The sequence below is a fragment of the Patella vulgata genome, chromosome 8 (genome assembly GCF_932274485.2).
Source record: "Patella vulgata chromosome 8, xgPatVulg1.2, whole genome shotgun sequence".
Classification (NCBI taxonomy): Eukaryota; Metazoa; Mollusca; class Gastropoda; family Patellidae; genus Patella; species Patella vulgata.
In genome coordinates this window covers 21,536,228-21,680,406 of record NC_065886.2, presented here as the reverse complement: position 1 = coordinate 21,680,406, position 144,179 = coordinate 21,536,228, and the positions used below count along the sequence as shown (strand labels likewise).

At 36.1% G+C, this 144,179-nt stretch overlaps 1 protein-coding gene and 1 long non-coding RNA gene across 2 annotated transcripts; both read right to left on the bottom strand.

Moving 5' to 3' along the window:
- Positions 1–34,738: 34,738 nt before the first annotated feature.
- On the bottom strand, positions 34,739–37,722 carry LOC126830129 (sex peptide receptor-like). The gene has a single exon (XM_050560391.1). It carries the CDS (start codon positions 37,430–37,432, stop codon positions 36,233–36,235), a length of 1,200 nt encoding a protein of 399 aa, XP_050416348.1. The 5' UTR covers positions 37,433–37,722; the 3' UTR covers positions 34,739–36,232.
- A 631-nt stretch (positions 37,723–38,353) lies between these two features.
- Positions 38,354–112,103, bottom strand: LOC130014131 (uncharacterized). Its single transcript, XR_008789126.1, has 3 exons — positions 111,967–112,103; positions 81,522–81,553; positions 38,354–39,148 (listed from the first exon to the last, which is right to left on the bottom strand). It is a non-coding gene; the product is annotated as an uncharacterized LOC130014131 (long non-coding RNA).
- Between the last annotated feature and the right edge of the window lie 32,076 nt (positions 112,104–144,179).

The following is a 144,179-nucleotide window of genomic DNA, read 5'->3' as shown; positions in this document are numbered from 1 at the left end:
TATTTCAGAGAGTAAAAAAGCTTATTCTTGATTATTATTTTTATTCTCGACTCTTAAATTTTAACTGGAATCATCATTTGCATGCAGGAATAGGCTACATTTGGATTGGATGTATCCTTCACAACGATCACACCGAACCTTACCACCATCGCAAATCCAGGATCTAGGTGCAGTTAGGTCTAAATAGATTTGGTCAAAGGTGACGAGATGCAAACGGGGCTAGCACTAACCCTGACTCTCAATCTGATTGAAATACAGATCTATATTTCGTTTCTTTTTTATAAATACTTTCGATGGCCTACACTATATAAAAATCTGACCAGTTGTACTGGAAGGTCGCACCGGGGGTTGTAGAGCGGCTTTTGACCCTATGACGTCAGACATTGATTAACCAATCAGCGTTGACGTTTTTAGTGGTTTACCCACAGTTCCGTGCATGGCACGCCAAGAAGTCGCCGTAACCGATGGTTTCATTGGCTAATTCCTCACGCGATCCAGAACGCCTGTTATATAACAACTCTTCCAGATCCTAGTGTAGTACAGCCACATAAGACGAAATTTTGAACTATAAAAAACGAAACGAAATAGGATCAGATTGCCTGACTCTAGCCCTAGCCCACAATTTCGTACAATTACGCGCCCTAACCCTATTTACATCACGCGACCTTGACGAAATCTGCAACTGGCCTTAATATTCAGACCTTGCCGTATATATGTGGCATTTTGACGGGAAAACGTTTAAAAGCATATCGAATTTGTTACCTGCGGCCCTTACCCTTTGATTACGAGTCGGAGACTGGAGACGCGCAATTCGGCAGACGTAACAGTGACAATGTGGTCTCCGGATGATATTTTGCATGAATTGGGATCCTTCATGGGTTTGTATAACGATGTTCCGGCTGAATGTTCATATATGACGTCGCAGTTTTAACGCGTTAATTCATTGCTATTAACGCGTTAATCTGGATTATGCGTTAACCAGTTAATAAGTTAACTGCTTTCAGCCCCGCACCTTGGTCGAAGTGGACGTTAAATAAATTAATTCACACCCACTAAGCTCTGCTGAGATTACGTTAATCCAATGGTTCTCAACCTTTTTTTTGTCAACGGCACACCTTGGAACACATGAAAAAATAGCGGCACACCCGGCTACATATATATGAAAATATTTGAAGTTTGCAAAATAAAAACATGGTAAGTCATAAACGGCATACAACCGTAGACACAGACTAGTCAGACACATAGAATGACTCAAACTTAATAAAGAATTAAAAAAAAAAACCCCAAAAAACAAAAAAAACAAACCCCAAACAGCTATGAGCTTAACAGTAGACACCAGTAAATGCTCAATTAGGACCACTTGGTTTTTCGCATTTTCAAATTTAGCGGCACACTTAGGAAGATCTCGCGGCACACCTGGGTACCGTGGCACACTGGTTGAGAATCACTGAGTTAATCTATAAAATAAAAAATACATCAGTGAAAATAATAATTTTATATATCTAATACTATTAGTGAAATAATTGCTAATTTGAAATGGATATCTAGATAGAATCTTTAATTTGATATACAATGACTTTTTCAAAATACAAGATCTCCTGTGTGTGATATATTCATTATATTATGATAATCATAAGTTCTATGGAAAACAATCAGAGAAATTTTTCGGAAATGATTCTCTTGTAGTTTTCAAACATCATTCTGATACAGCATGAGATAACGAAATGTTATATTATGATGATGTCGAATCCACACAAATAACTTTAACAGATAGAATCTACGTCTTATTCAAGCGTAGAAGAATTTGACATCATGACGGCCGAGTGCATCCATAACAATCACATAACTTTGCTACTGACCCCTAGAGTATTTCAATCTGAGCACAATGTCATTAGCATGGCCAGTATCAGATTCAGGTGAAACAAGCACATCAATTAATATCTTCTATTTCGTCCTCTGAGCCTAATTCTAAAACCATAATATTTCAAACTAATTTAATTGAATGCATTTATGGTATAACTCCCCGAAGTCATATAAGCCTGTAACGCGTCTATATAATAAGTGATGAAAAGCGTGATAATATGCCTACTTGTATCTGCGGTCCCATCTGATTTCCCCCATTTATCATCATGTCATTTTGTTTATCTATGATCGACCATATCGCTATCACCATCAGTCATTTAAATATAAATAATGAACTAATATATCTATGATTGCTGTTGAAATCCAGTTAATATAGCTTCTGTTTATTACAGTGGTGTTTTATATGAAATGAAATAGGATTCAACGTAACACTAATCAACTATCCCGGCTAATGAAGACCGATATACGCCATGCAGTGTACTATGAGGGAAATATTGCCCGACAAAGGCGTATACGGACTTCTGTTCTTTCTAATTCCAACTGCCAAGTTTTTTTTACTTGCACACCAAAATGTACACGAGACCTCGGACCATTCGAACGACTGGCAAGGAAAAACCACGGCAGAATTTTCTCCCCCAACATCAGGACCGAGCCCATTGATACGGGGGCGCAGATCGGCAAAAATTAGTGGTGGGGACAGTCCATGCGCAGGCGACTATTGGTAAAGAGGGGGGTTCGGGGGTCCTCTCCCTAAATCTTTTGAAAACTAGACGCTCTAAAACGCACTCTGTGGGTATTTTCAGCATCATTTTCTGGCAAACAATTCTAATCCCCGAGGCAGCAAATGATACGAAATCTAATCTAAAGACAAATCTTCAAGCCACCGTTCACGATTTATTCTCTCATGTACACTACAAGAACTAGAAATATTTACACTACTGAGATTCCAGCCCCGCCTCCATTCCCAGTAGTGTTCGATCCCAATAATAATTTAAAGAATATTTTCTTTAGAAATTTATAAGTGTTCATACAGAGTCGGGCCCGTAGGCTGGAAGCAAGGTGGGCGGGTTCGTTTGTGAAATAAAAGGACCGACTATATAACCGAACGCCGCTGGCGTGAGCTGCTAGAGGTGGGGTGGGGGGATTGGGCTTTTACAAAACGGTGTCTAAATATGCATTCTCGGCGATTCTGAGGAGTTTTTACCAATAACAAAATAGTTCAGAGAGCAATTTTTTAATACAAAAAAACATTCAATAAAGTGTTTATTATATTTAAAACTAAAGAACAGTAGGCCTACACTTATATCCACTCTGCCCGTTTCTTTTCCCTTTGTCTTCTTTCTGGACGGCCCATGACAGGTTTTAAAAAATGTCTTTTCCGATAAATTTCTTAAATTTCTAAACCATCTTCAAATCAGAAAAAACATTTCACTTAATTGTAATAATAAGTACACGATTCTTGGCTCAGCTTACTGTACTTAAAAAAATAGAGGGTTCGAGTCTTAAATTTTAGATTTAATTGCCTATATTCCACAGAGAGAGATAGAAACCAGTCTTTAAAAATACGTTTATGTAGTATGGCAGCAAATATAGCAATGAAAGGTTCCCCTGATATACAAACTAAATCCTTTAGTTAGGTGATTTATCATCCAGTATACCAGATAAAAACAAAATCTCAGTTATTCCTTAACCCTTTAATACCCAGCGTATCAGATATGCACACCTACATGATATACATATTATTATAATCCTTATGGAATATTTTAATTATTTACTGTTAAAATATGAATTATCACTTATTCCCAGTTAAATAAAAATCGGTCACCTGGTGCAGCTGTACAACTTCAAGGACCCTGTCCTCAATGCCTGGGACCAACTCTACACTTTCTGAAATGTCAATAAAAGCTCTGGAATGATTTCAATTTCAAAAAATAAACATTAAGCAAAACATCGGAAATAAGTGGTGGGGACACAGTATATCATGTCCCCACCACTAAAAATATTGGTGGGGACGCGTCCCGGTGTCCTTACCGGGATCTGCGCCCATGCATTGATAATCTTAATCAGTACTAGGTAATGCGAGGGGAGTTTGATAGGGGTGTTAACGAAGGCTTACATCAGGATTCCTAAGCTGTGAAATCCGAATATCTCTCTGAAATCCAAATATTCCACTCCGCCCCCACCGCACAGAGATGTCTGATTTCACAAAGTCAACTGTGACAAAATGCAATCACCTTTATATCCGACGTGGTTTCCCCTTGTCAGTGGTGCAGGACGGGGGGACTGGCAAGGACAGCTGTCTACAAAGGTCTCGGGGCATACACGTAAAAGATCCCTTGACAGTTGGAATTCGATATAAAAGTAGGCTATAGTGCCACTGCCCGGGCCAAATTGCCCCCATAGCACACTGTATGGCGTATGCCCGTCTTCATTAGCTCAGAAGTAGCAGAACAGTAGGACGTTAAACCCAATTTCATTTCAATTACTTTTGCAACACTCACAATATTCTCAAGCCATACGTGTGTCTTTTTAAATTCATTTTCTTAATGAGCCGTTACAGGTGAGCAGTACTGTAAAGCATCAAAAGAGAAGGAATGTACCAAAACTGTATTAATTAGATCACACAAATTGCCCACTAGAATATAACGAGCATTTCTAAGTAAAAAATAATGTCTTACCTGAGCTTCAAACCATAACAAAGGGTCAAAATTGCGGAAATTTTACAATATGAATACCAGCAGAGAAATACCGATTTATCAATTTTTCTCTTGACATTAGTTAAGTAAATACAATGCATAATCCTTTCGAACGAAATCCTGTCATTAGGCGATCTTAATTTCAAAAATTTGAAAAAAGAATTGACCGTAAGGTAATTTAATTTAATATTGCAACATTAAAATTTAAATATAATAATAGCTACTACTAGGCCTAAAATAATTATAATAATTGGTAGTTAAGATGTGTTGAAGTGCAAAACATTCAAAAACAATTAAATAATTCTAAAAATTCATCAGGTTAGGTATTAATAGATACGAATGCTGCTCAAACTGCACGATGAACCTTCCATTTATTCATCTATTATTTTCTTATTTGACAATAAGGGAAAAAGGGACAGCACTCTAGGCGTTCGTGGCCGCTTCAACATTGATAAAGTCGACAACCCGACAATACATTTTTACGCAACCTTAAGACATTTTTAATATTGGTCTACATAATTATGATCCCAAAAGTTAATAAAATAGAAAACTGAAAAGTATACTCATTTATTTAACCCGTCCTCATTAGTCCAAGTCATATTATGGGATTCCAGATATCTACGAGTCTCTCAATGTGTAAGTTAAATGGTACCCATTGCAGTTTGCGGAATCTGAAACCGACTACAATTATATTTATGTGGACATATTTGTCGGCGCACTCGTCCGTCCGTCCACAAATTGTTTGTGGTCACTATACAGGTCACAATGTTTATCCGATCTTGATGAAACTTGAAATATGGGTTTATCTCCAAACGATCATGGATTGTGGCCCCTGATTGTACGAAAAATCACGTTGTTAGTCTGTGGACACTCTAGAGGTCACATTTATTTTGATTGATTTGGATGAAACATGAAATATATGTTTATAATCCAAAGATCGTGGTTCCTGTCGATATTCGCGCATATCAGACTGTAACTTCCTGGATTATGGCCCCTGATTGTATGAAAGATCGCGTTATTTAGCTTGTGGATTCTTTAGAGGTTATACTTTTATCCGATTTTAAAAACCGTTGAAATATATCAACATAATGAAGGTTGAATTAGAATTTCGGGAAAATCAAAACGAAACTGTCCGCTCTTTGTACGCAAATTGTGTAAAAGTATGTAAAACAACGACTGTGCAAACTCTAGTGATCAACTTTTTTTTTATCCAATTGTTCTGAAACTTATCTTTATATCCCAAAGAATACAGTTCCTTTCGATATATGCGGATTTCAAACCATAACTTTCTGGATTATGGCCCCTGATTGTACGAAAAATCGCTTTTTTTTTAGCTTGTTCTCTATCCATTTCTTGCAATATGTGGGCGTATCGTGCCTGACAATCGCTGGTTAATATTCCGTTTTACAAGAATTTCATCATTTTGCATAATAGTTTAAAAAACAAAATTTCTCAAAAGGGATTAATAATATTTAATAGATTAAATGTAGATTATGTATCAACTCTTTTGAATGTCAAATTGTTAATCCCTCGTGATCATATTCTTAAATATTCGAAATGAATAATGGCTATTAGTAAAGAAGTACTTTCTTGGAATTTAAAAATAACTTACTGACATGCACTTTGTCAGACTAGTTACAGAACACTATTATGTAGAAATCAACCAACCTGGGCAATGATTTTTACATTACGACAATGATTGAGCATTATGATTATAGTGTTCGAAACCGCATTAAAATCATGCGATTATTTTCATTTGCTAGGGTGTGTCAACGTTCACGTTACCCCGAGCCACCAATTACAAGGGGTATGGCCATAACCTATGTAGCTTGAACAAAACGTACGTTAATGTTAAAGGTTATTGGTTGACCTACCGTAGCACATCTAATGTTAAAGGCCCCCACCGCCTAATACCGGGTGGATACTACAATGTGGGAAACCACCGCCTAATACCGGGTGGATACTACAATGTGGGAAACCACGTTAATAGAACGACACTGGGAATTTGGTCTTATGAAAGATCAAGAGTGGCCTATTCCATTATTGATGGGTAAAGACACCTGAAAAGTTTATGTAGCCTGAAACGAACCCAGTTTTCACTATGTTTACTACTACTACTAATATAATAATAATGCCTTAAAATCCAACCGAAGCTGCTCTTTGGTAACATTATGGTCAGTTACAAGAAAAACACTAGTTAAAACGGGTAAGCTACCAACAGTTAAAAGAAAACTTTTCTTAAAAGATGGGTTTTGGGATTCGTTTTAAAACTGTCAATTGATGCATAGTGTTTGAGTTCTATAGGAAAATCATTAGAATTACATAGTTCTGCTGCAGCAAAAGCAAATGAGCGTCTACCGAAAGAAGAGTTTGTAGTTACTGACTTCATAAGGTACTTAGTTTCGGAACGAAGATTTCTGGTAGGGTTGAATTAATTCTTTAATATATAGAAGAGAGTCATCACATGACAAAGTACAGAAAGTCAGCATGAGAATTTTAATCGGTAGTCAGTGGAGTTCTTTCAAAAGGGGGGGTAATATTGGTGTATAATTTAGTTCTTGTAACAATTCTTGCAGCTTTGTTTTGAATCTTTTGTAGTCTATTAATTTGATATGCTGGTAAGTTGTATAGTAACGAGTTGCAGTAGTCGAGACACGAGGTCACTAACTAGTTAATTAACAGTTTTGTAGAGTCAATATCGAGGAAATTGCGGATCCGTCCAATTTTGTGAAGATGGAGGTTGGAAGCTTTACAGATTGAGGAGATGTGAGCATTCATGTTTATATTCTTATCGAAATTTACATCAAGATTTCGAACACTATTAACCGGGTTAACAACAACATTATCGATTGAGATATTACTAACAGATATTTTGGATAAAAGATGATCAGAACCGAATTGCACTAACTCTGTTTTAATGTAAATGTAAAGTTGATTATCATCAGCACAGATATGATAATTCAGATTGAATGACTTCACAATATGCCCTACAGGAGTGGTATAAGCGGTAAAGAGGCATAGTCCGAGCACCGATCCCTGAGGCACACCGAATGTAAGTTCTACAGATGAAGACTTAACATTATTGATGACAACGGATTGATGACCGGGTGTGAGATATGATCGGAACCAATTCAGCACACTACCCTCACGCCGTTTTAACAGTCGAGACTGGTAGATTGTGTCGAAGGCGGCAATTAAATCAAGAAGAACCAGTAACACCCCATTCTTATTGTCAAGACTGGTAAGAATATCATTATTAAGTCTGTTTCTGTACTATGTTTGCTTCTGTATGCTGATTGGAAGGGTTCGTTAAAATTATGTAACTTCAGGTGGGCTTTGAAACGTGCTGCTACAACCTTTTCAATAAGTTTGGAGATGAAAGGCAGGTTTGAGACAGGTCTGTAGCTTTTGGAGACCTTGTAATCTAATTTACTCCATGAGAAGTGGAAAGACCAATGCTCCTTTCAACTCATCAGTAAATGTTTCACTAGATAGGGATGTTTCCACAATGTTACAAAAAAATAGGACAAAGTTCTGCAGAACAGCGTTTAACGAAGATGGGTTAGGAATATATTTAGCTCACAAGAAGCGGAAGAGGATGTAGAAATGATTGATTTACTTTTATCAACAGCAGCTATTGGAAACGTTGATAGTGGTGAACCAGTAAAGTTTACTTCAATGTCGCTATCGGATAGCGATAAAGAACCATTGTCAAGTGCTCTGCGTATGGCAACAATCTTATTGTTGAAGAACCGAAAGAAAGATTTAGCGTGTAGTTTGGGATCATGATGCTCTGGTAAAACGGTACTGTCACTAGTTTACATCATATTGTTTACAATTTTTTAAAATTCTTTAGGGGTTTTATTATTTTCTTGTATACGATTTAAAACAAAATTCTGTTTGGTATGATTGGTGAGGATATACGTATCATTACGAGCCTTTGCATATATTTGTCTGTCATTTCAAGCTTACTCTTACGCCAGAATTTTTCTGCCTTCAGACGTGCCAGTTTGCTTTCACGAACAATTGGTGCATGGCTATCAATAATGTTTTGAAGCTCTGTGTTATAATATAATTGAAGTTGATCAGAAATATCAGAGAAATTGCTAATTCTATTAAGGTCACTGTCATTTAAGATATCAGGTTTTATGTTGGTTAAGTTGATAGCTCTCAGTTTACGATATGATACAGTTTTAGGTTTTGGAAGTTTGAGGTCAGCCATGATTGAAAATGATCAGAAATGAGATGGTTGTCTACAGATAAGTTGAACACTAAAGAGTCAAATCTGCGGGTAATAACGACATCTAGTAGGTGGCCTTTATTGTGAGCAGGTTTAGTCACATGTTGGACCAAGTCAAAAGATTCAAGAATATCGTAAAACTGTGTAGTAGTTTTCGAATCAGCATCCAGGTGGAGATATATATCACCAAAAACCATGACTAAACCAGCACGTGACGTAATTTCGTGAAGTATGGCCAATAAGTCGTTGAAAAAAGTCTCAACTGAGGCAGAATTAGGAGACCGATACAATGAGATGAGATGAAATAATTCGTTATGGTGTTTGATGGCGGTGTTCTGTTTAATATAGAAATTATTTTCCTACATGATGTGTGACGAAAACTAGTATCTTAGACTAACTCACAGGCAGTTATGTCAGTATCCACTGCTGGAAGCAGGGTACTATAGTCCAGTCATCTCGTGCACGGATTAGTACAATTAACTAGAATAGTGTTGACGTAAAACGGTGCCTATACGAAATACTTACCCAAAAATGGTAATTGTCCCGCCCTAATAGATTACGCATTATACTTTCTTTATAGGAGAGAGCTGGTTTGATTACCCTCAAGCCATCATTCAGAGCTCAGGGGAACATTTTAATAACTCGAAAAGTACTATCAAAGATATTGTTGTTTCCTGTATTTAACCTTTGTAGTTTGCTGTATTTGATATATAAACATAGTAACAACATAAACAGTGTTTCAGACTTAATTAATCACTGGAAATAGTTATCACAACGTGAAGTCGAAGAAAGTCATAGACGATACTGTCACTATCTCTTTTTTGGAGTCCGTGACAGGGATAGTCACATCCACCCCGTAGTGTCACAAAAGGACCTATTTTAATCTTACATGCTTTAATGTTAAGACTTGAAAAAGACTGATATACCCCCCCCCTTCTTACTAGTACGGTTGGTCGCCAATGCAGAGTAGTTACTTGGAAGAAGTTGGTTTAGAGTAATGCTACACCCATCTTTCAGTCAGAATATCGAGACGAGAATATCGAGGTCATTATCCCAAATAAATTCTTGAATTTCATTGGCTTTGTTTCTAATCGACTGAAAGTTTAAAAGACAGAAATTGAAATTGGAATCTAAAGGACAGTAATTGGGAGATAACTTAGTTACTTGGATCAAATCTGACACATTTACTCCTCTGCCTGTTTTAGTTTTTCTTGACTTGTTTGAAACTTTTATTTTAGAGTTAAAGGTGTTAAAATACACACGTTTAAAGTCAGAGATCAACTCGGGAAGGAAACACAACGCAGTAGCCACTCTATTTTTTCACAGTTTGTAGTATAATTCAAGGCTAAATGTTGGTGTTTGATATAAGTGATCATGAACAATGTTCAGATCATCAGTACTCAGTTCACCAAATTTAAAAACTAAAATTGTCTAAATCACAAAAACTACACAGAATTTCTAAAATCCAATTTTGCAAATTAAAAGATAGACTATTTAAGAAGTGTAACAACTACATCAGTTCCATTGTTACGAGTGAAAACGACACATGTCGACCTGATACGAAACCGTTTGGATCCTTTGGCTATGAAAACCCTTCACAATGCCAGTCAGTCAACATTATATAGACATGATCGAACTCGGGACTTTATTCAGAATCAGGACAGTTGGTGCCACGTAAATTTGAACACGTACGTCGGTGCCCTCAAGTTACATTTCAAACGCGAAGAATAATGTCTTGTTTGCATCCGTATCGATGTGACGAAGTCGCGATACGCCGTTATTATCTAAGTCAAACAGGTGATAAATTTCCGTGTTTCAGGGAACTCCAGACCAAAAAGCTATGACCTTATATATATTCTGTAGTATTATTTGATAATTTATGCGAAATTGATCAATACATTTGTATTCTCCATTGTCAGTATATTAGCTATGCTATGAGTTTATTTAAAACGCAAATTAAATTGTTTATGAAATATTGTGAGATTAACAGGAAAAAGGGTCTAAGTTCAAGGATAGATGCTATGTCTAAAGGCACGTGATCGGAACGTTACCATTTCATATTCGGCTTGAGTGACCAAGCACAAGATTAATTACACCATAATTAGCCAATAGAATAATGAATGGCTGTGAATCTGAGAATATATAATTAATAGAATGTGCGTTCTAGGTTAGACACCAGGCAGATTCTAAGAGATGAGAGACCGTTGAGGTTCAAGGGACACCATCTGGTTTCAGAATGTCCCATTAAGTCGTAGGGGAGCCATACAATGTATTGGGATCTGTCACTAAACTCGTTCTACGGAATGGTGGGGTCGAGAGAGTGGAGAATGACTTTGTTATAATTTATGCTTGCGACTACATGTATGTAACCTATATGTAGCAGTGCTTAATATAAAACGTAGAAACGAAATGTGGTATTGTTGTTACTGTATGTAACCATAAAGTGAATAAGCGGCAGAATAAATACACAATATTTAAAGTGGAGTCCTGAGAAGAGAATAAGAAACAAATATAACCAGAGACAATACTAGACGATCAAGGGCTGTTCCAGAATATGTAGTAACAAACGATGCATGGGTTATACGCCGGATATGGTGACCGGTTTTGCAGTGGTCTGCTGTCCAAGTCTGACAGACGACCCATGGTGCTACAATTCTACTCTCAGGTAAAAGTACGGATGCTTCGAAGTGTGTTGTATATCCTGACTAAATACCGAAGGAAACTGGAATTGAGATTTAACGCGAACGCCAGGGTAACACAATACCCTCGGGTTAGCAGACATATAAGAAGGGCACCATGTCTCCAATCTCAACACTAAAATTACAGACAAGATCTATGGAGCTACATCGAAAAACATACCTATTGCGGGCATCACATCTCAGGCCAGAGCCTGAACTGCTTAACGACCGATCATTAGCTCCAATACGACAGCAGATACTTGCATACCGGTTATTGGCTGGAACAAGCCAGCAAGTGGTTTGAATTAGGTTTTTGCCACCCCACATATTTCAAGTTATAACACGACAGCAGACTCTAGCAGGGATACAGCCAAACAGATTATGGAATATGGATGAACCAACACCCTCGATGTAATATACGATAATCAACTAATAAATTTCGGCCCGCGCCAATAATAAAAATATTACGAGCGAAACGTAATCCTTTGGGAAATCCCGCCAGCACTAGATCTACCAGACCCAAGTGGTTATCTGCATTACATGCAGAGTACTAGACAGATTGACCCCCATTCGATAAAGTGTCATTTTGTATGACAAGAAATACCGGGAAGGCTAAGCATCCGAAATGTTTCCTTGGAGCACATCTATTAGTGCACTCCAGGAATTCAATCTGATCCAAAAACAAAACAACGCCACACACAGTCCTAACTGTGATTTTTAATATTTTCATTTTGTCGAATTCAATTTTTTGTGATCTATGGTGGTTATCAATATGATCAGATGTTGTTAAATTCAGAATTACAAGTGTATCTGCCAAACGAGATTGATGAACGTACGTAATACGTTTTCATTGGGTCTCAGAATAACCATGTGACTATTAATTGCAGATAGCCTTCGTTTTCACTCTATAGAGTGGCGGCGGTAGGTGTGTGAGTGTTGGGGGGGGGGATTTGCCCTCCCATAAATCTGGTTTAATATCCACTCGACACAAAATAGGTCATTTTGGGAGTAACATATGGTTCAATTTTATTTCAATAATTCTCTTGCGCACAGGGGTATTTAGCAGTGGGATGGAACCTGAAGAGCTGGAGAAAACACGCGAGGATGGACTGGCGACCCTACTCCTTATCACGTACAACCGGAGAATCGAAACTACGCCAGTTGACTAAATGACAGACCTTATGATACAACGCGCACGCGCTAACCATTCGTCCACCATATAAGGAATAAATATGCAAAGTTCCAAGATGATCCATTCAGAATTGCAGCCTGTAGACGATAAACACAAAAATTGGGCACGACTATGTCCCTGGGGAGGGGGGAGGGGTACAACTCTGTTGTTGAAAGATGATCCATTCTGAATTCCAGTCTATAGACACCCCCCCCCCACAGAAAAATGGGCGTGACTTTGCCCCTGGGAGTTGGATATGGACCAATATAAATGTGTACAACCCTATGATGGATCATACTGAATTTGATCCAAATCTTTTAACAATTGCAACCTTCAGATAATTTACTGACAAAATATTAACAAAACGTGGGCGTGGCAGCGCCCAGGGGAGCAGATAATGCACCAAAATCAATATAGTGTCCGTCCATAGGATATAATGAATAAGTATACCAAGTTCCAAAATAATCCATCTAGAATTGTGGCCTTCAGACGCTAAACACAAAAAAAATAGAGCGTGGCTCTGCCCCTGCGTGTCGGGCCATGCACCAAAACCAATAGTTGTCCTTAGGCTATAAGGAATGCATATACCAAGTTCCAAGACGACTCATTATTAATTGTGGCCTGGGGGCAACACACAGACACACAAAGACAAAATGGGTGTGGATCACCCCCTGGGGGTCGGACATTCACAAAAAAACAATAGGGATTATCCTTAGGGTATAAGGAATAGGTATGCAAAGTTTCAAAAGGATCTGTTAAGAATTGTGGCCTATAGCCGACACAAAGAGACACACAAAATTGGACGTGGCTCTGCCCAAGGGGGTCGGGCATAAGAAATAGGCGTGGCTGTGCCTTATGGTAAAAGGAATACGTATGCATAGTTTCAACACAATCCATAAAGAATTGTGCCCTGTAGGCGACCCACAGACACACACCTACGTTCGTACACACACACACACACACACACAGACAGGGGCGACGGACGTATAAAAATAACGTGTGAATCACTTGAGAAGTGCTTTTAGGATCCTTTAAGGTATTGGGCATAGGTTCAACGCGGCAAGAATATTCATTCACTTCGATTCACTCACTCCGTTCGTTTGACCCGCCCTCCCTCTCTGTTCGGATAAGCCAGACACTATCTGGCCAGCTTTATTTATTTCGACGACCAGTGTCTGAAATACTGCCAGGCTACATCTCCGGCAGTCTATTTTTCAAAATATCGTAGCGAAAATATTCATTCAATTTGATTGTGGACGTATAAAAATAACGTGTGAAACATTTAAGAAGTACTTTTTAGGATTCTTTAAGGTTTTGGGCATAAGTTCAACGAGGCAAGAATAATCATTCACTTCGACCCATCCCCCTCCTCTGTTTGGAAAAAGCCAGACAGTATCTGGTCAGCTATATTTATCTCGACGACCAGTGTCTGATGCCAGACTGCATCTCCGGCAGTCTATTTTTTCAAAATATCGTGGCAGAGAACAGGCGGTATCTGGTAAGCTCTATATGTCTCGACAATCAGTGCCTGAATACTGTCAAACTGCATTACTGGCAGCCCGTTTTTCATCATTGTCTCAGGGAGGTCCCCCATACCCTCCGTAAGTACTCGCTACTTTGGGGCTCATGAGGGGGCTTCGTCGAGGTTCGCAAGTCCATTCGTTTGACACTTTTTACTCGGATAAACTATTATGGTCAGGCGATATCTGATTAGATCTACATTTTGTGTTATCTTAACGATCAGTGCCTGAAATACTTACTGTCCAATTTCATTTCATGGGGTCTGTTTTTCAAACATTTCTGGAAACAATATGGAAAATATTGATTGATCAATGACTTATTTGGTTTACAAAATTACTTATTTGGGTCAAATGGACCCCTCAACCTTATACTTTCCTGAGATTAGGTAGCTAGAAAATATAGCCTATGTAGTCGATATATATATAGCCTATGTAGTCGAGAACATAACGTCCTTTAACGTTAACATCATGGCGAACTGGGTATATCAACGGTGCAGGGAAGCACGTGTCATGTGAAAGTTTTGCCGTTGCCTGACGGTGAATTGTAGATATCGTGCCTTTGTGTAAAAATTTCGTTCGGGAACTTTTTTTCATAAGATAAAGCTTTGTAAATAAACTACTTTTATTGTACCTGAGCAATTCTAGTGTCGTTTTTATTTTCGACTGAAGTGGGACTAAATGGACCCTTTCATTTGTACTAAATGGACCCCTATGTCATTTTGCCCCATACGGAATTCCCAGTTCAAGTTGTTGTTTTTTTATATTTTTATTCAGGTTGTCTGAATAGGATTGGGGTACAGGCATAGCCATGTAAAATCCCTCTTTCTTCATATAAAACGTCAAACAGCTTGTCATTTGATCACAATATTATGCAACTTCTATGACTTTTGACTTTTAAATAGAGATACTCCCGTTTATTTCCATGCTGAACCATTTTACCCCAACAAGGTGAATCATTTTACCAAACTGCATGTACAAAATAGACCACAAAACCTCTATTTTTGTTGACCTGTTCAGATTAATATGGAAGCTTCGTACTAGTACACTAATCCACGATATTTATCAACTAATGGGACACCCGTATCCATCAAAACTTTAAACATTCGTCTCATTAGTAAGAGGTGAACCTTTCCAAAACCTTAAGTGGTCCATTTTGTACCACTTTCCCCTATGTTGCACTGTACTGATCAGCGCCCAACCCATCTCCGATTCGGAAGCGAATGCAAGTGATAACGACCAGGTTGCAACTTTCAATTATATAAATTCTCACCTTCAGCTTAGTGTTACATCGAAAATAGTGTAACATTACAGCCAACGGCCCGACTACAAATGTTAAACTCAGTAAGGTAACGCAAGTATTACATCTAACACCCTGTTCGGATGCACACGTATTCATTGCAATTTATTTTGCCATTAATTACACTAGTTTAATAATGAGAATTCCATGTAAATGACTTCAACCATAAGGATGATAATAAGTAGAGGACGTTTAGCTGGACACAGATTACATTAGACCGTCTGTCAATACTGACTGAATATTATAACAACTAAATCTTTCAAATGTTCACTAAAATACAAATTTAAGCAATCTATAGCATGGTTAAGAGTTCTTTGAATATTAAGTGCAATCAATACATAATATATAAACTTCCAACTTTGTATGACCGTTACCTTCCTTCACAAATATTCATACATTCGTTGCCTGGCAAGTATATTTTTTAATTTTACAATTCCGACATTTTCCAGAAAAATATCCGAAAATGGATCTCAATTTTTAAAAATTAAAAAAGGGTTCCGGATAGTTTCTGAAATACACAGTGTTATTTAAACGCGATTTATGCAGTCTCTAAATAATAATTATAGATTTTTACCAGTAGTTCTAGAAAAATTGACGTTGTCTCAACATCACTGTCAGTCATCTGATTTCTTTTTCTTTTGTCTTTGAATTCGACCAACCACATATTTACAAGCAAGGATTTCTTAGTTTATAATCATATCAATTTCATTCCCATTACTTAAACCAAACATTGAAAACTGTTATGGGATATCAAGTTACCAAGTATACAAAAAATTAATTTCTGAAATGTTCCAGTTTTACGCGTAATCGTGTATTTATCAAAGCCGCCATTAATTTAATGATGCGTCATAAAACTATTATATGGCTGTTATAAAAATAAAATAACACAATAATGTGTTGAATGCGAAAAGAAGAAAAATTTATGTCTCACGGTATGAAAGAAACATACAAGCATTAAAAGAATTATATTCTAATGAAATGAATTCGAATTAATTAAAAGATGGAAAAAGCCTCATTTACAATTTATTTTCGATCTCGGGTTGGGGTAAGCCATCTTTTTGCATCTTTTGTTTTAGAGTAAAGCTTAGGCTATATAGTAGTAGACGCAGTTCATATAATTATTTACAAGCTTACCTGATCAGACATTTTGCAATCTTCAATAATTTGGTATACTGTTGGGAAAAATAGAGCAATCAGTGAAGCGTGTGTAGAGAATAACACCGGATGTCTACAGCTGGCTGACAAGAAACAAACTGGAAGTGAGAGCGGCTAACCTTTCCAGGTCATAAGCCTCCATGTCCGCCATATTTATTTCACAAATTGGAAACAAGTATGGCGGCTTGGGGGCGTTAACATATTTTTTTATTTAATTATTTCGGTATTTTTGTAACCGGAGTTCAGCTTTAAGTTCAAATTACAAATGCTGAAACAACGTTTATTTTTATTCAGTAATCGTTAATATAACAGGTAATAGAACATGACTTCAAAATTTGTTCAAGGACTTATATAAATGTTTATATCCTTGTATATTATATCGTTAAGCCCCAGATAATAAGAAGTATACTATATATAGATAACCCATGCTTACGAATAATTAACTAAGACGGTTCTCTCAACCAGTCTTAGTAGGTTATAATTTACATAATATGACACAAACTCTTAATTTCGATTGGGCTCAGACACAATCCTATTAAGTCAGAGGAGTAGACTGAATTTTCGTTTTAAAGACATGAATATTATATTGTCCAGTCGGATTATGCGATGATGCAATTATTGGTATTTGAATTGGAGTAAGAAAAACAATGCAAATCACCGAATTGAATATCCTGCTGATGTGTATAATGCGCTTAATTTCATACTTTACTACATATTTAAAATATTGTTTATAAAAAATACATATTTAGCAGTAATGGGGGTTTACAGTTAGCTGTTACATGACTGGAATACGTTTTCAGAGTTAAAATAAACAAGCCAACTGTGAGGTTCCTGTCTCTCGCCGCAATCCCCAAATAAATAGATGACACATATTAAATAATTGAACATTTATCTTTTTGAAAACTATCGAGCAATTAAACTGATTATCTATACTTAGTCTAAACATAAAAAATGTTCACGATCGAACTCAGTCGAGGTTTTGAAGTACCTGGTAGTGAAACTATACACTACGTTTCATCATTCTCCTTCAGTTAGAATCAAAGTTATCTTGTCTCAATTAAAGCATCGAGCAATACAATTGCTTAGCTTTAGCGGAAAATGTTAATCACTGAAATCAGTCAAGACATTCACCTAATGAACATGTACACCAAGTTTAAACATTCTACCTCAATTAAAAGCAGAGTTGTTAAGTTACAGTCTTGACCAATCAAATTGTTTATCGCTACTTCGCCTAAGCAGAAAAATTCTCACCATCGAACTTGTATATTGATATAATGAATCTATACTTGAGTTTCAGCACTCTCGCCCGATTAGCATCGAAGTTATCGTGTCCCAGTGTCTCGAGCAATCAAATTGCTTATCTCCGCTTGTGGGTGCGTTAGGTATCATTTTGACTTCTCGAGACGGTTTTGTTACGTAACATCTCATTTCCGGCACATATTGACTCAAAGACGTCTAAATGTTCGCGACTTTAGAACTTGACGATCTCGACGACAAGCAAGGCACAACACGTGCTTAAATTTCTTAGTTAGAAAATAAGACATTTACAACTCGCGACATACCCTGGGAAATCAATGTCTGTAGGTAAAATTATCAACGAACATTCTGACTATGTTTATTATATGCATTTCAGTTAATTTTAATGCTTAAATTAGCGATATTTCGAGTGCCCCCATCCCAGACACTGTGTAATCGTCGTTTATACGTTTGTATTTTTCAGAAAACCTCTCTCTTTCCCGCAAGCCAATACTAAAATAAAACATGAAAATCAAAGTAAATTTGTTGTAATTGAGAGCGTATACTTTAGACGAATCCCCACGACAGTCACAGTTTTAGACAATTCCTGAGATCAAGGGAACCGACATTTGTACACAGTCCGACCAAGTTTGACGTATTATATAGAGCACATCTAAAATGTCAAAAGAAGGCGTTCAACCTACTAGTACTGTCGAAGACAAGCAATCAGGTCGACTTTCACCTACCAATATGTCTGAGAGAGCACGAGCTTCACAAAAAGGCAAGGCGAGAGTGGCATTTTCCTCATCAGTCCAGAATATTGACAGATTTATTACCAGCACCGGTACGGACCAATTTTTGACAAATCCAGCATGGAAGACATTGATAAAATTTTGACAGAGCTCAAAGTATACAGACTTGAATTTACTGATAGCTTCAATAGGATCGAATACTTAACTTTAGAAGGTGAGACCATTCCACCAGAAGACCAAAAACTTTATGATGTCAGAGCGGAAAAGGTATTAACTTTTCAACGGCAACTTACTGTAAGACAAGAGCTTATGGTTAACGAACAGCATGAGAAAGCATCATCCCATCATTCTAACGAATCCTCTAGGTCCTCACGAAAATGTCTGGCCATGTATAATGCAACATTAGCTGAAACAATGAAGCAAGAAGCTGAAAAGGCTAAATTAATCCAAGAACAAAAGTACTAACAGATGGAGTTGGAACACAGCCAAAAGGTAAAAAACCTTGAACTGCAGGTAGAAGTTATGTCCTTGAAGCTGAAGGAAAAATTAGAATGTACAGATGATGATCAACTGAGTAAAATTGGATCTGACAGAGAATTATTATTGGAGACCCTAAAGACTCGACAACCTGCATCGAACTATGCTAACACAAATATACGAAACCAAGTTTCTAGTAATGAAACTGACATACAACCGACACCCCTGAAGACTCCAGACAATTCTGAATCTTCGACCACAACCCAGTTAACTTGTGACGTAGACAAGTTGGGTCAACTGATGGCAAGATCAACTTTGCCACCACTCAAGCCCATGGTATTCAAAGGCGACAAACTCTGTTACCAGAAATTGCGCAGCAGCTTCAGAATCTGTTTTGAGAAACGTACAGATGACCCGGACGAGCTTTTGAACTACTTGGCTGAATACACCTCTGGAGAGGCTTTCAAACTGATTGAGAGTAATCTTCACATACCTTCGATTGACAACTTCAATAAAGCTATGGCTAAACTCGAAGAAGAATATGGTAACCCTGAGGCCATCTGCACAACTTATGTCGACAAATTGAAAGACTGGGAGAGAATTAAACCATATGATGTTAAAGCTTTGAGAGATCTTTCAAATTACCTTGACAGCTGCTACGAATCCTTGAAAGGTTTTGGTAAAATCAGCAAATTGAATGAATCATCAGTACTCACCAATGCTATGGATATTCTTCCTACCAGTCTGAAATCCAGCTTTCTGGAAGAGATTAGAAAAATAAGAGAATCGAATTCAGAACCAACCTTTAAAGACTTCGTAAACTTTGTCTGCAAGAAATCTAAAGCCTTAAGCGACCCTGTATTTGGATTGAAACCAATTGCTTCAAGACCAGCTACAAAATCAGCAGATCAACGTCAACGATTTAAAGCTTCTGGGAACAGCACTACTTCATCCAAATCTGACAGCTCAGTCGTATCTACCAAAAGGGATCCTGCTAGTAAACAAAGTCCTTACTGCCTTTATTGCATTACTGGTGGTCATTGGTTAGAACATTGCCCCAAATTACGAGAAAAGCCAATTCAAGACAGAAAGACTTTTCTGAAAACGAAGAATATGTGTTACAGATGTACATTCAAGGGACACGAACCAGATGATTGTCCTAATGCTAACTGGAAGACCTGCAAGGTGTGTAATCAGAAAGGACACATTTCGCTATTTCATCCTGATAAAAACCAAACTGATGTTAAACTCAATCCTAATGCTCCACAATACAAATCAACCTCAAATGTTGCCAGCTCTTATAAACCAAAATCTTCCGACATCGAAGATTTAGCCCACATAACATTAGGATACATTCGTCATAAAGATTTACCTGACGATTTGATTGAATGCTACATATACTCAGACGCAGAAGCGGATTCCTTCTTTCTTGATAGCGATTTTGCGTCTGAACAGACGTGGAAAGGCCCTGAAGTAGCAATCGAGTTGACAACAATGCATGGTACCAAAACCATCCATTCTGAACAGATAACAGATCTAGAGATATTAAATCTTGACAAAACAGAAGTTTTCGAACTACCAGCCTGCTATACAAGAGACAAGCTACCCATATCCCGTAACCAAATACCTACCAAATCAGCAGCAAAAGCGTTTGAACACTTAAGGGATATCGTCGATGAAATACCAGTAAAAGCCTCAGCACCTATAGCCTTGGTGATTGGACGAAATGTACCGTTAGCTACATCTCCTCGAGAAGTTATCCCCCCTGTATCAGCGACTTCGCCTTGGGCCGAAAGAAATGGACTCGGATGGTCAATACTTTACGCCAAGAAACCAACACACATTAGGTGTAATTACCTAAACGTTCGAAATCCTATTTCTGACATGGATGACAACCTTCTCATGATAGCTGAAACCGAATCAGTACGCGATGTAACCACTAGAGATCTTCCTCGACTATTTGATAGAGAATTCGATGAAGACTCCTGCGATGACAATGGACTTTCACGAGAAGATGAACGGTTTATTGCTATCGCTACCAACAGTGTTACTTTAATCGATAACCACTACACGGTTGACTTACCATTTCGACATAATCCACCATTTCTTGGAGACAATCGACACATAGCTGAGCAATCACTAAGAAGACTACGGAAGAAGTTTATCAGAGATAATAATTATGCTATGGAATATACTCATTTCATGGAAGAAGCCATTAAAATTGGATCCATATCCAAAATGCCTGAAAAGCATCATCCCACTGTACAACCACATTATTTAACTCATCATGGAGTCTACCATAAGCGAAAGCACAAGATTCGAGTGGTATTTAATGCAAGTTTGAAACATGGTCGATCTCTAAATGATGAACTGTTAAAGGGACCAGACTACCTGACAAATCTTACCGGAACCTTATGCAGAATGGGGAAACATCTGATAGCCTTTACATGCGACATTGCATCTATGTTTATGATGGTTGGTGTTCCGGAGACTCAACGAGACTACATAAGGCTACTATGGTGGGAAGACGGAAATTATATGGAACCTCCTATCGTCTATCACATTAATTACCACCTTTTTGGTGCCGTATCCAGCCCGGCATGCTGTATATTCGCCTTAAGACAAACTGTACACGACAACATCAACGACTTTTCAGAAGACGTAGCTGAATTTGTCCTGAATGATTTTTATATGGATGACGGATGCTCTTCAGCAGACTCAATCGACACTGCCGTCAACATAGCTAAAGGAGCCATAGAATTATGCTCACGAGGAGGGTTTAACTTATGCAAGTTTGCTTCGAACTCTAAACCATTCCTGCAACAACTACCAGCAGATAAAAGATCTCAGGATCTTACTGAATTCTTCGACTTTGAACTTACATCAGCTGACAATACCTAGATGCCATAAGTCACCAGAATTTGGGAATGTAGTACAACATGAACTACACTGCTTCAGTGACGCCAGCACCATTAGTTATGGATGCTGTGCTTACTTACGACTAGAAAATGAGCATGGTGAAATAGAAATCAGCCTCATTATGGGTAAAAGCAGAGTTACACCACTAAAGCCTGTCACAATCCCGAGACTCGAACTGACTGGAGCTGTTACCATGACCAATCTATCTACACTGCTGAAAAGAGAGTTGTGAATAGACGACTTACCTGTTTATTTCTGGACAGACAGCACTGTTGTCCTTGACACTTTAAAACATTCGTTTCGAATAGAATCCCGAGAATCCTGAACGTCAGTGAACCAGACCAATGACATCATATACCCGGCTCGTCAAATCCTGCAGACTATGCTAGCAGAGGTGTAAGATCAGCCGCCGACTTAGAAGACTGTTTATGATTTACCGAACCACAGTTCCTGTATGAAACTAACAAGTTTTGGTTACAACCTGATCAACATGATTACCAAATCGACAAATCTGATGCTGAAATAAGAACCACTTACAGAGTAATGGCAGTTAAAGCGAAACCTGAACCCATCGACATTCAACAAGTATTCCAAAGAATTGGCTCCTGGAATAGACTCCGAACCACAGTAGCTGTATGGAACCATTTAGCTGAAATTTACAGATCTCGTAGACGTGGAGTCCAAATAAACCCGAAATTCGAAAAATCAGCTAGTGCTTTAGAGAATGCTGAACTTAACATAACACGACTAGTACAAAAGGAAGCTTTTCCTGAAGAAGTTGATACTTTGACAAAAGATCGCAGATCCAACATCAAGAAATCATCAGATGTTATACGACTTAGTCCCTTTCTTGATGAAGTTGGTATTCTTAGAGTTGGAGGTCGGATAAAGCATTCTTCAATGACATATGATGAAGCTCACTTGATAATCATTCCTAAGAAAGGACACCTACCACGACTCCTAGTATTACACTACCACCAGAAGTGTCATCATAGCGGACGGAATATAACTTTGAACCTCCTTCGCAGTCGCTTTTGGTTGATAAATGGATCATCACTAGTTCAACGTATAATATCAGATTGTACGACACGTATAAAGCTGAGAGGCAGACCCTTGGTACAGAAGATGAATGACCTGCCATTTGACAGAACTAATGAAGCTCCACCATTCACCTATTCAGCGTGTGATATTTTTGGTCCATTCCTGATAAAAATCAGAAGATCAGAAGTGAAAAGATATGGAATACTTTTTTCTTGCCAAGCCTCAAGAGCCGTTCATCTGGAAGTTCTTCACTCTTTGACAACGGAATCTTTCTTATGTGGATTGAGACGTTTCATCTGTAGGCGTGGCAGAGTTAAAGTTATCAGATCCGATCGAGGATCTCAGATTATTGGTGCCGCCAACGAATTACAGAAGCTTATTGATGACTTAGACCAGAATAAGCTGAAATTGAGTATTCTCCAGCAATTTGATTGCGACCTCACCTTTATACCCAGCACTCCATATGCACCCCACTTTCATGGTGCATGGGAAAGACAGATTGGTACAATACGACGAATTTTAGAATCTCTCCTTCATCAACATAAGTCTCTACTCACAGACGAAACGCTGGAAACGTTCCTGGTAGAAGCCGAGGCTGTAGCGAATTCTAAGCCACTTACAGTTGAGTCCATATCGGATCCTGAGCTAAAACCTCTATCTCCATCAAATTTATTGACTATGAAATCTGGAATAATTCTACCACCACCTGGTAATTATTTTCAAGAAGATATGTATTTACACAGACAATGGAGAAAGGCACAGTTTATGGTGAATGAATTCTGGACAAGATGGAAGAAAGAAGTCTTACAAAGTTACCAAGAGCGACAAAAGTGGCACAGACCTATACGTAATTTACGAAATGGTGACATCGTATTGTTTATTGACGACAACGTATCACGCAACAACTGGCCGATGATGATCGTCACCAAACCTTATGTGAACGAAGATGGTTTAGTTCGAAAAGTTGATATAGCCACCACTAAAGACATCGGGGGAAGACTTCAAAGAGTAACATATACCAGAGCAGTCCACACACTTATATTACTGGTACCAAATAATAGTGAATAACTAAATACCAAGCGACCAGGGTGATTCCCCACCGTGGGAGCCAACGTGAACATTTAAAGTGATGGACACTTTATTAATTACATTTTTCATTGTTTAAAAAATCACACTTTGTCTGGTTTTTGAGGAGCCATGTGGGTGCGTTAGTTATCATTTTGACTTCTCGAGACGGTTTTGTTACGTAACATCTCATTTCCGGCACATATTGACTCAAAGACGTCTAAATGTTCGCGACTTTAGAACTTGACGATCTCGACGACAAGCAAGGCACAACACGTGCTTAAATTTCTTAGTTAGAAAATAAGACATTTACAACTCGCGACATACCCTGGGAAATCAATGTCTGTAAGTAAAATTATCAACGAACATTCTGACTATGTTTATTATATGCATTTCAGTTAATTTTAATGCTTAAATTAGCGATATTTCGAGTGCCCCCATCCCTCATGTCAGACACTGTGTAATCGTCGTTTATACGTTTGTATTTTTCAGAAAACCTCTCTCTTTCCCGCAAGCCAATACTAAAATAAAACATGAAAATCAAAGTAAATTTGTTGTAATTGAGAGCGTATACTTTAGACGAATCCCCACGACAGTCACACCGCTTAGCCTTAATGAACAAATGCACTTGACCGAACACCGTTAAGACGTTCACAAAAAACACCTACACCACGTTTGAACATATTCTACCTCAATTAAGAGGAGAGTTATTGTGTTTCAAAGTCTCGACCAATCAGATTGAAATCTCTACTTAGCTTAAGCAGAAAATACTCATCATTGAACTTAGTCGAGGTATTGATGTAATGAAACTATACACGAATTTTCACCATTCTCAAAGTTATCGAGCTCCAAAATTTCGACGAAGCAAATTGCTCATCGCTCTGCTTATCCTGAGCAGAAAATGCTCATTAACGAACTTAGTCAAGGTATTGATATAATGAAACTATACACCAAGTTTCATCACTCGCACTTAATTAGAACCAAAGTTATCGTACCCTAAGCATTCGCATAATAAACACCTATACCAAGTTTGAACATTCTAGCTCAATTAGAAAGAGAGTTATTTTGTCCTAAAAGGCGTGACGGACGGACAGACCCATTCTAAAAATCCCCTGCTCTTCTTCGAAAGGTGAGGAACATAACATGTGAGATGTGATGCATATCCAATTATATTAATTCTTCCAACCTCTCCTTATCTGCATATGCCCATAAGCAGAGAAGCAGTTCCGCTGTATTTCATGCATCATTTGCGAGTTCTTGGGGGAGGGGTGGGTGACAATGTAAAATTCACAGATGTCAATCTAATATTTCTGAAAATTTTACAAGGTTTACAAAATTACAACGAATTAATACCATCCATGAATAAAAAAACATATTGGTTGTAGCCTTAAATACAAGTCATGTTTTCTTTATAGGTATCCAACAATCCGTTAATCGACTCGTCTATTGATGCGTTTCCTTTAATGCAAAAAAAGTTATGATGGGCAAATTTAGATCTAAGAAATATAGATTTACACGGTCCTGTGGCAGAGAATAGAATCATGCGAACTAGTTGATAAGTAAGTTGAACCTTCAAAAATGGTTGAAACCGGGTTAAAATAAATTAGCTGCTAATTTAATAAAACATTTAGATGGTGTTAATATAAAATGGGGGGAGGGGGCAGAATTTGATTAAACATATACTGTGCAAGAGCTAAATCTGTCTATTGCAGGTCTTTCTTGAGGCCTGAAATGTTTTCTAAAAATTAGACATTAATAAACTGATCCAGACCATAATCAACTATCGATGGCATCGGATTTCTCCGATATTAAATAGATTAGAACGGTTCAGCCATATTTTGATTTAATTTAAAAATGGAGGAGCGAGACTTAGCTTCGAACAATCAGTACGGTGGTTGAAATTATTCCACACGTCTTGTCAAACCTTCAAAGGCTAATATCTTCGCTCGCAATAGAGTAATTTGAATGAAATTTTCAAATTATTCATTTTACATTATCTATTTTCGAACTATTTATCTAAATCTTAAATAATGTATCTTTAATATGTTCAAACACTACCATAAGGCGGTATTCTAGTGATTCGCAATCTCCACACTTTATAATATAATATAGTAGTATATAATGTGACTTTGATGATGTTAATGTAATTATTGACTTTCTTGCATAGAAAGAGATTGGCATTTGGCTAAAAAAAATCTTGGCTGTTTAATGGAATAATGCTTGAGTGTTCTAATGATTTAATGTTTTAACCAGTTAACGTAAATGAAGGAGCGTTAATGTGATGAATATTGAGAGCTCCCCCTGTACATATCAATTTGGACGGTAGCCCAGACTGACCAATAAAACGTTAGGTATTCATTATTTTGTTTGTCATGAATTGTCAATAATAATTCATAACATACAAAACTCACGTCCAAATGTAATCTGTCGATAATAATGTGACACAAAATAATTAGGTTTACGACAAAACACGACATGACCGTAACTTTTGTTTTGACATGGTTTCTGTCAATATGACAGAATTTGTGTTGTGTTGCAGGCTTTGATTTCCGTAGAATTTATAAATATATCATAGTTCTTAGCATTTTAACTTTTACAATCGTCGTCACAAAGTACTTCCATTGGGTCAGAGGAGGTAAATGCGGTGACACAGGGGTTATTATTGGGGGTGGGGGCTGTTTCCCGAGCGGATCAAGGTGCAGAGTGCTTGGTAAATTACTATCGTTTCCTTAACCAAAGAGCGATAGATATACATGTAGGTATCATATATATAATATTGTTTTATCATGCTTACCCTGCCGTGTTAAGGGATTTGCATGAATTTTCTGGATTCGTTCTACATATTTGTCTGATAACTTTATTTTTTTTTTTAGATTTCAGCAATAATTTAGCTTGATATTGCCTTACTATGGAAGCCTATAACTACCATTCGTAATTTCTACTTTTCGCAACTTTTGGAACGTGAAAGTCGTAAAGTAGAACTTACGACAAAATGTGAGGCGATAGTACGCTATACAAGCCAAAATCGACTCGGAAATAGGAAATTAAGAAATAAATACATCGCGATAAGCGCTACTTAAGCCAAAATGTAGAAAAGTAAAGTCACGACAAACTGAGAAGCGCTATTATCGCAGTGTGTTTATTTCTTAATTTCCTATTTTCGGATCGATTTTGGCTTGCATATCTTCTGAAGGGGCGAAAAGTAGAAATTACGAATGGTAGTAATAGACTTCCATACCTTACGAAAGATGGATTATCAGACTATATGTTTGTAGACACGTTTTCTATTTTTACTCGTGTCAGTTCTGTGTGGTTATGCCGCATAAAGCCGATTGCAGCCATTGGATTATGTTTTGACCATTTTCATGTTTAGTCCCAACGAGGAAGTCATATAATTGTTCTAGGTTCGTTCTAATTATTTGTATTATGCTTTTAGATAAGTGTGTTAATAGTTTCAACAATTAAGTGTGAAACATTGGAGCCAACAGTTGACGAATCCCGTCGATATTCAACGTTCAGAGACCTCCCGTACCCGACTTACTCCTCTGGTTTGCGCCGTGTACCAGATTGAGGCTACAATGTTTAAGGACATTTGTACAGAGGCTACAGTTTCCCACGGGGATTTGTTTTTCAAATTTGATGTGTAGCATCGGTACCATGAGAGAATGAATTCTATATCGATAATTAGCGTTCTGCAACCTTCCTTTCAAGGCTTACCCGAGATTATCTTTTTTTTTAAAAATGGATTTTCAGTTTATCAAATTTACCGTGAAGCATTGGGGCCATTAGTGGGTGAACCCTATCTCTGTTCAACGTTCCGCGGCCCTTTCTCTAAATTTCGCATTTTTTCCCTCCAAAACCCCGTGAAAGCGTACGAGACTACAGCTTTGAACTTGTAACGCGATAGGGGCGAGGCATAAAGGATTCTTATCGAATGTGGTCAACATTTTAATTTTACTTTCTGGTAAGCTGCTTTCTATTGCTATCGTTTTATTTAGAGACATTTTGTTGACGAGCTGTTTCTGAAATACAAAGGAAAACTTTTTTACGGCCCTTGAGAGTCGCTAAGTAATAATTATAGATTTTTACCAGTAGTTGTGTCAACTACACTGTCAGTAATATGATTTGTTTTTCTTTTGTCTTATTTTATAATCATATCAATTCCATTCCCATTACTTAAACCAGACATTGAAAAATGTTATGAGATACCAACTACACAAAAAATAATTTCAGAAATGTTCCAGTTTTACGCGTAATGGTGTATTTATCAAAGCCGTAATTAATTTAATGATACGTCATAAAACCATTCTATGGCTGTTATAAAACTAAAATGACACAAATGAGTGTTGAAAGCTAAAGGAACAGTAATTAACAGAAATTTAAGTCTCACGGCATGAAAGAAATATACAAGCATTAAAAAAGTTATATTCTAATGGCATGAATTCGAATTAATTAAAAGCAGAAAACGTGTTATTAACATGTTTCAGAAACAACACACAGAGAGAAAAATGGGGTTTAACGTCCACTCGACACAAACTAAGTCATTTCAGGACTAACATATTGTTCATTTTTTCTTTCCATAATTCGCTTGCGCGTAGGGGTCTTTAGCAGTGGGAGGACCCGGAGAAAACCCACGAGGTTGGACAGGCGAGCCTACTCCTTGTCACCTACAACTGCGGACTCGAGCAGAACTGCAAAGTAATGTGCAAGGAACACCAGAGATCAAAGGATCTACCTGGGGGGGGGGGGTGTTGGATGGCTGAATGAGTAGCACTTGCACGCTGTATCATTGCGTCAACTGGCGTGGTTTCGATTCCGCGGTTGTACGTGACAAGGAGTATGGTCGCCTGTCCAACCTCGTGGGTTTTCTTTGGGTCCTCCGGTTTCCTCCCACTGCTAAAGACTCCTAGTTTGTGTCGAGTTAATGTTAAACCCCATCTCTCTCTCTGTCGCACTCTCTCTCTCTTCTCTCTCTCTCTCTCTCTCGCGCAAAGTTCTGCAATAAAGTTAACAACAGAACCAAGCTATATGCTTCCTGTATTACACAATCTGCCTTTTATCTTTTTGGTTACCAACTTGCTTTAGAGCAATCTGATCAAAATACAGATCTATATTTCGTTTTTTTTTTTGTTACTTTCGATGGCCTACACTACATGACGATCTAACAAGTTGTAGTCCAAGGTCGTGTCAGGGGTCGTACGAGCGGTTTTTGACTTATGACGTCAGACTTTGATTAATCAATCGACGTTGGCGTTTCTAGTGGTTTACCCACAGTTTCGTGCATGGCACGCCAAGAAGTCGCCGTAACAGACTGTTTCATTGGCTTAACCTTCACTTCAACCAAAACGCCGGTAATATTATAACAACTCTTCCAGATCCTAGTGTAGTAAAGACAAGTAAAACTTAATTTTGAATTATATAAAATTCAAACGGAAACGAAATGCGATCTGTGTTTTAATGAGATTGGATTTATAGTGATTTAAAAAAAAATCCTTTTTAATTATAAATGCCTCAGTCCCCCATAGTTGTATGAGCCTCTGGAAGTTATTGTCCACAAAAGTAATAGTAGGTACATGCCACCTTTCTCTGGAACAAACAACCTAAAAAAAATTAGAATCTGTTCATCAAAGCGAACCGTTTCAGCACTGATGAACTCGTGTGGGCTCCTCTCTGTAGTAGCTGGCCGGTCAGATCACGAGAGAGGGCTGGACATTCGAACACGGTATCTAAGTTTAAGCTGATATCCTAACTGTCGGTAACGGGTCGTTCACACCAATGATAAACTGTATGCGTTGTCCCACCCTGCCAACTGACTTAGAAGAAGTCATCTAAGTTTGGCAACGATGATCAACTATATAAGTTATATGAATGTATATCCGGTAATTCCTCATATCATCCCATACAGATGAATGTCACATAGACACATCGCAATTCTAACAGATTAGCACTGCCGTTCGAGTGACCTAAATAAGTTCAAACGTCGAATAATAATTACTCGGCTACTCAACATCTAACAACTTTTCATATGAAATCTTTATTTTATTTCAACAAAACAACACAAAAACCCCATATGCTGGGCAAAGCAAAAAGGCAAGGACGCAGAATTGGTTTTCCAACCAAGAATGATCATATAGTCTGAATATACAGATAAGAATAACTATATTCATTAAAAGAACAGCAAATATATCAGATAGATATGGTTACATTTATACACTTATTTGAATAAATATTATATTCAACAATACGTATCCTTAAAGTTCTATTAAGATCAGAGTAACACGTGTATCCATATGAATAAAAACTAAAGCTATATTAATTTGAATAACATCCAAATTGATAACGATAATAATCACCTAATTTTATCCATCCGAATAACAATTCTTCTAATCACAATAACGAATCAATTCATGTGAATAACGAATCATTTCATCTAAATAGGGTAAATATGTTCATATGAACAACGAATATATTCATATAAATAACGAATATATTCATATGAATAACGAATATATTCATATGAATAACGAATATATTCATATGAATAACGAATATATTCATATGAATAACGATATGAACCATATGAATAACGATCAGATTCATTATGAATAACGATTAGATACATATGAATAACGATTATGAATAACGATTATATTCATATTAATAACGATTATATCCATATGAATAACGATTATATCCATATCAATGACGATTATATCCATATGAATAACGTTTATAGACCCTTAATTATCATTATATTCATCTCAATAATATCTATATTAGCATGAACAAAAGTAACTATAATATTCATGTAATTAACAGAGCACACAAAGATTATATAATATAAACAAATAACAGCGTATTAATATGTATGCATTACATTAAGAGTTTTTAACAATAATGTAATACTTGTACACAAGTACAAATTTGACCACGGCATCGTACTATTTTCATATGGATACACAAATTGTAATAATAAATATGTAATACATAATGTATTAGTACACCCTAATGTTCACATTTCGTGTACCAATTATTTTTTTTTACATATATATATTCACTACTCTTAAATATATGCTTAAGAGTATTTATACGTTTTAGACGTACATTTATCATTTCAATAATGATATATAAATATATCAAATTTATTGATTAATATACACGTACATGTATTTATTCCGAACGTTTTACACATAAATATAAAGGTACATTTAAACAGGCTATATATTTACATGTATAATGAGACCGTTTATATTATGCAGGTATCATATTCTATTACATCTAATCAATAATTATTGACATTTTTTAATTAAAAACACTATATATGCACACAGATAAAAATAGACAATAAAACATAATATGCATTATAACATGAGTACTGAAACAGGCAAACAGCTGTAAATTAGATAATATCTGATAATTTACATATCTCTAATGATAATATTAACAGAATATTTATAATACCACACTATACCATGGCTTAACGTCCGCTTTCTTGGTGATATAGTTCAAAATATTCCGACATTAAAATGTTCTCCAGAAATGACGCAGAGGGTATTTTGCGACAAAAATAATTACGTTCAATTTCATAAAAATATTTGAAATTATATTGCACAAAATACGTATATCTTTACAAGTCAGCCGAATACTAGAATGTTGGTCTTATGTAAATTATCTGAATGTACACATAATAGAATATCATTGCATCTACGATAGCATGTGTGACCTGTTCTGTTTTGAAACAATGGTAATGGAATTTCAGTGTAGGCTATTTCGAAGACAATATGCCCTGGACAAATAATGGCGTGGTTTCGAATTCCCGGTTGTACGTGACAAGGAGTAGGGTCGCCTGTCTAACTTTGTGGGTATTATCCGGGTCCTCCGGTTTCCTCCCACTGCTAAAGACCCCTACGCGCAAGCGAATTATTGAAATAAAATTAAACCGAAATGACCTAGTTTGTGTCGAGTGGACGTTAAACCCTATTTCGCTCTCTCTCTCTCTTTCTCTCTCTCTCTCAAATAATTTTACAATGTCCATGCGTTTGCATTCAAATGTTCGACGTAGCCTTAACTGTGTTAATAATTAATCATTCTAATTGTTCTATCAATGTATAGTCTGCAGTTACACATATACAAAAACTGAATCTCATTGTGTATCACGAATCCAACGTGAATTCAATACAGTCTTTGCGCCTTAATGTCTCATTTTTGTGAATTTGAATGTCTATATTTTTAGGCTTCATGTTTGCAAATATCTGTAATTTGAAATCAACATAACTGAAGCTTATGATCAATTATAACACACCGAACCACGAATATGACCCAACTTGACGGAGTGGAATCTAACCATGTAGTTGGTGGTTTGCTTTGGGATACCACCCAGTTCCAAGGTAATGTCTGTCGAATTTTCAAGAGTTTCCCATTCACGTACTATTGCACATATCCACTGATCGCGCGCTGTACATAATTAATTGTTCTCGAAATATAACGACATTTACAGCTATGAAACATGTTTTGCTCTTAATTCAAGACCGATACTGTCTGAATTTTCAAAAGTTTCTTTGAAAAACGAACTGATAATAATATATTGTATAAGAAACACGAGTACACGGTTCGTCGCTCGGGACAACTATCCTTGGATCTTTAAGGGATATGCAGGTTTTCGTGAATTATAATCCCGTGATTATTTTCTGAATTGACATGAAGGTAATGATATTCAATATCCAAAAGAGTAAAGATATAATAAAGAATTATTTCATTTGAAAAAAAGTTCAGATTGAGCGCACGTTAATAGTAACATCCCAGTAATTTGTTTTTGAGGACTACATACGCCAAAGACATTCAATATGTAGCCATTAAAATAATCAGCATTTGATTTTGTTCTCAGGCTTCTGTTTTCAAGACCAAGGCAATGCTTCCAGTTGAATTGTATTATTGCAAGGCTTCAATTTATTTCTAAAACCCTTTCAAAACAGCAACTTTTTAAAAACGTTATTTGAGTTGAATTGCTCGCCATGAAAAACGCAGATCATTCTTTCAAAATGTGTTCTTACGCACTGTACTGACGTCATTAAGGCTTGTAAATAGTCCTGCATTTATACATCTTCAAATTCATCATGTTATAAGTTGCACTCCGTGACATTTATCACATTTATACACTTAATCAACGATTAATTCAGTAACTCATTAGCCCTTTATTTGTCACAAATCACAGCCGGTTTCGTTCAATACTAATGATGTCTAAATAACTCGCATCCAGACTTGAAAACGTGTCATAATGCCAATTCATTTAAAGGCGTGTTCAAATCTTATTTATATTCTTAACAAATTCATAAATTCTACAATTATAGTCTTGTGCATACACGAATATGAGTCAGTCCGATCGTCCTGTTGCTGGCTTACATAAAGCAAATAAACACTTCTCTATTTAAGGATCGACAATCGAGATTACCGTATAACACATCTAAGACCCAGGCGCACAAGTCCACAAAGGAGTGATGCAACAAACTCCACATGCATTCAGCTATTAGGGATAATGTATGTCATCTCGAGACAGAATCTGATCACACTTTACATCATTTCTAAAGTATAACACTCCCAAGACCCAAGCGTACTTGTCCACAAAGATACGGCGTAATAATGTGTATCATGCACGAGGCAAAATCTAATCCTGTTTTACACCACTGCTAACAAATATTTGTGGAATCAATTACTGATAATAGGACTACGCTCAACTACACAAACTTTCTATCTACCAACCCGCCACCATTACCCCCGGTTAGTTCAGAAATATAGGATGTTAAACCCCATTTCATTGAATTTCTTTCTACACGTTATGGCTCATCATGTCCATCTTTCAATGGGTTATTTCAGTTTCTATCACATCATTTCACTATTCCAAACACAGGATAATGTTCGACGTTTTGAATTCAACATTTGTATTTTTACACGTTCTCTGTTATTATAGTAATTTCACTCAAAAAAGTTCGCAGTTAATCGATAGAACACTCACATGCATGGCAATCTATTTCTTCATCCAAATGATGATGTAACAATTCAGTGAGGCCATATGGCTCAATACAAATTCTATAGCTATATCAGCATCGATAATAAATGCGTTTACCATGGCTAATATTATTTGTAACCCTTTATGGAAATAGTCCATTCTGCGGTTTCTAATCAATTTCTGGTTTGCATGATAACTAATGGCTTCGACTACTAAACATCCCCATTTATTATTACTGCAATTCGTCAACAAGCTTACATAAATTACAAGTCAATTAAAATCTTCATGCGGCTGCATTTACGACCAAGTGCCTTGTTAGTTTATGTATGTATTCACTTTGTCATCTAAACGTTTTACGTATTCGTTATCTTAAGATTTGATACAACACTGGCAGAAAACGTTAAATGTTTACTACTGGACTTCGAGGTTTATAATTTGTGCAAACAAAAGAGTTAGTTGCGTTCTATCGCAAAGATCCCCATGCAGGTTACAATATATTATTCAAATGAAAGTATTTAAATACAGACGCCTCTAAGTATCAATCGCATGACCAACTCTCTCTTTTTTTATTAATCCTACCAAATTATATTTCGACACCATCCAAATTATATTATATATCAACACCAACCAGATTACTTGTTTATTTGACATGACATGTTCCACTTCTACATTTCGTAAATGGAAAAAGCACAGGCTTTTCGATTTCCCGCTTGTACGCGACAAATAGTAGAGTCGCCTGTCCAACCTCGTGGGTTTTCCCCGAGTCCTCCAACTGCTAAAGACCCCTACGCGCAATATAATTGAACCGTTTGTTATTCCCGAAATTACCTAGATTGTGTGAAGTGGACGTTAAACCTCTCTATCTCTGTCATGTGACAGATTACTCCCTAGATCAGAGTAACAATCAGAATATTTCAGAAACTAAAAATATTAAATGACTTGTCACGGACGTGAAATTTTCTTATTTAGAGCTAAGTCTCTAGTCAGTTCAGTACAATACGAAGATTATTCACGTCTTATCAGGAATTTAGAAATGAATTGAAGATTGCCAGAATTAAGGCGCTTACAGACTGACATCATGTTCAATTTACTCTACTGACACAATACAATCTAGGTTGACCTGGACAAAATAAATCCGCAATATATTTGTGTGAACATACAGCACGTGTCCAAAGTCTATGCACACAATCTTTAGGAGTAAAACAGTCTCTGGATGATCCTCAAAAAGTATGCTAAAGTTTCTCTGTATATCAATGAAAGGAGATATTCATCACCGAGTGTCCGTTAATCGTTGGCAGATATCCGCCAGCTTTTCCAGATACACTACACAGCAAAAGAATAAATGCCCTGATTCAAGATAACCAATGCTTATGACACATTGTTTTTTTCATTCTTAGCAATGAACATTCGAAATCTTCTGAAGCGCGGTGCACCGATTAAAATCACCACGTCAGTACAATGTACTCAACTTAGACATTTCTGAGAAAATCCATGATAACGGGTCGCGACGACGTTATTCAAATTTGAAATATATTCTTAAACAATCCGCTTAACTCCTTGTCAATTATTAAATGGGACTAACATCGACTTCGTGTGTCACTGGTAGATATTTGAAAGGCGTCAAAATATATTCGCGTACATGGCCAATATAACTATTGCCTCACGTCTCAGCTTCACCAAAACATGTTCAAGCTAGAAATAATATCACAAAATATTGTAGTGTTTTATTGGTACATTTATAGAATATCCAAACGCCAACGTAACTCTCCACACAAATATGTTCTTGTGGTTAACAACTACGTTAATTTACCTGAAAGTTTCTCTACTAGGTACAACTACTAACTTAAAATCACACACGCATCCTCTTGTTTCAATCGTATGTAGTTAGACCAGCAATCAGCCTCGGGTCCTGTGGGCAATAGCAACCACTTCACTTGATTCGTATTTTTCCGGGTTTACAACACTTAAGGTATCACAAAACGTCACATTCTTCATTGTTTGATGAAACTGAACTTTCCCATTTCGGTCTGAATCAACTAGATAAGAAACACTGCGCCATTATTTCTATCACGACACGTTTCTGTTCTCGGCACAATACATTACATTTTTATTTCTAGTTCTACAAGGCAGTCTCATTTCCTGTGGTGACGGCAGTCTTTCCGTTCTCTGTCCCTGTTGGTAGGGTCATGTAAGCTGAATATTCGCGATCCATCGGAGCTTGACCCCCTATAAACAGGCGCTTAAATGTTTCTCTGAATTGTTTACTCATACCACAGTAAATAAAGAAGTTCAGTGGATAACTTAATAATATGAATAAGTTAGAGAATATAGACAATGTTTTTAAAGTATGAGGTTCTATAATATTGATATCAAACGTATTAGAAATAATCATTATTATCATCAAAATACCCAACGGGAACTCCACTAAAAGAAACAGTCCAACAACAGCGACAAGCATTAACGTCGTACAATTACTGTCTTTCAACTTTTTAGATTCGCTTTTCTTGTTCTGACGCAGTAGTTGCATGCGTCGCACTTGCGCCACACGCATGGCGTAGATTAAAAGCGCGTTCATGACTACTAAAAAGCTACATGGGATTAAGTGAATAAAGAGAACACGGAACCAAAAATAAATACTCATATAGATTTTCATATCTAACAAAACCCAGCTAGCATACATTTGGACGCAGCCAACAACAGTTTGGTTTACATGAACATTAGACGACACCTCTATAGGAAAAAACGAAACTTCAAAGAACCGGGATAACTGACTAAGGGTTGCAATGACGTAAACTCCAATCGACACAAGAATAGCGTTAGGAATAGTACACCACACACGCGCTTTAAAAGAATGACAAACATAAATATAGCGCTGGATTGCCAGAGCCATGGTGAGCCATATTGAAGCTGTGTGAAAGATTGTTGGTATATATTCTGCTAGGTACATGTACGCATAACACCAACTGTACGGAATATATTCTCGTAAACGATCCGTGGCGAAAAACTGTAGAAATATAGGCAGCGGAAACACTCCTGTTAACATATCCGAGATGGCCATTCCTACAAGCAGAGTATTAGTGGGTGATCTCATGTTCCTTTTTAGTAAAACAATACACACTAAAGAGTTGGTCACAATCGTCAGAAACACTAAAATTGGTGACAAATATCCATTGATTATAACTGCGTAATTTTCCGGAAATTTATCTAAGATATGCAGCGGAGTCGGAAGGGATGGTATCGCATGACTCGAATTATTAGCGGCCATTTGCATTTCTCCAAACTCCATCACTCCCGTCATTTCTAACGCAGTCTCATCCATCGTGTTATTTTATCTTTCAATTTGTTAATGTAAATATGTATATGTTCAATATATAGCCTTACTGTTCGTTAACTATTAAATTCATAAATCTGGGAATATTAGCATATTTAGTTCCTCGATTTCTAAAACTGCATTAAAACGTTTTTACAAACACTTTTAGTTTATGTACCAAACACAAGGAGTCATGTATTTACACGCTTAACGATAACGATGTTTTGGGGGGTGTTTTTATCAAAATCATTTTGGTTACATTTTTATACAAAAAACATATATTTCAACTTCGTGAAACATTGAAGTACCTTTGTCAGTTATAAGTTTTTTGGATTTATTTCTGTATTTGATTACAAATTTGTTAAGTTGGTAGTAACACCCACAATGGAAACGCCACGTCACTTTGCTAAGAAAAAGTACTTATCAAGGCTTGCCGTAGATATTGACGTTATTAATTGGTATTCGGTAAATTTTAAGTAAAGTAACTCAAATCTTCAGATCAAATATAAAACGATGATGAACTTGTTACTGGGAACGATATAGATTGGCATTCAGACGATGTTTGCGACTTTCGGTGCGATTTTAACCATGACGAACGACCAAAAAAACAGCATTTGATATCCATAATGAAGTATTTCACAATGAGCAATACGACACAGAATGTAATCAAGCTGTATGCTCATGCCGTTTCAAATTCTTAACATATTTATGTCCACACAATATATATTAATACCATCATAGTATTCAAACGAAGGTCCACACTTCCTGCAAGTCATGCCCGAACCAAATGAATGATAGCCAGTAATCCGACGACGATTTTAAGTGTTTTTTTTAAAAATGAATTCTGTTTGGCTTCGATCAGTTAAGTTATTCCATTTATCGATAACCGCACAGCAACACACTATCCTTTATTCGGTTTATATTTCAGCCTTCTGAAGAGCTATCGAAAGAATAATTTGATTAGATTCAATATAATTAGTTCACCTTCTGTCTCATATGTCTAAAACCTTGGTAACCACTCGGGAGAGCGAAATGTATCTTCCGCAGGTTTCACATTAATGTTTTAACTAAACAGCCGCTCCTTTTGAAAAACCAAACACTTTCTAAGTAGGTTAGCGTCCGTTATAAAAACTCACATACCAACTTACGCGATTCGTCAAATTGATGTGCAATGCTTGCCAATCCAACTGATCGCGATTTAATAATTTGTGAATAGACTCTCTGCAATGGAATCTGGCAATTAAAACCAATATATTATAACCTATTGAAACGCCGAGGATCCATATCGTCCAGCAAAAATAGATTTTGTGCCTTTGAAACTTTAACAAGAGAGATATTGGGTAATTACAAGTACATTATGGTCTCGTTGATCCTAGACGGAACATCACAATAACACGATTTCATACCGTGAATCACATTAAACCAAATTATTCACAATCGGGACCGTCTCTGGCCAATTTCTGAAATCGAACAGAAGAAAAGGCCAAGAGACAAACAAACTCTAGATTAAAGCAGAACTATGTCCGGTTCTTGAATCTTGATGTCAAAAACGTTTTTTCACGCTAAATCACGCGGGATTAATTATTCTTCCATTACTTCCTTGCCAGTCAAGTGGAAAATTTAAATGATCTTCTCCTAGTTAACTCTCTGGTGTCTGGAGGTAGAATCTGTAATAACGTGATGTCACGAGAAATCTCGCCCAGGACATAGAACTAGGGTTTTGACCTGTAAAATAGAATAAATTGTCTTAAGAATGGATGGAATTATGATATTTGTCTTGCGTTCAGTAGATCGATAAGACAAAGACAATTTATTGGCATAGAAATAAAGAAATGATTGATTTTATAATACAATTAACACATTGTTAGCACAAGAGAATGGTTGTTTATCTGACGTAACACAGATTAAAGGTAGTCTGCCCCATCGGAATCGGCCAATCAGATCTAAGAATCAGATTACACACTCTATGAAGTTGTTATGTCTGTTTTTTATGCTTTTGACCACGTTGCTGTTTTTATTTTGGCTCAACAGATCAATTTCACTGGTTGTTACGCCGTGTCAGTATGATGTCCAAGTGTCAAAACATATTTGTCAAGTTTATACAAAGTTCGTTCTGGCTGAAACACATATCTAAATTTTGTTTCGTTTTCACTACATATACTCACCACATACAACATTCTGACAAATATTTAGTTTATACATGTACGTGTACCTCTATAATGCACACGTGATACGCCATGTTGGAAAGACTATATAAACGAATGTCCCGTAGATAAGGTTATGACCATTACATGTATACAGTTTTGAAGTTCCTTCATGAGGTAGTCGTAATTTAACATTTCATAGAACTATTTCACTATTATTGATGGTCAAGTGATTTGCCGGAAACATGCCTCTTCGAGCAAGCATTATCCAGTTCCAAATCGTTATGGGAAATCACATCTCCTGTTTCATGGATTAACCATTTTGTTGACCGACATATACATACTTCAAATACGCCGGAAATTACAAAAATTTATTGGAAACGCATAGAATAGACACTGTTACTATAACAACCTATACGAAACAGGTTTTTTGTTGAAATTTGACTGTATAACGTTCCGCAGCCCACAACAATCTGATAAAAAAACCCAACGGAACAGACTACGGAAATGAATTACGGAAAGGTTAGATCTTGTGTCTGAAGATTGTATGCTATAATTTGAACAACTCGTCTGCCAATTTACCGGGATTCAATGTCTTGCAACTGTTTAATTAAAAGCGCATGTTTTCTATTTAAAAAAAAAAACCAAAAAATTTTTTTTTTTAATTTTTATTTCAACTTTGTTTGAATTCTTCCAGTAATTTGAGCAATTCGTAATAAATAAACGTCTAGGAATAAATAAACACCCTTACATTTACAGTATTTAATATGAGACTAGCTTTGAATGTCTAAAAAGAAAAGTACACTAGTTCTCACATTAAATGAAACATGTAGTAGTTATTAGCACACTTTCCTCGGTGTATCGGTGAAGATCAGGATAGTTTTGGTCGAGGGGCCCAGCCGAGGCGGAGCCGAAGCGGCCCCCGACGAAAACTGTCCTATAGAGTATTGTGAAGCGAAATGTGAAAATTGTGGTAGAATGATTTCGCAGTAGAGAAACGACCTGAGTAGTATTTACACGTGCGTCTTGCTGCGTTACCCTGAGCGTAAAACAGTCACGTGTTTTTAGACTGCACTCCGTTTTGAAAGACGAAATTGTTTTGACGAAGTCGGTGAACGTAGAGCCAACCACATTGTCAAAACAACTTGTCCCTGGCGTAGAGGACTGCAATTATATTAAACGTTATGTAAAGGACACTGCACAACGTGGGTCAATCCTGGTGAAGTGTGCATCGGCGGATGGTTCGTCCGTTGAAATTTATTTATAATAAAATTTATGACTTTCTAGGCGTTTGTTTTCATCCTGCTTTTTTTCAATGCTTGTATAAAAGTGTTTGTTTGTCGGAAATGAACAATACTCGTTCTGGAAAGCGTGCTGTTCATTTCTGATACACGGATACTTTTTTGCCTGTATTGGAAATAAACAGGACAGTTTTATCAAAGGTTGCCACTGGCAACGAGGTAGAAGTGGGATGTAAATGATTATAAATGATGCACTATTCGTATTACTAAACTAATCGACCTGTAATAGTGTGCCTTTGTAGACATTTTAATTTTACCCACGCGGGGTATCAATTGACCAATGTCAAATGGATAATACTCTGCGAAGACTAAAGGCAATATCCCTTGTACATAGTAAATAAATAACATATGAGTAACAATGTAATGTTATAGAAGCATTAACATTGTGAGTTCCATGGGCAATATGTAACAGACCGTTTAGTTGGGTCAAATCCAGATACCAAAGCGATTACAAACTTTAGTGTGAATTTATATTTGAACATAAGGGCTATTCATTTGTTTGCTCAAAATGATAATGGTTAGGAATTATAAAGGAGGCATTAAAATCCATCATTTTCAATGATATATTGGGTCTTCAACCGATATAACAAATCCATTCATTGTAGAAACATTTCCTATTTATAACCGTTTTAATACTACAAGTTATTCATGAGATAAACAAACAAGAACGATTTTGATTTCATGTTACAGATCTAAATTTTCATTTTTTCCCCCCTTCTTCGAGTAAAGTTTATTGTACAATCGAAGTCATTTATCAGATTAAGACCAGGAAAAAGGAGCATAAATGAGATACTTAATCGAATAGCTTACAATTCTGTTGTATTTTCCTGCACCTTAAGTCTCCTTATGAAGACAAAATTGCACCTGTTACCAAATTACATCGTATTAGTGTGTGGTCTGATGATTACCGATGCCATAAAAAGTCACCAATGATTTTAAAGACGTTTCAGGGATAAGTGATGATTATATGAATGATTTATGTGCATCTTACCAGGTATCCCCCTCCCAACTCCCTGCACTTTTAGTTATGTAAATATATTTACTCGTTGTTTTAAAAAAATATATATTTTGATTTTTTTTGTCCATGTCTCGAATCGCATAAACTCGCAAAAACAGATGATAAAATCATTCTTCACTGCCTTAAAGGAGCCACGTCTATAACTCAATATCATTCACAGTCTTCGACATTGCAAACACAGCTTATTGGTCAATTTAAATCAACATTGATATTGTTATCTTACCGTGAAAAGTTGGGCTTCTGATATACAATATTTAAGACAAAATAAAAATTTTGAAATTGGCACACGAATCGTGTGCCAGAATGCTTCCAAGTGCCATTTGTATGAAGCGACTTGATGATCGAGTCTAAACATATCCTCATTTAGGACAATGCTACTGGTGTAGACTGGAATAACGACTGGCATTGAATTCACACTGTTCGCCTATTTCGCCGAACATAGCTGGTTAGAACTTACAGTAAAAACAGAAACGATTGAATGTAAATCAGTTAATATACATTCATTTTAGATTGTTATATGCGTTGCGATCCATTTGTGTCCATTTCTAGATGCCAAACAATAGCGATTTAGCTCCTTTAAACTATATAAATATGCATTACAAACCAGAATATAGAAAAATAGAAATGACCCGATGGTACCGGTAGGTAATGCGATAAGACAATATTTTAAATTCACGTTTTAACAAAAGAGTACCCCACTGGCGAAGAATCTAGTCTACTATGCAATCATATCTACATGTCGAATCCATTTACAGTAGACGTACTTAACGGCCGCAGCAATGCGACTTAATTATCGTACTCAAATAAGTTCCGAATTTTTTATAATAATTACGTATGCAGTCGATTTATACAAAGAGTTTTCTGGCTATGTGAATTCCTAAATTTCCGTAAGAAGTAGTATCAGGTATCCTATAAATTGTTACTCCATTTGTTGTTGCTCTCTATTTTGCCGAATTCTAGATAGGATCGATTGGGTTCGATTTTGTTTTTATATAACACAATGATTGCACTATTTAAAAAACCCACGGTTTAAGGACATAATAATATGGTGACATTGCAGAAACAAATACAGAAACAAAAATATCCCAAAATTTAATAAATCTTCATTTTTACAGGTCACAAAATTTGTTCAAGCAAAGACAATAATTCCACTTTAAGTAATGTCAGAAACCTCTATCTAGTTTATTATCATAATCAATCATTTTTCAAATTTAAGAGATGTCCATCTATCTTGTACTCATAGCTTCGAGATAAAAACTAATAATAAAAGATGCATGCTTATTTAATATGCCATGATTCTGTGTGAATACTGAACGAAGCTGGAGCATTTTAGACTGATAATCCTTTCACAGATTCAACTTCCAATATCTACCAGAGGAAGTTCAGAGACTTTAATATGTGGCGATCTTTGATGACTCTTTGGGTGTACCTGATTTAATGGTCGGTGTACATAGGGTACACGGAACGTAATTCAAGTGACCAGTGTGTTGCTCCGAACACTGTTCCACATCGCCCGAGGTGGTGCAGGATTTATTCCTAAGATGGTTGACATCGAAAATGTTTACTCAGGTGTGAATTTTATTTATATATTTTCAAAGGAATAAAGTTGGTTATTGTAAGAATTCCCGTATAATTTGTTTGTTATTGTAACAGATGTATCATCATTGCTCGTATTTGATTATAACCTCACCCATAATTCGAATTATTTATTATTTTACCCACTGTGACAGTTTCTCGAATACTGAAACAACAAAACAAGACAATAAATAAAATATACGGTATTTTGGAAGATTTAATTATTTTACATATGCCTTATGTGGTCCCACAGACGAACGGATGTTTTACCTCTCTCGAACAATAGACTACCGGCCAATGACGTATGTATGTTAACATACTGCATTGTTATCGCCACATAAAATCACGTGATTTCAAAAGAAGAGGTGTGGGGTTTGTTATACAATAGGCTGGTTAGAGTGGGCATATCCTGATTCCATGGCCTGTCGTATCCATGCTTTGAAGCGCAATATTGTCATAGATGGTTCTATTTGGGTTCAGCTCGTGAACATTTGGGAAAAGGTTAGATCTTGGCAAAGCGTGGAGAATTAGAATGGTGTCAATTTGAAAATCAATGGTGGTCTGTGGCCATATAAACACATGTACGAGTCATTTCCCTGAAAATAAGCACGTCAATTTGTTTGTTCCGTGGCCTTAAGGAATGGAGCTTATTAGGCTCAAGTTTTTCTCTGTAATTACTGAATCACGTAAAACTACATATCTACGCCGTTCTTTCACCTATTCTCTTTACAATAGTTAGGCTTTGAATACCAAATCAGTTGGTTCATTAAAACACAGCCGCTAGACGTGTAGAAAGCTAACAATAATGAACAGTTTGTGCACAGAGCGTGCTTCGGAGATGTCGCTCCTCTCGATAAAAAAAAAACAGAAATAAGAGCAAAAGATTGAATCTCCTTCTATTTTCCTCTTATGTCTATAATACAAAATGCGTGGGTATGTTATCTAATGAATTAATAATTGAATGATTTCAGCCATACTAGGCTTTTAAGATGTTAAAAAGAAAAAAATAGACTATTAGGGTCTAAAGTTCGTTCTCCGCGGTACGGGGAATGAGTACATCTGAGATCGCATACCTTGATTGGTCTTGACATCTGGTTTATATTTGGGTAGGGCGTGCATCTTTTTATATTAGTTCTTCGTGTTTTGTTTGCTGAAGGAGTTTGAGGATGAATATGAGTTTCTAATTAGATGTGCACTCAATCCACAAATTAAAACGATTCATTTCCGATAAAACGATGAAACCATTTATTTGACTATCTACGCCCCCCCCCCCCCCAGGTTAACAACAGATAACGTTAAAACAACGTTTCGAATTGACAGCATGAGGTTATAAAAATATATATAAGTTTAACCTAAACACTTAGGTCCGTATTAGCAACCATTCCGCAGAACAATATGGCCACATTATCGTCTCTACGACAAATTCGTGACAAATCGAAAAAAAAAACCCCTCTCTGATTTGCTTTGCTTGATCAAACTAAAAACATATATATATTATGTGTAACCATTTTTGGATATTCTGATTACCGACATCAATATAAATTCGAAATAATATGATTTCCTGTTCACCATTTCCTTTCTTTTCACGAAATTTAAATTGCATATCTTCACGATTCTAAATTACTGCAGTTCGATAGTTTACATGTAGAGAAACTGAATGAGAGAAACTCGGCTAGGCAATTCAGCAATTAGGTCCTATATTAAACACTGGAATAAATCATACACAAAATAATTGGTTACTATAGAAACGTAACAGAATATTCCATATGACCAATTTATACTAAAAGTCTCTTAACAATCATGTTAAATACCGCGAGGATTTGCTGCGGGATGTGTGAAGTGATACGCGATGACCAGACTGGCGTATATGGGGTATTTTTAGTAACGCATTGATAGAACTGTCATCAATCATAAGTTATAATTCATAGATATATAATACTTAGTGGTTATGAAAGGTCGTCACTGTGGCAGCATTTGTGCCATTGACATATGCCATTTATCTGAAAGTATTAGGGGGGTAGGTGGCCGAATGGTTAACGCGTGCGCGTTGTATCAGATCTGTCATTGAGTCAAGTGGCATGGTTTCGATTCCTCTCTTGTACATGACAAAGACTAGGGTCACCTGTCCATCCTCGTGGGTTTCCTCCCTCTGCTAAAGACCCCTGACGAAACCGAATTATTGAAATAAAAGTGAACCATGTTAGTCCCGAAATGACCTAGTTTATGTCGAGTGGACGTTACCCCCTCCCCACCATCTGTCTCTCTCTCTGAACGTATTAATTTTATATTTTTGCCGTGTACCTTCCTGAAATATTACCACGCACAATATTGGCCACGTCAAACGTGCCTTGTTTTCATAAAACACCTTATGCTTTGCTTTAAAGATGTAATTATCTGTTAACAACCCACGTATTTTTATTTTGACTCGAAGAATTCCACAATGTGAGCGTGTCTAATTAAAAGAATATCCATGATGGGCGTTCAAGGATCGTTATCATCCAATTCTTATTCAGTATCTATATGTAACATTTAATTTCTTAAACCATTCTTAATTTGATTCTTGTATTGATTAAAACCATTACTTAATTGTTTAGTTGGGTGGAAAACCGATCGCCTCGTCTACGCATTGACAATACTCACAATAGACGAATATGTCTTTTTTGCATTTGATCTTGGGAAATAAGACCTATTCTCCTGCTTAGCAATTGTATCCCAGAATAAAAAGATAGGTTGCCAGGCAACGAAACATATGCCCACAGCGGCTAAATCGTCCGGCGGTCAACAAGGGTTGTCGCATATTTATTCCTTTGTAGGTAATTGGAGGCCTTTACAAGACAGTTCCATACAGATCAGATTATAATTTTTGCCGTTTGAGGGTTCACACGGTTCTGCAAATTGAAACATAGGTCTCAACTCTGGAAGTAATCTACAGAAATTGTTGAAATTTGACAGGTGTTTTCGTTTCACAAATTTAAATGATGCATATAAATTTCATACATATCGGATGATAACTTTCATCAATCGAGCATTAACAAGGTTGAACAAAGTTAAACAAGGGCAATAACTTTAGAAGTAATAAACGGAAATTGCTGAAATTCAATAGGATTCTTCTCTTTACTAATCAAAATGGCGCTTGTAAATTTCATACAGATCGGCAGATAACTTTTGATGTTAGAGCATTCACAAAGTTCAATAAAGTTAATCAAGGGCCATAACTCTAGACGTAATAAACAGAAATTGCTGAAATTCAATAAGCTTCTTCGTTTCACTTATTTAAATAATACATATAAATTTCAGAAAGATCGGATGATAACGTTTGGTGTTAGAGCGTTCACAAGGTTCAATAAAGTGAAACAAGGGCCATAACTCTAGACGTAATACACAGAAATTGCTGAAATTCAATAGGCTTCTTCGTTTCACTAATTTAAATAATGCATATAAATTTCAGAAAGATAGGATGATAATTTTTGGGGTTAGAGCGTTCACAAGGTTAAAAAAAGTGAAACAAGGGCCATAACTCTAGAAGTAATAAACGGAAATTGCTGAAATTCAATAGGCCTCGTCTACGCATTGACAATACTCACAATAGACGAATATGTCTTTTTTGCATTTGATCTTGGGAAATAAGACCTATTCTCCTGCTTAGCAATTGTATCCCAGAATAAAAAGATAGGTTGCCATGCAACGAAACATATGCCCACAGCGGCTAAATCGTCCGGCGGTCAACAAGGGTTGTCGCATATTTATTCCTTTGTAGGTAATTGGAGGCCTTTACAAGACAGTTCCATACAGATCAGATTATAATTTTTGCCGTTTGAGGGTTCACACGGTTCTGCAAATTGAAACATAGGTCTCAACTCTGGAAGTAATCTACAGAAATTGTTGAAATTTGACAGGTTTTTTCGTTTCACAAATTTAAATGATGCATATAAATTTCATACATATCGGATGATAACTTTCATCAATCGAGCATTAACAAGGTTGAACAAAGTTAAACAAGGGCAATAACTCTAGAAGTAATAAACGGAAATTGCTGAAATTCAATAGGATTCTTCTCTTTACTAATCAAAATGGCGCATGTAAATTTCATACAGATCGGCAGATAACTTTTGATGTTAGAGCATCCACAAAGTTCAATAAAGTTAATCAAGGGCCATAACTCTAGACGTAATAAACAGAAATTGCTGAAATTCAATAAGCTTCTTCGTTTCACTTATTTAAATAATACATATAAATTTCAGAAAGATCGGATGATAACGTTTGGTGTTAGAGCGTTCACAAGGTTCAATAAAGTGAAACAAGGGCCATAACTCTAGACGTAATACACAGAAATTGCTGAAATTCAATAGGCTTCTTCGTTTCACTAATTTAAATAATGCATATAAATTTCAGAAAGATGGGATGATAATTTTTGGGGTTAGAGCGTTCACAAGGTTAACCAAAGTGAAACAAGGGCCATAACTCTAGAAGTAATAAACGGAAATTGCTGAAATTCAATAGGCTTCTTCGTTTCCCTAATTTAAATATTGCATACAAATTTCACAAAGATCGGATGTTAACTTTTGGCATTAGAGCGTTGACAAGGTTCAACAAAGTGAAACAAGGGCCATAACACTAGATGTTATAAACGGAATTTATTGAAATTAAATAGGATTCTTCATCTCACTAATGTAAACAGCATATATCAATTTTAAAACAATTGGATGATAACTTTTGACGTTAGAGCGTTCACAAGAAATTGTGCACGACGGACGGGGGCGACGGCAATATACGTCCACATTTCTATGTGGGCGTATAAAAAACGGTTTAAAATGCTCAGGTCAAGATATATTTAACTAAATAAAATCAGTTAATATAATATGTAAAGAATTCTTTAAAGGCGTTTTTTTTTGGTAAAAAAAAACAACGCAACACTAACTGTCAGTACTGGTTAGATTGGTGACACGTTTTCAAACTAACAGCTGCTGCAGTGCTTGCAAGCCTATTTTTATAAGCTTGTGAGGCTATCGCATTTACCGGGTCACATCCGAAACTGCTTGGTAGGGTAATTGAAGTTCTTTAGATTGTGGCATTTGATGTAAAAAAAATTATACCAGCTGCGTTCCAAAGATACCCTATGAAATCTTGCACCGTGACTCGCCCTTTACCATTACAAACTGATAACACTTTGGAAGAAGAATATTGATATTGAAGAAACACAATGATATGAAATCTAGTCATGATTGACAGCATACACCGAGCGTCTGTCAATCACTTCATATGTACATTAATCAGCATCATACAAACAGGAAGATTAAAATTGATACAAGCAAACTTGAACTGGACACAGATCTCACGCAGCCGCTATTCATCACAGGTGGTGTGGCATTGATTGGATTACGGCAGGTAGAAATAATTGATCTATCAGATAAAAACTAACAAATTTATTTTGCAACCCAACTAATTTTAGTTCAACTAATACAAAATTTATTTGAACATTAGTTATTAATGAAAAGTAAGTTACGAAGGAAATGAAATGAAATGGGGTTTAACGTCCTACTGTTCGCTCCGACTGGGCTAATGAAGACGGGCATACGCCATGCAGTGTGCTGTGAGAGAGATTTTGTCGGGACAGCGGCGCTACGATCTACTCTTATATCGAATTCCGACTATCAAGAGATCATTTACGTTCGCGCCAATGTGTACACGGGACCACGATTTTTCTTAACATCCGAACAACTAGACAACTGTCCTTGTCAGGCCCTCGGTCTAGCACCACTGACAAGGGGAACCGGAAATCTGTATAGTGTTAATAACGTAGATTGTATCTACGAGCAGTCGTAAACTTGTACGTAATGTACAAACCTTAACATTGAATCCAAATGTCATTGTTTTGGGATTCTTTATTTTTACTAATCTCCCACACCTATATTTGGTCACCCTTGTCGGCTAGGGAGTGAGAAAACAGAAGTTGAGACTAGAACAGGCACGGCTGGAGCCAACAACAAGGGATATTGTAAGCTGCCATCTGATTTGTTTATGTGATAAAATATTGATCTATACCAGAGTCATATCGCTAATGTCAAAAGGTAACAATCTTTAAGTATAAAAGTGCACAACTGAAAAGATATGGTAATCCAGGGTGTATTATTGAACTCTAAAGATATTCCTTTGACAATTGGGGCTGTAACGATATTACTATTTACAACTATTTTACCAAGATAATAATTGTCAGTGGCAGAAATTCGATATAACCGGGGTAACGATGGTTAACGTATTTGATAAAATGGTTTAAAATAGCAGTACATATGCTACGCACAAACCCACCTACGTTAACAAAGCTATTCAAAGCAGTGACCAGCCGGAACTGACAATTTAAAAGATTCCGGAATTATGGCTAAAGCACAACGATGCCAATTTGTTAGGTAAATGAATTCTATAAATGATAAATAGGATTCGGTTCTGCAACGAGCAAGATACATTTCCTCTTGCACGACAACTGCCACTGCTTATGACTGGGGACGATGGTTTGGACCTGAATTTCAAATAACCGATTGGCTAAAGGTATTTCGGTAAAATATACGAGTATGTCTCGGAAAAGGAAATAATCAAACGAATGGCATTTTAACATGGAATAGCGTGGGACCAAACCGACCAATGGAGCTTCCAAAGAAACGTGCATACAATGCTTTTTAAGTCTATCGGACTGGTAACAACCGTGGCGTCAGTGAGACATGGTGAATGAAATGGGGTTTAACGTCCTACTGTTCTGCTCCTAACCTGGGCTAATGAAGACGGGCATACGCCATACAGTGTGCTATGAGGGAAATTTTGCCCGGGCAGCGGCACTATCGCCTACTCTTATATCGAATTCCAACTGCCAAGGGATCTTTACGTGCATTCCAATGTATACACGGGACCTCGGTTTTTCGTCTCATCCGAAGGACTAGACAGCCTAAATGCACCGGCCTCATGTACGCCATAATCTTGTCAATAGAAAAGGATTTATATTTTTTTCATAACACCTGCTTTAAGATGATAACTAACCTTAAAAAGAATGGCTGCGGTTGGAAGTCAAAATCTCTTGAAGTCCATGCATCATTACAGAAGATGATTAATGTTTATTTTATACAGTCTCTGAGAAAATGTTTGAACTAAGGATTACCTTAACTACCAGGTTAATTGCCACCATTAACTGACTTTAGCCTAGTAACACAACTTGGGATTTTTTTTAATCGGTGGCTTAAACAAACCAAGTGAATAAAATGCTGTTGTTAAATTCTTCTAGATAAATTTTATGGCAAATCGATAACCGATGAATTACCATTTCTTCTAAATTTAGTTTTCAAGGAGTCGGTTCATTAGTCTGTGAGTGGTGTGGTGAAATATTTATAAATTGCCCAAACGTATTCTTAAAGCTAGTCAAGATGGCGGTAATGAGCGAAGGGAGGTGATAAGGAGAAATGTCAAGGCCAATTTAAACCCCGATAGAGGGCGTTAAACAAACATAACAACCGTTACTGAATTCGGTTTTGATTCAAAAACCTAATCAAATTCTATTCAACTTCTTACAGATGGAATTGTTTTCGATTTGCAGTTACTATGAATTTAATTTACACATCTTATTAACACTTTATTATTCAATTGTATGTTTTCAATCGACGAAAGTCCACGCTAAGGTCCATATTTTAAAATCAAACATAGTGGAATTTTGGTAGCCAATAAAACGTTAAAGATATAGTGGCAATTATATAATTTGTAATTTGAAAATATTGATAAAACTGCCTTAAAAAGTCATTATTTAAAATAAAATAAAGACACCATAAATTACACAGGAATCACGTTACTGTTTAAATTGTCATATATTTTGTTTCTATCAACTCATGAATTTGCAGAATTTACATGCAGAAATGCATTATTAACAACAAAAATGGGACATTTTTTTTTTTAGCAAGGATAGTTTCACATTTCACATTATGCAATATTGATTTAACTGACAGACAATTGATACGACTTTGATCCCCTATAAAACAACAAAGACAGCCCACGCATCTAGAAGAAGTGTTATAAAGTGGTCATTTGGGAAAACTAGCCATGACAAGAGTTGAAATATAACACATTAATTCCGGGTATTTAAACAATGCCAGAATACATTGATAATAGTATTTAAGAAAATGGGTTTGCGATGTTAACAAATTCCAGGCGTCGATCTTAGATGGTGAAATATTGTTCCATTATGTTTTACCATTTACTTTAGAAAAAGGCAGATTGTCAATGTGTTTTGTTGAACCTTAGTATTGTAGTTTACTGTTAAAGATTGCGGTTATTTAAAATTAAGTCAACTGTTATATCGGCGTGCATCGATAACAGAAACCATGGTGGTGGTTGTTTGGTTTTAGTATGTGGTCGGACTCGGATAGACAAATCTTGAAAGTTTAAAAGCTAATATCTAGATTCAGGGTGGAGCAATTTGACTAAAATTGTCAGCATATTATATTTACCTTATCTATGTTTTAACTATTATAGCGAGAACTGGCAACTCTTTATCTAATCTTCCAAAATTCCCCTTTAATTAAACACAGCTTTAATCGTGACAATCACAAAAATTCAGTCGAATAACCTGTTCATGTACAATCTATGAAGGGAGAAAACAAGCTACTATATTAAATCTATCTATGCTTTGATGTATCCTTTTAATACCAATAGTTATTTAACACACAGTTTGAAAACTTAATTTGGAAATTAGTCAGCAACCAAAATGACATTTATTTATAGTAATCGAAATAGCCGAGAAATATACAATCGATAATAATATTCTTAAAGGCATAACACGCAGCTTAATTTGTTAGAATGATTTCTAAATTCTTAGGAATATTTAAAGGCACCAAGATCTATTGAATCACCTAAATAAATAAAGTATTGAATTAGGTTGAACTGGTGTGGTGTTTCAAAATAACCATGATGCACTCACTATAAGATTGAATTTTTGATCCAAAAGCTAACTGTTTTTTTGTCTTACTGCGTCGATAATTGAACACAAATTGGTTACATGCCAACACTTGCTTATCATTTATCATCACACACAACAACACGACATATAAAATCCCATGAAATCGACGATTTTTATTTTTGACCAACAGATCTAGTCTAATACATAATATAAGGCTTAAAGACTAACCATAACAATAACTTATACTAACTTGCGTGAACACATTGCTACGCTCGTACCTCAAAAGTTTGAAAAGAGAAATTTCACCGAATAATAACAACAAAATAAAATATATAGTCAGATCAAGGTTGCATATTATAGGGCCAATTCATCAAGCAATTATATTGAGGAAGAATTATATTGATTTGAACTCTAATTACACTGAATTCCAGCAACATACTTGATCTTATTACATATTGCGTTTACGAATTGTTCTCATGGCGACGTCCGAGGAGCTCAGTCTAATTTCAAGTTCATTTTCAATGCTAAAAAATATAGACCATGTAACTTCTAACTTCTATTACACATAAACTGATTTCTTTTGGCTGTGGGGTGGGGGTTTCGCATGCCACAGATAAGCGTGCCTTGTGCCAGGGGCTGCCCATCCTTGCAGTCTAGATATTTTAATGGTTTAAAAGTTACCGCCGCTTGTTCCCTGAACACATTTACCTGCTTATACCATTAAGAACGATTTTTTTTCTAGGGAAATTGTATGTTTTCTTATTAATGAATAAATTAACATATTTATACACCGGTACTGATAAAATATATTCAACACTATGCTTCATTTTTCAATATATCTTTGAGGGACTCAAGATGTACGTAATGAAACTGCAGCAACTGATCTGTGATGGACAGTAAACGAGTTGAAGACCAATACAGGATTAAAGTGATACATGACAAGAAGCCAATATATGACAAGTATTTATAAATCTTTATGTCACAAATTAATTTTCTGCGTACGCTGGAGCAATTTCAATCAGCTTCTCTTTCCGGGGTCAGCAGATAAGGGAAGATTATACGTAATGTCAACCATATTTAACAAAAGCAAACCGAGTCTGATCCTATAAGACAGGGATAAACATGATATAGTTTGGAGGAAAACTCGTTTATTTTCTTCGTGCAGATCATCTAAGTACATTAGATCTTATGCCATCGGGACATTTTTGTTCGGGAAATTTAAAACGAAAGCCATTTATACATTCTATATAACTGCAGTTCATCAAGTCAAGACACATACCATATTTTTATGCCCTTGTTTTTCCCCGTGTAACCACCACATTACCGGTATATTACTTATTGTATGCTGCTCTGTTCTTTCATATACAATGCTGGAATATCGAACTATCACATCTCCAATTAAGGCACACATGAATCCAATCCTAAGTAGTATAAATATCTCAAGATATACTTTGTAATAGGAATCGTTACCATACCCTTCTAAATCCACTATTCCAATTTACATGCGTTTTTTTCTGATTTCAGAGGAAAACTAAATTCTGCCTACATCATGGAATTTGAGTTGATTTGATTTCAATCATGACTAACCTTCTGACCCCTATAGAATGTGTCGTACTTTCGATTCTTTATCATTTGGCAGAACACCCAATTTTTGGGTCTACATTGGGAAATGTGACATAGTTGATGCCCACTGTGGTCATACTGTTTACAAATAGAACCCATAAACTTTGAACACTTAACATTTCGCGTAAAAGGCAAAAAGGAGTTACGGGCTGATACAGACAAAATTCGAACTCCTTCTAGATCTTTATCTGCTAAACTGTCACCGGTTCGCTCATAGCATATACCAGATACAGACGGCATAAGTAGCTTATTCTTGTTTTCTGATTGAAATTAAAACGAAAGCATGTCGCTCATTATTTTGCAATAGCATTTCTTAATCTCACAGTGCGATATTTGTTTTGTTTTGTAAATATTGTAATCATTATTATTTTTTGTTGTTGCTTTGTATGGAAACTATTTTATTCTCTTTTAGTCATTATAAGTTTACTGCAATCAATTTGTTCAATAATTTATCTTGTCAGGAATCTCTACATCTTACGTATGGATATAATTACAGCTTGTTTAAAGGACAATGAAATTTGTGTTTCTTAATACGAATTATAACCATATTAACTAATTTCTCAGAGGAGTTTTTTATATTGACATATTGACCAAATAATGTATTATCTTGTATGAAGTGATGCACCTACAAAGATTAAAAGCGGCAAACCTTAAAGATATTTATCTTAATCATGTAAAGATACGTTTTCAAAGAAATAAAAACTGTATGTTATTCAAAGTTCCTGGAAATCTTGTTTACATAGTGTTGATTTTGGTCTTCGCGATTATCAAGACATATTATCTATCTATATAAATAGAATCAAAGTGTGTATGTATGTATGTATGTATGTATGTATGTATGGACATGTGGATGTTCGCCCATCACGCTTCGTCGCCGCGATTTACCCGCACATACGTGAATGTTTTAGGCTACTGAATTTGGGCCCCGGGCGAATGGGGCCTGGGTCCGGGCGAATCACGCTTAGTCGCCTCGCTCCACGCCCCCACACAATATATGGTATCAAATTAACCAGCATGACCCCGTGAATGTCCTAGGCCATCGAATTTGGGTCCCGGTCCAATTTGTACCCCGGCCTAATTGGTCACCTGGCGAATTCAGGCCCCGGGCGAATTTGGGCTCCTGGTGAATTAAGCCCCGTGGCCAATCTCCCACTTCCAAGACTCGCGTGATGCAGAAAAGTATGACGTTAAGCCCCATTGCATTTCGTTTCACTTCGGTCACCTTTTAGATCCAGAAATAACAAAAAATGGACTTCTACTGTGAAGCGAGACTGCTGAAAATCTAAGGGATTCCATTTTCCGAGGATGTAACATAGATCGCATACTGCTCGATAGAAATTTGTAAAGATTATTCACCGGTGTTATCCCATCGTTTCTTCCTGTCAAAACAATTTTATCAGTATCGCCAACCAAACCGAATTTAAACCGGTTCTGTATGAAAGCTTTCTAACCTTAAAAATTGACCCCAATTTACAGAAATATATCAGAACACGGAAACGAAGCATGGGGTTTCAAGCACTGCATATAATATAAACAAATATTAATGATCATTATATGAAATCGAGAAGAAGAAAATGAAAGTCCTCAGCCAGTCAAAACGATATTTATTTTAATCGGCGTTAATTGGAGACATTCCTGTAATTTCCGTTAATGCCATTCAGATAACTAACATGATGCTATGGGGAGAAGGAGAAATTCAATTTTAAACTCATCTGAAAAGAAACCAGTAACTGGTATTAAATGTCATCAATTTATAACAGAAAACCCACGAAGTATATGAAAGCAAAGGAATGAAAAGAATAGAAGCTATTCGTGTTTAGATGCTTTCATAAAAAAAACAACTAAATTCATTTTTATATGGTCCTTTTTATCTATTCAGTTTTTAGCTGGTTGTTACATGGTCATTAGCGTGGAGTGAACTGAATAGAAAACACAAAATCATCATTTTGAAGATTTATTATATTTCTTTGTTTATTTTAGTTACAAATATTTTTCTACATCAAATCTTGAAATTATCTTGTTTCTTGTCAACAATGCGCCGATTATCTTTCGTTTCCATTTTTTCCTTCAATTTACTTAAGATGTGCAAGAAGGAGATTTCTAATGGATTTGCCACATGCTGGATCAAGATACGTTTGTTAAGTAAACAAAGAAAGGGTTTGCACGGGATCCATGCAATTATTTAACAGTTCTAATCCCTGAAAAGCACAGAACCTTTGAGATAATGGGCAAAAAGTGAGAACATACATCAGGTTACTAATTTTAAAACTTTTCTGTCAGTAAATTTATATCATTTTTCGTATTTCCGTTTTTTACTAGCACTATTAACTAAAGAATTGAATTGTCCATAAACAAGATTCTTGTTCCGAATTGTGAAAATCAAAATACATGTAAATCTAAAGCGAACGAAATAATTAATGATGACTTGAATATGTGTTGAAACTATATGAAGCATGGCGGTAACGGAATGAAAATAGGAGACAAGATATGGGCACGATTTACATTCCACCCTCACCAAAGACCTACACACACCACATAAAGGGTTATAGATTATCGAGACAAAATTTGTCAAGTAACTCTGCAAAAAATGACACAGGGCTCATTTATCTGGATAGGGCTCCCACTTAATTCGTCGAACGTTCTAGATACTTAAAACTTGGGATCTTAAAATGATTTGATTAAAAATCAGCTAACTCTTTCATGTTAGACTATTATTCATATAGTAATTACGCAACCCGGACATTAAGAGGTTAGCAGTGCGTATGAATGATACAAAGATAAGAAATACACTCACATAATAATATGTAGTCCATAAACGGTTTCTTATTTATCGTCGAATATCCGCCTTGTCCATTGACAACCTTACTGGATTTGAAAAACAGAACACAGTTTATATGGAAATACAATCACTGGTTTATAAGTATAGCACGACGTTTCGACAAGTATTCTCTTATCGTTATCAAGCATTGTCGAAACGTCGTGCTATACTTATAAACCAGTGATTGTATTTCCATATAAACTGTGTTCTGTTTTTTAATGTTTTCAATCGCTAAATGCCACTCAAGGATTGGATTTGAAAAGTAAAACAAAAGTGCATTAAAGGCTTAAAAGTACATGTATCAATTCTAAGATAAAAGAATCCTGAATATCTTGATAATTACGGCCCCCTGACACTTTGTGAACCTCCGTGACATTTTCAGTGATTTTATATTACATGCGGGACAAAGATATATCACTACTTACTAATATCTGTTATAACGATATAAACATGTAACTGCAAATATTTATTAAACAGGTTAAATCTTCCTTTAGGCCTTAAATGTTATATAAATTATTAATTAGAAATTAATTAACTTACCAAGACCTTAATCTACACTCGATACCATCGTATAGTCTAGATTTTCAATAAATTTAAATTCGTTGTGCGGTCGATGAGGTTACAGTAAAATGGATAATCGGGATTTTGTTTATTATCGTAACAACGGTAGCAATGATAATCAAGGCTACACTGTTCTTATAACGATGCTCAGAGTGAAGTAATTGGACTTAAATTTTCAACATTTACCTTTTCATTATCTAATTTTTAACTATTGTAACGAGAACTGCCATCTCCTTATCTAATCTTACATAATCTATATTTAATAAAACCACAACTTCTATTCATAAAATAGATATTTAAAGATACATTATGTAAGATTAGATAAAGAGATGACAGTTCTCGCTATTACCTTGTCATTATCTAATATTTAACTATTACAGCGCGAACTGTCATCTCTTTATCTAATTGTACATATGTATCTTTAATAATATCACAACTTCTATTGATAAAATAAATATTTAAAGAGGCGGAGGTCAGTCAATACAAATTTACATTATTTGCATTAAAACATATTGACTTGGATGTTAGCGAAAGCAAATCGGCAGTTTCAAATTTGTCAATTATTTCTAACTTTCAATCAGGCTTTATGTTCCATTACGTTGTTTTGATTTTTATTTCCTCAAGGCCAACAGAATAATTATTGGTCCCTGCAGTTGAATACGTTCCCAACTAGGTGATTAGTGTAGTCTTTGGAAAATGACAAAAGCCTACCAATCAAGGGATAATCAAGGGTACAATATCGTGTCATGTCATAACCAGTAGTATTTATCAACATAGAAACCAATTAATCTCATACGATACAAGAACATAAGAATATAATAACATACAAATGAAAACAATACTCCGAAATGGAAACCAAAATGTTTGCCCATTTGGGATTGGGTGAGGATTTTGGTAAATTAGTATTAAAGGTTATTGAGATAGCAACTTAACCTTATGTACTATTTTAATGGCATTGGCTGGAATAAATATAGTCAAGTCAATGGTATGTCTACGTCAAATGTTTCAGCGAAAAAATGTTTCGGGTGGAAATGCTTGGATGTGCAATATCGCTTAACGAACACAAGCTCTTTCATAGAATATATATTATATGAAATGGCACACTACATAAATTAGATTACATAACTAACCCTTATCAGTTTTAACACAAACCGAAAAAAAAGAGTGATAAAATAAGTTCAATTTTATACTACCCTCGTGTGTATATAAAAATCCCAATAAGAGACCATGATGTCCAGTCGCAGCTTAATAATGACAAATATTAAATTACGAAAATATTCGTGACACACAACTATCATAATTCAATTTCTCGTTAATACATGAATCCGTGTTCAACAGAGAGAGAGGGAGATAGAGAGAGAGTGAGAGACAGACAGAAAGAGGGAGAGTCCAACTTCCACTCGACAGACATCAGGTAATTTCGGGACTAACATGGTTCATTTTATTTCAATAATTCGCTGGCGCGTAGGGGTCTTTAGCAGTGTGAGGAAACCGGAGGACCCGGAGAAAACAACCGGGGAATCGAAGCCACGTCAAATGATTCAATAACAGACCTTATGATACAACGCGCACGTCATTATATATGCAAAGGTGAATTGAACGGTTAGGTCACCAGATAGTAGGTCAAAAGTCGAAAAAAACCGGAAGTAAACAAAATCGAAATTCAAGAATCGGCTCCCTAAGAACTGTTGCCATTTCGATTTGGTTCAAAGCCCAAAAAAGGTTCTGAAAATCGGAATCAAAATGACAGCTGAATATCGATTTGAAGGGGTTTTTTTTTGTGTAAAATCCAATATGGCGGCCAAACGGTTGAAAATGTTATCGAACAAAGTCTCTGAAATTGAAAGATAATATCTGAGGCCAACACCACCATATGTCATTTTTAAAATGGAGATAACTATTCATGTTCGGAAAAATCGGATCACCTCGGTAATTTTCGCAAATCTTTGATGCTAAAACTAATCGAGCGAACTTCCCAATTTCGAAAACCCGTCAACCAAAGCCCATATGGGATTCGTGGATAGAATCCAAAAATGAAAATCCGACGAAGATCCGTTGAGAAATAAACGAGATATAGGCAATCTCAGATTAATTTTTGTCCCTTCTGTAAAACACTTCCTGTTTGTTAAAATGACCTAATTTATGTTTAATAAATAGTTCCACGGAGACTAATCACAGAATGTTTACACCATGTACAGTTTGGGCTGCAAACTCTGACCAAATCCTCCGTCCCTCCAGAAAAATGATAAAAAAGCTAACAGAAAAAATAGTGTTTCGACCGAAGGTCCGAAACACGTAATGAGTTAATTCGTGGAAAACATGCCCCCCCCCCCCAAAAAAAAGAAAAAGAAAAAGGTAGAACAAATGTAATTGCCAATGTATTGCTCTTCCATTTTAGGATATCAATAAGATGGCTTGCGCTACCAGGTACTGATTCTATAAGTATACTGTTTATCGTACAAATTTTACTAATTCCACAAATTTACTCAATTGTTTTTGCATAGCCTCATTCAACAACTGTGATTGTTTCTCATAATATTGAGATTATGTGATGGTATTTGGTAGTATATAATTTAGTATTTGGTAGTATTGGGATTGTCTACGATATCACCTTAGGTGGAAGTGGACGTAATACACCAGAAACGAACGAACGAAGTATTGGGTAAATCGTCCTGTCGCATGGGACCCCTGTTTTCTTTCCCATCCAGGGGGGTTGGATGGTCGAATGGTTAGCACGTGCGCGCTGTATCATTAGCTCTGTCACTGAGGCAACTGGCGTGGTTTCGAATCCCGGTTGCACGTGACAAGAAGTAGGGTCGCCTATCCAACCTCGTTGGTTTTCTCCGGGTCCTCCCACTGCTAAAGACCCCTACGCGCAAGCGAATTATTGAAATAAAATTGAACCATGTGTTGGTCTCGGGTGGACGTTAAACCCCATTTCTCTCTCTCTCTCTCTCTCTCTCTCTCTTTCCGATCCGAAAGACTAAACGCTGTTCTATGCCAGGCCTTACTCAATGAGCCACCGCGGCTACCGAAAGTTCATATTGTGTTTAATCAAATGTAAATTTTACTTAAACATACATTATGCATAAGCTAAATCTGATTATTACAAGTCTTTATTTAGGCTTCAGATGTAATAGAAATTATAAATTAGATCTTTATTTACACAACAAGCACAAAATCAATTCTGTACACCCACGGATGGCTTGGATTCGGCTTGGATTTAAACAGGATTTTATTGACTGATTAAGTTTTTAAATGGCATCGTAAGCAGAGATTAACCGTTACGTTGACGTCATACTCCCGGAAATGTTAGATCGAGGCTAAATGATAGAGTGTACGAAGCGATTTGATTGAAAGTTCGATATATACGGCCTTGATATTATGTTTAGTTGTGGTTAAAATGAGAGTTTGGATGTCGGTATTATACGCTCTTTTGTCACTTGCGTTTACAGAAAAATTATGGAAATTGATAAACATCGCATCACCCCAGTTGAATTGCAGCCCCATTGGATCACTGTTTCCTATTTGTCTGCTTCGGGAGTTAATAAGGCCTACCAGTTACAGTACAAGAGCACACGCAGGCTAACACGAAGTCGGCTATAATTATGCCTCATTGATTTGGTCCATTCCTTTCAAACTTTCGCTTCTTATCTATATATTAAAAGTCTTATTTTTAATTTGTAGTAAAAATAAATGTGATACGAATTGAATTGCAACCCCGTCTCAAACCGAATGACTAACAGTACCACAGCCATTGAAAACGTTACTTGATAATCGAGATTATGTAGGTGGAGTTAACGCCTGTCAATCAAACGATCGGCCATCATCTATTTTTGAACTGTTATAGCAAGAATGGCCAACTCTCTATTAAAATCTCCCATAATGTATCTTTAAAGTTTCTGATCGTTATCTGAATTATTTTTAATTCCTTGCAAACCACAATATTGTGATAGTCGAATCTCTAAAAGGAATATGAGCTCATTAGTGCTCCAATTCCGTTGAGTATTTACAAAGATACGAATAATTTAACATCCGTCAACATTAGTATGGTTCACGGACTGTTAAAACCCCTAATTTTTAATCCCTTGCTATTAGTGAGCAGAAAATCGCCCGTGTATCTGTTATCAATCGTCATTTCAGTCATAGAAGGATAACTCGTGTTTTCCTTTTGTATTCGTCACTTCCTTTTGTAGAAACCTTCATTACACATCTGTCGTAGCAATGATCTCTGTGTTAAAATTATATTATTTGGAACATGTTTAATGTGTTCTATCACAGATATGTGATAATGACTGACGCCAATATTGTCCTTTGCAGAAAAAATACAAATAGCCTGAGTTTAGGTATATTTGTAGTACATTGTAAAATAAAGACTAGCAGTTGATATATTTGTGGAACATTGTATCAGAAAGACGGACAGTTTTGTATATGTCGTACAGTGTATAAGAAGGACGGACAGTTTAGGTATATTTTTAGTACAACGTATAACAATATAACAAAGTCTAGCTGTTTAGGGATGTTTGTACAGGTAGCGCAGTGTAAAAGAAAGACCAACAGTTCAGATATCGGTACTTGACTTATTTACTGTAAACACTTTATCTTTACATAATTTTACTCTCTTATATAACAAATGTAACTTGGTAAACACATCCACTCTAAAATTGGATGGTGATTTAGATGCGGTATAAACCGTTCCGCGAATCATTCTTACCTTTGAGTTACCGAACAATATGCCGGGTTATTTTCCCCTGGTTGGACGTTAGCATACTCTCGCTTTTCTCAAATATGCTTGATGATAACGATATGCAAACCATACATTTCTGACCCCAAATCGCAGGCAATGTATGAATGCTAAAACACCTTTTTGGTCTTATCACAGCATCTAAGCATAACACAGACGGACATTAGACCCAGACATGCTGCCAATCAGGTTTGCTATGAACCATAGCTTAATGCCAATAACCACGGGTTGGTTGTTGATGGTATTTTTAAGATGATTGATGAAGGCGATTATGACTAATTAAAAGCAGAACAGCAGGACGCTAAACCCCATATCATTTCATTTCACTTCACTGATTAAAAGAATATTTGGGATGCCAAGTTTACCTGATAACAAAACAAACGACTTATCATTTAGTACCCTTAATTTCGTTTCTGTTTATTTGTCAAATTTAAGAATATCTCAGTATTACATGTAATTCAGAGTACCATGAAAACCTTGATCATGATACATGTAATAAATTCTAGTCCAAATTATCAAAATGTGTCTTTAAGAAACCCCAAGTTTAATTCCTGATCCGTGTACATATTAGTTTCGTTCGTAACATGATACGTGTCTGGTATTGCATATCAATTATCCAGAAATCTAAAGGCGCCAGAAGAACTATTATAGATCAAAGGTGCTCGTGCAGCTTAATCAAATGATCGTAATTATTTTAAATAATAGTGGAAGGGTAATATGTTTTAGACAACAGTCTATGCTACACATATTAATGGGCACAATGTTGTACAAGGATGTACTTTATACTCCGCACATAATTACAAAAATATGCATATTTATTCAAGTACTAAAGTAGGTAACATTTATAAACTTAAGATCATCTGGAAATGTCTTTTATAAACATCTAAGCACCAACACATAAATTTTATTGTTTCATAAATGCAAGTGATAAGGTCATAAAGCAGGATAATGAAGGCCTTTAATGAAACGATCCTTACTTGTAATCAGTTACTCATTAAAAGCTAAGGATTTGGATAATATATATTTAAGAATCTAATCGTGTTATCATACAATGGAAACTTTGACAGGGCAGTATTGTACTAATTGGCACGGGTTGGAACTAAGCTTCGGGCAGTAAGAAAAATGGCGACATGTACTACTAATCAATTCGATTGATTAGAAACATCCCATAACAATGCACAGAGGTTTCTACGTTTATTTTTCATCAGGAAGAAGCAGGGATTCGAGTGCAATATCATTTTCTTATAATAACGTTAAAAGTAAACGCACGTTGAATTAATTCAGTTTAATTAGACGCAGTAACTCTTCTTCTATTTAAATCTATTTATAAAAATATATTTACCAATCACCGAAAAACGAAATTGTACTAATTTTTATTACTCCACAGACGCGACTGAGTTAATCAATGCCATGCATTTAGAAAAAAGTACAATAAAAAATCGTATGTGAACCATGTACGAAAATCTGGTGTGCACTCACACCCAGAGTTAATTAAACCGAGAAAGGTAGTAAACTAATGAATATGGTAACTAAATTAGAAAATTTCGAATGAATAAAATTCTGCCCTTAAACTTTTTGTATATCACTTGTAAATATCTGAAATGCAATTGCTTGAATAAAATAGCACTGGAATTAGTTCTTTTGTTCATTTAGCCATGTCAGTCTGAAAAAAAAACCTTTTACAGACGGTGAGCGCATATGACCAATATACATGTATACTTCAAAACATAATTATGTACTATCAGGAATGGTTTCAAATATCGGCTTACTTGTACATAAAATAATCAAAATTAAATATAATGTTTATGAAATAACGTCGTTAAATGAATGGAAGGAAATGTAAACCTGGGATAGACTATCTATTCGGAACAAGAAGTCGATTTCTAAATTGCTACATTAATGTCTAACCTGGTACTACTTTCTATTCTTATGAAGGAACCCCCGTTACTTCTGGGTCTATCAGAAAACAGTGTCCCTGAACTCTGGTAGTAGAATACAAAATGTACATGTTGAAATTACCCATTTACATTATTCTATCCAGTTTTCATGGCGTCATTGATATTAGAGCGAATGGATCAAATTCAGTTCATGCAGTGACATACACTTGTCTATATAATAACACGTTCAGGAAAATAACATCTTACCGGCTTCTATTTCATAAAATCAATTTGTATCGTAATGGTAACATAATTAAGTTTCAGATTTTTAAAGATGGTGGCTTTAAATTACATTACGGATTATACAGAATACAACCTTTTGCATTTCATATACCAACGTTAAAAAACCCAAGATTCAGCTTAATATACGAAACAGGCGATGCATTATTGTGCGATAAAAATTATTTGCCTGCTTATGAACCCGAGATAATCATTACTAATAAGCATTTGCAATGTACAAAGATGGTTTACATGTGTTTCTTCTTGAGAAATAAAGAAAATAAACAACATAAATGATAAGGGCATACTTGAAAACATCAAGACGATGTCTACTTCTAATTAAACTTGAAGTTTGATAAAGCTCATTACATATACATACCATACCGACACTTTACTTATATCATCAGATCACTATGTAAACTTATGTACTTAACAAAGTATTTACGCACCGACATCTAATAATCATATGAGATTCCATATATATAATTACACGAGTATTATGGGTTGGTTCAAAGACGAGCCACTATGCGAAGTCTATATTTTAATTGATTGAATAGTTTAAAAAAGTTGAGTGTTAATATAATTAAAATATTTTGCCGTCGTTACTGCAGTCTCTAATCTTCATATTATAATATATCTTATATAAAATATAAATTTTTAAAGGAAGATATTAATTAAGACTATAAAATATTAATACGGATATTTCTTTATATCTCTAGGAGTACAATGTGAGGGACGAGGGAAGGAGAAACGCATTTTTACATAAGGAGATAATTACATTAAAGTATGATTATCATTATTGTTTTACTGTGATTGTTTTTATGCAATGTAAAACGGAAATACTGACGCTTCTTCAAACGGTTGTTGTTTTATGTTCCTACTTTTAGTAAGTAGCTGGTAATGACTGTGTGTGTCAAACCGGTCTGACTGGAAGCAAGTTCTTAATTACTATCTGGTATTGGACAGAACACCTCCCGGATAGGTGGAAATGCCGCTGTCCGAGCAAAATTCCACTTTCTGAATAGCGCTGGTAACAATAGAAAATTAAAATGAACATATTGTAAGTCCTTTGTATATTATAAGCCATATGGATTTCCTTTCGATAACTGAAGTTCTTCTCTGTCTTGGTTAGTGTCACGGTTTAGCTCGGTTCCCGGTTTGGCTCGGTAACCCTTTTTATTGAAAATAAATTGGAGCTTAGACATAAATAGTATACAGGGGAGAGAAGTGGGTTAACATCCACTCGACACAAACTAGGTCATTTCGGGACTAACATATGGTTCACTTTTATTTTAATAATTCGCTTGCGCTTGGGGGTATTTAGCAGTGAGAGGAAACCGGAGGACCCAGAGAAAACCAACGAGTTTGGACGGCGACCCTACTCCTTGTCACGTACAACCGGGGAATCGAAACCACGCCAGTTGACTCAATGACAGACCTTATGATACAGCGCGCACGTGCTTATCATTCGGCCATTCAACCCCCCAAAGAAATAAGACATACAAAACCAAATAAAAGGTTGATACTAATAAGTTATGTTGTTGACAAACTCTTTAGCAGATTGTTTTATAAAAACAATAAAAGTGAAACGACAAGATAAATCAATTATCGGCTATTATAAACTACATGTCATATTAAAACCGGGAATAAGGAGCCAAGCTAAACCGGGCACCGAGTTAAACCGCGACATAGGAGAGGTAACTAATCGCATAATCCAAAGACCTCAAATTGAAGCACCGTCACAATAGCAACTTTGAATCTTCTATTTAAAACATATATATACGTGAACAAAGAACATTTATCAGCATGTGCCAATACTAAATCGATTGTTGCTAAGAATTTAAAGAAATTGAACATTATAAAATGCAAGTGGAAAGCCGATGTATTATTTGGTCATTAAACGGCGACAGCAGAACTTAAAATTTTTTGATGTGACATTTACTCAACGAAGTAAACCATCTAGTACACACTATTATTATTTCTATTATAAGAGAAACTTGATACATTTAATTAATTCCAACGCTATTTCGCCCGGAGGAAGAACGGCTCCTGTCTCATACATTGACTATGAGTTACAAATAACATTCTAAATTATTAATAATAAAATCTTGGCATGAACTTATAGAGTACAGAAAAAAAGAGATATAAAATACAAATATTATAATCAATATTCTTTGTATTTATCTCAATAGTCAACGCTAAACCTAAGCACCTCACACACACACCCACACACCCCTAAAACATATAGTAGAATTTTCTGCGATAAAAAGTTGTGCCAATTCGAATCTATAATCACCTAAATTCGTGTACGACAATATAGCTTTGAAATACCGAAAGAATTACAAAGATGCGTGACAATTTCAGAAAACTGATTTCAAAAACATTTTGTAAGTTAAATTTAAATAAGTTAATAACTTACCGTTAGCTCTCAAGTCCATTAACGCAGACCATAGAGCATGAGATGACTGTTAACTTGTGTCAGTCAAAAGCCAACTGATATTGTATTCAGTGGTTCCTATTAACCATCACCCGTTATTAAACCGTTCGGCACATTAACACTGGCCTATTCTTTGCCACCAATAACCCTTCACGACGGCGTATTAATACCTCATCGGCACGCGGCTTGTGCAGTGAAATGTCACAAATAGTCCATAGGGAGCGTACAAGTTATTATATGTGACGTCAGGGGAAAACGTTATGGCGCGAATCCGAGCTCGTGGCGAAGTATCCAGTGATTAAATCTGACACAGGGTGTCATCTAGTAACAAGGTGATTAGTTAACTAGGAATATAATAACTAATCATCCAAACATAACAGTGATTAAATCTTACACAGGGTGTCATCTAGTAAGACGGTGATTAGTTAACCAGGAATATAATTACTAATCATTCAAACATAACAAAACTGTAAAGAGTCAAGATTATCACCCCCATTTACTAACAATAAACATGTTAAATGAAACACAAACAACAATTTGTAAACACTATCACAAGTTTTGGACATATAACCAGTTTAGTGAATAGTCACAATTTAAATGTTTTCAAAACATGGTCCCGTATCGTTTTCACAAACTTAAAATTTCAAAATGAGCTCAGATAGATTTTAAAAACCCGATAGGCCTCTTCCTTATATTCTTCATATTCTAACTGGCGTGCACGTAAACGAACCCTTGGCAGTTTGAATTTGATGAAGAGTATCCGGAAATGCCGCTGTCCTGTCAAAATTTCACAAACAGCACACTACGTATGTCAATTGTGATTAGCCTGGTTGATGGATAAAAGTAAGATGCTAAACCCGATTTTTTTAAAACCCGATTTCATCAAGTACGCTGTCTTGTATCGCATTCACAAAGCTTACTGGTTTCGAACATAAACAGGTAGATAACCCCGCGATTAGCCTGGGAAATCCTCAAATTCGACAGTGTTTTTCCTTATGACCCAATCAACAATCCCTGTAGATTTGAAAAAAAATAATCAAAATCAGTTGCATGGTTACAGCGTTTTAGAGACAAGGACTATAATTCCACATACATAGTTGACGCGTATAATTGAATTTCAATAGAGTTATTCCTTATAACTTACCGGACATCTTGTGAACTCGATAACAGGGGCAACAAATAATATCGCCGTGATCAGTGACTCTGGATTTTCATAGGCCTTTTCCCTATAACTGGCCGAGTTCCCCCTAAAATATTTCAGTGACAATTACTCCTCGTAAAATTGAAGTAGTGCGGTTCCTACTTATGACTAGCTAGCCACAAATCCAAAGTTTGAAAAACAAATCTCTATAACACCCATGTAGAGTTTACAAGAATGGTGTCTTATAAAACCCTGTTAACTGACATGTAATGCAAAAAGAATAAAGAAAATTGTATATAGCTGTGTGAACCATATAAATGGTATCGGGTGGATCAAATAACAGGAATTTGAATGAGTGGTTGACCAAGACTACGTCAACAACTGTGTAAAATAAAATTCGTATTTTAAATCACTTCGAGACTAACTAGAATGTTAGCGCGATATTTCGATTGTAAAATATGCTTTAAAAGGCGCAGCGACAAATGCTATGATAAATCTAAAATGAAAGAAGAATAAGAAAAAAAAAAATATCCCAAAACACGAAACCCATCGCGGGGATAATGACGTACTAGACAATTTTCTTAAACAAGGGTTGGAGTGATTATTGAATTAAGCTATTGCCTCGCGACTTTCTTTTCATCCCTTCACTTTTAATGAAAAGAAGGAAACAAGTTAAACAATCTTAAATAAACTTCTCTTAGGCAAGTTTTCTTCCTTAATTGGTAAATTAATATGTTGGCATAGTTACAGGAAAACTACTGCAAAATATTTCCATCTAATGTCTATTAACTTACTTAGAATAGACTGCTGTTTTTTATGTGTTTACACAAGCACCTTGATGAATCTGATTCCATGTTTTGAGCTTTAAGGGTTTATAAGATATATTTTATTTAAAGCCGATTTATATTGATTTTAACATTGAAATGGGGAATAAAATATTGCTATAAACATAGTTAAAGGAACGGTCTCGGATTTCTCACCTGATACAAGACCCTGAATGTTAAGAACATTTCCGTACATTATATCCTCTTGTGCATTTTCAGATTAGAACATTGAGACGTTCGGAAGTAATATTATATTTACACTGTCGCACATTTTCAGATCAGAATATAGAGAAGATCGTGAATTATCTCCATTATATAATTCTTTGAATAACATGATAGATGTTATAGCTAGATCTCTGAACTTTGACATGTATATAGACACACCTAGTTAAATACATTGTATACATAACAAACCTTATGGCCAATCACTTATGAAAACTGTCCGTTTAAATTCCTTCGAAAACAATAGCATCTTCATATTTCGTCTAGCACATAGATACAAAAATATCTAAGACGCCTAACGAATTAAACAGTTTTTAAAATATCCATGGAAAAACTCATTTAAACCATTTCAAAAGTGCACCAAATGACACAAGAGTACATACTGCAAATTTGAAAGACACTCAACAGTGTCATGATATTTGTGAAACTACAAAACTACAGATACATTTGCCAAAGTTTAAATTTGTCACAAAATAAGTGTCAATGCCGCCGGCCATCACCAAAGAAAATATTTAATGAAAAAGGAAAGCACAATTTGAGTTAACTATATAGCGGATTACGCACAATATTATTTTGAATTAATTTGCAATTGGGCATCCATTTTAAGACTTGATTTTTCGTAAATACAGATTTTCCAAGCCAATATTCAGAGAGTTGTTACAAGCGGACATACAATGCATAGTAAATTCTGCAGCACCGTGCGAGCCAGAAACATTTTATTTGTTAATACCAGAAAATAAGATCGATGAACAATGCGTTATTTTAAGTTACATTTTTAAACAATAGGATAACGAATACGTTTGACGACTAAAACATGATATCAGATTGGAAACATAAAAGATAATGGAGTAACTGAAACCACACCCATCCTTGTATGAAATCAGTTGATACACAAATGAAGAGTCCCGGGGAAGAACGATCTAAGTCACTTTTTCAAGGAACCCCAGTTAATGGCGCCATCTGGTAGCAAATTGTATAAGCTTTCTGTAGAACAATCAATTTCAGGTAAAAACGATCAGTCACATCGAACCAAGGCCCTTCTGAAATGGCCTCCCGGACAAATACAAGTCCATCGTATTTATTTGACCTTGATTTGGCTGAAAAGTGGAAGTCAGTTATTGTACTGGTAATTATGATTCGTATTAAACATCATTTTGAAGTTATAATTAAACCCACTCGTTGTTCTGTTCGCGTCAAGCATTCTCGTCCAAAAGTCTGTTTTGCCTTTTATGCGAAAAGACAAAAATGTGACTTAGATCGTTCTTCCCTTGGACTCTTCAAATGTATATCAGATTCACGTAGCTGACACAAGGGAAGGGGTGCTTACTAGTTTGCCGGTTAGGGTTAGTGTGGTGGTTCAACCCTCTCTTGGTCTTGTGGCATAACGTCGCAAACCATCAGTAGGTCCTGTTGATGCGTTTGATACAGATTTCTATAGTTGAAGACAACAAAAAGGCAGCCCAAGAACTCTTTTACTAACAACAGAAATCGCGCCATCTTAACATTACCCCCTGATAATCTCGCCATATTTCGTGTCGTACTTGGTCGATACTCGACCATCGTGCCAACTTTCAAAACAACGACATATTTTGTTTCGCACATTAAACTGTAGATATAAGGGAAAATAGAGAAATACAAAATCTTCCTCGCAATAACGAAGCTTCCGGACCTTCATCCTGCTCTTAAGAGAACAGATTAAGGCTTGCGTGACGTAGATTAATTCATATTTTAGATAGCCGTTAGAGGACATGGTTATTTTATAGTTAAAGACGACCCCGATAAGAAGGATAATCGAGACTTTGATTTAATGTGTCTGGCAAGTTCGAAGATCAAAAGCAGATGGGAAATGATTTAAGGAACAAATACTGTAGCAAAGTTCACAATATTTAAAAATCAGATTGACAATTTTTATTAAGTGCATGTAACCACGAGTTATTATTGCAGATCCTGAATAAAATCTAAGTTTACATGTTACGACGTGTCACCGAGGGTCATAATATATACAATGTTATAGAACAATCCTTGAGATAAATTAAGTATAATAAGTATGCTAGACTAATATACGAAGGACAGCTTTACATTTATTACTCTAAGAATCTATGCAAAAAATAACTCCATACATTTTTTATATGTGATATATCGCCCTGTTTTGAAAAGATTATAGGCAATAAAAATGATGGGAATCAAGAAATGTTTCATAAATTTTCTTTTTTTGTTGATTTATTTTATATAATTAGCCGTGTTTAAGAAATACAACCAAAAACAAAAATATACTACGACACAAAACACATTGCACATATTATTTACTAGTATTCTTTAGGGTAAATCTTGTTGCTCCATTTAAAGGTAAATTTGTTGCGAGCACTTCCTCTGCTGTAAACAAGATCATAAAACTAAATAATGATCTTCTATGAAGCAGTGAAAATACTAGCAGCAAAAAATAATGTGTCTTGAGTTATCTCCCGTTCTTCTTCTTTCATCCCTCGTCACATGCAAAAGGTACAACAAAAAGCTGGTAATTGGCATGTTGAGATGTATGGGCGGAGCTCTTTGGTTTTCCCGATGAGTTCTTCTTTAGCACCAGTCTATCGTCTAGCATATGCTTCCGCAGCCTTTGTCCAGTCTAGCTTTAAAGATATTATCGTTGGTTCCGATGATGTTGGTCATGTCCAGGCTTTCTCTTATTCATTTTGAACTGTACGTATTGGAGCTGATAGGAAACCATTTGGCAAGCTTCTAAGCTTGATCCTATACGCCGCCCATGCGTTTTAATACAATTAAATTAAAATTGGATCACTATGTCATTTCGATTACTTTATCCGATTTATACAACATTGCAATCTAACATGCTTTAAATGACCTTGACATATTGTCAGAAAAAGTGGCATTTTTACCAGACAATTGTTTGCCAAATTGCTACAACCCCCAAACTGTCGCGAATCATTACCACATACACTTTCCCATAATTCACACGCAAGATACCATTTCAGACAATATGATTAGTCAAAAAGATCACGTGATCAAACATAAGATATCAGATGTCAACATAAAAAGTACAAGAAAAGGGATTAAAATAAACATTGAAACAAAAACAATACTTTTAAATGTATTGGGAAGGATGGTATAGCGGACCGACCGAATATTTTAGTTCGTAGAAAATAAGGCCTGATTGCAATTGACATGACGTGAATATTATCAAGGGACATGACCCGAAATTTATAAACATGACTAATTTGTTATAACGTGGGTCAAATGGGTTCAAGAATGCTGCCAAAGTTTTAACAAAGATATAGACGTCACGCTAAGAAACCTCCCCAAACAATCAGCCTACTTTCTTGATATAGACATGCTGCTCAGATTAATAATACATTGTGCTATAAAATATGGATGTTAGAATCATAAAAGCGACAGTTTTCGAAAACATTATCCTGCGTTTCTAAATTGTCTGGAGAGAAGTTCTTCAAACATCATTTTTTTTAATAGGAAACTGTATTTATTGAATTTGATTGTGACAGTTAGTTTTGTTAATGATTCAATTTCGAATTTAAAAACAGACCTAAATTAATAGTACGTCATAGATCATGGTATAGTTTCCAATTATTTTGAGCAATCATAGGGGGGTCCATTTTTTACGCTTTTCAACATAAACCACCACTTAAATCATGGAGAATAAAGTAAAAACAATAAAAACAAAAATGAAATGTTGTTCCGAACCACATTAACCCCATGTACATGTCCTCTGAAAATTTATCCCCCTAATTTAACCCTATTTGCAGAATATTTTTCTTTTGAATTTTGAGCTTGAATAAACAGCAATAGTGGCTTTATTTAGATTTTCGACGGTGCTGAGTCCAAATATGTTCCCAATCATATCAACCCAATGCACATGCACTATGAAAATTTATCCCCCTAATTTAACCCTATTTGAAGATTATTATTTTTTTTCAATTTTGGGCTTGAATAATATGCAATAGTGGCTTTATTTAGATTTTCGACGGTGCTGAGTCCAAATATGTTCCCAACCATATTAAACCCATGTACATGCTCTCTGAAAATTTATCCCCCTAATTTAACCCTATTTGAAGATTTTTTTTTTCAATTTTGAGCTTGAATAATGTGCAATAGTGGCTTTATTTAGATTTTCGACGGTGCTGAGTCCAAATATGGCCTCAGTTTTAATCTCCTAAAATCCAATATGGCGGCTAAAATCACAATTTTCTGTCATAGATAACCAATATATCACAATAATGATTGTAATATGTCTTTTTCGAGGTTTTCGTGGGTGCTGATTAAGAATATATGGTCAGAAATAGAAGAGGAACATCCAATGTGGCGATAATACCATATGGGTCTACAAGTGTTACATCTGACCAAAGGTAATGTCAAGTTTAAACTCTGTCTAATGAAATGTAGATTTTAGCCGCCATATTGGATTTTCGGAGATTAAAACTGAGGCCATATTTGGACTCAGCACCGTCGAAAATCTAAATAAAGTTGTATGATAAGCCACTATTGAATGTTATTCAAGCTCAAAATTGAAAAAAAATAGGGTTAAATTGGCGGGGGGGGGGGGGAATACATTTTCAGAGGGCATGTTCCTGGGGGTTAATTGGCTAGGGAAACACAATTTCAATCTTTTTATTTTTTGTTAATTTGGACAGGAGTTTACTCAAAATTGTGATTACCCCCCCCCCCCCCAAACACAAAGGGAGACAATGCAACAATAATTGCTTTTATAAGTACATTATTGAATTATAATTAAAGGACCTCTTTGGTTTACAGGTCGACTATTGAACAACACGTGAGTTTTAAAATTATTGTCTTCAAAAACAAAACAAACCGAAATCAATGCTTAGCAAATGAATCAAATTCTTAAATGGAATTTAGAGACGTATCTCACATACTGAAATGTCTGCGATGTCACCACCACGGAGACATGCGTATAACTGAATTTTTATTTATTTTCTTTGAAAGGTATCACAGAGATATGTTCATTAAAATGGCTTGCGAGGCCTTCAATGCCAATAAACTAAAATATATCTAGGACTGTTCCTGTAAACAAAGATATGAATTGGATACAAATTGTATTTATAGAGTTACTCATATTTCGTGTCTGAGAGGTAATTTGTATGCGGTTATTACTTGAACATAACTCGATGTGGATTCGAAAAAGCAATTATTTCTGAAATAAAAATTATATAAAATTTCAATAATAATAGGCATACAAATGAATTTCTAATCCCGCAGAAAGTGGAATAAAAGAATGAAAAATCAACTACCGATTATTAGACTTATTTTTTTTGTTAATTGCAATGTTTATTGCATTCCATGTCTCGGCCTCTTTCCTTTTTTCTAGACTTTAAATTTAAATGTATTACAAGTGTCATCTGATCGGATTTCTCTATTTCGTCGATTGACTTACTCAAAATAATGAATATTCACGAAACAACTACAGACAATGTAAATGCGAACCCTACACTGTGGTTCTAGACCAAAATGTCAGTACAAACGACCATTAAAATTTCACGTGAGAATGACTTAAAAGTGGAAACAACTATAACAGGAAGTAAAAGAAATCAAATGGAATGAGATTTAACGTCCTACAGCTCGGCACGAAGCAGGCTTACGGAGAAGGACTTACGTCATGCAGTGTGCTATGATGGACACCTTTCCACCGACTCTTCATCGAATTCTGTTTACTCACGAAACTAATGAATATTCACGAAACAATGTAAATGCAAACCCCGTACACCATTAAAGTGTCACGTGAGAATAACGTAAAATGGACGGAGCTATAATAGGAAGTAAAATAAATGAAATGGAATGGGGTTTAACGTCCTACTGTTCTGCACGAAACGAGCTTTTAAGACGAACATCCGCCCACTTTACATCGAATTCCACGGCAACAAGTACCGCGAGTGGGCCTGGTTTGTTCGCCCCACCGCATCGACTACACATATTTCCCTTGCCAGGTTGTTCGTCCTGCAACAGTGACGGAACATTCTCGGCGAATACTGCGATCGAACCATAGACACCGGTTTGTGACCCAGGAGGAGGAGGAGGAGGAGAGTGGAAGAGAGAGAGAGAGAGAGTGAGAGAGGTTTAACGTCCATTCGACACAAACCCGGTCATTTCGAGACTACCATATGATTCAATTTTATTTCAATAATCCGTTGCTCGTTGGGGTCTTTAACAGTGGGAGGAAACCGGAGGACCCAGAGAAAACCCACGAGGTTGAATAAGCGACCCTACTCCTGGTCACGAACAACCTGAGAAACGAAACCACGCCAGTTGACTCAATGATAGACCTTATGATACAATGCTCACGCGCTAACCATTTGGACATTCACACACTCCCCCTATTTCATTATAGATGAATGTAGTGTATAGTCTACGCATATGTTGACAATTCCTTCTTCACTCTATTATTCGCGTGTTTTGCGTGCTTTTTTTAGTTGAATTGTATGTCCAGAGCGGTTGAAGAGGGTTTGTTTGAATTTAACAACGTTGTCAACGGAGAAAACAAAATGTGGTCTGAATCCACCAGGGTTTAATCAATTGTTTAGTTATGTGCCCTTAAGGGAACCAACCAAGATAGCCTGCACATTATAAAGTCTAAATTGTCGACCCGTTTGACCACAAATAATGCAGTATGTCCTGCACGAGACAAGCTATACTTATTGTTTCTAACACACATGGTACCATTTCTATGTGATGTGATCTTGTCTGTAAACAACCGTAGTAACTTTATTAATGGTTATTGTCCACAACATACCATCTGCCTAGTAGTTTCTTTTTCAACCTATCGCCCCACTCGCCAGTAAGTAATGACGTCTGACGTAAATGAGGCAGTTTACATACTCTTTATAGAATACTCGATAACCCAATTTGCTTTACCCCCCCCCCTTTTTAGTGCATTTCTGTAATTTCTACCACTATGCAATCCCGTGACCTTTAGATTAAATGATGCAGTCAGGGGATATTTAAAGTAGCTAAGTCTCTTAACTCAATATCATCCAAAACATTCGACAATGAAAACACGAATTATTTGTCAATTTTAATCAACATTGGTGTTGTGATCTTACCGGAAAAAGATGGGCTTCTAATCTATATATATATTTGTGACTGTCGTTTGTCTGTCTGTCTGTCTGTTCGGGGTTGGCGGCTACACTAGGTCTGCCCCGAGTCTGAAATTTGGGGTATAGGGGTAGCTCGGACTGGGGAGTAACATAGGCCAGGTGGCGTTAGTCTACCACTTCCGGTTTCGGAGTTATGACCCCCGAGCGACGCTGGTCTGTTCGGGGTTGGCGGCTATACTAGGTCTACCCCGAGTCTGAATTTTGGGGTATAGGGGTAGTTCGGACCGGGGAGTAACATAGGCTAGGTGGCGTTAGTCTACCACTTCCGGTTTCGGAGTTATGACCCCCGAGCGAAGTCTGTCTGTTCGGGGTTGGCGGCTACATCTGCCCCGAGTCTGAAATTTGGGGTATAGGGGTAGCTCGGATCGGGGAGTAACATAGGTCAGGTGGCGTTAGTCTACCACTTCCGGTTTCGGAGTTATGACCCCCGAGCGAAGCCGGTCTGTTCCGGTTTGGCGGCTACACTAGGTCTGCCCCGAGTCTGAAATTTGGGGTATAGGGGTAGCTCGGACCGGGGAGTAACATAGGCTAGGTGGCGTTAGTCTACCACTTCCGGTTTCGGAGTTATGACCCCCGAGCGAAGCCGGTCTGTTCCGGTTTGGCGGCTACACTAGGTCTGCCCCGAGTCTGAAATTTGGGGTATAGGGGTAGCTCGGACCGGGGAGTAACATAGGCCAGGTGGCGTTAGTCTACCACTTCCGGTTTCTGAGTTATGACCCCCGAGCGAAGTCTGTCTGTTCGGAATTGACTGCTACACTAGGTCTGCCCCGAGTCTGAAATTTGGGGTAGCTCGGACCGGGGAGTAACATAGGCTAGGTGGCGTTAGTCTACCACTTCCGATTTCGGAGTTATGACCCCCGAGCAAAGCCGGTCTGTTCGGGGTTGGTGGCTACACAAGGTCTGCCCCGAGTCTGAAATTTGGGGTATAGGGGTAGCTCGGACCGGGGAGTAACATAGGCCAGGTGGCGTTAGTCTACCACTTCCGGTTTCGGAGTTATGACCCCTGAGCGAAGCCGGGTATCCTGCTAGTATCTAATATTTAAGACAAAATAAACATTTTACGATTGGTACACGAATCGTGTTCCATAATGCGTTTAAACATGTTCCACAAGTCATGTCAAACGGTGACCCCATATTCTTATCTGGAGAACATGCCAATAAATCCCATCGGTGTATACTAGTATAACCAGATACTAGAGATTGCCATTGGATTGAGACTTCTGGCGTATTTCGCCGAACATAACTGCTTTAAAATTAGAGTAAAAACGGAAACGATTGAATGTAAATCAGTTTATTTACATTCATATTACATTATTATATACGTTGCGACCCATTTGTGTCAATTTGTAGACCCCAAATATTAGCGATTTAGCTCCTTTAAATACCCACTTCATTGTCATACAAAGCGAAAACGTAATGATCTCTTAAAATGCATGATATAGATTTTCAACTGTAATCCATCTTACTTTTACAATCTTATACAATAGACATGTTCCTAATACGTGGGTTTCAAATTCCAACACAATAATCAAGGTTCAAACACAAATCTGTTTAGAAAAATAATATATCAACTAAAAACTAATCAGACCACACTGGATAACACATATTAAAACCCACGATAATATGTAGTGCAATAACAATAATGTTCGTTCCAAAAGCGGGCCCACGAGAGGAGACCACCCTAGAATATATAGGCCAACAGAGGGCGATTTATTACAGTACTTCTTTATAATATGTCAATAAGCAGGGGCGGATCCAGGATTTTCAGCAAGGGGGGGGGGGTAGAAATTTTAGATCTTCATAATAAGAACGCTGCATCGTCACCTGGATCCGCGCTTGACAAGAGCAAATGGATCCTTTTCAGTACATTTTTGCTTGTCTATGATTCCACAGCCAACCCCCATCCCACCTGCACCACCTTATTCGTCGAGTCACTTATTAGGGATGTTACATAAGTTTCTGCATGCCTTTTTAACTGGTTTCCTTTTTTTACTTCTGTATTATTTTATTTATTAGAAACCCCAAACTGTCTTAACAGTGACACGAAATATGAATTGTAAAATGAATAAATAACCGCCTCAGCACGATATAAATGTCGCTAATGACTTGCAAAAGTTGATTTGTTATCACGTTTAATGATAATTCAAAAGAAGACCTCTTTTGATTTCAATCTTTCTGGCACGAAAGTAGTGTCAAATGATATAACAGTGACATTAATTGATATGTGCACAACAGCTGTATTTCAGCTTACCCATCATTAAACCACTTGTGGGTATAAACCCCTCCGTATTCTTGATAATTTAAAATCTTATGGTTCTGGCTTAATGAGGCGTGTTTAGGCCAAATTGGCAGGATCCACTGAAACGTGGAAAACAAAAGCCTAACTTTATTTCCATCGGTAACTTCTATATTTACAGGGTACAGCAAGAAAAACAAATATAGCCCATTCCCCCAAACCTACACATAGTGACATTTTACAGGCGATGGGTCACTTTTTCTGTTTAATTCAACGGAAAAAATAAGAGCCGTATTTTTATTTTACTATCACTTTAACTATAAGCAATGTTCTGTAAACGCTGTTGCATGAACATAATCCTAAATACCAGGTATTTACACACAAAAGTAATTAAATAAATCAATAAAAAAGCCAAATAAATCAAAATAATAGAGAATGAAGTATTCAAATCAATTTTATCTTCTTTTTGGTTATGATATATGTAGTTCATCTTTTTAAGCTACGCGATTACAATTGATTAATGTTATTGGAAACAGTTTTAACATTTTGTGTTTTCTTTACATCATATTGCCTGGTCACCAATTTAGGTATTACAGAAATATAAATGAGTGATGTTTAAATTCCTTCTAGAATTTCAAACAGTTTGTATTATTCGATGATGAATTAAAAGTCCATGATACATGTTTTCTAATGAAGCCAGTATTGGAGAATTATTTTCTTTTAAAATAACATCCATTTCATGACCAATTTTTCAATATATTTATCAACTAATGAAATAAACTTGGGGTTAACATCCTACTTTTCTGCACCAACCCGGCTAATGAAGACGGTGCCATGCTACATTGTACAATGTGAAAGATCTATTTGTTATATTTTTATAGTAACAAGTTTTTCATATTTTTGGGGGGAATCATGGATTAAAGTATCGAATGTCATTGTAAGTTATTCAACTTATTGGCTATACAGTTACACAAATATCTCCAATACTTTTTTCCGTAGAGTGAGGCTATTACAATAAACGATAACTATGAGATGTGGGTTTGTATTAAAAAAATAAAAATCTCGAACAAACGCGTACATGCCCGATTAATTATTAATGGGCGACCCAAGTGTTACTAGTTTTCTCAAAATGTGTACCTACTCTTTGACGACCCTTGCTACACATCTAAACCACAGTATTCCATTTTATACTGGCACAAAAATCAAATCTTTGAAGAAAATGAAAAAAATCATTTTCTTTTATGAATAATAATAGTAATAATAATAATAAATCCATTTATATCGCGCTAATTCCACATGTAGTCGAGCTCATAGCGCTACACCAAAAAAAAAAAATAAAAACAAAACACAATTACTCTTACAAATATTTTTCAAATATGAATAACAATACAGTCTTTTGGCTCATGTTTGTTGTGCTTTTGTAGTAAGGTTAATGTTGCCCCCGCAAGCCTGGCACGTTGTGGCTTGAAATAAGAGCATCGAACATTACGTCACGTTCGCTTCGACTGAACTTTGCCAGTGACTGGTATAATGTAACAAAAATGATCAATTATGAAAAGAGATGAGAGCACAAATTACAGTATCCACATAAATCAGTAAACTACACTAAAATGATTTATTGGTGATTACAGCTCCACAATATACAAGCTACAGAAAATGCTTTTACAAAATGGGATTGACAGGGGTTTAAATACCCATAAATCTAATAATAACTTTTATGTTTTGTATTTTTAACTGTTTTGTGTGTGAATTAAGGATAATCCTACACGTTTAATGGATATTCCTATTTTATGAATGGACGCATATGATTGCAACATATTATAATAGCATTAATGGACCACTACTTGTCGCGGAGTGTTGCCATAACCTATTGTTTTTGGTATGGACAATGCATTTAAATAACAGTAAAGTAATATACTGGAATGGGATAGAACAGTGAGTTAATGTAAACGCTTTACAATGTTCAATTTTAATGGTACGTCTGATATGACCAGGACATAGGCTTATCGAATTTAGAATGTCGAAGACGTTAAACTGCCAATAGGTGCATGGCCGTTGGGATCATATGACCACAGATCACTAACGATTTCCCCATTGACTTTAATGTTAATTTTCGTTCAACTTTTTCCCAAATTTTCGTCGAGAAGAACGCTTCCTACCACAGATGTAAAAACATGTGGCAACCGCTTGCTTAAAAACACGTATGGCGTTCATCATAGAAAACTTGAGATACACAAACTGGAAGTAAAGGCCAGTAAATATGCAATTTTCGGTCCTACATTTCAACATAACCATCCTCTCAACTCTCGTATCCTTCCGTTTCAAAATCATGAATATTCACCAAAATCTGGCCGAAAATATATTTTCAACCCCTTCGATACTACACCAAAAGTCAACAAAAGTCGCGATTCCAAAATGGCGAAAAGGAAAAGGGAGAGAGGGACTAAAAATAGCTTTGGACCTTGTTACGGCATAGGAATATTTAGTGAGCTGTGTCCTACATAGGGGTGAAACTTCAGGTATCACCAAAGGGCCCTTTTTTATTTGCTTCCCATATGTTCTGGCACCATGCCGGTGAAAGAAAATCAAAATCAAAGAATAAGTTCAAATATCATGGCCCTTTCAGTATATATGTTGGTTTATGTACAGTGGTGCACCCCAGGTCCAAGGGGTGACAGCGTAGGAATATTTGGTGAGCTGTGTTCATATGTACAGTATTCCCAAAAGCAGCACGCATGACACATATGAAACAAATAGTATATATGAACCCGGTCTGTGGTATGATATGCTTGATATTAGTTGTTGAAATGACATTTAAGCGGTTGTCAAGCCAAATGTATATCGATTATGGAGGGTTATATTTATATATGTATCTTTTTTATTGGCTGAATGCTTATGCCAAAACGACACACAGTTATGTAAGTGCACAGTCAGCTATTTAAATACCTTACACGCGGCTTAGTTTTTGCAGACTGACATATTATATAAATGGAATGGATTTTGTAATTTTATTGCAATTTTTGCATTTATTGATATTTACATGCCAATTAAAATTCGCACAAATCGCTGGTATTACGGAATAAGATTACTTTGATATTAATAAAAGAATTTTTTTTGAAGATAATTGCTCAAATAAAACCAATCGGTGGTCAGTCACGTTTTTCTCCGAAAGTAACAATTTGTGACACTTGTTGGGTTGCCGCTCTACACTAGGCATAACTTATACTTACATTAACATTGGATTGATACTGCTCTTCCCAATCTGAAAAATATAAACGAACGAAACGTTAGTAGTGAAGCATTTCTGGATTGGTAATTATCCTCAAAGATACTGACACGGTTTAGCCCCATGTCATATTAATGATGCTCTGTTGTATGTTGCTTGTCTCCGCCTTAAAGAACAATAAAGTTGTTCTTTATTGGGTACCAATGGATAGTAACAAGAGAAAATAGCTCTGGTATGTTTCGGGTAGTAGTAAATCGTAAGGATTGAGTTGGCGCTTGACAGTAATGGTTGTAACGCCAGCATTTAACTTTATTGAAACAGAGTGATTCTACATTTCTGGCGTTGCGTGAACTTTATTATATTGGTCGCAATCTCTAACCGGACAGTGGGGTTATAACTAGGCGTCATAATAAATAACGGGTAACGAACAGTTTTCACTCATGTTCTTATAAGCTGTTCAGAGTGTAGCTGTCTTATATCTCTAATTGACGTCCTACCCTCATGAAATGAATGATGGAACCAGAGAACCAGTTATTCTCCTCTAGTCCCTAGTTTGCTTTATCGAATCGCTCTGGCTCTTCTCTAGACATTGGGTCTAGAAACCCATGAAGCAGTTTTGAAATTATAATTAATTACACGGGATAAATAAAAAAAAATCACCAATATCTTAAATTATTTTAATTGTTCCCCTGTAACCTCCAAAACAAAACATACATATTAATAAAATGTCGAAACAAAGAACTGGGTTTCTGGCTCATACAATTTTACAAGAGATTCCGTAATGCAACTTCATGCGGCGATAACAGATTGTCAAGGCATATAATTCAGGTTTTGTCCTTTGTGGTCTCTAGAGGGATACTAGAGAGATAACAGTTGTATTCGATTGCACAAAATGATTCATTATCAGCAAATGATTTTTTTCTCAATATTAATACTATTATTTAGTTGTTATTAATGATAGTGTTAATACTACAACTAATATAACAAATTACAATAAAGCCGACAAAGCGTGTAGAACTTTGTATATTATCGTTGGAAAATCTATAAATCGCCATATCAGGTTTTACTTCATAAAGTTTTTGTTATATCAGTTCGTATCATTTCAGTGCAAGGAAATGAGAAATTTAGACCATAACCATTATTTCTAATTGTGTTGAGACATGATATGAATCACTAATTGTCCATTGTAAAACAATAACATATTTCACTTCATAGAAATTGGTTTCGATATATTATTTTAAAGCATATTACACCTACAACGAATGTTTGCAAGGCCTACAGTTAGATATTGATTGACCGAAATGGGGATTAACGTCCACTCGACACAAACTAGGTCATTTCGGGACTGACATGTGGTTCAATTTTATTTCAATAATTCGCTTGTGCGTAGTAATCCAGAATCTAACTATGGGTTTGAGTATAGGGAGTATAGGGAGACATTTTTTTGAAGAAAACTATAGCAGGTAGGGTAAAATTGAAATAACGCCGGCGGCAACCCAAGTCCAAAATTCTGAAAAAGCCACCTACTAAACATTTCTTCAAAAAAATTCTCCCTAATCAAACTTTCCTACAGAACCATAGTCAGATCCAGGACTATAGCGGTCTTTAGCAGTGAGGGGAAACCGAATGACCCTTTCAAAAACCAGGAGGTTAGACGGGCAATCCTACTCCTTGTCACGTACAAGCGGGGATTCGAAACCACGCCACCAAACAGTGTAATTGATGATGGGGACAAATTGCCCAAAGCAGTGTTAATATTACAGCGTATGTTGCGTTTGTGTACTAAAACATAAGGAAAGTCCCAGATTTGGTGAAATGCCCCCGGTCTCCCTCTTCTTGTTAACGTGATTTACACTTAAAGACGGGTATTTATCACCCTTATAACATATCCTACATTAAATATTTTGTTCTAATTAATACTTGTTTTACTACAATTTATAATTTAGATTTTAAAGGCATTTCCGACATCAAATTATCTCTCACGAGCGAGTTATGTTTATTTACACCACCTATATTTATGTATGTGAACTTTTATTTCATCTTTTTTTCCATATTAGATTTGAACAAATATTAATAACTACAATATTAGATTTGAACAAATATTAATAACTACAATATTGGATCTCTGTTTAAATTGTCATAAAAGACGTGAATATATTATATTGTATTTTTTTAATATTAGATTTGAATAAAAATTACTAATAACTACAATATTGGATCTCTACTTAAATTGTCATGCATAAAAGAATATATTATACTGATAACTAAAATATATTGGACCTCTATTTATATTTTCATATTATTACACTTGATATCGCTTGTGTAATATTCTATACCAAGGAATTATATTTATATATTTGTGTGTGTAAAAAGGATTGGGTGATAAATACAATCTTCTACTCGTCGTTTTTCATATAAAAAAACTAGTAGATTTTCTGTATATCGTACCCAGATGCCAAACATAAATGAAAAAACAAATCTCATTATGGAACTAAGTTGTGTATGTGCATTATTTGCACTTGAAGATTTTATTTTCATCGTATTTTCAGTTTAACGGTTGTACACAGGTTAAATCAGAATGGGCCAGGTGGATAAGTTATCCAAGTCAACATCGGTCGACGCTCCTTAGATGATCTTGGTCAGACCCAACGTTCTTTAATATTTAAATACGGGTTTATATGCAAATTTTCTTTCGTGTTTAAGCGTTCCTTGAACGGTTCCGCGGAAGAAAAGGTTATATATTTAGTAGTGTAAACCGGTACAATGCAAGCATTATAAACATTATTCACATGATTGCATTTGGGCTTGTATTATTTACAAATACATCGACGCGTTTATATCCATTACTAATCATTTGAGAGACTGATTGAGAATGGCTTGACATGTTTTAATATATATATATATATATATTAAATAATTTAATAGATATGTTTTTTGCAATGCGGTTGTAGGGGAGATGTTTAACATTAAAGGAAATGTTTTGCTAGCAATCACAATCAGTTTACTCTTGCGCGGGTGGTTGCTAATTTGCCACCTTAAGTAGAGTGAATATATATTACATTACACTAAGATGAGTATTACACCAAAGACAGTGTAACATCACACATATATGCAGGATAACACTTCTCAGTGTAAATTTCCGTGAATCTCTGGGGAATGCCAAACTGACAATACTAGCTTTATTTATACTTGACCGCTTATATGGTGGGCAGGCTGAGTGTCGATGCAAACAGAGAGCGAGGGTAAAGAAAAGAGTAATGGAATAAAAACATAATTTCGAAACACGCACATGTAAATTATTCAGTATTGTGACTAAAATGTGAAAAAAATGAAACACACTGGCGCCCCACCACTAATTATAACCCACCTGACAACGAGTAGTACAGTTATTTGGTATATATCCTGGCAATAAAACGCATATCAATGAATGTCTTGATGACAAGTGTTGTTACATTTCCCGCCGCCACCACTGTATTGTTTGTCTAACATGTAACCCGTAACACAAGAGATAATCTTTAAATCTCCGTCTCGGTCGACTATATTCAACACGATACCATTCCCTTGCATACAATTAATATCGCATTTACATGAAGGCTGGGAATTTGTTTAAATACCACAGACATAACATTACCACATTACATCTACAAGCTGAACAAGAATAGCGAGTTAATTAATCCACTGAGAGCAATTTTATATGACCAATATACATTATTTAATTATTTTTTAATTCTGTTTTAAATATGTTCATTAATGCTCGCTTAGACATTAGAGGCAGACGGCAATTAATCTGTCCGTCAAATGATGACAGACTGGCAACTAAAGTGGTTGATCTGTTAAGTTTCTTTAACTATTGTTTTAAATGCCTTAAGACATAATCCTTTAATAATTATATGTTTATGTCAACATTTTCTTAGTTACTAATTTATATAAATAGACAAATGTATGTAAGATGATTTTATTAAATCGAGACTATCACATAAGCCCAAGTGATGTTGTTAAGAAGAACGAAAATCCACAACACACTCAAATGCTATCGAGGGAATTCTTGAACGAAAAATGGTCATCTCATGTAAAAATATATACTGATGGATGTCACGATCCAAACTGCATTAGCTGTAGTCATTCCCGAACTTAATGTTAATATATCAAAAAGGCTACCAGATGGATGTTCCATCTATACAGCAGAATTAAAGGCGATATCCACAGCTCTTGAGTGGCTTGTGTTATCCACCGTTCAAAGAGCAGTCATTGTGTTAAAATCCCTTAGCAGCATAAAATCAATAATACATGACAAAACAACACCTAGACCAGAAGTTGTTGATAATATTCGAGCAAGTGTTTATTCGCTCCGAAACAAAATTAAAACCGTAGAATTTACATGGATACCATGCCATGTTGGCATAGTAGGCAATGAGTCTGCAGACAATCTGGCTCGCAAAGAGCTTAAGACTTAAAATATAACGTTCAGAAATTTAAAAGCATCGTTAAAACTTAAATTAAATCAGAATACAAAACTGAGTTAGCCAGAGCAAATAAGTTTAAATTCAAAATAAATAACGATCTGGTTGTAAAGACGGAGGTCAATCACTCATTGCGCAAAATTTGTGGGGGTAATCACAAGACTAAGAACTAAAGATTTAATATAAACCAGTGAAGTGCGAATGAGGCCACATTTTGACCGTTAATCATGTCCTCATTGCGTGCAATAAATTGGAAGAGAAAAGACTCCCTGTAAGAAGTTTAATGGAAGATGCCAAACTTCAATATACCCTCCAAAATGTACCCTCCCTCCCTCGGAATATGTCATAAAAAATTTATGAAGCGACCTGAAAATTCATAGCAGAATCGGGAATTAACTTTGAACTTTTAATTAATTTTTAACCATATGAAACTTTTGGACTAACATTTATTAATATGTAAATAATCCATGGGGGTACAACTATGTGTTTTTTACCGAGAGCTCTTCGCTTTTCCACATAAAGCAAGCGGATTCTTGGTGGGTGGGTGTGGTATTCCACGCCAAAAAATTACATGCACTCCAACTAGGCTGGATTAGTTAAAAACACTCCCGACAGACATTTGTAGTGGTAGGGTACCTCTGACAGAGCTATGTAATTGCAAGACATTTGTAGTGGTGGAGGATCCCTGACAAGAGTTATCTAATTTCCAGACCACCGCTAGGCTAGATTAGCTAAAATCTGTAAAACCTGAAGATTTACGGTACTGCTGTACAATTTTCACGTGGTACACTTTTGAGCTAATCTAGCCTAGTTGGGGGGGGGGGGCAGGGCATTTTGGGTGTGGAATACAACACCCACCACCAGATACCAGGCAGACTTACATTCTGATGATACCAGATATGCATGCATTGATACCATATAGAAGACAATTGTTACACTTTTCAGTGGATGACCCCCATGAGCTCCTGGTCTAACATGTCAAATAGTTTATACCAGGAGTCATGTGGACGAGAGAAACCGGTTAATTTAAAAGTCCATACGCTACATATGATACAAAAATACAATTTCCAAATAATCCTCACTCTTGTATCCATGATGGGAATATTTAGCGCCAAGTCCATTCAAGATATATTCAATTCAGACTTAGACACAATTAAAAATAGTGCATATAGTGAGGGAACGGCTCCAATATTTCGGACGACAGCCTAACCCCTAATTGTGAATCATAAAAAGGCGATTGAAAATTGCTACAGAAAAAGATCTATGTTTCCTTTAAAACCCCCAGTAATTTGGCATTCCATCGAGATATTGACCATGTGGCCTAGCTAACCATGCTAGTTTACAATATATTATTGCGTATGTTTCATTGATGGCGATCAATATAGTTACGTGTTATTCAAAAATAAATTAGAAATTGTCAAGTTAACATATACCTTGTTCTGTACCTTCAGTAAAGAATTAATGAAAGCCTTCAGCCATAGTTAATGACTTGCAATTCAGCATTCTGAACGGGTATAAAGTGACTGAACATATATCAGAAATATATGTGAATATGATATAAATATATCGTAAAGATATTTGACTCTGATTTAATTATATCTATATCCTAAGGACACACATAATTGGAAAGATAATGGATGTGTTGAACGAACATCCAGATGACATAACGCAAGTGTTTCGTGATCCATATGATCACATTATTGTGAAGGTTTGTGTGTGTGTGTGTGTGTATATATATATATATATATATATATATATATATATATATATAATTATTTTAATTATGTTTGATATTTAATTAATGTTATTTCGTTTTAAGTTTTATATTTCACATAGTCATTGTCCTCTGTTATGACGTAACGTTATTGTAACAGCATAGTAACGCTATAAAATGGCCTGACGATTCGTTTGATAACGATGAAAGTACTAGCCAAAATTTTAATTTTAGTGTTTTTTCTTTAATACTTGAATTTTACTTATATATATATATAATAATAATTTAAAAAAAGAACAACAACAAAAACAGGAATAAACGACCGACGGTACGCTTTTTATGATCATTAACCGCTGCTCTGATGTTAAAAAAAAAAGAAAAATGCAAATGATTAGGGTTGGTAACAAGCACACTTGTACATAAATAGTTATTTTATGATTATCTGTCTCAATATAAGGTAGAAACATAGTCTTTCAGCATATTTTACCCCACCCTTTTCCATATTGAGAACTGTTACACTCGTTTATATAGTTGCTTCTTGGAACACGATGCATAACGTATATATTATATCTTAAAAAATAATATTGCAGATCAGGTTGTATGTTGTTGTCTGGGCTATTTTTACAGGTGAACGTCCTAAACCAACCAGCATACTATCAAAATAAGTCCGACGGTCTAGATTTCGTCGTGACACCAGTATAAAGGGAGAATCCGTTTGGCTCACCTGGAGAAACTGGAAATATGAGGCCAGCTGAGATAATCCCCGTGTGCAGACAAGCGACATCTGAACAACAACAGCCACGAATTATAAGGATGGCCAAAATATTCCAAGTGCATAATTAAGTTACTAGAGATTACATATTGCATGAAGTAACAGAAAATTCAGTAATGTGTGTGTTTACCAAATCCCAACAACAACCCAAAACTTATTTCACAAGTGTATTGACGAATCCGTGCGGTGCTAATTAATATGTTCGGTAGTGATTTATATCTGAAAAACAATTAATTGAAATGGTAGAATACTACCTAATAATGAACCACAAACGAAGTGCATGGTATTAAATTGAACGTTCTTTTCTTTTACAAAAACATTCTTTACAATTATATATAAAATACATAATTACAGTGAAAATGTTTTATTAAGATGTGTATATCATTTATTTCCAAGGACTTATTTCATTCTATTACATCTTACCTGGATTATAGTGGACGTAGATGTCAGTATGTATATATTTTATATTGCTTTTATACTTCACGAATTCTATGCATATTAGTCCTATAAACGAAGAATTTAGCGGTATCTTACCGGGAGGTAAGAGTTTTGGAAGCCCGAGGGAAATATGACCGACATAAGTCATGTGAGTTCTATATATTAAAAACCTGTCACATTTCCCATTTTGGTAAACATGTCTTTGCCAACATTAATGAATTTTAAATATATTTTATTTACCTAATTATTTCTCCTGTAAGATACGTGTTGAATTAAACAAACACTGGCATGAGTGACATATTGTATAAAACACATAAAAAAATCTTTACAATCCAATGTCAACCGGTTGCTGGTAATTGGCCAAACTCTCTACAAAACGAACTATTGTTTTAGGCCTAAATTTAGAAGCAATATTTTATAGCCTACTTGTCAATGTGTCGTGTTTATTATATATTTTGTAGAACTGCATTTAGCTATGATTTAGAACGGATCGGGGCTTTCCCTTTCTTGTAAATATTTGTTGAATTATCAATGCTTATTAAATCACATAGACGTTACTTCGACTCAATCTTAATTTAATAAGATTAGAAATAACGTGGTCACAGTTACAAGGCCAAAACATGCGCAGCAACAATTCTAACATGTTGAGGACCTACATCTGTTCATGATAGGGGTTGCATAAAATCATCACTGATATTTACATCTTGTTTTAACCATTTATTCTGTTATTCTGGTAAAGCCAATATTGAATAAACCGTTTGTTGACATTCAATTAAAACGTGACTGTTAGGGTATATACCTATTTGTCGCTATTATTTATGATGTATAGTGTCTGAGTTGCATTATTACTCCCAATAAGACATGTGATTAGCTTTGAATAATATATTACACTCTTAATTGCATGGTATTTTGAATGAGCTTTAGCTAAGTCTGTTGAAAACCATTAAGAAATTTGAAAGACTACTAAATTAACAGTCAAACGGGTTATATCCCAGCGACAATTCAACTGTATAGTCAAAACATGTTAAATCGAAACGTATCCTCAAAGCGTCGGTCTGTCTTTACAGGAGTAGAACAAATTAAGCAAAGTAAAAACGTGTTTCGGGTACCAAATATTTTCTTAAGGTGTCGGATTACTATGGACAAAATGCTGCAACTGAACCAGCTGCATCCAGGATTTTACAATCACAAAATCTATATCAAAGCTAATCTAACATTAACATATTTAGGATTTGTTTCATTTCGCAACAAACAATTTAGTTTATGGTAAATTACCGCGCATGTCCAAAGCGTTTTGAAGTTGGCGCGTTCGGGCGGCTAAGAAAAAAACAACTTAAAATAACCTTCTCGGAGACAGGAAGTAGCCTAGGGTATTTGATCCACCCCAGGAAACATATGGTCCCCTGTGTTTAAAAATCCAGCACAATTCAAGCGTCCGGATGTCGTATAAGGGACAGCCTCCTATCATTCTATGAGCCTCTGTCAAGCATTGTATTTTACAAATCGCCAGTAGGTGTTTTGGTCTTGATATTGTGCAGGTAAAAAAGACCTAATTTTACAGTGGAAGTACCACTCTGACAAAGACAATAAATGTAATTAATTTCAAATAATATCCATAGACGTACCTAATTATCGAAAATCGAGTTAGATATTATTAACGAGCGTTCATTAAATCACTGTAAAATTTGGAAGTAGAAAGCCAAATGGTCCATGAGCGTTCATTAAATTACAAGTAAATTTGTAAATAGAAAGCTAAATCGTCTACATCTCAGCGATGACGTATAAGAGGTTCATACATCTCACATGAATATACCGAATGTACCTGTAGAGTTAAACCGATTTTTCGTGAACACTTCACAGGCGTTAATGCGACTTTAATTGGATTGATCATATGTGAAATAACCTGGCAGTTTGAACAAGCTCAAACAAAATACATTGTCTGGCAAATAAAACACAAATTGCATGGTTGTCCAGATGATCCTTTTTATGGATGAGACTGGTTATTCCAGTCTACATCGCTAGTATTCTACCGTGGGATATGTACGTTTAGCCTCGTTCATCGAGTCGCCTCATTACAAATGACACCCTAAAGCATTCTGGCACGCGATTCGTGTGCCAATTTTAAATTTTTCATTTTGTCTTTAATATTTGATATCAGACGATAACAGCTCGGGTGTTGATTTACATTGATTGCAATGTCAAAGATTGTGGATGATAGTGAGTTAGAGAGTTGCTTCCTTTAAGATGGTGCCTTTAGTGAGTTCGAAGATGATCCATTTCCACAAAAGCTAAGCAGAATTTTTAACACTGTGACCTTGATTCTGTGTGTGTGTGTGTGTGTGTGAGAGAGAGAGAGAGTGAGAGAGAGATACAACTTGGTGTATAGTTGCATTACATCCCTAACTTATGCTCAATTTACGCAGAATGATAAACAATTTGATTGGTCGAGACTTTGGAACAGGATAACACAAAACCCTTGATGAGGCTTAATGATAAGCATTTTCTGCTAGGGCTAAGTGCAGATAAGCAGTTTAATTGGTCGATCCTGCAAAAACTGAATAATGATCAATTAATTGATATATTTCATAGGGGTCTTGAGACTGCGGATACCGACCTTATATAATATAATGCTGATTTGTTTATAAAAGACACTTATAAATGGATAAACTTCAACACAATTACGGATAGGAAAGCGTCCTTGCAAAAATATGTCTAAATATTTTCATATTGCTCGTTAAACTTTTCGAATGCTTTTATTGCTCAAACCTATATTTTCAGACTTCTCAAATTGTGTAGACGAGTTGACGTGTGGCCATGTTAACCATATACTCCAAGCGTCCCAGAAATACTTTTTTATTCGATCAATATGGTTTCGTGTTCTAGACGATTCAAATGTTATTTCACGTGGGATTTCATGCACTGCTGTATTCTAACTTCCATAATTAAAGAATCTGGAAGACTGTTCTTTGATCTTCAGTTTTCATTTTTCGCATTAGTTATCCGCCAACGTACATTTAAATTTAATATATATCTATATGGCAATCGTCTGTTGTTCATATATACATCCTCTATCCTGAAAGCTAACAACGAAACTGTTATCTATTATGCCATCAACGATTCTAAAGCAAAATGGAAAAAAAAGACCTAAATTCATTTATTCGGATCGCAAGAAAGAAACGAAACACCAAAGGCCATTGACTTCAATAAATACATTTTTATAGATTATGAATTTGTGAAATCTTATGTTGCTGAAAAACCATTGCCTTAAATGAAACAGGTCATTGCAAAGAAAACTAATTTCAGAATGGGGTATAATTTGAAGATAAGAGTGGGAATGGCGGGTACGTACTCTGTGTTGGACAGTGAACTGCAAACTAATTCACTGAAACAACATTAAAGTAGTATTTCAGAACACTTTAATTCAAGCATTAAATGATATTCTTATTATCATTGATCAGCTAATATCTAGTCATTTCAGATAGCATTGAACATAAATGCACTAGTTACACATGTTCCTATAAAGCGTATATACGATGACCTTTCAGTATAATTATAATTACTGGCCGATTTATATTTCATTCGGTACAGGGAAACGGCTTGAATACCGTAATAAAATAAACGTACGTGTACCAAATACGAAATGGAATCAATACATTGGACATTTACCTTTCACATATACATTAAAGCTAATCCAACGTAACACCAGATAATTTAGTTGTTATGTATTCCATCATTAAAACACTGCTTCAATCAGGGCAGCGGGGCCACGGTAGCTCAGTGAGTAAGACTTTGGCTAGCTAACCTTGAGGTCCCGTGTTTGATTTCGGGGATGGTCGAAAAAGTTCATTGGGATTTTCTGGCGTGACCCCCCTTGTCAGTGGTGCAGGACAGAAGGCCTGGCCAGAGACAACCTATAATCGTTCAGATGGGACGGAAAACTGGGGTCCAGTGTACACATTGACGTACACGTAAAAGAACCCTTGGCAGTTCGAATACGAAATAAAGAGTAGACGTAGTGCCGCTGTCCGGGCAAAAGTTCCCTCATAGGACACTGTGTGGCGTATGCCCGTCTTCATTAGCACAATCGGTAGGGCGTTTTATGAAAAGCACCGTTGTTATGGAATAAAGTACTAAAGACATACTTATTTAAAGTGACCTTTCCCCAGTGATCCTTTTATATAGATTATCCAGAGCTATTTTAATTTCTAATTTCATCTAAATCCCAACTTTTATCTCTATATTTTATCATGTATGCTCTTTGTTATCTCTTTCTATTATGTAAATGTTTTTTGTCTTGATCTAATATGTCTTTGTACAGCGCACATAACCACATTTATTTAGCAGTTGTGCGCTATAGAAATGTGTAATAATAATAAAAAAATAAACTAATTATGGCCATGCAGCAGATGACGTCATAAATTCGGACCATACGGAGCTAGACGTAAGTGGGGTTCACAACATCTGTAGACCCTATAGCTTGCTTCCAGATTCATCCACCGCGTATATATTTAAATGTATCACTCGAAAAACACCCGAAATCATCTTGGACCACAAACGACACCCAGAATGTAATTGAAGTCATCAATCTGGACGTTGCAGAAATGTATATATTACATTCATTGTCAACTTTTTATGTTGACATTTCTTCTCTTTCTCTTAATTCGAAGAAAGCCAACACAATTCTTACGGATAACAATTAACGGCAATGCATCACATCAACAGCTAGTTACATTCCAAAATGTAATGATTCAAGACTAAGTATATTTCAAAAGAAAAATGCCCGAGTCTGATAATTGAATAGAAGTTATGTGATGACAGCTTAAGCATTCTCCACGCAAACTCACACGCAACACCTTCATATATCTCTAATTAGCTTAAGGAAATCTAAGAAAATTCCGGTAACAAAATCATTCCCACATCACCCAAAAATATGGCGTTTATAACACATTAGTCAAAATCAATTAACTGACTTGGTTTAACGGAACTGATGTATCTGTCTTGTGGGTGTGTTTATACGAAAACAGAAATAATACAAAATGCTTAACGCAGACAACGGTTTTATTTTCAGACGATGAAAAGCATGTCAATTTACTGTTTGAGTTCTAGGGTCAAATTGCTTTTAAGAACATGTACGTTTTTATTCTAGCCAGCAGAAAACCTAGAAAATCCATATAATGTCATGCAGCAAGAAAGGCATTGGAAAGCGTGCATTATTGATTATATAAATACGCACGTGCAGATACTCTTAACAACTTGTCAGCGATATCAATTCGGTGGAAGCGGACATTAAATAAGGCTATTTCACACACACTCTTAACAGGACCAAGGTACCCATGCTCAACACCGGGTTTCTTTTAAAGCAGTGCAGTCCAATATAATAATAAGACAAACATCATGAATGGACAAAAATAAATCAAGAATTTTGGGAGATGGGGTAGGAGAGTTATAATACAACTATCGCAATGACACACATAGCCTTGTAGTTGGCAGTTCTGAAGTTCTTATAATTCATAAGCCTTGCCGAATCATCACGGAAGATCCATTTCATTCTATTTTCTAAAATAACCCACCAATAAAGTGTATTTAATTTCTCTTTTTTATGTAAATATGGTTTACGTTACAAATGATAAAATATTGTTACCGTCAAATTGCACACCTGTTACAGAACGAGTATAGAAAATGATTTAATTGTACAAGATATTGGTCATCTATAATATTAATAAAATTCAATCTGGGTAGAAGCTTTTACTGGGTGAATTATTTAAGTAGAGAGGCAGGAATAATTTCCAGCTGTAAACATTAATGCACTTAATTATACCACTAGCCAAATATGCACACGGAATTATATCTTTATTAGCAACCAAGTTTAATTTAGAATGATGGTCACAATTTCTATCACACAGCTCATCCATCTAGAACGGAACAGATGGTGAAATGCAGACTAATACAATAATTACAAAATTATATCCTCAGCTTTGGCATAAAGGCCGGTGCCTGATCTAATAGTGCTATCCTTTAATTAGATACACACTATAACAAATACTAAAAACACATCTTTAGCTGTGTGTCTGCTAAACTACTTAAGTTTCTAGAAATCGGTATTGCAATTTAATATTCAATTTAGTAATAATAATATGTATTACAGAACTAGATATTTATGCTCACTTTACAATTTATTCTGAAACATCTATCTATACATGAAATGAAATGACACAGGGTTTAACATCCTACTTTTTCTCCACCGAGGGGGGTTGGATGGCCGAATGGTTAGCACGCGCGCGCTTTATCATGCGGTCTGTCATTGAGTCAACTGGCGGGGTTTCGATTCCCCGGTTGTACGTGACAAGGAGTAGGGTCGCCTGTCCAACCTCCTGGGTTTTCTCCGGGATCCTCCCACTGCTAAAGACCCCTACGCGCAAGCGAGTTATTGAAATAAAAATTAAACCATATGTTAGTCCCGAAATGACCTAGTTTGTGCCGAGTGGACGTTAAACCACATTTCTCTCTCTCTCTCTCTCTCTCTCCTCCGACTGGCTTATTTCAGACGATATTTGAATTTAACCTCATGAGCTATATGTGCTGTATATTGTATGTGGTTTTAGTATCATTTAATTAATCTGTTTAAACATCTATTATATGGACATATAATGAGTTGTTATCTATATGATAATATATATTTGATATGTATATATATACATTAGCGGAGTGTGCATATGGCACCTAGATAATACAAAATCAACAAATATAGTTTATTGTTGTTAATACATAAATTACTCGCCAAAAGACCGTTGCTGCTGTATCACAATTGACTGGACACTTATCTTTCATTTTCATTTCAGGCCTTGATAAGTATAATGCAATAGCACACGAGTGCCGAAAAATATCACAATGCCCTTAATAACAAGTCAATATACATTCTAAGCTTCCATGTTATCAGCATTAATACAAAGAAAACTGCCAGGTCTGTGGAACTGATCACATGGTAAAATATTCTGGTTGAATCGGCCATAAGGTCATAAGAACACCTCGGGGATGCCTTATGCAACCAGAGTTTTTGAAAGTAATTTTGTCCATGAGGCGCTTTTCCTGTCGGCATTTGACCTAGATTCTTTTTTTGGTATATTTCTATACTTGACTGTCTCTAAGATTCGACTTCGTGTGTTTGTTTTAATTGTCAGTTTCATAATGATAGATGTTCGCCATTTGACAAATCGCAAAACCTGATAACAACCTTTTTGTAGAAAATCAACGTCATTGTACCCACATTACTTATTCCGTGCAGGTCCATTATCTATTAGTTCACAATATATGAAAATGAAGTAGCTCCACAAGGGACACGTGCCTATAATTCACTTAACGGGAAATAATCAACTCGAAATTTTCTTTTACCGCCGCAAATTAAAATAAAAATAAAAAGTATTTACTTGTAATAATGGTCAGCGAGACCGCCCGTGTTGTATTTCGGTATTAAAGCCAGCATCCAATAATCAAAAGGTATACTTGTAACATCTCAACAAGGTTATAGAAGACGCTTGACGATAATTAAACACAGTTTGTTGTTATTACAAGTAGCTCAAACCTAATTATAGGCTAATTAATACAAGGTGGGCGTGCAAGATTAATAATAATAGATTCTAACCATGATTGTAACATTAAAGGTAGACTTCCCCTGCTCTTACCTGAATCCATTTCACTACATGTATATGATTATTATCCATGAAATTGCCTATATTCTCATCTTTCACTGATATGAGAACACGGTATTATTTAGTGACTTGTACATGGAAAGGTATATCATATATCTTCGTTAAATAGGATCTCGGGTAGGAATGAACACATACTTGTCTTAAAACACAAGAAAGGCTAAAGTTTATTATCACTATATAACGTAAACTGTGATATTTTAACTGATTTTTATTTTACGTAATTTGTAATACTGTTTTATTTGAATAAAGATTCTAAAGAAAAGGAAAAGAATTAAGAATGAGATAATTTACTTTAAGTGGTATTTATTGAGCGAATGGTTATATATTTTATCCGTTAACCCATTTAAAATGCATTGGACAAGGGCTAAATCTGCCTATCGCGTGTCTTTTCTATGCTATATACATTATTATTTAGACACACCAAGCCCGTGATATACACTGTACACCTTCGAATGGCTGAGGTATTCAATGGATTAGGACATCCGCGCGCAATATAATCGGTTAACGTTAAATGGAACACCACTCAATAACAGTATTGACAGTCTGGATTTCGGTTATTATTATGACAATCAGCTATTTCTTGTCAAATCTTCAAATCCATGTAACTTCGCACGGAATACATTAATTTGCCTGCAATGTTCAATATATCCATTTTTCGTTATTGATTTTAGAATATAGGAACTACCAGCTTTCTTACATAATGCATCTTTAAGGATTTGAAATGTCTGATCTAAATATAGGTTCTATGTTATTTCATAAACACGTATAATGACGCCACAGATACTATTAAACTTGATTATTTCTTTTATTAAACTTGATTATTTCTTTTATCTATTGTAATATTTGTGATTATCGTTTTTTTGTCTGGCCAGGGTTGGCGGCTACAATGGGGCTTTTCCCCAGGCTGAAATTTTATGTTTAAGTGTAGCTCGGACCGGAGAGTAAAATAGGCCTGGTGGCGCTGCACTACCGCTTCCGGTTTATACTATTTTCGGTTACGAGCACAACCCGTGCAGCGCCGCGTCATCCGCTAGTACTCAATAAAATCCACCAGTCGAAGCAACGTCATTGTCATCACAACATTGCCTTCGGCCACGAGCACAACCCGCGCAGCGCCGCGTCACCCGCTAGTACTCAATAAAACCCACCAGTCGAAGCAACGTTATTGTCATCACAACATTGCCTTCTTTTTTTTTTTGCTACGCCGAGCGGAACTTACTTGTGTTTGCGCGGAGGTGCATCCACCCAACCCACACCTATGATGTAGACTACCTGTTACCATATTGTCGGTTTATTACCAAAGTAAAGCAGTATAAATATCCAGTGATGTCATATCTATACGTCAGGTAGTAATCGTGTTAACGCCAAACTATGATAAAATGGACGATTGCAAAAGGCATAAGTCGAATAATTCGATACACATTATCAGTAATAGGTGACAGCTTTACTCGAATAATATCATTAATCACATCAGCTATTGATATTTCTATGGGAAGACCTAATCTTCTGTCACTCATCCCCACCTTTTATAAAGGTCTGGTAAGTAATCCTCGTCTTAAGAAATATGACGATACTACGCTTTTGCCGCGCTTATGGCGATCTTGACGCGCTCTGCGCCCATTTTCCGTCGCCGTAGCGTCGCAGTAAAGACGCCACCCCAGTCTGACGGGGGTATTAACAATTTACGTAAATACAATCCGATGTGGTACTTGTGTTATCTAGTTTCAAATAATTCACGTAACGATGGCTTAAAATTTTAAAAAAGTGAATTGCAGTTGGGAAAACACAATTTATCATAGAGTAACGATCTTACTTCAATAACGTGTAAAAATGTCGAATTCTTATACAATTTACAGATGTTTTCATTCAATATATTCTCTAGAGTACCCCAATGACACGCGATTCCCTTTCAATCTATTCATAAAACAAGACGATCACAATTGAATTGTCTGAAAAATATTCATTTCATTCAACGGTCACAGGTTACTTCTTCAAGAGTATCGATTTAAGTATCTTCAAAGTAGAAAGTGGGTCAGAATGTTATCATTTAATATTAGTAAGAGCCCACTTTTACTACCTTTCAAATCAAATACAGGGTTTTTCTTTTGGATGATGCGTCTGAGTTATACTGATAGTTATAAACGCCTGTACTTATAAATTCTGGCTTGACGTGTGGAAAAGTTTTCAATATACACTTTCAATTAAGGCAATGATGGGTGGTCTATTTAGTTGAATACAACAAATTGGCGCTACTAGCGGATATACCAAACATTTAATTGATAATAGTTCTAATATAATTATATGGTCGTGTTGATATATTGCACCTATAGATGGTCAGTAAATTCTACATGCTGCGAAATTCTCATTAAAGAAAATGGGCTGCAAAACCGTATGTTCTGCGTTAGTACCCAATTAGATTAATTTTTAAAATGGTTGAAAGAATTTTCCATAACGGCGAAATAATCACGTGTGTTGGAATATATAATGTAACATATAACTACAGAAAACTCTTACACTAAAGTCCCGTTCGTGACTCCATAACCAATGCAGAAGACGATAAAAATAACTGATACAAGCCACCCAATAACTCCGTATATCGACAACACATAACTCATCCGAAGTCATCAATAACAGATTCATTGATTGGTCATTTATCACCATAGAATGTGAGACGGGATTCCGTCATGCTCACCCCGTCTTTTATCGGTTTAATGTCAGTCAATGTCCCTTCTAATCTTTACTTTCACTTTTCTTGTCCATTAACGACCTTGACCTATCAGACCAACTAGATATGTTTCAGACAATGATCACCAGTTGATTCTCCCAAAGATCAGATTCTATAGCCCATAGTACGCATATATTGAATTATCAGCAAAATACTTTATCTAAACTTCAAACAGCAATTATATATATGTCAATACATTCAACCAATTTCATACATGCCATCAACTGAACACGTCCTTCGGGTTATCATATAGAACAAAGTATAAAAGGTTTATTAGTACACACGTCCATGGGGTTATCCAATAAAAAATGGACACCCACATGTAAAGTTCCACATAACCAGATTACCATATATTCTTTCATGATTCTGCCTCACTTTAATTATACGCTGACGCACTATTTGTGGGGCAGTGGGTTTATTCCACCCAAAGAAAGACGAAATCGCCACACGTTAAAACTAATCAAGAACCTTACTCCTCTCCTTATTTTCAGAATCTCATCAATCTTGAACCAACAAATACATATTCTCTTCTAAACGAAGATAAAGTAAAATAAATTCAATTCGTATCAAAATTTTTTCTAAATCATTTATCCAATCCAGCATAAGAGAGTGGAATATAAACTCAGTATCCCTGCATGAACTATTAAAATATTCTCCGACCACTTTCTAAAATAGATATAAAAGGTCCATCGTTTTACTATAACGGTTAGCGGAAGCACCAAATAGTCCATAGTACACTAAAGACTTGTTGCTGACAGTCCTGCATGCCTCTGTGCTCATATATTTGAAGATCCCGACCACTACCTCCTTACATTCAAATGTACGAAAGGAAACCCTCGTTAAATTACAATATGATTTTAAAAACATAAACTGACTCAACATCCTACAGTCTAGAACTCAACAATAACACCTTGAATCAATTCCATAAGTTTATCAATATGTCAGATTTTAATCTCGATTAATTAGTATTTTATCTTAAAATTTATGTATAACTTTGGCTTGTTCTCCAATGTTGTTTAGTAGCATAATGTGTATTTATGTATGTATGGTTGTATAACGCTAACCTATAAGATATACTGTACATTTTATTATAAGAAGTGTTTGCCATTTTAACTATGTATACACACTCCTTTGTTTACAAAAAAACCAAAAAAACTAAAGGAAACTAGATTCCATTGCGATATGATTTAAGTGAATACCGCACGATTTTCTAATAAGAGTGACACGATATATAATATATATAATGACAATGTAAATTTTTCTAGAAATTGATTTTGAAATCATTGTGCATATGACATTTAAATAATTTTCTGTTCTGTATTCTTGGTTTTGTATCATTGTTTCTGGTTGTGGTATTGTACTGGCTTCATTCAGTATTTATTCAATACCTTTGTATAAAGATAAGCCAATAACATGGAGATGGAGATAATGGAATTTACTATCGCACGAACAACCCACATCAAGAACTATTAAAAATAATTCTTCTGAAAACAAGATTATACCGTTGTAACCGGCAGACACACTGAGAATAAATCGTATCTCAAAATTATGTAATGACTCCAAAAACAATGCTCGTTAATGATATTAAAGAAAGATCTTGATTGTTAGATAAATAGTTCTATAAATCGTATGGGTTTTCTTTAATTTGAAAAGATTGTCCCTTCCTCCATTAGAGAAAATTAACCTGCCTATATTCCGATCTGTTTTATTTTTACAAGCAACCTTGCGATTTATTTCGGATTACATATGACTTATTGAAACCGATTAACTTACACCCTGCAATGTGGCAATTAAGAACAGTTACTCTAATCGAGAAAATAAATATCTCTTTAACTTTCGATTGGTATTATTATATACTTATATACATGGAAGCAATATAAATTATTTGAGTGCAGAAAAGTAGGTTGTTCAACTCTATCTCAGTTCATTGCAGAATATTTTATTCTAAAGCAAACTGGCAGGGCCAGTGGTGTATTCAGGGGGGGGGGGGGTGTACTCCCTATAAATAACATACCAAAAAAAAATAATTTATTATTCTGTCCTTGTTACTACTTTGCAATTACTGATATGTTTCAAAATTTTATGCACAGTAGTGGGATTGTAACTGATGAATTGACGCGATTTTTTTCGGGGGAGGAGCTCCAAGCACCACATATCCTGCGTCTGCCACAGAGTAGGAGATCATATTTGTTCGATGTAGAAATATTAAGCGCATACCGTATGATAAACTATGAATAATGACACAGCATAAAGCGCAATAGTGTTCCCCTAACAGAAACTTGCTTGTTATGTACATAACTCGAGTGACGTAATGGCAATTCTATAAAGTAAATGAAGTCTTTAGCTGATTTTGGTCTATGTACGATACCAGTCGAATTAAATGAAAAGCAATTACACAGCGATAAAACCGAATGAAGTGCTTTTAGCAGTATACAAAACTATCTGTCATCAAATAAACTATATCCAATGCTGACACCAAAGAGACAAAAACGACACACGTTTCATATGACTATTACCTTTTATCTCGCTGTGTTCAAACCTAAGCATTCAATAAAACAGTTCGTATAAGCTGAGGTGTGACTTCCACTTTAATTAGAAAGTTTTAAGATTCAAAGAATATCTGACAGAGATTAAATTACATTAATGTTCCTTCTTTTTCTCTCATCTCCAAGACCATACTATTGATTAAGCCGTTCTGATACTGTCACGTGCTAGATTAGTTTTTTTGACTTAATTCTTGACATTTTCCACAGGAGTAAAAAGGTTTGGACTTGTCACACTGACTTAACCATTATCTCAAAGGTTATCCAAGCAGAAAATAATAAAGTAAAAAATAAACAAATCAAAAACGTTTAGATCATATGTATCGTTAGGTTTTTGTATCTAAAAACATGAAGTTCTATGGAAAAGATTAACGTTTAAATAGATTACGGTTAAGAAAAAAGAGTAGCAGAAGTAATTTGTTTTGGAAGACAACTATACAATTGTACAAAATATAGTTTCAAGGATGTAAGATTGAGATAGCAAACGTTCTAAGTTATAATTCTTAGTATATAGTTGATTCAATCATCAAACAAATCCATATTCGACCTGTTAAACCATAGTGTGATAATGTCTCACAAGTGCTACACACATTTAGTAGTGGGGTGGGCGTAGAAACTGCTACTTCTGGCCCTATTAATCTGCAGTATTGGTGGAAGAAGGCGTGTCGAGTCACCTGTTGCGTTCAAGTGTGGGATCGAAACCACCACCTTGACTCAAGCGTACCTGTTAGACCACTCCCCCCCCCCCCAAAAAAAAAAACAAAACAAAAAAAACGTTAACTATTGGGTAATGTCTTTTATTACTAGTCGTTTACTATATGTGAATTTAAGTACATTGATATGTAAACTTCCTATGACGTGCCCTGGAAGCAAACCCGGCTTTCTGTATGTACATCGACAATACTTATATGTTAATGGATTCATATACTACAGCAAAACTTTACATGGAATTCTACCAAAGAAAGCATTCAAAGTATAAAGAAAAAGATGCGTTGCCATGAGAGCACAGTCTACAATCCACAATTGTTAAAGTAGCCATATTGAAAGCCGAAGACTGGGTGAGTGAAGGCATCACCAGGTAACGTGTGTGTAAATCACGTGCTGAGATAAAAAGAGGTTGCTATGCAAGATACACCCACATTTTGCAAGAGATGGTCAGAAAACAGGCTCAAAAAGGCGATTTTTCATACAATCAGGGAACATAATGCAGGCCAGGAAGTTATGGTTCCATGTGGGCGATTATCAAAAGGAATCGAAAACTCTGGGATATAAACTTATAATTATTGTAAGTTCCATCGAAATCAGATAAAAATTCTAACCTCTAGAGGGCCCATGTATTACATTTACACTATTTGCGTACACGGATCGGCGATTTTATCGGGCAGTTTCGGTCTGATTTTTACGACATTCGAACTAAATCGTCATTAGGTTGTAACGCTGATATATATAAACGTTTTATTAAATCGGATAAAAAATGTGACCTCTAGAGGGTTAACAAGCTAAAGAAATTGTTTTTTGGTTTTTTTTTTCTTTTTATTAAATCGGATACAAATTGTGACCTCTAGAGGGTCAACAAGCTAAAAAAATTCAACTGAATATGAGAAATAAACCAAGTTGAATTTGATACATACAGACTGGAGTTAGATGATAAGATCTACACGAAGTACGCAATCAATCATGCCAAAACATATATAAACGTTTTATTAAATCAAATAAAAATTGTGACCTCTAGAGGGTCAACAAGCTAAACAAAATGTGTTTTTGTTTTTCTTTTTTGCGTGAATATCGAAAGGAACCGAGATCTTTTGGATATAAATATATATTTTAAGTTTCATCAAAATCGGATGACATATTTAAGCGATTTTTAAAATCAGATAAATTTTTTTCGCACAATCAGTGGCCATAATCCATGAACTTATGGTCCGATATGCGAGAATACCGAAAGGAATTGAGATCTTTGGGACATAAACACATGTTTTTCAAGTTTCATCAAAATCAGATCAAAATTGTGACATCTAGAGAATCCACAACCTTGATATTACATACTTTAACACTATTTGCGTATATAGAGCGGTCATTTTGTCCGGCAGTTTCGGTCCAATTTTCACAAAATTCGAACTCAATCATCATTATGGTGAATTAGTGATTTATTTGAACGGTTTTTTAAACCGGATAAAAATTGTGACTTCTAGGGAGACCACAAGCTGAAAACGCGATTTCTTGTACAATCAGGAGCCCTAATCCAGGAATTTGCGATCCGATATGCGCGAATATTGAAAAGAATCGAGATCTTTGGATTATAAACATACATTTCAAGTTTCACCTAAATCCGATAAAAATCGTGACCTCTAGAGTGTCCACAAGCTAAAAACGTAATTTTTCGTAGTCAGGGGCCACAATCCATGAAGTTTCGTCAAAATCGGATAAAAATGACAGTCATAGTGATTGACCCTCGGTAATGGTTAACTTGTTATATTTTTTTTAAACCAGTAAGATACTAGTACTATAATTGCATCAAACAAACTATAGATGACGGCAATATTTTACAGTGACCTGGGATATCAGTACTGGGCTACATATTGTCCGGGGGTTATGTTAACACTTAATAACATCCTTGACATTGTTAAAACTTAGCTTTGGGCACATCATGAGCTAGTTTTTTGAACAATCATGTTGCGGAAGCGAAACCATTTATGGAACATCATAACTAGAATGTAAGCATCCTACTTGATATGTTTAAGTATTGATTTAAATTGAAGGCTATACATAATGCAAAAATAAAGGCGTAAAACGCACATTTTGATATAGAAAGGGATGTACATATGAAAAACAATTTATAATCAAAACAGTCCATCATGCGGACATTTTGGGTTACAATGTAATAACTTCCACCTAACAGAAACACAATTTCGTCAAACATGTTTCAATCTAAAATGAGAACTCAAACTCGTGGCCAGAAGCCGTCTTGTATAGATTACCTTACTGGTTCGGTTTGCGAATGAAGGGCTCAAGAACACGTCACCTTTTCCCAACATAGACTATAACATCTCTGGATTCAACAGAATTCAAAGATAGATCAACTGAATATGAGAAATAAACCAAGTTGAATTTGACACATACAGATTGGAGTTAGATGATAAGATCTACACGAAGTACGCGATCAATCATGCCAAAACGTGTATGGATACTGAGGGTGAAAGACTTCAAGTGCAAAAACATATTTTTTTATGCGTCCATGAAAACTATAATAGATAGAGTAAGGTTTATTGCTTAATCAATGAACGCAATGAAATCTTGAATATATTTGAGAATCTTAAATATACCATAACCTACTTAAAAAAATCATTGTGTAATAGCTAAATCTTGATTTTGCAGGTCTTTATTTATCAACATGACAAACTCATAATCAGCGCTCTAGACCATCGGATGGCAGAGATTTTAATGGATTAGATAATTCAGACTTCAGTACGATAAATAATAGAGAATGTACACTACATCCTACATCACTCATAACTTCGCACAGATTAAAATTATTTGAATGAAATCTTCAATGTATTCATTTTTCACTATCCATTTTTAACTACTATAGCAAGAACGACCAGCTTTATATATATATAATGTTTATTTTAACACACTGATAATTATTCCTTTTAGAACCAGAAACTAATTGCTATACCAATTATATAATTAATAAAGTCTAGCTTCCCTGCAAGTAATTAACCGACTCCGATCTTTTATCTTTTATTCTAACAAGAAATATCCGATACAGTTTATTTTCATTATAAGCCATATTAATACACTGAAGACATTATGTATTCCTTGAATTCACAAGGGAATAACAAACAATGCACCAAATATACTGTTAATGAAGTCATTTCGTATTCCTGTAATAAACAACTACAAAATACGTAACTAGTATTATTGCACTTTTGTAGGATAATCGTCTCATTCCCTCCATCTACGGTAAAGTCTAACCATGTTACAGTACTGCCTTTGTAGATTTTCAATGAAAATGCAGTCACAGACATAATATTATGGCGAAAGATTTAGCGCGATACGACATAGACATAAATGACACCTCCACCTACGGCAGCGCCTTTGACTTTCGGTTTATGAATTAAGTTTTCTAATTCAGAAATACTATCCGATAAAAGCTAGCCCACGGATAAACTGGCCTTAATGAACGACTGTTTGGATTGGGTTGGATGCAGAGTCTGTTTATAGCCACCCCAAGGCTGCATACTGATGCTGATCAACTATGTTCGTGAAACGTTACAAGTCTCCCCACGAAATGTTTTTAATGTGCCATCTGAAAAAATTACCTCTTGTCAAGTATATCAAAATAAAATATTATAAAACCCGCAAACTATTGGCACAGCAGAGAAATCAAGAACAAATACATTGTAATTAAATACTATAGAGAGAAATCATATTAGAATAATGAATTATCATGTTGGGCATCAGTGACAAATAAGAGAATTTAAAAGGCAGCTATGATAAACATGAATAATTATAGTCCCCCTCGGCGTTTAATAACGATGTCAGATGATAGAATTAAGGCGATTGCAACACATATATATAACATGGTGATGAATAATCGGCTAAATAATATAACAGTGAGACAGACAACCAAATGAGATACGTGAAAGACAGCAACAGATTTTCTGGTATTCTCTTAGCAGTAATCTCATAGATTAGTCCTTGTGTTTCCAATTATAAACAACGGCCATCATTAGCAAAACTGACATTCAGTAAAGACTATCAGAATATGTTCATCATATTATTTGGCTTCTATCTAATCATATAATATTTGCTCAGTATTTGCATACCATAAGCTTGGTAGAGACCATACCGATAACAGATATTGTTATGATTAAGAGTAACCAATCCGTCTTGCCAGACGAGATAGAGTCTGTTGTAGGTTTACGACTCGTCAATTGTATACATTTAATTGTTTATATTAATGTATATTATAATTCTATTTTTTACAATTGAATAAAAAAATACGCGGGAAATACATGAATCCCGATTATTAAGTCGCATTATGCCTTTTTTCGGCGAAGACTTTTCGGAGAATCAATTAAGACTCCGTCTGCTTACCCAATTTTAGAATAGGTCTACTTCATACCTCCTCTAACGTAGTTAAGAATTTTACATAACTAACATGTTTTGACATACCTTTTAGTTTATATAGTATCATTGGTACCATAGAACATTGTTGATAAAAGGCCAGAACTGTCTTATGTGGAAATAAACACTATTGAAGCAATAGTATTCTATAATTTTGCCTTGATTGAAAACTCCTCAATGAAATGTAACTCTTCAGTTTATCGGATTTGTATCTGCGCTAGACAGCAGAATGACAAAGGCAGCTCCTAACAATTACTTTATTACAGTTTAAACGGTGGTTCTGTTTAAACAGATACCTGTAATACACAGAGATAAAAAAACCTATTTCACACAAGTTCACGGTCAAGTACATTAGTTCTGTATCTATCTAATTAATTGACCATTTTGTCATTGTAGATATCGCGTAACTAATATATTAGCCGGTTTCCGGTTTCTTGTTGAAATGTCAAGTACATTATTTAAAAAAGCAATATAAAACATTAAGATAAACGGGTTAATTCCGCATGACAGAACCCTGGAAGTTGTTTTCTTATTGCAACTGTGGGTACACATCGTTCGTTCAGAGTTTATTGGTACCACGCTCCTTGGTCCAACATACCTTAGTTAATGTAATTGTTTGAAATACTGAACTTCTATTGTCTTCTACTTCAATGTTTACAGAGTCCGAGACTAAACCTTGCTCATTTTAATCGGCATTACCGCTATGGCTACCTACTAGCCATTAGACGGTATTTATTCTTACAAAACGCGTGTGTTTTTATTTAATGGTAAATGAAGGTCCTTTCAAACGGTGTACCCATAAACAAAGTTTGCCTAGCAACTACTTCAAGTTAACTTTACACGAATATTTAATTATGTGAATAATTGTCATAAAACAGCACACGAAACTTTCTTATTTTTAGAACTGCTAGCTCAATAATAGTATCCCAAAGCCATACGCCCAATGGACATTTTCGATTAACAGATATTAACTTATACACACAGTTAATTCCATTAAGCTAATTAAGGTTATTACAAAACTCCATTAATACAATCTGATATTTCAATGAAACACCCCGCTCTATCCCCACCGAACAAATGAGCTGATCCCGCAACGACGGAAGTCCCGAGATTCAAAGAACTCCACAAGCTTGGAGAAATTAGTCACATTTATCCAGCCACACAATTAAACAGTAGAAGATAATTCTTTATCAGAGATACTTTGACCATCTTTTCTTAACTGGCGATGACATGGTAAATGGGGCAGAGAGATGCCTACGTGTAAGCGAAAATACTTGACAATAAACTGATCAAGAAATGAGCAACGGTTACAGTTTTAATATACACTGGAATGGACAGTAAAATGAGCTTGCCTATATAGTTGTGAATTTAGTATTTTTCAGTCAGCCGATTGAGGGTCAAAATGCCCATATAGAAATAAATTTCACCATAATGGCAACTTTTGATATAACTGATTAAATATAAGCAACTCCGATTAAAGGTTATAGCTTTCTTAATAAAATTATTTCATCCTACAACTCGACCCACACAAGTCAAAGTCTCAGACTTAATAAATCACGAATTTATTTCCAGAACATCTTCTTAAATTAAGAAACTAAAGTGGCCGCCGACTTTTAAATTAGGCCTTGTTGTTATCGAAAGAGTTAAAAGTCTATTCTCATAGTTGTCATTATTGATAAAATAGGACGATAGAATTGATACTTTTAGTCCATTGATTAGCCATAAATTGTATAGCTATCAAAGAATGCCAGATAAAGAGACTTATATTCACGCTATAAAGGTGTTTTCTCAGTTAGATGAACGAGCCATTTAAAGATACTCTGTCAGTGAAGGACATGGTTTAAATTAACTTTATCACAAAATTGTTAAAGGTCCCACATATACTTCAATGAACAAAACTGTTTAATTTAAGATGAAACCATTATCCCGGCCCTGTGCTGCTTATCTTTATCGCAGTTTTATTTTGGGCATTCCGTGAAAACTGCGACTATTAATATATAGTTTTACTCCAATTTGTCTTGACTATTTGGTCTAGAATTGAAGAAGAGGGTCTGGGTTGACATTTTCTGACAGCTTTAGGTATATATTCGTTGTTTAGAGGCGGAAGGATAACAGAGTTAAGAAGTTGGTAACGGTGATATGGATGGTGGATAATTATATGTTTATAGTATGCCACTTGAAGTGTGTGTATCTCAGAATTTCAGATGCCTTGCTGCGTCTGTGGTGGAAGGCGTTCAGCCCAACGAAAATTTGGAGGAAATTGGGAGTCGGGCAAAGTGACCAGAAATGACATTAAATTTAAGGGGAAATAATTGTGGTCTGCATCCTTTCCTCTATAAAGAGTTGTCTCATGATATCGTCATAAACAAAACATTGCGTATAAATATGAATTTAAATCAAGTACAAAATGATTGAAAGATTTGCTCCACTAAACTCATTTACAGATGCATTACATATGTTGAACATTTCAGCCAGATAACTTTATTATGGATTTGGACAAGAATAGCCGATTGTCATGTATTGAGTGACGTCCATTTTAAATTTAACCGATTATAGTCTAATCCATTAAATATCTCGGCGTAATACTATGCAACCATGGTTCTGGTCTATGGGTGGTTCAGTGAGTAAGGCACTCACTACCCAAGAGGACCTGGGTTTGATTCCATTTTTTTGGCAGAGAAAGTTTCTCGGGGTTATATAGTGTGGTTTCTCCAGTAGTGCAGGACGACGGGGGAGGGGTGTTTGATGAGGAACTGCGTGTAGTTGTTCTTGTGAAACAAAAACGAGGCTCCTGGTACACATTGACGTGCACGTAAAAGAACAGTTGGAATTCAATAAAGAGTAGTTGTAAACTCCACGGTCCGAGCAAAATTTTATTTACAAACAGCATAGAAGTTGATAGATAGTATTTCTTCTAATAAGTAGTGTAAACCATAAGATAGTTGAACTAGTGCTGGAACATGCTTTCACAACGAATTTATTGCCTAAAATATATCTGGTTCTGCTCCATTAAACGGGCTCGTATGATGGCGCTTGCATATAATCTATGATAGCATCTCCCCAGTTAGATGTAAGTCGTATATGAGGCATACTGTGCTTACTCAATTAGGACTACTTTTCATTTCACTTTATTCATCTTTCAGCAGTCAATTACATTTGAGCACAACGACTGAACATGAGATTCAGACACTAAAGTATTTTCATTTATTTATGACCAACCATAAAATTATGATTTAATACTTTTTAAGAAGTAAGAAGTGTGTGTATATTGTTGTCGACCTCTGTTCACCTATAAACGATGATTAGAACAAATTAACACAATCCCCGGGTCCAATATTCTCATTTCCTTTTAGTTGCAAGTTCAAATTATTACACTATATAAGTATAATGATTTACATTATATGATGTAATTCATGCAATGTGTTATCAATAGGCATCTATTTGGGATTGTTTTTTAAAACAATAATGCATTTTGATCTGCTACGCCTCATTCCATTTGTCTACAAACGTTTTGTGTCAAGCTATTTGGTAGACAGAAAGGTAAAAAGCAAAGGCCCAAATTATTGAGTTCTGTACGGCCAAGGAGTCTCTTCAGCGACACTAATTTGAAATAATGTTCTGTGTTCTTTCTAAATTCCTTAAACTGCTCCGTGTAGGTTAGTTTCAGATTTGTAATGATTTTCATGTCATTGTCACTAGTCAGACTCATCAGTCATAGAAACACATTTTTTCTTTTTTCTTCAAAGAAAACGAACTTTAAATCCGTATCTAACAACCCGCAGATATAATGATTCTGTGATCATAATCCAATACCGCTTTCAATTCTTTTCATCTAAATTCTAAATTGGAATTGTTCAGTAGAGGGTGAAGTTTCATACTTTTCATGATCTGACATTCTAATCACGAAATACAGTCATGTCTTTTTATCTTTTAATATTTGTGTGTCGATAAAATGACATCAGTATAGTATTACATTATACTGATTATCTGCCCTTTTATCAAAAATAAATACATTAATAACGATCGGAGAATCAAGCATCATCTGATTACAGATGTCGCTTCTTATTTTCATTTTTAATTAAGTACCAATAATTACAAATCCGCGAACTTCTCGCCAGTAGACAGTTACTTTCATGTTATGACACTTTCCTATATGAACCATATTACTTTATAAATGTTCTGTCGAGAAGTCTATAATTATTGCTCAATGGATCAAAACGTCAGTATACAAATTAACAAATTCCCTAGGGTACGGCTAAACTTATCTCCTAGATACTTCCAACTCGTTTAGATGGTAAGGATGTTATAGTATAGTTTAAATACAAGTACAATTTCACTTCTATATAGATTAATATTAATTCCGATTGCTTGGAGATTTTAAATTTCATTTTTACGGCAACGTAGTCATGGCAAGTTAAATGTTCAATTAATTATAGTCAAGACAACGGAATTAAATTTATTATAGTCAAGACAACGGATTTAAAATTAATTGAATATTAATTTAAATTCGAAAAGGTCAAATGTTACTACTAAAGATATCTAGCATTTGATAAACAACTTCAATTTATAATAGTCATCATTTTATGAATTCTCGGCGGCTGCTTTTTCCCCCGTTTACGTCAATCATATTAGCATTAATGTTATATTTGAAAACACAGATTAATTATTTTAATAACATATTACCAATTACTTAACCATATTAAGAACCAGCAGATATTAAACATTATACAATGTAAATTTGTCAAATATAATCAATATATAAACCAAAGAGAAGATTATTTTGCGATAACACGATTATAACTCGAATAATTCACAAGCAAGTATATTAGAATGCTGATGAAATTTGTCCGGTTGCTCGACAAAACTTGTCCGGTTGCTCGACTTTGATGATGATTACCTCTCCATATTACTATAAAATTAAACTTCATCTAGTTGGTAAACTATGTCAACAACAAACTTACCTTTTATATTTTAAGTTTCAAGATAATCAACACTCATGTAAAGTAGACTAAAGTTTGTGTCATAAATATCAACCTCCAAATAGTTAGGTGGCGCTCTAAAACAATACCTCAATCTCCATTGCCTGACATCGATCCGAGCGCTCAGCTCTTGTCAACTAAAAGTGACGGATCGCGCGCTTTCAATGCATGTCACGTTGCCGCGAGATGGATAGAATAGTGAGCACGCGGACTCCTCCTACTTACCTAGCATATCTATATAATTCCATCTCATGTCCAAGAGATATTCCTGGTAGCTCTTTCAGTGCCAACATATTCCTGAAACTGCTGAAAGGATTAAACAGAGATTGCCCCGCATTTCTGGTCTCGCATACAAGTGGAGATTTATTAATCTGTTCACACTGTTAGATGTCTTCTAGAACTGAAAGTGAGTGAATCGAGCGACTTAATGACTTTACCAATATTACTTGAATTCATTATCTTTGAACATTTGACGGGGTTGCTCTAAATAGATTTTAAATACGCCGACTGGCTGACGTGATTATAGAAAATAGTTTCAGATAATCATGCCCCATATTCGATTTCCATATAAGTGTGTGTATATATATATACATTTATTCAAAAACAAGTTTTCCTGTATCAGTTTGGAACTTTTGAATTTTTGTTAAAGCCGCATCATGCCAGAATAAAGGTTAAACATAAAGTTCCAGTCCTCACACAATCAGAAGTAATTATACTATTCAAAAAAAGTAGGGGATATTTGATTTTTAAGTGTTATTAAAGTCACCTAATGAAACTGACGAAGAAACAAATGACAAAATGAAATGAAGTTCACATTCATCGATTTATTCCAAATGATCGTTAGACTAAGTAAGGCACAGACTGACCATTATAAGGGTAAAATGATACCCGGGGTCAAACAGCAAAGTTACCACAGCATCACAACCAAGTCAGTAACGGGTAAATCCTCCTCTGTTTGCCAAACAAGCATTGATCCGACGTGGCATACTCCTAATGCAACGCAGCAGCAAGTTCTTGGACATTGGCAGGACGTTGTTGACGTTGACGTAACCTCTGTCCAAGCGTGTCCCAGACATGCTCGATGGGGGAGAGGTCGGGACTCAGTGATGGCCAAGGTAATTTGGTGATGTTCTGTTGTTGGAGGTAACCTGTAACGATCCTGGCCCTGTGACATCTTGCGTTGTCATCCTGGAAGATGAAACGGCGGCCATGACGTCGTGCGAACGGCAAAACATGGACTGCCAAGATGTTGTCCCGGTAGTACTGGCCTGTAACACGCCCTGCAACAACATGTAAAGCCGTTCTTCCAGCAACAGTGATGCCTCCCCACACCATAACAGAACCACCCCCAAATCGATCATGTCTGATGACGTCAACGTCTTGGAAGCGCTCGTTTCGACGACGCCACACCCTCCTACGTCTGTCCAAAAAATCAACAGTGAACCTTGACTCATCTGAAAACATCACATTGCTCCAGCGTCGATTATCCCAGTGTTGACGATCCCTACACCAACGACGTCTTGCCTGAATGTGATGATCTCTCAAACAAGGGATCACGCGAGGACGTCGGGCGCGAAGGTGACCCCTATGCAGTCGATTCCGAATCGTCTGGCCACTCACTCCCACACCAGTGTCTGTTTGAAGACGAGCGCTGATCTGATTTGCTGTGATGACACGATTTCTCAAGGCCAAGGTACGGATAAATCGATCCTGGGATTGAGTTGTCGCCCTTGGTCGACCTGAGCGTGGTCTGTCCTGTACAGATTGTGTATCACGGTATCTGGACCATAGCCTGCTTATGACAGACTGAGAAACATTCATCGTCCGCGCCACAACCGCCTGTGTTGTGCCGATCTGTAGCATGCCAAGGGCACGTAACCTTTCATTTTGGGTAAGCCGACGCATATCAAAATTTGTTTTCTGGTCACTAAAACAATTAAACTGATGTTTCCACCCTGGAATTCAATGCCACAATGACTGTAACATTCAAAGTCAGAGTCGTGCAAATCTTGGGTTGGACCCCCATGATGATCCCAAGCATCACCTGCATTCCATGCGGTAGCTATTGGTGCGTTTGGGCGTCACATGTAACTGGAAATGTTTCTTCTGTTAGGTTCTATAGTGACTTTTTTCGTAGTCATTTGCATATTTTAGTATTATGCCCCCAAAATCAAATATCCCCTACTTTTTTTTGAATAGTATATATTAAAAACATATTCAGCCAAAATTATTGAAACCAACCAATTTTAAGTTAATTGTGGTTATTTTAAATATACATTGGTTTCCGCTGGTTTCACTTGGGCATATTTCTCTTTTAGTTATAATAATTGTGCTAACGTTTTCTTTCAAGCCATCCCATTCTTCATGAAGGTCATTTTATAGACAGATGTGTTTAATTACATAACATTCTATACACGACGTTTGTTTTACTTATGAAATATGTGCGAAATATCTGGCGTTTTGGGTCTATAATAAAAGGAATAATTCACAACAGCTTATTTTATTTGTGTCAGCAAGGTGTGTGAATATGAATATTATCTGGTCAAACAATAGTACTATTAGTAAGGCACTGTATTATCAGCACGCGTCTCATCCGACCACGTCTTTATACAAGTCAGATTTTTTTTTCAAAAAACAGATGCATTATCAAGCGATATTAAGACATTGCCTTATTATACTCGATACAATACAACATACAAATTCTTCCGTAGACATTATTATGTGATTTTCAATATCCACTCCGAGGGATAAAGAACATTTAACCGCGTGTCAGGAAAATATTTATATCATCAGATTAATAAACTCTTAACAAAAGAGAAATTAACGCTTTGTTTTTGAGCCAGAAGATAAATCACGCTCTAATTTCAAACACATCGCCATATAACAAAGTAGTAAATTAGGAGTTTATCAGAGAAGTCAATCGGAGTTAACCGAATCGATTTTCCGTAACTAAACTGTTTGACTGTATGCTATCGTGTTGATCGCAATTAACTTCGTAAATAGTCGGCAATTTCCGTAATTAGTACATATTCCCTTTATATGGAAGGATATTGCTGCCAATATTAAATGCTCCGCTAAAATGTCTTTTCCATTGATTATGTGTAAAAAGTACTATGTACAAAGTCCTAATACCGGTAATGATAAAGTCTAAATACCTTTATATAAAACGTCAAAAGTAATGTGTCAAATGACAAATGTTTTATTGGAAAATGCTGCTTTTTGACGTGTCAACAAAATTTTACATTGTTCTCGTTACTTTTACATTTGCGCTCTGCAGCATCTCATTTGTCCTTCACGCTTTCTACATAGCATCTTATTCACCGCATTATCTTTGATAGAGAGAGAGATGGGGTTTAACGCCCACGAGACTAACATCAAGCATGAGGTTGGACAGGCGACCCTGCTAACCATTCAGCCATCCAACCCGCCGAATGCGAAGGAACTAACTCATAGATTCAAAGATAACAGGAATTTCGTATTAAGCCCCGCATTTTGTATTTTTACATTTTAAACACTCGCCACTGCCCCCCCCCCACACACACTCTCTCTCTCACCCTCTCTCTCTCTCTCTAGAGTTTAGTACAGACTAATTAACTTTGATCCATTAAAAAAAAGAGTACATATCCATTGTGCCCAACAACTAATTAATATACTTAAAGAGAGGAATGTTATATAGTTACACGGAATTCTGGATTTAACCCCGCATCTTTAGTTCAAATAATACCCCCCCCCCCTCGTCATCTAATAGAGTTTCATACCACCCGATGGTTTTGAAGGTGTGCAAATATGAATGTGTCAGAAAATTATTTACATATTAGAAAAGGGCAATGAACGTGCTTTTTAGTTATAGGTAGCATATTTGGTATTTCGTATTAAGACCCGTATTTTAACATTGACCCCCCCCCCCCCCCCCCCACACACACACACACACACGCAGTCGCTTAATAGTGTTTCGTATCATCCAAATGATTCTTTCCTCAAGTTATAAAAAAAACGAACGTGCCAGTAAATTATTTACATATTTAAACCAGCGGTTGCCAGACAAGAAACGCCCACATTTTGCAAGAGATGGATAGAGGACAAGCTGGAAAAGGCGATTTTTCGTAGAATCTGGGGCCATAACCATATCGAAATGGACTCTGATATTTGGGATATATATAAAGATATATTTTAAGTTTCATCAAAATCGGATACAAATAGTGACTTCTGGAAGGTCCACAACCTTGAGTTACATACTTTTACACTGTTTGCGTTCAGGGAGCGACCATTTTTGTTAGGCAGTTTCGGTCCGTGTTTCACGAAATTCGGACTCATTAGGGTGTAACGGTGATACATTCAAACGTTTTTTTTTCAAATCGGTTAAAAAATTGTAACCTCAAGAGGGACCACAAGCCTAAAGATTTTTCGTACAGCCAAGGGCCATAATTCCGGAAGTTACGGTCCCATATGCGTGAATATCGAAAGGAACAAAGATCTTTTGATTATGATTATAATTATAGATTTCAAGTTTCATCAAAATCAGATAAAAATAGAGTTTTCTAGAGTGTCCACAACCTTGGTATTACATACGTTTACACTATTTGCGTACAAGGAGCGGCCATTTTGTCCGGCAGTTTGGGTTAGATTTTTTGAAAATTGAATATAAATTGTGACTTTAGAGGGTCCACAATCTAAAAACGTGATTATTCGAACAATAAGGGGCCCCAATCCGATATGCGCGAATATCGAAAGGAACTACGATCTTTGGGTTATAAACATGTATTTTGAGTCTCATCAAAATCGGACCAAAATTATGACCTCTAGAGGTTCCACAACCTTGATATACCATATTTTTAAACTATTTGCGTACGAGGGGTGGCCATTTTGTCCGACAGTTTTGATCCGATTTTCACGAAATTCGAACTCAACTGACATTACGGTGTAACGGTGATATATTTGAACGTTTTTTTTAAATCGAATAATAATTGTGATCTCTAGAGGGATCACAAGCTAAAAACGTGATTTTTCGTACAATCAGGAGACATAATTAAGGAAGTTACTATCCGATATGCGCTAATATCACAAGGATCCAAGATCTGTGGGTTATAAACATACATTTCAAGTATCATCAAAATCGAATAGAAATGTGACGTCTGGAGCGCTCACAAGCTATAAACATTTTCCAATAAAACATTTGTCAAATTCCATTTGACGTTTTACATTTGACTTTGATCTTAGAGGTATTAGGACTTTGTAGATTGTACTTTTTACGTATAATCGATGGAAAAGGCATTTTAGCAGAGCATTTAATACTGACAGTGATACCCTTCCATACTTTTAAAGCAGCTAAGTCTCAATTGTCAATTTAAATCAACATTGATGTTGTGATCTTACCGGGAAAAGATGGACTTCTGAAATCTAATATTTAAGACGGGATTAACGTTTTGCCATTGGTACAATGAATCTTGTACCATATTGTTTTTCATCGCCATTTGTAACAAGGGACTCGAAGAACGAGGCTAAACATATTCCGCAAGTCATGTCAAACGGTGACTCATATTGTTATCTGGAGAGCATGCGCAATAAATACTATCGGTGTAGAATAGAATAACCAGACGCTAGAGATTGCCATTCGAATGAGATATCTGTCATATGATGTTAAATTAAGTAAAAACGGAAACGACTGAATGTAAATCAGTTCATATACATTCCTATTACATTATTATATGCGTTGTGACCCATTTGTGTCAATTTCTAGGTCCCAAATAGAAGCACTATTTTTATTTTGCTAATCACTGACATTTGTAGAGTCGCATAACCTTATTAAGATAAGGTTATGTGCTTCTGCAATGTTTATTTGATAATACGACAGTTCCTCCACTTGGCAGTGCCATAGGGGGTCTGATGGTCGAATGGTTGGCACATGCATGCTACATCATAAGGCCTGTTATTGATTCAACTGGCGTGGTTTCGAATCCCCGGTTGTACGTGACAAGGAGTAAGGTCGCTTGTCCAACCTCGTGGGATTTCTCCGTGTCCTCCGGTTTCCCCCCACTGCAAGCGAATTTTTAAAATAAAATTAAACCATTTCTCTCTCTCTCTCTCTCTGTCAGTGTCATACTGAGGTCCACGTGGAATTCGACAAAGAGTGGGCGGAAACACAGCTGTCCGGGCAAAATTGCCCTAACAGCACACAATATGGCCTATGTCAGTCTTCATATAACCTCATTGGTGCAAAGAAGTAGGACGTTGAAACCCATTTCGTGACAATTGTTCAGGAATACTGCTATTATGTACCACGCTGTGTTTTAAATCGCGAATATACACGGAAGAAATTCCAACTAACCCAATCCAAGACCATAGCAGGATCAAGTCTGTACCTCTCTTACTTCTTGTCTACGATATCATTACCATGGCAGCATACGTTAAATATCAACTATATAGTCAGTTTCAATTACATTTTGCGTGCAATTACAAATATTTACAGAAAGGGAAAATTTGACTTGTTTCAATAATTCGCTTTTCCGCAGGTATTTTAAAACAGTTGGAGAAATCCAGCGAGGATAGACAGGCGACAATATGGTCAAAAAAGCACGCGTTAGACCACCGCCCATTGCACCCTGCGGTATTATCGAACTAGTAATATTCTAACCATAACCAACTATCGCTATGAAATCTTAACTATAAACAGACACTATATTTATGGGTGAATCAGATGACCTGAATTCGATTAAACAACAATTACGAATCGTTTTTCTGTTCTCACTCAGAAAGTCGGAGTTCAAAATTTTATTAACCTGATCATTCATTGTATTTCCGTTTCGTTTCAGGTTTCCGTTCAACCCTGTGAGTAGTTTTTTTTTTCAACAACCAACAGCTATGAATAATGCTCGCTATCTAACCCATCAGATACGACATATCGTTTTATTCTCAATTAATGAAAAGGAAAAACATAGATTGATGTGATAGAATCTAATTATTGTTGGAATAAATATATTATTTTATGGACGGAACCATAGTGATTCTAGTTAGCTTGTGTTCAGTGGTGGAGGTGGTGGGCGAGGGTGGGGGTGGCGAGTGGGGGCAAATTTCTTTATTGAAACTGAAATTGCAAATAAATTATTTATTATCTGTGTTTACCCATATATTTTGATGTTGGCTATTTTACAAATAAGAACAACTAATAAAGTTATGTAGTTATTGACAAAAGGCTCAAGCAGCATCTGTAGAAAATAATTTACCGTCGTTGTTCTATAACTCGGAAGTAAATCACAAGAGGAGATTGCCTCAACGGTATACACGGAATGATAGGCAAAAGATGGTTCAAGGGTGTCATTTTGTATTATGTCCATTCCTTGTAGATGAAGTATATCTACCCAAGAATTAATAATTACTAAAAGCTTGGGAGAATGTGTCAATAAGTCGGATACTATTTCTAAGTTGCATCCAATTAATCTTACTTTGTTACAACATTTCTTTTGCGATTCAGATTGAATGGATATTGCGGGCAGTACCACCTATCCGAAACCAATAAATATAAGTAATATACTGCAATTTAAGTTATATTCCCATGCCATGAATAATATGATTGCTAATGATAAATCAAGCCATTTCAGTTGGAACGCATAGTCAACAGCGCCAAAAATGAAGAATTAATATATAATTCTCTGTCTAAACTATGTTAGATAGTCTTATTCAAATGACTACATCTTAATTTGACACTAAAGCCATGCTAGCAAGGGTGTTCGATCCCTGCATTGACCAAGAAAGTTCATCCAAATGTTCGGATGGGACGAAAAACCGAGGTCCCGTGTACACATTGGCGTGCACGTAAAAGATCCCTTGACAGTTGGAATTCGATATTGGAGTAGGCCGTAGTGCAGTTGTCCGGGCAAAATTTCCCTCATAGCACACTATATATGGCATATGCCTGTCTTCATTAGTTAGCCCAGTATAGGAGCAGAACAGTAGGACGTTAAACCCAATTTCATTTCATTTCATTTCATTTCCAATTTTATCTTTGTTTACCCTTATAATGTGTTTTTGGCCATTGTAAAAATTAAGAACAATTACTACAGCTATGTGGTTATTGAAAAAGGCTCAAGCAGCATCTTTAGAAACTTTACCGCCCTTGGTCTATCACTCGGAAGTAAAATCACAAGAGGGGGTTACCTCAGACTATATTAGCATTCTAGCTGTTAGTTTCGGTATATTTAAAACCTTTATTATTATTTATACCCGGAATACATTGGTAATTTTCAGATAAAATATTCTTTATTTCCCTATCCCACTTTAGATATGCCAAAATTTACTATCACAGATAAAATTGGCAATCAAAATATTATCGTTAAAAATAAAATAAAATTGACTTGGTTACAGGTCTATAAACTTAAAAATATCCTTAGTCATTCATTTACTACCTATTTACTATTTGAACATGGTTATACATCGGTTTTGACACCTGCACAAATTCATTAGTCTATTCCCATTATATTTTCTAGAGAAATAATTAGCTCAGTATGGCTCTACCCCTGCAATAAATTATACTTTTAACTACAATATTGGAACCCTAATTTTAATTCAAAGGATACAGAAACGCACGTTTATACTATCACTATTGAGTGCAAGTGACTATGCCAATAGAATAGAACCATCCCATAATTCCATAATACGAAGAAACATTGCCTCAGCACCGTGTTGTTTAGATAATGGTGTTTGCGAGACAGGTGAGCGCCCTTTTTACTGATAATACAAAAATGTAAGCTAACAAAAGAAATAAGCTATTTTGTCTGCAATATACGAAATTAAATCTGGTAACTAATATAACCAGTTGTTTAATTATATTATCTAGCCATACCAGATGCTTAACCAAAGGAAATGACATATTAAGATCTTGTGATTTTGTTATATATTCAGTATATTTTAGGAACAGTAAATAAAAGGTTAATAGCCTTTTTATTTGCTTATATTATCTTTCAAACTAAACACATTATGAAATCGGCACGCTCCCGTCTGAAATCAATAGCCACATAATTACAAGCAACGAGAATTGCTCATTCAAGACAATGCGCACTAATTTTTAATTTATATTCTTTCCGGCCACTGTTTCCGAGTGATATATCCAGTATCAACAACTTCATTTTGTTTCTAATGCAAATAAATGTTTTTGTGTGTATTATCTTAGTGAATAATTAGACGTAAAAAACCGAATTATGTAAAGTAATATGGTATTACTTATATTATGTCGTTAAAGAGATTTGAGTCTTCTAAAACAATAGTGTGATCATATATCTATTTTGTAATTAAATAATTAATAATAGAAAATACATTTATTATTCATGGAAACTTGAGAGTAAGTCGGTATTCTAAATTCTTTATTGAAAGAACCCGAGACTCGATAGTTATTACAGCTCGTCCATTGACTGAAATCTATTTGGACCGTATAACTCAAATTATATTCAAGAATATGCAATAAAAAGGCAACAAATTCTCTCATTTTACAGGATATTTAAGATTGGACAAATATTCGCGTTACGAGCTTCAAATCTCGTTCAACACCCACAGTGTTGTACTTGTCAGAATGGCGGTGGAAAAGAAGACTCAATGGTCTTTGTGAAAGGGATCAAAACATAGCTACCAATGAAACCAATAACCTCGGTAAACAAACGACCAAAGCCACGTAGACAATCATAGCCTGAAGCAGGGACTATCAACTGATGGGATCAGAGCTTTAGATGGTATCTGAAAGTGATATGTATACATGTGGATTACGTAGCAGAAATAAATGGATTGCGAGAGACTACTTGAGCATACAATGTCATAATTTCCGGCTCCCACTTCTACAGGCAATCAATATGACAGCGAAGAGAAAAGGTGTGAACATCACAATCAAGACCGGATTCACCCCAGTAGAAATAAACCTTCCTATTATAAAGTAAAGCGATCCATGCACATGCTAATCTCTTCGCTGCATGTAATAATATAATGTGCGTGATTTTCTGCCAGATAATAGGAAAATCGTCCAAAGGTCATCTGTTGTATGATTTACGTAAGAGTCAGTGAAATAAAATTGACATTTTATTATTCGCGTGAAATTTATATCCTTACCGGTCGCGATCCTAAAAACTATCGATTGGAAAACAAATCAAAACTACCGGGGAAATATATTACCTAAAACATATTTATTGGAGACGAACTGTTTGGGGACAATCTGCAAGGTTTAACGTCTCCGTGATTATATAGTACGCTTACAAAACGACGAAATTCAATACTTTCAAATAAAAAATAGGGTCGATCATATCTAGGAGCACGTATCCGTAAACGAATACTATGTTCAATGGGTTTTTATGCTGCCAATTTGCTTATTTAGAACGGGCATTAGTTTCGAAATTTGGTTTTCCGACGGCAAATTTGTCAAATGGACTTCAAATAATTATAATACTGCAATAAAACGTACACCCACTGTTGGTTAGCCACGTCACTCGGACCAGTGAGGAAAGATATAAGGAAGTCAGACAACATACCATATGAAGACACAACAAAACGAACATGCCAGAAAGCTTCAAATATGTTACTTGTATCAGTGGTAGTAATTACAGGCGACTTTTTAATTAACATCCCATCATAGAAATGATATCCTGTATAGTCCATTATCAGCATTAGAAATAGGAAGCCCTTTATTTTACACGGTCTTGATAATGTTCACGGTAAATAATGGGCACCATAGTATTAGTTATTAATTAAGAATGTCCTTTAATGGCTATCTTTATCTTCCACATCTGTATTTTGTGGTGTATTGTCTGGATAAACGGAGGCGTGGTTCGGCGTTAATGCTCATTTAAGATCCAGATAGGAAACGAATGTCTTGGGTGTTTGATATGTTTCCAAAGATAGACGACGTCAGTGTTCAGCAGTCAGGTGCCCTATATAGCAACGAGAAGGCTAACACCTCATTTGGATGGCTTTCATGACGTATATCATTTCATACTTTTCTTAATCAAAATACAAAAAATGTAACTTTCTTCATTAACGCAGTTGTGTTTGTTTAGCGTACTTGTTGATTCTTAACACGGCATGACGCAGCCACAATTCTGAATGCTAGGTATTACCAATAATAAATGGATCAGATAACTGCGTAATAATGGGATAATCGTGATAGAAAACAATATACACCAATGCTATTTACATCATTCGGTGAGGGGAGAAAGTGTTTATCTGTTATTTATCAATTTATTTATTATTCATCAATCACTTAAATCACCCACCGCCATTAACGCCAAACCAAATTCACGCTGCCGGCGGGAAATCGCGGGATTAAATGTGAACAAATAATCGCCACATTTCCCGCAATTTATTATTGAGCCGGAAATTGAGACAGAGCTTTACCTTGCGTTTTCAATAAGATCATGGTAGGAAATTTGATTACAAGTTAAAATGAAGATGCATGAGATGTTTATATGGGGGATAAACTAGCAGTATAGTTAAAGCCCTTGTCTGATGCCCCATTATATCTGCAACTACACGTTGGAGTGCTATTAGACATTACACTTGCTGACATTTATAGTATTTTGAAGCAGTTACGATAATAGTCGGTTTATTTTAATAGGATTCATAATGTAATACTGTCCTCAATAAACACAATTTTACAGGCATTACTTGTCCTGCAATAAACATTATATCAAGTAATTTCAACAATATATACCGGTTATGTCATTTACATTGCCATATAAACATTTCCATATTTTTTGCGCTGAAGTGGGTGATGTGGCCTTCTAGTAAATTATTTATTACATATGCACAGTGTAAGATGGAATATTTAGTGAACAGAATTTAAAGGAAACATTATCTTTTCCTTAAACATGTACATTTATTAGCAGGTATATTATCACTTTCGTCAAGAAAAACAAGCGGTTGCCATGCAGGATAAGCCTACATTTTGCCAGAAATGGACAGAGAACAAGCTAAAAAAGACGAGTTTTCGTACAATCTGGAAATATCGAGAGGTATGTGATATGTACATGGGAATGGGCCTTTAAATATATGTAACGCAGTACTTACAGGCTGCGCGCGCAGATATTGACGTCTGAGAGCGAGCCGCCATATTGGTGTATGAAACAAATAAAGTCTTTAAAACGAACTAACATTTACTACTCTGAAATATGAGTCAGGCATAACAGAACCCAGATCTTTATGATATAAATATATATTTTAAGTTTCATCAAAATCAGATAAAACTGATTTTTCGTACAATCAGAGGCCATAAGCCACGAGTTTTCGATCCTCAACATGCTAATGTCCAAAGGAACCGAGATCTTTTGGAGATAAACCTATATTTCAAGTTTCGTCAAAATCGGATAAGAATTGTGACCTGCAGATCGTCCACAAACAAACTGTAGACGGACGGACGGACGGACAGGGGCGACAACAATATATGTCCACATGAAAATGTAGGCGTATAAAAAAGAAATGATATCTATAATTTTGTATTAAGGCCTGTATTTTGATATTGCTTACCCCCCCCCCCCACACACACACACACTCACACCTCTCTTGTAATCATGGTAATAAAGTTTAGTACTATTCGTGCAATCAGGGGTCATACTCGAGGTCCGATATGCGCGAATATCTACAAGTTTTAAGTTTTTTCAAAATCGGATAAAATATGCGACCTCTAGAGGGTCCACAACCTTGGTATTACATACTTTTACACTGTTTGCGTACAAGGAGCGGCCATTTCAAAAGGAACCGGGATCTGTGGAGTATAAACATATATTTTAAGTTTTATCAAAATCGGATTAAAATTGGAACCGGTAGAGGGTCCACAACTGATATTTCATACTTTTTTGCATAATATCATATTCAAAATAGCATTAGCTTCGTTAAATTATTTAGAGCAACGCATTTATGTACACATAACTACAGTAGCGTAACTGTAGGGGGTGGGGGGACGACACTTTAGTTGTTTTTCTGCCGGAACTGCAGAATGATACATTACGCCTGACATAATTCTATTTGTATACCCAATAGAGGCCACAGTTTGTAACATATATTTGGTGTGGAGCATTGTCCTTACGAGAGGTCGAACACTATCAATATTTAGAGTTCCGCGACCTTCCGTTGCCAAGTTAAAGTGCAACAGTTTTAAACGGATTCTGTGCCGGAGGTGCCTTTGGCCTCAACAACGAAAACGCTACAGCTTTCAACGTATATATTTTCTAATTTAGGGCGAAGCATAAGGGTCGATCTTCAGCACTCCCCAACATTCCGGTCTCGAGTTACCACCACCCCCATTTCCGGAAACTTTTAATGGACGCTCTCCCCTCCCATTTTGTGTGAAACAATATGACTATGAACCCTGTTATGTTCAAACTTGGAGTGGCGCATTGCGATCTGAGAGTAAACCCTGTTAATTTTCAGCATTCTAGAACATTCTGAGATGGCTGTCTTGTTTTCGAGACCTGGCATATGTGGGGGTATTGCTATCTTTGCATGAAAATGTAACGTTGTGTTTAACAGATTAAATCATTTTTAAGGGCGGGGGCGGATGGGCAACTTCAACGAACAACCCGAGCGCCATAAACCGTATTCTTAAAATTTTCAAAACCTAGCAAATAAATCTCAGTTGAAAAAATATTGATTTTGAAGAATAGAAATACAGTTTTTGACGTCACTTCTGGTGTCAATTTTTTAAAATTGTAACCAATTTGATATAACACACAGTTGCTTTATGCATCAAATGGCATCACTTTTATGGAAATCCTTTAATAATTGGCCCTTTTACAGGCAAAATAACGTGATAAGCGACTTAAACAAAATTGACTATTTCTCGGCAACTGCTCATATTACAGAGAGAGAGAGAGAGAGAAATGGGGTTTAACGTCCACTCGACACAAACCAGGTCATTTCGGGACTAACACACGGTTTAATTTTATTTCAATAATTCGCTTGCGCGTAGGGGTCTTTAGCAGTGGGAGGACCCGGAGAAAACCCACGAGGTTGGACAGGCGACCCTACTCCTTGTCACGTACAACCGGGGATTCGAAACCACGACAGTTGACTCAATGACAGGCCTTATGATACAGCACGCACATGCTAACCATTCGGCCATCCAAAGCCTGAGTGCACTGTAAATAGCTCATTTTTACAGCTTTTTTCACCTTTAAACCAACATGGCACAAATACAAAACCGAAATTTAACAAAACTGAGCCCGCTTTTTTTGCACCTTTAGTAGGAGCAGTCGTCTTGATCTATTAAGCTGCGTTCACACTGCATGCGCATTGGTTTTTGGCGATTTAAAAGCCTGTGTCACAGTTTATTGGGATTGGATTCAGAATGAAAAGCGCCACACTGAATGCGCAGTGAAGGTCATTCATATCCAAGATGGATGCGCCAGACATTCGTATTGGTGATCTTATGTTGCTTATGTTTAATTTCCTGAGGCAAGCAAGACTACATCAGCGACGCCGGATCTTACATCTTCGACACCTTGCCATGCAGCGCCGGGCACGATTTCGTTGGCACCAAAATCAAATGCGAATGAGGATGATTACTCTTTTGGAAGCGTTTGCTATACATCAGCACGTATGTACATGTACTTCACTCTTGACTCTGTACTAGCGATCGAAGATACATTTCATAATTGAAATGTTATGAAATGGGGTTAAACTTCGTACTGTTCTGATCCGACTGGATTTATAAAGACGGGCATAGACCATTTTCCCAGACCTACACTTTTATCGAATTCCAATTATCAAGGGATTTTTTACGTCCACGTCAATGTGTACATGGCAACTCTGTTATGCCAAAAGTTAAAATCCGACAATTATTGTTAAAATTACCGCAATATTTTTTCGGTCATTTCGCATTGTCGCAGAATGTTCAAAATAGCTCTATCCTCTAAGTCACACCCACTGTCTAAGTAAAACCGAAGAAATCGTAACGATGCGACAAGCAATTGCCGAAATCTAATCAAAATCGAAAAATAATAATAATAACTAGACCTCCAAGCAGCATTGAGCGGCTTTCAGGAATCAAACAGGAAGAAAATACTAATAATAACTAGACCTACAAGCAGCATTGAACCGGCTTTCAGGAATCAAACAGGAAGAAAGGCATTCACCGGGCTATCCAGCGATACTCTAGTTGTTTCGAACCGTTGACATCCGACAGAGAAATCGCGTTTTTCACAAAAGTACGCTTTTTTACGTCCTTTTTTTCAAAATATCAGATATTTTTTCTACTACTTCCGGTTTACAGATCATTGTCGGGATAGTTTTAATAAGTGGTATGGATATTTACCTTTTTGTACCAGAAATTTCAGAAACATCCGGGGGGTTGGATGGCCGAATGGTTAGCATGCGCGCGCTCTATCATACGGTCTGTTATCGAGTCAACTGGCGGGGTTTCGATTCCCGGTTGTACATGACAAGGAGTATTGTCGCCTGTCCAACCTTGTGGGTTTTCTCCGGGTCCTCCGGTTTCCTCCCACTGCTAAAGACCCCTACGCGCATGCGAATTATTGAAATAAAATTGAACCATGTGTTAGTCCCGAAATGACCTAGTTTGTGTCTAACCATATGTTTTGGGTGTCAAGGAATACATTGAAATCATTCATTATGTTGTGGGGTGATTAGATTATACTACAATCTAAAATGCCAGACAATATGACCCTTTAACTCGTTAACGGCAGTTGAGGGCCATTATTTCATCAAACCAAACTATATCTAGAGACAAACTATATATGTCTGGATATAGGAGCATATGAGTGATACGATGAAACCACATACCTACCAGGTCTCCAGGGTCGTCCCTGAAAAGTAGGGCACAAGCTGGTTTTTGAACATTTAAAAAAAAAACCCGAATTCTATCCACAAAACACGAAAATAACCCCCACAAAACTAGGCAATATTCATTTTAACCCTTTAGTCGTGTTTTTGGCTGCACCTGCGACAGCACAAGTGCAAAATACTGTACATTCTAAGCCATCCCTAGTGCAGCTACAAGCAAGCGTACTACATGGGGTGTCACTCTTGCATCTGTATCTGATGAGACACATGACAGACCCTGGAGAATGTTGGCCGGTTGTAACGTTCTCAATTTAGTATCCTTTACCCAGCAATACATTTCCGGATCAAGTTTCCGCGGATTACCATCTCCCAATGAATACCACAGAATAGCTTGGTGCTGGGCTCTTTTTACTTTCAACGCAAATGTATCATTCATCGAGCAAGACTACATGGTTTGGGTGGGGACGATGGCGATACATTTCCAGTTTGGGATGTCCATACCCTTCAGATTGTTTCAGACATCGATTTGCTAGAACTCTGTCCATAACAAACTGACATAAATACAGTGACCAATGTAAGCACTGATTCTATTAGTGTCTGTACTACTTCGACGAGTGAGAGAGAATACAATCAAGCTCTCGCCACTTCCAAAGCCGTTCCTTTCCCCACCACGTAGCAGCATGTAACCGTGTCATATCCAGTAAGAGTATGAACAGGCAGGGATTTCAATGATAATTGGCATGTGTTTCTCCGTAATTTGACCAATATCCACGGTTGTTCTTTCTTTGATAGGTGTTCTTTCTTTAATTGGAGATTCCATTGTAACGCGATTCTTGTCAGCTTGTTTATAGACAAACCTCTTGCAAATCAATGTCTGAAACACGCTGAAGGGTGGTATATAGGCATCCAAAACTGGAAATATATCGTCATCATCCCCAAGTAAAAATGTAATTTTGCTCCATTGAATGGTGCATTTGCAGGGAACGTAAAACATGTCATCACCATGCTATTGTGTGGCATTCACTGGAAGATCGTAATCCGCCGGAACTTGATCCCAAACTGCATTGCTGGGTTAAGGACAGTAAATTGGGAACATTACAACCGGTCATCAGATGTGGATGCAAGAGTGACACCCCATGTAGTACGCTTGCTTGTAGCTGCACTAGGTTATTTTCGTATTTTATGGGTAGAATTTGATTTTAAATTTTAAAAACACAGCCTGCGCCCTCCTTTTCAGGACCGTCCCATGTGGCCTAGGAGCCCCTGATAGGCATGTATGTGGTGTTATAGTATCACTCATATGCTCCCATGTTCAGAAATATATAGTTATGTTCAGAAATATATAGTTTGGTTTGGTGAAATAATTGCCCCCAGCCGCCGCTATCGAGTTAAAGGGCCATATTTTCTAGAATTTTGGATTTTACTATAATCTAATCACCCCACAACATAATCGACGATTTCAGTGTATTGATTGGTCCCAAAACATACGGTTAGACACCACAATTATCATCCTAGACTAAATACTATGGGAGTTATAGTGGATTATTTGCAGTGGCGGTCGTCTTGGACGCCATCTTGAATTTCTCAAAACGCTCAAGGGTGACCCAGGTTCACCCGGCAAATTCTGAAAGAGGATATCCTCGATTACCAAAATCAATCATAAAAAAAACCTTTATATGCAATTTCCAGACTCAGGCAAAGGTCTGACGGACTATTTCGATTCACACCCTAGACGACATATATGACTGAGCAACCGAAGTTTAAGAAAAGAAATAAAATTAGTTTTTGGAGATAAAGCATCTGAATAGACTCCAAACAGGAAAACACTAGTTTTAGGCGTCCTATAATCTATTGCCTAACCAACGAATTTGGGTGTCATATAATAGTCCATTATTAGGGCTATCCAACGGCACTTTAGTTGTTTTCATCCGGTGACGCCTAAGCTAGAAATAACGTTTTTTTGCAAGAATACCATTTTTAAAAAAAATTTTATTAAGATTTTGTTCAAAATATCGGATAGTTCGTCGACAAATTCCGGTTAATAGATCATTGTCGCGATAGTTACTTATCTTCCTGTACCAAAAATTTCAAAAACATCCATTTAGAAGAGCATTTTCAGTAATGTAACAATTTTACGACTTTTATTTCAATTCCAGGCTTTTGCATTTAGATGCACTCTCTAGACCGCAGATAGGATTCTGAGAAACAGAAGTTTTAAGAAATAAAAGTGTCTCAAAAGGCACAAACTTGGAAAATTCTAAATTTTCGGAGTACCATAATTTATTTCCTAACCATCAAATTCGTATCATTTGAATGTCCTATGGACTACTTTCGGTATACGAATCATTGTCGGGATAGTTTTAACAACCAACTTGGACACTTCAATGGTAGCAGGGCTCTATAATGATCAATTACATTATGTGATGAGATAAAATCATACTGAGAATTCCTATGTTTAAAATTGCCAAAAAAAGGCAAAATGACAAAACTTAGAAAATTAAATTTCAATAACTCAATACATATTATACATCGTTGGAATCGTCATTGGTTCAGCAATATAAATATATAAACCTTTGAAAATGTTTTAGACTTTTATTGATTTTCAGTTCCTTTTTTCGCCTATTCCAGTTATTTCAAAGTCCTATTGGATGTCATCATGCACAAGGACGGTCTCTCGGTAGAGAAAGTTTAAGAAAAATCGCTTGAGCAGTTTTCGGGATACAGGCGTGCAAAAACGCTCCAAATCAGAAAATACTTGATTTTCATCGTGCCATACTTTGCTGCTTGATCACCGTATCTGTATGAATTGGGTATCACACGATAGTTCATTCATCTGGCCACCCAATGCTACAGGGAAATCGCGTTTTCCCTCAAAAGCATCCATTTTTGCGTTGTTTTCAACATATCGGACATTATTTCAACTACTTCCGGTCTACGAATCATTGTTGAAATTGCTTTATCCCTTGGTATGGTCATATGACTTGAAGTTCCAGAAACATCGATTTGGCCGTAAAAAAAGAAAAAAAAGAGGATACAAAATGGACAGAAAATTCGAATTTTTTTTTTTAAAAAAATGCCCCCCCCCCTCAAACAAAACAGGACGATAATTCTGAATGAAACTTATATTACTGGAATTGGATTGACCTCGGGTATCCAAAAATGTAGGTCAATTTTGAATATTTTGAAAATGAACAAAAATTGTCTAGTAAACTTCATGTTTGCAATTTTCGAACGATTTAGTCAAAGAGCATTTTCAATAATTTACCGATTTTTTTTTTACCTTTTTCAAAGATTGAGGTCCATTTTGGGTCACTTACATTATTTCAATGCTTTTGCATTTCGATACACACTCTAGAATTTGTATCATTTTGATGTCATATAATAGTCCAACGACTAATATGCAACGACACTTTAGTTGTTTTGGTCCGGTGACATCTAGCGTAGAAATCACTTTTTTTTTGCAAAGCACCATTTGTTTTTGTTTTTTTTGTTTTGTGTGTTTAATTTTCTACACCTTTTTTTTCAAAATATCGGATATTTTTTCGATTATATCCGGTTTTTAGATTATTGTCAAGATAGTTTTAACAGGTGGGATGGATACTTAACTTCCTGCAGTGATGAAAACAAGGAAAATAGAAGTGCATCCTCAGTATTTTGGTAATTTTTTAACATTTTTCAAAAACTGGGGCCTTTTTTGGACCTCTTATATTATTTCAATGCTTTGGGATTTGGTTTCACACGCTAGACCACTTAAAGGACTCTGAGTAAAAATAGTTTAAGAAAAATTGTAGGCATAGTTTTCGAGAAAAAAGGCGCCCCAACAGGCTACAAATCGAAAAAATAATAGATATTTGGCGTACCATAATTTATTTCCTAACTGTCAATTTCGTATTATTTGGATGTCATATGATAGTCAACCAAAAGACTATCCAAGGCGTTTTTAATTCTTTTGATTCGGTGACATCTGACTGATAAATCACGTTTTTTGCAAGAGCACCAATTTTGTTACTTTTTAAAAATTGTTTTTGGACTAATTCGGGTATCCGGATCAATGTCGGGATAGTTTAAACAATCAGTTTTGGCACTTGAATGGTATCAGGGCTGTATAATGATATATTACATTATCTGATCGGATGAAATCGCTCTGAGAAATACTGTGTTCTAAAGTTCCCAAAATGCAAAATTGTCCAAATTTCCAAAATTAAATTTCAATAACTCAATACATATTATGCATAGTTGGAATTGTAATTAGGTCAACTATCTAAATTTATAAACCTTTCTGGAAAATCTGTAAAAAAAAAAAAAAAATAGATAGTGATTTTTGCGACTTTCGTCGATTTTCATTCCCTTTTTTTGTACTATTATTTCGACTACTTTCGGTTGACGGATCATTGTCAGGATAGTCTTATTAGAACGCTTGGGTAGATGACTTCATAATCAAGAAGTTTCAGAAACATCGATTGAGCCATTCTTTCTTTTAATTTTTTTTTTAGAAAGGCAGAATTAAGGGCGATAACTCTGGATGAAACTTCGATTGCTGGAATCGGGCTGGCTTTAGGTATCCAAAACTGTAGGTAAAGTTTGAAAATTTTGAAAAATAACAAAAATTGTTTAGTAAAAAAACTTTTCGGACGTAAATAAGACAGCGACGAAATTTCGAAATTGTCAACTGATATTTATTACACTCTGTGGCAAGGAATCCAAAAATGTAATGATTTTTGGAATAGCCAAAGAAATTTCGACCATTCGGGCACTTCCATTTTAGGTGAAACTTTCAAAATCGTTTTAATCAGTAATGGTGGCATATATCCATCGAGAGTTTGTAACTGATAATTAATATCTAAAGCAGACACTGCGAAATAAGGGGTACCGGTAAAAAAGAATAATAATCTTAGTAATAACAATAGCCTTAAAGGCTGAAAGCCTAATAATTTTAGTAATCACAATAATAATTTTAGTAATCACAATAGGCTTTCAGACGAAGGTTTAAAAGCCTAGTAAGGAGACTAATAATCTTAACAAAAACAATACTGTTTCACACAGTGTGAAACCCTAATAATATATACCAACAATACCTTTTGTTAATTGAATGAATATGTTCTAACTAGCTTATTAAATTCGTTAGAAGTGTGAAATTATCTTTTAAACAAGATTTCCATTCAGAAAACCGGATGTGAGAGTACTTTGTTAGATAACCATACCTGTTAATGAAAGAAGACCACAGTTATGACCATTAGTAGGACACAACTTTATTCAGTGCATGTCTACAGTAGGATTCTTACTGGTAATCTGAAATAGACATGTACTGATCCGCATTTGCTGCGTCAATGAAAAAATGTTATCTTTTCAGTGTTCCGACTAAAATAAAGAAACCAACGCACCTAACACAGGACAACGCTCTGTGATTAAGCGGACATATCGCAATGATATAACTATGTCTCTCTACCTTGGCGATGGATGTGCAGGTTAGTCTGAAATTTTGTGTATAATACGAACATCTCCAGTGTATGACCCAATGGGAATGCCACAAAATTCTAGAAATCTTATGCAAAACTTCCTAGACTGCATTAAGAGCCAAAACTCAAATGCTATTCTTAGATTTCTGTCGCACGGATATGATGAAACTATAGTTGGTATTCTAAAGCAACTTTTGAGGAGAAATCTGCGTTAGAGCAGAAATGTAGGATATAAAACATCATATTCATATGGCCATATTATGTCGTCACCCTTTTCGTCGGTCCGTCAACAATTGGATTGTGAATGCGATTGGGGCTAGAGTTTATGTCGTATTCTTTTTAAATTTGGTGTGAATCATCGTGGGCATGGGAGGACGAACCCTTTTCTATTCGTTCCAGCGTTAGGTCATTTTGTTCCTAAAACCTTTAGAGGGCGATATAGACTAGTCTTCGACGGATTCTTTTCAAACCTTGTGAACGCGATAGAGGCTACAGTTTTTGACTGATTCTTTTCAATTTTGGTGTAATTCATTGTGGTCATAAGAGGACGTTCCCTATCGATATTCAGTGTGCTGCGACCTTTCCATTCCGGAGTACCCCTCCTTACCCGGCTGGTCCGCCCGCCCGCCCACCTACCTTTGCCCACCTGCCCACCTACCTTTGCCCAACAAACACCTACCTACCTATCTACCTACCTTTGCTGAAAACCCTGTCAACGCTACAGCTATTGATGGATTCTTTTCAAATTGGGTGTGTAGCATAGGGTCCATGACTAGAGGGACCCTATTGTTATTCAACGTTCTGCGACTTCCCGTTTGAGATTTGTCCTACCCCCCCCCCACACACACACACACAGAGTTTTTGACGGATTTTTTAAAAACAAAATTGGTATGAAGCATTGTAGTTATGAGAGGACAACCCCTAGTAATATTCAGTGTACCGTGGCACTCCGTTCCGGAGTTACCCCCTCCTCAAATTTGGTGCTGGGCATAGAGGTCATGAGAGGATGAACCCTGTTGACTTTTCGTTACGGGGTTATCCTCATTTTCCGAGAACACTGTGAGTGCGATTTCTTTCAAATTTCCCATGAACCATTGGGGTCAATGTTCCGCGACTTTCGGTTCCGGAGTTATGCCCCCTTTTCGAAATTACCTTGTGAAAGCATTTTGGTCACCCTTCCCTGTATCGATATTCATAATCTGCAACCTTCCGTCAAGGTTATAGGTTTTAACAGGTTTTTTTTTCAAATTTGGTTTCATGGATTTAAACAACATTAATAGGTATGTTAATTGAGTGATACTAGACCATGATGTTTCTACTGTTCAGGAAATGGACCCGAGGCGTGGAATTGGATGAGGGAGGGGGTGATTCTTTTAAAGGTCATGATGGATTTCAGATAAATTCATAACCTATTGCTAGGATTATGCAGTAGCAGTTTCAAAGAGAAATTTGTCGTTAAAAGCTACTCATGTATAATCTTGACAATAGGTTTTCAATAGGTGCCCATGTCGACGACCTACTACTGAGAAATGTGAGAAAAGAAACATTTTATATATAATTATGTAAAATCAGATGAAACAAACCCTTTACAGCAAAGGTAACAGCGATAATTTCAAATTTGAACGAACTTAATTTTTATTTCACTCTTTGATTGGATGTCTGGCTCATGAACGGATCTGGTCAAGCACCACCCAATCAACATAACTACCAAATTTATGAAAACCCATGAAAGTGTTCACCAGCAGTCCAAAATGTACTCAATCAAGGTGCTTTTGTATATGCATACATCTATTTATCAAACAAAATTATTCCACTACTTTAAGGCTAACTCTTAACTTTATCATCTTAGGTGCATTCAGCCATTATGATCCAGATTTGGTAATATAACCAATGTGTTGGAACTTGAGTGCCCCTTGAAAAGACTATAAAGACATGTATATTCATTGAAAAGACTATAAATTCGGAAACGGTTACTAATATTTGAACAAAAACTATTAAGTAATATGGAAGCATACGATTTATATCGTGTACCACGCGTTTACCACAAAATCGTGGCCAAAAGAGCTTATTATTAATCCGACATTATTGCTCAGTCTGAGTGCTCAAGTACGATAAGATGACTCAAAATATTGAGACTCTTCACCCACGTGTTCTGAGATTGACGAGTCATACTGCGGAATACATTATTATAGAGCATTATAATAGCTGTAATGTATGATGGGTAAGTTTCGTGAAGATCAAGAACAATTTATGGTTGTTTTAATTACATATGTAGGTCTTCAGTCCTTAAAATGCTTAATTTTGGTATAATATTTCCTTTCAAATTAAATTTATCAGCTTGGAAATTGTATATTCATGTTTCTCGCCCCAAACAACCCTGAAACGACGTATCATGCGTGTATGTTGCTATTGGTATTGATGGAATACTTTTCGAGTCCATTTCTGTCGCCATTTTGGGTTTGGACGGCCATATTGGAGCAACCGTTTGTGACATGAATCGGACACTGTCAGAAATCGGCTCGATGACCATCAAAACCTGTAAAATGGTATATTACACGGGCCATTTCGCCAACAATGTTTGGCCCCCATCTTGGATTTTCGGCTCTCCTGGAGTTAGCCCGTAGGTAACTTCTATGACTAACCATCGTCAAACATTATTACCCGAGAAATGGTCACGGTTGTGGGGGTTATGACCCGACTAAGATCATTTTAATTTTGCCCAACATCCAAGTTTTCCTTTCCAACAAGCTGCAGTTGAGACAAAGTTGCCGTGCGGACGTATCCCACGCTTTTCGTGGCAATCTTATCTTTCTAACCACACTTGATGAACCCCCTATCCCACCCGACGAAAGATATTAATCCCGCATTTCTTATATTTAACTATCTATTCTTGAAATAGTAAATATAATTATGACATTAATATTAATATAGGGACCTCTTTTATGTAAATAAGAAACATTCTGCTTAATGTATTTTTTTTTGTTAAATTCACCCACCGCCTTTGGCAAACACCTTGTATAATTTCTGTTAGGATGGCAAATGTTATCAATTATTCAGAAATATCTTATTTTAATTTCATTTTCTAACGCGTCTAGACGTTTGATATTTGAAGTTTTATTCATTCTCGATGAGTCTACACAGCACGCTGTTTATATATTGCCATAAAGAATAGTTGGTTTATCGTTAAGTTTCTTTCGTAAATATATGCCAATACTAGAATAAACTTTTGCGTGGGTGTAGTTTAAGGGTAACGTAAGGGGATCAGTTTTAAAATGAACCGAGACGCATTGGAAACGCACGGCTTATTCCACTGGAAGTGCTGGTGATACAAAGTGTAGCTGAAATTTGATTTTAACATGGTTGTAGTCTGTACATACGAAATTTAATAATACCTCAGCGACCACAACAAAAACCCTTTATCTTACAGTCCGTCTCTGGCAGCCATAAAAACCATGCTACCAGTGGCTTCTCCATGCTCCTTGCAGTGCTGCTTCCAGTTGACGCGAGATTTTGCAATTGCGGGACGTGAGAGAGACAATGTCCAATTAGAATAACGGGCTGGTCTTGTTTGATTCAAAAAGTTCACGGAGACGTGCTGAAACCTATGTTGGGTTGATAAATGTAAGCTTATACACGGTCGATCTAACGTCAGTGACGCCATACTCATTTATTCAGTTATTACATATCTCAGCTTCTATAAATCGGTCTCATGATGTGGTTTTCGTCAGATAAATATCAACATTTAAATTTCAGTATTTACAACGTCGAAATCGGCTTATTACCGAGAAATAACCAATTTTGTTAGGATAATTTTTTAAGATTTTTCGCATTTTAATTTCAGTTTATGGGTTCTAGGTTAATTATTTATTGCCTGATTTGTATAAAAGAAAAGAACATATGCTCCGTGGTGCAAATTCTCAACTTTTTTCTACCAATAAATTTTTCTGTCGTCACCGGAAGTGTCGTAATTTTGACATGTCGAAAGGTCTCTTCAAAAGCAAATATTATTTTTGTATACCTAAAAGATCACGATGAATATTCCTACTAAAGACGCAAAATAGGTCGGGCTTAGGTTTTCTTATTTCATTTTTTGGTCCATAATATTTTCATAATATTTTCACCATGTGATGCTTGATGCCATTTGCGATTTCATAAAACTACTTTAAAATTTTTCTTATCACCGGAAGTAATACCATTGTGGCAAAATTTGTATTTTAGCCTCCAAAACAAATATTTGGTTGTAATGAGTTATGTTTATTATTCGTTTAAAATTTTGATATTTTATTCGACGGGGCATATAGATCGGACCAATATGATCATACATATAGATTGGATCAATACGATCATATAGATGTCAAAAAACTGTTTCTAACATCTTCCCTTGCCGAGAAATTTTAATTTCAATTATGTGTCCTAGGTTAATTAATTATTGCATGATTTGTATCAAAGAAAAGCTTGTATGCTCCTTGTAGCAAATTCTCAACTTTTTTCTACCGACAAAATTTTCTGTCGACACCGAAAGTGGCGTAAATTGCTATGTTTTGAAAATTTTAACTTTAAATCAACAGACAAATAAAAAGAATATGGTCATATAGATATCACAAAATCGTACTTTTTCGAGGTTTTTGGTCCATAAAAGTGTCGATTTATTCGATTTTCATAAACTTTTCACCACGTGATGCCTAATGCCATTCATGGTTTCATAAAATTAATTTAAGATATTTACTACTACCGGAAGTAATGCTATTTTGGCAAAATTGTACTTTTACCCCCCCAAACAAATATTTTTGTGAAGTACGTGGTGTTCATTATTCATATAAAATTATGATATTTGAATCCAATGGACAAATAAAATGAATCAATAAGATCATATAGATATCAAAAACGTGTTTCTAACATCTTCCATTTCCGTGAAATAACCAATTTTTTTCAGGATCGCCTTTTTAGATTTTTCGCACTTTAATAAGGCTTTATAAAAGGTTAATTCTGTTCAAATTTTAATAAATTTTCTGTCTTGCAAAGGAAAATCAAAGTGGTTATTTCTGTAATCCAATTTAAATATTTTGTTGATAACGGAAGTGATGTCATTATGACGAGTCGTCTTTGTATAAATAAAACTGATATTGCTGGATTTATTGTCTAATTCTGCGTCCACTTTATAACACGTGTCCAATGCCTATGTGGAAATCTGTTTATCGTTTTCATTGGTACGGGAAGTGACGTCAGTTCAAGGGTAACGTGGCACCGATAAAACCCGTCATTACTGCATCGCATTTCTAGTTATTATTATTATATTTTTAAAACCTTGTCCGATATTCCTCGTGGGTATTTATCTCTTATTTATAAATCGTCGCTATTTCTGGTATAGGGTAATGGTTACAAGGTTCGAGTGATGAAGCAGTTTCTTTTAATGTCAACATAGGATATCGTCATAATGATGCATGTCAAATAATGCTTAAATGTCATGCCATGGTTCATAAACATGTGATAAAAATGTAATACCTTCAATTTTAACACAAGTTAATGTAATAGTACATTGACCTGACATGTGTAACATATAAAAATAACCGACGTTCCCTCGGAAGTTGAGATGAAACGGACGACTCCTCTTTACTGAAGATAAAACATTTACTATGATATTGTGATAAAACATTTACATCAAATTGACAACGATGCCCTACTCCGACAGTGTCGTATAATAATCTGAAGAAAAGGGGCGCCGGCTACAAGTAGTGATATATGTCGTACACGAGGCACGCAAGGAGTAGGGTCGCCTGTCCAACCTCGTGGGTTTTACCCGGGTCCTCCGGTTTCCCCCACTGCTAAAGACCCCTACACGCAAGCGAATTATGTAAATAAAATTAAACCATATGTTAGTCCCGAAATGACCTAGTTTGTGTCGAGTGGACGTTAAACCCCATTTCTCTCTCTCTATTACTTCTGTTGTACTCATGTAACCAACTGCGCTTGCGTACTCTAGATTTAAATCGATAACGGATTTCTATAGTAAATAAATTTCGATTTTACAACTATTTAGTACAAAATCTTAATTGTGAAATGCTCATTATAGTTCCGACGCGCCATTTTAGCGCTATAGGAATCACTTGCAAACTAGAATATGGCGACAGATAAATCTCTAATATAAATACCAGTCTAAAAATGGCTCAACAGGAAATGGATAACTCCCAATATTCGGAGGGGGGTTGGGTGGCCGAATAGTTTAATGCGTTAATTCATAAGATCCCCCCCTCCCTGTATCTCTCTCTGATGTTCAAAACAACGACAAAAGTCTGAATTGATAATTATTATAGTGCTCTCCTAGAAATGAGTTTCTCTCCCGGTGTTGGCCGAAAAATCCTTGGGATATTCCGGCGTTGTTTTCCCTTGTCAGTGGTGCAGTACGGAGGGCCTGACAAGGACAGCTGTCTAGTCTTTCGGATGGGACGAAAAACCAAGGTCCAACGTACTCATTGACGTGCATGTAAAAGAACCCTTGGCAGTTCGATATAGGAGTAGGGCGTAGCCAGTCCTGGCAAAATGTCTCTCATATGCCCGTTTTCATTAGCCCAGTCTTTGCAGAACAGTAGGACGTTAAACTCCATTTCTTTTCATTTTCTAGAAATGAACAGTCTCAGCAAATTAAAATCTTCTGTAACTTTATATCGTTTATATTTATCAAGATAAATTAAAACAAAAAATGACGTTGGTGCGTTCTGAATTTTTGGCTACACAATTAAGCCAAACGGATTTCAAGGTACAAGTGTCAGCTGCTAGTTTCGGTGCATTTTGGTATCGATACACAGCTATACAAGCACTAAGCAAAATACTTTTGGCATTTACCTTTTCGAACACATCCATACTATTCCTGAATGTCATTGTATGATCTCGGAAATAGCAGATAAGCTTGATCTTTAGGCCATTTAATCATATTGGGTTAACTAATATTAAAGCTTTCTTCTATTGATTATATGATTATTCAGTTTGCTTTGCTCCGTCTTTAATTCCGGTCACGTTGAGGAGCGGTTCACGGAAATAAAAAGTAATAGTTTCTATCTAAATTGATATATGATGCTGCAAAAATATAAGCAAAAAACGCTTGGGTATGCATTAATGAGGAGAGGAATCGCGTTAGATGTGAGATGTTCTCTCCATATTCTATTCATTTTATTTTTATCTGATGGGTATAGATAGATATAAGCTGCAGCAACGTCTTTATCAAAATTGCTTTTCCTTTCTGGGTCAATGATTAAATAAAGGATTGGCTAATTTGCCCATATATAATACAACCCTGGTGACCGTTTAAAAAGAAACTCTTACCATGTTAAGTTAAAAGAAAAAATAATGAATATTGGATAAATGGTCATATTCGAAATTCCCCTCACCCCCTTTTTTTGACTCGATGCCAACTATCATACGATTATTGTGTCAAACATGAGGGAGTAGAATTTGGAATGATTAACTTTGGCTTCGCCTGCGAAGTAAACCGCACTTCCGCCCAGCAGACACGAGGTATAGGCCTAGTGTCATCCTATCCAGACCATAGTGTCCGTTCAGGTAGCACGACATTTCGGTCCCGCGTCATTTCTTTATTCGGTTCTCGCTTTCGATAACATTGGCACTGTCTGACCCCGATATTTTCACAGGAATGTAACTAACTGCGTACTGCGCATGCTCGAAGCAAGCTGGAGCCGAGGTTTTTAAGCCAACCCGTTCAGACGGCTAAGATGAACCAGTTTAAAATAAAATGCCTTCTCGAAGACAGGTCGCGATCTGGGTTTTTTAAACTGGTTTATTTGCCCCACGTTTGCGTTCAGACGCTTAAGTTAAACTGGTTTAACGATCCCTGGGGTATTTAAATCAGTTCAACTTAAGCGCCTGAACGGGCTATAATGCCCAGACCCTGTATAGATATAAACACAATTATAAAAGTTATAATAATATATCACACGGTCTATATGTAGGTCAACATATCCAGACGAGTTCCGATGTGGTTTATTTAATATTTAACAAAGCTAACACAAATCATATTTGTCAACCAGTCTGTGTTTAAATATATCTTGAAAGTAGTGGTGTTAAAATTACAAGTGGGAAGATATTTTCAATCCAAATTTACAAATCGTTTAATAAGAAAGTATAACCAATCTAATTAAAATATAGATCTATATTTCGTTTCGTTTTTTATACTTTCGATGGCCTACACTACATGTAGATCTAACAAGTTATAGTGGGAGTTCAGGTTCTATGACGTCAGGTACCAAGCAAGCGACATTTGACCCGATTACGTCAGTCATTCGATTAACCAATTAGCGACCGCCATGTATTTTTTTTATCTACTTTTGCTTTGTTTTGATTTCTATTGCCGCTAATGTCTACCCACAGTTCCGCGCAAAAAAGGTCAAACGCTCGATTCGACAGACCATTTGATTGGCCGACCCCTCATAACAAGCAGAACACGAGTTAAATAACAACGCTTCCAGATCCAAGTGTAGTAAAGACAAGTAAAATCGAAATTTTGAACTATAAAAACGAAACGAAATTGAATCTGTGTTTTAATCAGATTGCCGGTATAACATGAATGGTGAAGTCGAAGAATGATTCGTGATGTAAACGTTAGAGTCTGTTCGTCAAGTACATACAAGTCGGCGCACATCCATCGTCCTGGTGTAAAATTAATGCAACCCTGTATTTCATTTCAAAACCTGTATAAAATGGTAGCGAAGTATTAATAATACTCTGTCGCGGGAGGGTGGCACCCATGTAGGATTGTACCCTCAGAATACTGATTGTTGTCGATGTGGTTACTGTATTCTTTCATTACAAATGACACCATATTTTACCTTAGCTTGGAACAAACTTCGTAAGCAAAACAACATTAAATTTAAACCAAAGCAGTTGCCAGTAGTCCGAGGATGCATTGGTAACGTATGTATATGAACACCTGTGTGAAACATCTTGGACCGATGTTTATCCATGCAAGTAAAATAAAGAGTTGCAAACGTTTAGTGTTATTCTCAAAATTATCTTTGATTAAGTGATAAATTGCTACTCGTTTCGATTTATATTTATTTAAGAGAATTCAGCAACTCTATTACAAAACAGAACCTGAGTTTCTTTGCATAAAAAAGGTCATGAAAAAATGAACGGTCTTTGGCTGTTAGTTATTCAGTGTATATATTCCGTCTCTTAGAATGAGGTCTAGGATAAAAAAAGGTTTAACGTCCTATTTTATGCACCAATCGGGCTAATGATGACGGGTACACGACATGCAGTGTGCAATGAGGGAAATTTTGTTAGACAGCAATTGAATTCCAACAGTGTACGCAGGAGTCACAGTGACTAAGTGGGTGAGACGCTGGCTCGCTAGTCTGGCGTTCGGGTGTTTGATCCCTGCAAAGGACAGTTGTCTAGTCGTTCGGATGGGACAAAATACCGAGGTCCCGTGTACACATTGGCGTGCATGTAAAACATCCCTTGACAGATGGAATTCGATATAAGGCTATAGTGCCACTGTCTGGGCAAAATGTCCCTCATAGCACACTGTATGGTGTATGCCCGTCTTCATTAGCTCAGTTCGGATCAGAACAGTAGGACGTTAAACCCCATTTCATTTCATTTTATGTGTACGCTAAGATGCACGCGGGGATCACGTGGCTAAGTGGGTAAGACTCTAGCTCGCTAGCCTGGAGATCGGGTGTTCGATCCCTGCATTGGCCGAGAAAGTTCATCCAGATTTTCCGGCGTGGTTCTCCCTTGTCAGTGATGCAGGACGGAGGGGCTGACAAGGAAAGCTGTCTAGTCGTTCGGATGGGACGAAAAACCGAGGTCCCGTGTACTCATTGGCATGCACGTTAAAGATCCCTTGGCAGTTGGAATTCGATATAAGAGTAGGCCGTAGTGCCGCTGTCCGGGCAAAATTTCCCTCATAGCACACTGTATGGCGTATGCCCGTCTTCATTAGACCAGATTAGGAGCAGAACAGTAGGACGTTAAACTCCATTTCATTTCATTTCATTTCATTTCTAAGATGCACGCGTGACCACAATGGAAAATACCGAGGAACTTTCTAAGCAAACACTTGGATAGAACCTCGTACCTCATTCACCGGGTCACAGTGGCTCGGAGATATAAAACGAAGTCTACATGTACAATGAAAAGCACCACGTAGATTTATATAGTAAGACCAACGACGGATGTAACCCGCAGCAGTATACAATAATTAAACACCTCAAAGTTGTCTCGTTATGTAAGGTGGGCAAATTAGCAAGACTTTTAACTGATCCACATGGTTCGCTTGCATGGACATTGTCGTAATTTGTGTTATATCACTTCCTTGTGGAACTAGGCGATAAATAAAGTATTTTTTATTATATCCACTTATATGATTTCTATGACACATCTTTGCGCCAGAAATCCCGTACTTTCTTTTTCTCCAGAATATGAGTACTATGGAAACGGCGAGTGTTAAAACACCATAAGCCCCAATGTAAACTGAGTTGAGAGATCTTGATTTACATCATATTCCGCATAAAGCCATTCAATATGCTCACAATACTCGACTCATTCGACTGAAATCCACACTAATTTAAAACATATTTCCCAGATGATAATCCTTTTTTAAATTCAATTTACATTTGTCACCTATTTCCCTAAATAATGAATATCTGGGGTTTTTTTCTGGGGATTAATTTGTTTGTTATTGCTTAATATGGTGTAGATTACAAAAGGATATTTTTATGCAAATTGAATTTGGTCTAGTCTATGTAGACATAATAAACGATATTGTGACTAAATGAATTATATATATTAAATTCTGCGTCAGATTTCTCTCTGAAACGACCAATTTAATTGGCATATCACGCGGATGAATCTAATGATTGTTACTGAGCTATATAGCTATTTACTTTCTCATAAGTTGATTAGATGCAAATTGTATTTTAATTTGTAACATTTTCAGTTCTAAAAGCAATTTAGCGC

What these genes read in the sequence shown, in the direction of transcription:
- LOC126830129 (XM_050560391.1), bottom strand. Translation starts at nt 37,432, where the DNA reads ATGGATGAGACTGCGTTAGAAATGACGGGAGTGATGGAGTTTGGAGAA.